The sequence below is a fragment of the Microtus pennsylvanicus genome, chromosome 10, assembly GCF_037038515.1.
Source record: "Microtus pennsylvanicus isolate mMicPen1 chromosome 10, mMicPen1.hap1, whole genome shotgun sequence".
In the NCBI taxonomy this organism is placed as follows: Eukaryota; Metazoa; Chordata; class Mammalia; order Rodentia; family Cricetidae; genus Microtus; species Microtus pennsylvanicus.
Genome location: NC_134588.1, coordinates 56132747 through 56256331, shown reverse-complemented (window position 1 = coordinate 56256331; position 123585 = coordinate 56132747). Strand labels below are relative to the sequence as shown.

Below are 123585 nucleotides of genomic sequence, written 5' to 3'. Positions count from 1 at the left end.
GATTTCCTTTCTGTCTCTTATAGGATATTTCTTATTGATGGTACCTTAAATAAGTATCCCATTTAAGTACCTTAAATAAGTGATCCCAGCCTTCTGGTCTTCTCAGTATCCTTCACTTAAGTGGGTTATTCTGTCTCCCATGTGCTGTTGCCTTTCCTGTATCTACCTCTAATTCCTATTTCTTTTGAAACTAGATACATAGTCATCATGTGGAGAATAGAATTTTCTTTCTGTACAAGGGAAGCTTGTCTTGCTGGTCAGGGTTTGGGAGTAATCCTGTTATTTTCCACGAAAGTTAACCTTCCTAGACGGTGAATCAAGTCCAAGGCCTATCTCATAATCTGATTCTGGACTGGACAATGTAAAGATCTAGAGAAAGGGTCAGTATCCAGTAAATGTTAGGTCATCATTGGGCTGGGGGAGGTTTAAATTTCTTTGAGCTTTAATTTCTTGTTTAAACTTCTGTTAGAAATGTCTCAATAGATAGTTAATGTTAGTGAGAGGGGAAGAGCAAGGCTTCACTTCTCCCTGGGGATCTAGGGTGCTTTAGTGGTTGCTGAGGGAAGAAGAGACGTCTTCTGCAGTGGGATAGTCACTGGTGAGGGACCCATGATTCCATATGGCCTTTTGGCCAATCCTAATGCAATTCATTGATCCATATGCACAAAAGGCATAAAAGAAGGAAGAATTATGGGAAAAGGGCAGAGATCTGCCAGAGAATAATTGGCATGAATATGGTCAAGATTCATTATGTCCACCAACAAAATGTCATAATGAAGCCCGATGCCATGTACAAATAAAACATACATACATGCTAATTAAAACATAAAAAGAAATGTCTCTCTTGATGAGTAATAGATTTCTTAAACATTTTCAAAACTGAATTTGCTTTTAGATTTTGAATTGGGAGGTTAGTCTGATTGGTTGAGCACCAGCTGTCCAACACTTAACAGACTATTTCAATCATGGCATGTAGTCAATACTGACTGAATGAATGAGTGAAAGAAAGAAAGAAAGAAAGAAAGAATGAATGAATGAATGAATGAATAAAGACATCTTAGAACAATTTCCCTCCCAGTGCGCAGTGTTTTTAGAGTACCGTCATTATACTCTTTCATTTTCTCATGAAATCTCATGAGTGATCTCACAATCATTCCAGATTTCACTTCCCTAGCCTTAGCATAGCCAATCAGTCGTCAGTTTTGTCAATTCTACCTCCTGAGTGTATACTCTGTTCTTCCAACACCACGACCATTGACTTAGTTTATCATGGGACACTTCATTTTCTACATAGATAACAGGAATAATTCTACCCACGAGTTCTATGATGCCATATTCTGCCCAGTTTGATCACTGAGCTGTGTGACCTGAGCAAGAATCTTAACCATACCGTGTCTTACTGTGACTTTGGTATTTTAAATGAGCTACTATATGAGAATCATCTAGAAGAGACCCTTAGGTGCAGTGACAGTCAATAAATATTGTCTAAGTTTTCATTATTGTCTAAATATTAGTCAATGAATCTTTTACCTATAGAAAACCAAAAGCAAACCAACCCAGAACAATCACTCTGCCAAGCATCCAAGACCTTCCCTCTTGATACTGCTGTGTGAGCCCCATTGCCACTCCTCTTCACACTGAGTTCTAGAGATACGAAACATCCTCAGAAACACCTCCCTATACATTTGAAGATACTGATGAAATCTCTTTGTGAGCTTATCTGCTCCTTTGTGTGTCTACTGCTGTGCCCTTCAGTCTTTCTTGGCATCTCTAGAAAAATCCATGTGCTTCTTTGAAAGCACCACTTAACTATACACATGCCTCTTCTTACCTTACTCTACTGTTGATTTTAAGGTAATGTTTCTTTATATTAATTAAACTATGTGGGGAAAACTTGGGGAAAATGGTAATTTTATCACCTTTTTTTATAATACTTAGGTTTGATATTTAGTGGCTATGATTAATACTTATTAGTTGAATAAATAAATTTAGTTATTTATATTAAAACACTAGGAATTGTTATTGATAACAGAATAGTATTTTAAATAAGAAAAATCCAGAGAAATGGCTCAGCAGTTAGTAGCTCATGTACTTCTCTTGTAGATGACCCAAATTCAGTTCAGTCTCGAGCACATACCACAGCTCACAGCCTCCTATAACTCTGTCTCCGGAAGTCATGACAGTCTCTTCTGGCCTCCACCGGCTCTTGCACTTGTATGTGTACATAGAAACACACACACATCATATACATATATGTAAAAATAAAAAAATATAATTTTTTAAAAAAGAATAGCAAATTAGTCAGACAGTGGTGATGAACACCTTTAACCCTAGCACTCAGAATGCAGAAGCAAGCAGATCTCTGTGAGTTCTAGGCCAGCCTGGCCTATAGTACAAGTTTCAGAACAGTCAAGGTTATACGGAGAAACCTTGTCTCAAAAAAAAAAAAACCAGAAAAATTTGCCATTACTATTTATAACATTTCTTGCAGAACAGATCTGCTGACTGCGAATTCCCTCAGTTCGAAGGATAATTTCAGTTGAGCAAAGGGCTTGTTCTGTGAGCATGAGGATCTGAGTTTGAATCCCAGTGCTTCCAAATCAGAAGAGGTAAGCAGAGTAATATATCAATACAGTTTATTTTTGATGAAATATGAGTGATTAAATAGGAACCACTGATATGAAAATGCAGAGCTTTATTTTATATGTAAAAGAAAATGGTGTGTACTCGCCTTTGTACCCCTTAGGTAAGCGAAGAAGAAAACTGTGATTCAGACTTTTTTCTGGTTTTTTTTCCCCAGCTTCTTTCAGCCCCAAAGTAAACAAACATATACACAGCTGCTATAGCACTTGCTTTCTGCTGCCTAGAAGGGCAGCTGTGCTCCAGACATCCCCCAATCGCTGAGCAGTGACAAACAGCTGTGGCTAGGCTCTCAGCATGAATGCGATGGTGTACACCTGCAACAAGCTGCCCTGCATGCTGGACACTGTCCTTCCATAACTGTAGAGTAGGGAGGGGAGGAAGTACCATCGTGACAGGGGAGAACGAAGGCACGCTGCTCCCTGAACTTCTACCGCAGATGAGCCAATCTCCCCAGATGGAGTCCTATAAAAGCCAATGATGTCTCTGGTTCAGAGGTAGTGGGCAGAGACCATCAGTGCGTTTCTTAATTTTAATGAACTCTAAAGGAAAGACCACACACAACCTAAACCATTTCAGTTGGTCGTGTGGTTGACATGCAGTAGGGTCTTTATCTTAGGTTAGAGATGTCAGTGAACTTAGTCTTTTGATTGTTCCTTCTTACACTAATAATATGAAATAATGCAAGTTAGGGCTGCAGAGAAGCATCCTGGTTAAGAACACTTGTTGCTCTTGCAGAGGACAGAGTTTCAGTTCTCAGCACCCACACCCCACTCCCAACCACTTCTAGCTCCAGTGGATCCAATGCCCCCTTCTGACCTCCGCAGATACCAGGCAACATGTGGTGCACATACACTCAAGCAAAATAGCCATACACAAAAATTTTACATAAATAAATCTTTAAAACATAAAAATAACAGATTAGTGTTTTATTTGGTGTTCTTTAATGAAACTAAATTGGGTTTACTTATTTCTTCTTATAAATTCTCAAATTCTGTTTTTGTAGACCTCTAATTCTTTTGTATTTTATCTCCTTTAGGTTTAAAGTGTTCTAGCTATTTGGAAGAAGTAGATTTCTGTTCTTCCTTGCCTAGTGGTAAAAGCAATAAGACTATGAATTTGTTGTAAATACAGTTTGGGTTGAATTTCTAGGGAGAAAAGTATCTATTGGTCTAACTATCTATCATCTGTCTATTTATAATCTACTTATCTGTCATTATCAGTCTAGCTAGATATTGTCTATTTAGCTATCATATATACACATATGTCATCTATTATATATACATATATAATATATATATACATATAATATATATCTGTTTGGCACACAGGATGTGTTATTTAAATGTACCTATTGTTATTAATTATTAACTACTGTATTTGTTGTATTCTTCACTCTTTCATTCTTTTTTGGCAGAATAAAACAAGTCAATCATTACACTAAATTATCTATGAATCTGTCAAGTTTTGTATTATAAGTTTTTTTAAGTCTATACCCATGAACAACACTTAGTAATGCTTTACATGTATTTTAAGAACCTGCAGATACTTCCATGCTGATAGATTCCTCTGTATCTTTTATATTTAGTATTATTTTGAAAAGATATGTTGACTGGTGAAGCTCTATATAAATCAGTATAGGTGTGTAGACATAGTTGGGAAAGATCATTTGTTTCTAGCGTCTTAGCTGCCATATTAGATTCTATCATATGACTAAAGCTGGTTTGTTCATTTGTCAAGACAGTCTCATGTGTAACAGGCTGGCATTGAACTCACTTTGCAGCTGAAGATGACTTTGAACACTTCTCCTCCTTCTTCTCACTAGTCCTGGGATTCGAGGTATGTCCAGCAGGCTTAGTGTACGTGCTGCTGTAGACTGAACAGAGCTCTGTACATGCAAGGCAAGCATTCTACCAACTGACTTACATCCAGTAGCTGACTAAAGCGGATTAATCCCTTCCATTATTAATAGTCTGCCCTCTTATTTTTTAGTCTGTTGGTATTGTTTTGCTTTATATGATCATTTGTTGATTTTACAATACTGTATCTTTCTTTCAAACATTTTCTAACCAACTTTGACATTTAATGATGGTCTCGGTTTGTGTGTAGCGAGTGCTGTGAGTATTGACATATCTGGTTTCGTGTTTTATATTTACCATGCATCTCTCTATGGCTTTATTCCCATAACTCTACCAATTTTGTTGTTTTTTTCTTAATGTTTTATTTTCTTCTAGTGGTTTTAAGATTGTATATTCAATTTATACTTTTTAGTGATTAACCTCAAATTTATAATACATGAATTTAATTTAACTTAATTAAAAACTTAAAGATTAAACATTTTGCTATCTTTCTCCCAAAGAAACTAACACAAAGATCTTAAAATTATTTAAATTCACACTCCATTTTCTGTATCAATAAACACTAAAATTTTAGCCTTTATTTTTTTAATTTTCATGATTATTTTTACAGTTAATCATTAAAAATCACAAATGTCACAATTAAATAATCTTTAGAGAAAGTGACTACACACATAGTAAAACTTTTACCTTAAAAAATGATAATGTCCATTTTAAAGATATTAAATAAATACATTCAAAATATTAAAAATAAAATATGCATTGTAAATCATTATGTAAAGGTGGGGTCTTAAAAAGAATCAGTATATATGGTCATTGGCAGAAAATAGTTGGCTAGGTGAATTAAACAAAAGATTAGGTCCTGCTAAAGAGATAATTGAGTTAGAAAATAGATCTGAGAAAGTCATCCAAAACACCAAAAAGAGTGGTATATAAATAGAGCATATAATGGACATTTAGGAGATGTGAAGGACGGTCATCCAGTAATTAACCAATCACAGAAGCATATTGGATACTTTGGACAGTGTGTGAACTATCTATCTTTCGTTAATACAATGCTACCCATTCATTAGTAAGGCATCCACACTTTCCTGAAAAGCAAAGGCAGTCAAACTCAAAACAAATAACACTATGGTGCTTGTTGTCTGTATATATTCTGTAAGCTTTAGCAATATTGATTCTCTTTTCTATACATTACCACTAGCGTTAAAGAGAAGTTAGGGCTGTAACCTTTACTAATTCAACAATATTTTACTGTTCAATTTCGTGAGTCACTTCTTTCAGAAGCCTATAGGTGAATTGAGTTGACATGATGTTCCTATGAGAAAAAGCAAAATAGTGTTATCTGGGCAAAGGAAAATGTACGTACCAGAAATGAATCACCGAGGCTCATTACCTGGAATGTCAGCATATAGCGCTTAGTTCCTAGGCTGTTTATTTGTTATTGTTGTCCTCCCAAATACGCTCTAAAATATTCAGTGATGGTAACATTATTTCATTTCTATTTATTTTAGGATGATAGAGCAACTACTTTTTTGCTTTTTATTTTTATTTTTTTTTTGTTTTCCTGCAATGTTTAAGGGCTCTTCAACAGTTGACAAATTTTACTGTCATTTACCCCCTCATTTCTCTCTCTCTCTCTCTCTCTCTCTCTCTCTCTCTCTCTCTCTCTCTCTCTGTGTGTGTGTGTGTGTGTGTGTGTGTGTGTGTTTGTTGTTAGGGATTGAACTCAAGACCTCATGAAGTTTAGGTAAACATTCCATCACTAAGCTGTGTAGCTATCTCTAACTTTTTATTTGAGACAGAGATTTGTGATCCTTCTCCCTCAGTCACCGGGTAGCTGTGTCACTATGCCTGGCTTACATCTTCATGACTTCTTAAAATAGAGCGCACATCTCAGGCATTCGCGTGGAAAACCTGGGTTCTGTCACTGAAAGCTCTAAGAAATCCCAACAGGAAGGGACTTATTTGTGTGTCTTGCACCAAATTATCAAAAAGAAAACAATCCCAGCGATTCAATTAGCTCTACTTCTGGTTGGCCATGCTGTGGTGTATGCTTCGTTTTTGCTGTTTCCATTGTAGTTTATAAGCTTACAATGAGATGATGTATTTTTAAAATGCAATAGAAGCAGGGAGAACGGCTCAGTCTGCAAAGTGCTCATCTTGCAAGCATGAGAACCTGACAGTGACCATCAGAACTCACATGAAGATATTGGGCATAATGGCATCCTGGGGTGGCAGAGATCAGAGACCAGAGAATTCCTGGAAACAGCTGACCAGCCAGGTTAGCTAAACTGGTGAGCACGGAGTTAATAATAGACCCTGTCTCAAAGGAAGTGAATGACATTCCTAAGGGAGACAGCTAAGTTTGTCGTCCGGACTCCACGTACACATCACCTGCATGCGTACAATGTGCACATACACATACATAAACATGCAAAAGCAATGGTGAATAAAATATAAATCTACACATGCATTTTTAAGTATAAGATATGATAAACAGGTCAAAATACAGTGAATCTTAAAAATGCACACTTTTAAAAAAAACTTATGTCTGTGTAACTCTAACTATTTAGAAACAGACATCTGCATGAAGGTGGAGGGTGGAGCTGGAAAAGAAAGCAGCTGATCACTCAACAATTGACCAAATGTGGGATGGACTTTTAATCATTGATATGATAACGATCTTAGAAGATCTGGGAAAGACAAAACACATTTCTAATTTTTAAACTCCTGAAAACCATTAAGAATTAGGGCATACTACTTCAGTATCGGATTTCCAATGGTAGAGAAACTTCATAGACGAGGGTGAGACTATCCTGTCGGCCAACTGGGTTGAAAAAAGGGAGAGAGAGAACGGGTGAACGGTTAGCCTCAGTGCCTCAGACTTTCTCTTTACAGGGTGTCCTGCCAATTCCAAGGTCTTTTCAAAACCCCACTTTCCATTCAGATCTTTGGAAAGCAGTGGGCTCATGGAATTCTATCCTGAATCAGAAATAAAGTGGTGGAAAGAGCTGGCTTGTTTATGAGTCCTGGGTTATCCCTTGAATGGCTTCCTCATCCCCTCTGGAAACATCCAGAAGTTTGCAGCCTCTGTGGTGCAGAATGAGGTTAGGGATATGGAAGGTAACTGGACTGAGCTGTTAAACCTGCATAGCATGTTTGTAGGAAGAGTTAGGAGACCACGAAAGTTCTGGATGTGGGGAAGCAGAACCCAGCTGCCTGAGACTGAGCAGTGCTGGATAAGCTTCATCAACTAGCCTGAACCTTAAGAGAGCATAGAGATGCACCTTTACCAATAACATTGTCAGAGAGCAGTTAGGAATTGAGCCCCCCAAAAGGCCCCCATTGTCACAGAGGATTCAAAAGTCAATATAGAGCTTTCATATGTGAATCTTAGGTTTATTCTCCTAGTCCCTGTGAGACTTAAGATACCCTCCAAGATATCCTAAAATGCCATCCTAGGGGAAGTCAGAAGGAAGTAAGCAAGGAAGAAACTGCCAGGAGACAACAGACATGACATCAAGTTAGCTTCAAAAGACTTCAGTGTCTAGGCATTTGAGGTAGCACGAAATATCAACTTAAACTTTCTTTTGGTCCTGCACACAGAAAAGTTAGGAGAGATAAGTCAGTTATGGAAATTGCTTCTTTTTTTCTTAATATTTGAGAATTAAATTAAGTATTCAATTATCAATCCTACAACACAAATCATTTTACAAATACAAGCTTGTTTTTCTCTCTTAGCAGTGAGCCCACGGTGGGCAATTCAGATTTCCTGAATTTCTAGGGATAGTGGGCATGCATACTGCATGTCAAAAGGTCTGAGGAGTTGTTTTCAAAGCACACCTTTTGATGGTTACAGAAAGACAGACTTGAGAAGTGCACTGAGGAGAGGGCAGGTATCTTGTTCAGACTGAAGCTATGGCTACCCAGACGGAGCAAACGCAGAGAAATCAAGCCTGTCATTTCTGTGCAAGCCGGTTCTTTCTGAGCTTTAATCTCAAATATCATTAAAAGCAATATGGGCAATAAATGATTCTGGATTCCTCACTTCAAGTGCTGCCTGACTTGGTCGTTATAGTTTCTATTTGATCTTCAATAGAGCCCTCTTTGTTCTGGGGCATGAATAATGGGTTCAAGGTTTTTATTCGCTCCCGTGCTGCAAGCAGGGAACAGTAGCTCAGATTCTTCTTCAACTTGTGGAAGTACAGATTTATTTCTCAGTTGTAACTATTGTCTCCAGAAGAACACATTTCACCAGGCCAGGGCAGAGGCAATCGTGAGAACAGGTCTCCCATCTGAGCAAGAAGAGGCAGCTGCCTCCTGGATGCTGAGGCTCCTGCCTGAGGTGTGCACCCCTGTGTAACAACCTCAGGACCAATGGATTTCAATCAGAAGGTAAAGAAAAGGTGAGGGGGAGCATGGTCAGGTGACCTCTGACTTACAGCTCAGTGTACATTTCGCAATCCCTTAAACCTATGTTGTACCCAAAACTTCCCAGCAAATCTGAATGCTGGCCTCTCCTCCTTTACTCTGACTGCAAGAGAAGGAACCAGACTAGACCAGTTCTCAAGTTATCCTGAGATCTGGATCCTTTGGCGAAATAAATGCAGGTTCTTTTGCTCTTGGTATTTCTGTTTTGTTTTGTGTGTGTGTGTGTGTGTGTGTGTGTGTGTGTGTGTGTGTGTAAGAGAGAGAGAGAGAGAGAGAGAGAGAGAGAGAGAGAGAGAGAGAGAGAGAGAGAGAGAGAGTGTGTGTTTCCTAGAGCAGTGGGACTCAATAGGCATGGGCTAAGGAAGGAAAACAGTATCTTTCAAGGAAAAATGTATTCAGATCTTCCACTAATAGTTTCATGCCCCTGGATTAGTGCTTTTTTACATTGTAAATGCATTCATTCCAGCTAACACTTCAACTGGTATTCCAGTCCTTGGGATTGACCATGAGTGAGGAACAGATTTTAATCATGGCTTGATGACTCCCCTGGGGAATCTGCTTGACTTTTTTTTTTTTTGAAATCTGTAAAAGGGGATACAACTTCCATTATGTGGCTGCTGTGAACAGCATGTAAAAGAGTAGATAAAAGGCACCTACTATGGTTCACACTCATCTAAAGATGACAAAGTGAAATTATTTGGTTATGAAATTGAGAACAATGTGCACTGTAACATGAGGGAGCCTGCTCGTTGGGGTTTCCGTTTTGTCAGGTACCCCACAGCCAGCAAGCCCCAGAGAAAATCACACAGAGATCTCCATAAGTTATAAAACTGATTGACCCATTAGCTCAGGCTTCTTATTAGCTCTTGTAGCTTATATTAACCCATTATTCTTATCTATATTAGCCATGAGGCTCAGTACCTTTTTCAGCTGGGCATGTCACATGTTGCTTCTTCGGTGGTCTGAGCTGGAATGGGAGGAATGGGCTTCCTCCTTTCCAGTATTCTCCTGTTCTCATCGCCCCGCCTCTACTTCCTGTCTGGTTGACCCTCCTATACTTCCTGCCTGGCCAATTAGTGTTTTATTAAAATACATGATTGACAGAATACAGATAGTTCTCCTGCACCAGGGCATGACTGCACAGCTGGTAGAAAATTATTCTGAGCATATCTTTTTTAGACAACTATGTTATCTGCGGGGGTGGGGGGGACTCCTTCAGCCAATAGCCTTTGAGATACTGGCTCACTCTGGGCGTAGCCACATGTACTATATAAACAGATGTAGAAACGTGCACAGCCCCTCTTTGTTGTTGGATTTGGTTCTTGTTCCCTGCTTGTGCAGAGGACTGAGAATCTGTGCATCTATCCCTAAATAAAGAACCCTTTCTTACACTCCATTCTGAGCTATTGTGGAACGACTTTATTGTAATCGTCTACAGCTATCTTCTTGACATGTACCCTAGTTAAGGTCTCTATTGCTACGATAAAACTACATGACTAAAAGCAACTCGGGGAGGAAAGGAAACGAAAATTTTCGGGTCCTAGCTCATTCCTGAGAGAAGTCAGGACAGAAATTCAAAGCAGAAACCTGAAGGCAGGAACTAAAGCAAAAGCCATGGATACTTGCTCCCTGTAGCTTACTCAGCCTGATTTCATATACCACAGGAAAACACGCTAGGGGTGGCATTGCTGCTCACAATGAGCTGTGCCCTTCCATATCATCTATTAATTAAGACTCCGCAGACTGTCCTATAAGCTGGTCTTATGGAGGCATTTCTCAGGCGGTATTCTCTCTTCCCAGATAGGTCTAGGTTCGTGTCAAGTTGACAAGGGTCAACCAGCACAAGGTATCATTTCACCGGACACAGAGAAGCATGGCTAAAATCCTATTCAGTATTGGACTGCAACTTAAAAAAAAAAACATTTGCTATTCATCAGACCAGTTAGCATTCTGGTATAAACATTTTATTAATCCTCCAATTAACTCATATGGAAATCTTTTATGGTAGATAAATGGTATCTTTATAGCAAAACTGGGCCTTTGATTTCCTGTTTTAATTACCATTTCTGAGATGTGACATGAGATCTTTTCGGTTTTGGAAAAGTTATGTGCAAAACCAGCTTTTTCACTCTAAATAAAATGATATATAAACTTTATGCTGTTTGTGCCTGATGTTTTTCAAATATTATCTTTGAGAAAATTATCCATGTTATTGCTAGTATTAAATTAGCATACGAACTTTTTATCTTTAATACTAATTTGGGGCATTTAGGGATTTTGGGTATTTGTTTTGTTTTGTTTTGTTTTAAGATAGGTTCTTATTCTGTAACCCAGGCTAGCTACTCATCATCCTTCTGTCTTGGTCTTCCTACGATTACAGGCATATACTGTTGTTTTTAAGTCCACACATTTCTGTTGTACGGGTGCTGGGATCCGAACTTAGGTCCTCATGCTGTATAGCAAGTACTTTACCCACTGACCAACTCCAAGAGTTTTAAAAGTTATAATTAAATTTAACCACAAATATAAAAATGAATTGAATTAAACTTGGTGAATTTTATCAAATGTTTTCTCTTTATCAGGTGATAAACATGTTTCTCTTTCATTAAATTAAACTTGTATTGGTTTATTTTATAATATTAAACCAACCTTGCATTCCTGCAATAAACCCAGCTTGAAGTGGGTTTATTGTTGTGAAGTGTTCGACTTTTTATATCTCACTCACTTACTTGACTTTTCTAAAATTTTGTCTACTTATGAAGATGAGCCTGTAACTTTTCCTGTTTGTGATTATTTTTCTTCTCCTATTTGGTGATGTTGATAGGATAACACTGTTCTCATACAACGTTGAAAATTTCTCTCTTTATTCTTCACTTAGTTTTATGATGGTCTGTTGTTTGTTTTACACATTGTTGGAAGACTTCACTTTTAATGACAGCTGAACCTGAAGATCTCTTTGTGGAGAGAATTCTACACGCATTTTCTTTAAAAGGTGCAATATTATTCATACTTTCTATTTATGTTTATGTCAATTTTGGTAAATTATGCTTTTTATGGGATTTTATATCCTCTCAGTTTTCAATTTCATCATAATAAAACTTTTATAATGTTCCATTCAGACAGCAAAGATTCGGTTCAATGGTGCAATGCTTGCCTGTCATATATGAGCCAAGGTTGTGACTTTCATCATCACTGCATTCTTTTAACGTTTGCCATAAGGATTCATAACATCATTTCCAGCAGCAGCAATTTCTCCTTCTTTGCCATTCTTTCTTGGCCTTGCTATGAGTTCATGGCTTTTTATTAGCCTATTTAGAGTATTTGCTTTTATCTTTGTGGATTTTTTTGGAGACACACTCTCTTTACAAAGCACTGATTGTCCTGAAACTCATTATGTAGGTGAGGCAGGCCTCAAGCTCACGAAGATCCACCTGCCACTGCCTTCAGAGTACTGGGATTGTAATTGTGTTCTCTCACTCCCAAACTTACTTTATAAAAATTCCAATTTTTACCTCTATTGTTTTGTCTGTTAGTTGTGGTGATATTTTGTTTGTGTTTTAACAAATAAAGCTTGCCTGAGGATCAGAGTGTGGAGTGAGCCACTAGTTAGCCAGAGAAGCCAGACAGCGGTGGCACACAACTTTAATCCCAGCACTTGAGAGGCAGAGACAGATGGATCTCTGTGAGTTCAAGGCCACCCTGGGCTACACTAGCTTGATGGAGTCTCAAGGAGAAACAGAGTCAGGTGGTTGTGGCACACACCTTTAATTCCAGTGAAGCACAATTAATAAAAACCCAGAGAGAGAAACCCGAGTTCAACCTGAAGATCTGAAAAACAAATGAAAAACAAAGTAGCTTTTACCTGGACCTCAGTCCGAAATGGCAATCCTGTGTCTGAGAGCTGTCTCCTCCCGTTTTATAATCCTGTCTAGGGCTTGGATTAAAGGTGTGCGCAATTGGCATTAAAGGCATGCACCACGCAGTTTCTCTGGCAACTAGTGTGGTTACTGGGATTAGAGGTGTGTGTTACCACCGCCTGGTCTGTAAGGCTGACCAGTGGGGCTGCTGTACTCTCTGATCTTCAGGCAAACTTTATTTTTTAAAATACAAATAAATGAAATGCTACAACATCCCAGTACTTGGAAGTCTTGTGCCTTTAATTCCAGCAATAGGGAGGTGGAGACAGGAAGGGATATGGCGGAATGGAGAGAAGAATCTAAGGTGGGAGGAGACAGGATCTTGTGCATTCAGTCTGAGGACTTATAGGGACAAGCTATCCCTTTCGTTCTGAGCATTCAGAGAGGTAAGAACTAGTGGCTGGCTGCTCTGCTTCTCTGATCTTTCAGCTTTCACCCCCTAATGTCTGACTCTGGGTTTTTATTATTAAGACCAATTAGAAATCATGCTACAATTAGTCATTAAACTGAAGACAAATGTCTTCTCTGATAAAGTTATGTGACTCATAGATTTTAGTACCTTTTTAAAAAATATATCTTAATGGTGTAAAAATCCTCATTAATCATGCCTCAAACACCTTCTATAGATGTAAGTATATGATGTATGATCCACATTGTTTGTAATTTGCATTTTAATTTTTCCTTGATGAACAGTCTGTAAAATTGAACAGCTTAACTTCTAAGCATCCAGAGATCTTTTGGTTATCTTTTTTCTTGATGAATAGGCTAATCTCATTTGAACTCTTTCTAGCTGGAAGATTTAATTGGCTTGTTTCAATGTTTTCAATAATTTTGAGACTCGATTAAAAGCTCAGCTTTCTAGAAATCTTGACATATACTAGAGTATGTTTTGCGAATTTTCTTCCTAAGCAAATCGTAAACATCAATGATCTTTCTGGATCTATCAAGCTGTCAAAATCTCTGCTCTAATTTTTATCTACTTAATAATCTGTACCTCTTACCTGTGCTTCTATATTGGGAAATACTATAGGGAAAACTGGTGGGAGAGTTATTCTCCTTTCAAAGAGGAGGAAGGGAATTTAGCTAACCTCAGAGTATCTTTTTCTGGAATACTCTTGCCCAACTCTTGGCTTCCTCTTGATATTTGAGGAGATGACAAGGACCCAAATATTTCGGGTATTCTGTTTGCTCTTGGAGAGAGCATTGCTGGTCTGGTCCAAACAACTACATCATAGCCAAATGTAGAGTCTGAACTAAACTTTATTGACTATTTACCCATTTTCCAGGCACCGTTTTAAATGCTCCATCTGTTACTTTACCATTTCTGTAGTAGCTTGAATGCTGAAGCTCAGAATTGGAGGTTGAGAGGAACTAACGTATTGAGAGTTGCTTTAAGAAGACAGAACCAAAAATATCTAAAGCTATTTTCTCTCCTCCAATCTGGGCTCTACGTGACCAGAGCAAGATGTCTAGTAGTGATTATAAAAATGAATGGTTAGCTTGCACTTTATATCATTTGGTATAAAACAGATAAAAAATTTTAACATCTAAAGCCTTAGACAATAATTTGATAGAGAATGAGAATAACATCACTAAATCTCACCTTCAAATTTTATGTTTGGCATTTTTATTTTGTTTTGTTTTTTGTTTTTGTTATTTAAGACAAAAATATCTCTTCATAGCATAAGCCGGCCAGAAATTCAGGATGTTCTGGCCTGCGTTGTTCAAGTTTTTAGGTGGCAGGCATCCGCCATCATACCTGGTGTCACAGTTAAAATCTGGAATGTCACCAAACATCTTAAGATGAAAGTGTGGCCCTCAGTACAACAATGTGTGGACATGGGAATTTGGAAAAGCAATGGTTTTCCTGGGAGCTCTAAGTATTAAGATAACACAGTATTCAGATTTTTTAAAGTCAGGTGCCTCCGTTTCACCTTTTAAAGCTTCCTGCTAATTTGTGGGGAAAAGGGTAAAGCAGAATGTTAGGAAAAGATAACAGATAGTGATGGTAACTCAACTGGTCTTAGACACAGCTGTGACCTCTATCCCAAGTTACACACACATTGCCCTCAGCATCTGTTGGAGCCAGGCAAGGAAAAAAAAAGTCTCGAATTTTTGTTACCACTATTTAATCTGTGGCAGAGCTTGAAGTAAGACAGATCCAATTATGTTTAACAGAAGAAAGACATTAAAAGGTGATGATAAAAGTATATACTTAATCTAGCATATGAAGTTAGAAGAGAAATCTCAACCATCCAGCATTACAGGAAAAGTGGAGAGCCAGGGAAAAGGAGGAGAGGGGGCTAAAATAATTAGGAATTTGTGCAAACCCTCAGGGAGAAGAAAACAGTTAAAGAGGAGGCCTAGGGTTGGCTCCAGATTTCTGGGACAACAAGACCAGGGAAGTTATCCACAGCATACCGGTGAACATTGTGTGAATCAACCCTGAAGTCTCTTGAAGAGATTTACTGGTTTCTGATCATCCAAAATTCACCCAGGAACAAAGCATTTTGTATTCTCCAATAAAGATCTGTAGTCATCTGGGCCTGGGCCACAACCTGTGGCCCAAAAGTTAGGGATCTTGTAGAAACCCCAAGTCTTGGTACATATGCCTTGTGTAAGGCCAAGAATCCAACGAACATGCAGATTCTTGAATCCTCATAATGGGTCTCCCTTCCCTCCCCACCAAGCGTTAGTTCTCTCCCCACTAGTGATTGAAGCGTTAATAGTGGCTTTCTCGGTAGCTCTATGTGCTGTGACTTGCCTATTAGTCTTAATGCTAACGCTGTATTTGCACATATTTGCCATCTTGAAAGGATTTTTTAAAAACTGCAGAGGTAACAAGAATTGAGCCACTTACTATTCAGTGCAGCCCCAAAGAACATGTGGCCTGGGCCATTCAGATATGAGGGAAGAGATGAAAAGAGGATTAATACCTGTTGGATGTGACCACAGAAAGACAATTCCTCTTTGATTTTTGTCTTAATCCTCCCAAGAGCCACATGTGGTCCATCTGAAATGACCTGACGGGTAAGGCTTGGGTGCCTTCAAGGAGGCATCTACACACATACTTTTCTGAGGATATTTGGCCAGGAACCCTAACTACAGACTGTATCATGTTTATACACTATAAACACATCCAAATATCACACCTACATATTTTCATGTAGCTTTTATTACTCTCCCACTCTATTATTGCTCTATCTTCCTCCATTTCAGTTTATATATGGTGATTATTTTTTGTTGATATTGCAGATTGTTATATAAAACTGGTAGACACTCTAACAATGTTTTCACTTTACTTTATGTATATGGGTATTTTGTCTGCATGTATGTCTGTGCACCATTGTATGGAGAGACAGGGGATTCAGGAGACCGAGGGTAGTTTAGACAAACAAGTAGAAATTAACCTATGAGTATATGTGAAATCTAAGAACAACATGTTTATTATAAAGGACAGTAAAAAGAAACGACAGACATAGCTTAGGAAAATATCAGTATTTAAGAGGGAGATAAGTTCTCCATGAAGACCAAGGGAATCAGCCAGAGACATAGACAGAGGACGAGGAAGAACTCCCAAGTACAGTACTCTGCATTGTGAGGTATGGCAGAGGCTTCTAGCAGCGGAAGGCCAGAGAAGTGCTCATTTGCATTGCCTACACCCAAGGGCCTTTGACTAAAACTACCCCTGTGGTATACGCAACAAGTTGGTAGTGTGAGAAGCAGACAGACACAGTTACACTACCCTAGGTCTCTCAATGTACTGACCTCACATTCTATACTAGAACCGACCCTATAACTCACTGCCAGCAAGTGTGCTTTTAGTCTCATTTCCTTTTGGTGTTGCAAAGTTTTGAAATCTTTTACTAGGAATATTGGGCAGAGTTGGGGGTAATTTGGAAACATCCACTCAAGATAGGAGAGATTTTTCTAATACACCACTTAGGGTTACAGGAACTAAAACCGGAAGAGCACACTAGGGTTGGACAAAAGCTCCATAGAAATATTAAAACATGGTCCCCCTGCAGATTCCAGCTAGCATCCCCACATTCTCTGTTAATATGTACTTCAGTGCCAGTCATGATCAGGAAAGCAGCTCCACCCCTGACATGCTGTTTGCATGGAGGTAATACTATGTTCTGTATGTGTCATGGAACCAGTGACTTGTCATGTGTGATTAGCATGTCAGCAAATTAAGATGTCAGAGAGCACAGCTCCTGACTTCTAGTTCAGAGGGGGTTCGCTTAGGGTGGGGGGCATCCTGCTAGCCAGATGGGGCAATGTTTTGCCAGCTTCTCGTGCCAGGAAAACCCTGGACAATAACCACTATCAAGCCTATGCAGGACCACCCAAGACTACCTGGCTGTCAACCAAAAGTTTTTCTTACCAAGGTCTAGTATCTCGGCAACTCTCCTCCCTGGTTCTAGCTTTGTACCCATTGAGGTGGAGGAGGAGGAATCTGAAAACAGGAATTTCTTTAAAGGGGCTAGACCTAAAAGAATGGGTGGAAAGCCAGTGTCGGGTGCTGGGTAAGTTACATCATCCAAAGTTACAGACTTTAGTAATAAATAATGATTGGATAGGAGTCAAAGCTAAAGGCAAGGAAAAACCTACAGGTGTTCAAACCTTCCTCCAAGGAAGCCACTTTGGAAAATGAAATGGAAATTAAAGGACAGCAAAGGCAAAGCCAGGCCACTTTCCTCTAGGGCCTTCTAATTGCTCAGGCTAGTCCAGCGCCCTGCCTGAAAGATGACTGCGTGCTGGTAGCCAGAGCTCCCCTGAACAGCCTCTCCTGGTGTATTTGTGCCAGATGACCATTCTCTTCCAGAATTCTGAAAGTTCTTGGCTCTTCTGGTAATTGCAACTTGAGCCCAGAGAACTTGGTTCAACATTTTTCTCCTTGCTCCACCCAAAAAGCCATCCCAGAGCCTGGACAGAGAGGAGATAGACAAAAACCTCCCCAGCCCTGAGCTGAGTGTCTTGGTAGAGCAACAGGGCTGATTCCATGGGATCTGGTAACACCTTCTCCTGCCCAAGCATGGGCTCTGATGTCAGTGCTGTTTGCCAAGTCTTGAATTTCCTCCTTAGGGCTATTCCACAGTTTTTAATTGCAATCCAGAATCTCAACAAATCACAAACGCCATATGTAAACACAATCAGGATGTAGACCCAATCCGGTTGTAATTGCTAATAGAAAAGGAGATGGGGGGGTACTCACAGGCTCTTGAAAAAGCCTGGGATGGAATGGGGGACAGTTCAGCAGGGTGCAGGTTTCCCCGAGGACTTGCTTCAGAGAGAATTCTCCCAGGGCAGCCAAGCCTTCCCCCTGACTGCAGGGGTCATAGCCTAAGTTTCCTGGTCAGAGGAAAGAACTTAAACGCGCACAGCTGAAGCCTACAAGGCTTTCTAGGAAGAGTACAAGGTCCCAGGAGCCTTTTGAGCTAGCACAGCCTCTAAGGATTCTAACCCTATTGGGAGGTAGCCCAGCCGCCTGCCTTGCCCTCCCCAGGTACTAAAGGATACAAGTTTCTCTGGGACTCTGCTCCTGAGTTCCAGTTTAGAGGACCTGAGTACACTCTGTGCCCACCAATTTCAAAGGACCCTTCCTTCTGGTTTCTAGGAAAGAGATGGAAGCTATGGGGGAGACCGGCAAGCACCAAAGTTGGTTTGCATTTGAACCTTAGAAAAATATCACGTTTGAATTTGCTATAGGCTCGGTGCTGTTGCTTGTTACTACATAAACAAATTTGGTGCACAAATGTTTAGGTATATCTCCAAAGCTCCTGTAGAAACCATTAGCGCCCTAGCTGATAGTGTTGCAAGTGACTGATATATGCATGGGTAACCCTAAGGAGATTTTCAAAACCTGTCTCCTATCCAAGGAGAAAAAAAGGGCATCTGAGAGCAAGGGAAAGCATCTGATGATATTTCTGGGCTTGGGCTATGATCTCTTGTTTTTGTCAATATTCCGGGGGCGTCAACCATACTGGCTACACACGGAAACAAAACTACTTCTATGGTGAGATGGCAGGGTGTGGTCACAAAGGACAATTCTGGAATCTGAAAGAAAAAGAAATCCAACTATATAAGTAAAGTTGGAGACTGTGAGACTCCAGTGCTGGAATGACCTAGGGAGACTGAGGCTGTGGGAGCCTAAGCTGGCCTTAGAGAAGGAAGAAAGGGTCACTCCTTTTATCCAAGAGAGTTGAGAGAGCTCTGGAGATGGCGGTGAGAACTTTCCACTTTAACCTGTCTGTTAAGTTGCTTCCACGCCAAGGAATGGCACAGATGTCTTAGGCTCTGAAGGCCTCATCGTTAGCATCTCCGAAGACAGCCGGGAGACCCACGCTCCCACTCTGCCTAGCCCACCCACGCGCAAGTTCCCAGCGCAAGAACTAACTAGCTTCCCTGGTTCAGGCACTGGCAGACAAATACTCGCAGCTCAGAGCCTGGGCTGCGGAGCCTGAGTGGCCAGCAGGCTCTGGCGGGGCTGGGGGGGGCTGCCGGTCGGGGGCACGAGTGGCTGGAGAGAGGCAAGGGGTGGAAAAAGGAGGGGCAGCGGGTGGACTAATGATGAAAAAGTCTCCTCCATCCTGGCTCCTTAATTAAATGCATGGAAAGAACCGAGGCGCGCACATCTGGTTTCAATCTGCAACCCTTTGATGGCATCAAATGTTCTTTTCCCAGATCAGGGCTGGAAGTTCTGGGCTAACTATGGCCGTTTGGAGCCCAGAAACCATTTACACACACTCGGACCCTTCCTCCTTTTCAATTCAACCTCATAGCTACAGGAGGAGGGGAAAATCTAGCAATCAAGGGAGTGAGGGAAAACGTTATGTATGTGTGTGTTTAAAGAACATAAAACCCCACAAATAAGCACTTACTATTTTACTTACTGGCCATATAGTAACTCATTCCTAATGAGACTATTAAAGCTGTTACCAGATTCCAACAGGTCATGAAAACACCGCCAGCACCTCTCTGTCCTCTGTCAAGCCTGGTCCATAGACCTCAACCCCAGTGTCCTCTGACTCGGTGTCTGCCAGGACCGCACCCCGCTGAACACAGATTAGCAAAGAGCCTACCCCCAGCTCCCCAGTTCCCTCAGCTCTCTCAGCTCCCTCAGTCAGGGTGCTCTTGTCTGGTCCAATTTGGGCAGCCTCCATGCTAACACATCCTCGCCTGGGGAAGCGACTATGGCCACACCTAAGAAATTACACCCGTTGGAAGGGTAGGGGACCGATCAAGATGGACTTTCCTCCTATTTAATAAATATGTAAATTTTCTACTGTCGGAAGCCTCGAGGTTTCTGGTGGCAGCGAAAGTCTCGAATCCATTCGAAGCTGATGACTCTCCAAGCTGCCTTTAGAACGTAGAGAGCCTCCAGTTATTATCGCTCTTGTTATTTTATTACATTATTTAATAGGCTGTCTCTACAGAGCCAAAGGAGCTTTAATAGGCTTGCTCTTTTGCTTTTCTGTCTCAGACTCTCCCTGCGCTCTTCGCCAAAACAAATCTACAGGAAAAGTTGCCGGGGGCGGGGCAGCAGAAGATTTGATTATTATAGATGTGCATTCTTCTTTTTTTTTCCTAACAAGTTTGCCCTCAGCTGTTATCAAAGCATGCAAATGAGATTTTCCAACAGAATTTCAAACAAATCCGGAGGAGTTAATGCCCAAACAAAATAATCAGCCCGTTTAAAGTGACTGTGGGTTTCGGCTCCTTTTTCTCCGTCTCCGTGATACTACTGCGAGGGAATGATAATTAGACCTTTATTTTAAAAATCCAAAGGGGCTCTCTCTGCTTCCCTCCCTCTCTGACCCTTCTCCCTCCCTCTCGCCCTCTCTCTTGCTCCCTCCCTCTCTCTTTCTCGCAAAGGGGGTTTTCTTAATCAGACAGTTATTTTTTTTCGGTCCGAGGGAAAGGAGGAAGGAGATGGAGATGGAGAAAGGGGGTCTGTAAAACGTCAGGCGCCGCACAAAGGCTTTGCCACGTAATTACAGGCTCCCATTAAGTGGAGATCTGCCCTCCCAGGGGTCTCCAATTTTCTTGTATTCCCTACAAAGCCTCCTCTCCATGCCAGTCTGTGCCTTTTGAAGTGCCAGAGAGCTTCTTGATCCGACTGAGAAGGGGAGAGGAACTCAACTGAGAGGGGAGAGAGAGAGAAGGGAAGGGGGGACCCGCCGCCCTCTGCTGACTCTTGAAGCCCTACTTCTTTATTTCTTATTTTTTTTCTCCTTACGAAAAGTAAAGTGAGAATCCTGCCCTCTAATACATCTGCAAGACATCACTCTCCTGAAATCCTAGTCACTCCCGAGAATCCACAGGAGTGCAGAGAGGGGAACGCGCTCTCTTGAAGACATTTTAAAGCTGGAACAAGCCTCCTTCTGTTGGTGCTTGAACTCTTGCCGGGGAATAACTTTTTTAACCTTTTTTTTTTTAACCCACTTTGATTCTTCTCTCCACCCCTTCTTCTCTCTTCTGTTTGCCTAACTCCCCCGCCCTGCTGGCCTCCCCTTTCCTCTCTCCCCCTTATTATTATTTTTAGTGTCTGTGTGTGGACGCGTTTTGAGAGTTCGAAGGGATACTTTTTTCTTGCTGATTTAAGCACAGGGTAACTTTTTTTTTTTTTTTAACTTTTTGGTGTGGATTGTCTCTTTGGACCGCGCCGGACTTGGCTTCAGGGAACCAACCGAAGCTGCGGGAAAGTTACTGGTGCCGAAAGTTCTGCTTTTCAGAAGGGGGTTCTCTCTCTCTCTCTCTCTCTCTCTCTCTCTCTCTCTCTCTCTCTCTCTCTCTCTCTCTCTCCCTACACTCCCCCCTCTTTCTTCCCCACTCGGCTCCTCTCCCCCCTCGCGCCCACAGCGTTTGGTGTTGATTCGAGCGGGAAGAGGGGGGTGGGTGGGATTGGAGGGGAGACCATGACCTCCAGCTACGGGCACGTTCTGGAGCGGCAACCGGCGCTGGGCGGCCGCTTGGACAGCCCGGGCAACCTCGACACCCTGCAGGCGAAAAAGAACTTCTCCGTCAGTCACCTGCTAGACCTGGAGGAAGCCGGGGACATGGTGGCGGCACAGGCGGACGAAAGTGTGGGCGAGGCGGGCCGGAGCCTGCTGGAGTCACCGGGACTGACCAGTGGCAGCGACACCCCTCAGCAGGACAGTGAGTGAGGGGCGCGTACTCCGGGAAGTGTGTACTGGGGACAGCGGGTGGAGGCCCGGGAAGGGCGGCGGGACCATGTTCTAGACTTAGGTTTCTGGAAGAGGTGAAGATGAGGAAGTTAAGAGTCCTGGGGAAAGTGGCTGATCGCAGAAAGACGGCTGAGAAAAAGAGGGCTCCGCCAAGGGTGTAAGCCTAGCGGATGCTGGAGAAGAGACTCGGAGGCCCAGGGACGCTGGGAGGCCAGGCGATCCCAGGCAGGGACTCTGCGGCCACGACTGTCTCCAGCCGCCTAGGCTGCATCACGGTTTCGGGCAGGAGCAGCGGCCAGAAATTTCGCAGGGGTCCGCGCCAGGGTAGGAGCGGTCTGGCCAGAGCGCAGACTGCACAGCCACCTCCGTTATAGAAAACAGCCAACAAAGATGCTGCGTGGGCCTTGGGAGCGCTTCTTCTGTGGGGCTGAAAGAAAAGCACTGTGTTCAAGGGAACCTGGCAGAAGCCACTCAGGTTGCACACTCCAGTGTCTGTGACCCAGGCCTGGAGAAGGCCAAGGGCAACACGGGAATGCCCAGCCCTAGTAGCCTAGCCTTGCTCTCTGCCCCCTGCTGTCACTTCTACCCGCGAATCAGTTTTGAGCTGGAGCCAAAAGCCCATCTGTTAGGGCAAACCCTGGTGAAGCTAGAAGAATGTTCTTTAGTAGCAAAATCCAAAACTCTGCCCAACTTGATCTAGCACCAAAGGGGCACCGGGAATCGCGGGTTGCAGGCCTAAATCCTAGTGTAGCGCGGCCTTTTGGCACCTAGATTTCTAGAAAACGTCAGTGTACAAGCTACCTTACCCACCCTCGCTCACTGCCCACCTCCTCTCCACGAAATGTTCATCTCAGACTTATTAACTTTGCCCTTACAAAAAGACTTGCCACAAGCATGTGTCGTGGTGGTCCCCGAGTATATAACACACTTGCCACCTGGTTCATCCCAAGTGGCTTCCAGTCAGATGCATACAGATAGATACTATTTCCCTTCGGTAGAAAGTTCGAAAATGACTCTTTCCTTATCTTCTTATGCTGATGGCTCTTTCGTGAACTTTGTAGTTTGGCAGCCCCTGGACAGTCTATGATTCTCTCAAGACACTGGCTTTCTTAGAATTCCAAATAATAATTTTAAAAAGACATTCGAAGCAAGTTGGCGTTGGAAACAGCTGGGAATGGTACCTAGGCACAGTGGTGGGGGCCAGGCTCCCTGAAGCAGGCCCCTGGAGAGCCCTAATCAGGTCAGGGAGCTGGTCCCTAGTTCTGCCTTAAATTCTGCAGTCTGCTGGGATTGAACTAGTTCAGAGGGCAGTAACCTGGGGGACAGTCAGCTCTGGATCGGGCCCACTGACTGCCACAAAAACTGGATAAAGAGGTTTGAAGTAGCCATTTGAATTACCACACTCAGGAAGAATCAGAGTCCCCCAAACCCTGGGTAAGGACTAGGCTTAGATCTATAGTTATTCTGGGAAGTATTTGGGGGAAGCTGGTATCTCGTGGATGGGGTATCTGAAGCACCAACAAAATGGGCTATGATATTCTACTCTTATTTTTTTTTAAAAAAACTTTCATTAGGGAAAATGTAAAACAAAGACAAGGGCACTAGTACCTGGAACCCCAGTTGTAGCTGCTCTGTGACAGTCAGGACAGTTTCTCTACGACTTATGATCTTTCCCAGCAGTTAGCACTGTTTGAAGACCTGGATGTTGGAACCTCACACCACCACGCACATACACACTACCCCACAGAAAACAAGCTGTAAGGAAACTGCTGTGGAGAAGACCAACGTGGGCAGGAGAGAGGAGGCCAGTATTGCTTTGCTCCAAGAGAAGGCTGGAGCATAGGAAAAGCAGGACCAAGGCTGGCCTCAGCCAGCAAAAGGCACGGAGGGAGAGGCAGTCAGTACCAGAAACTGTGGGGCTGGAAGCAGACAGAAAGTAGTGATTTTGTTTGCCTTGCTTTGTTTTTCTCCTTTAAGGAAACCACAGGAGAAGGGAGTTGAGGAGTGTCGTGGTCTTACAGTAGGGGTACAGAAAACCTAGGCCAACGAGGCCACTGTGGAGCTGATTTGAAGGGGCTGCCCTGAGGCTGGTTGAAACTGGAGAATGGTTTTTATGAGACTTGGGCCTAGAACCACCAAGGTCACATCATGCTTAGGAATCTCCTGGGCAAGCATAAGGTTTCCAGCTGGGTTGGGGAATCTTTTGCCCGCAGAGAGAGGGACAGGACTCTGTGAATCTGCCTGCATCAAACCCAGCCTTATCTCATTCATTCTTGTAACGAATAGAGAGGCAGATGAAGAGAGGACCCAGAGAGGAAACCGAGCCTCTTAAGGTTAGCCTAGGGAAAGGATGCACTAAACAGGATAGTCACTACTCAACAGATGCTGGCTGTGGTAAGGGGTATAAGTGACAAGCACCTAAAACTGAGAGAGAATTCAGGGAAACTACACATAGGCACAGGCTGACTTTGCCTTTGCTGGGAGATGAGCCGCAGGGCTGTACTAAGAAACTATTGCTTTTGGTAGTGGTGTTTTCTCTGACTTCCTCTTCTCCATGGGGGGTGATAACAAGAGACTCTTGTCTGGTAAGACAAGCAGCCCCATGGAACCCCATCCTTATTCTTAGACGTCAGGTAGAAAGAAGAGGAAACTGTGAGCTACTTGGAAGTCAAGATCACTGGTTCTCTAACATGGAAGCTGGCAGTAAAGCTCAGATTATAGACAGAGAAGAGGGGAGTCCGGCTTAGAGGGGAGCTACTGCAGAGATCTGGCTGTAAGGGATTTAGGGGTCACACTTGGGGTCACAAAGGATGGGGAAGTTCACAGGGCATCAGGTGCTCAGAGTGGGAAAGGAATAGACCCTTCCCTTTAAAGAGATGGGGACACCCAACAGATGCTTCTGCTTGCCAGCTCTGTTGTAAAAAGTAAGGAGTCCTTATTGACCCTACCTACAGTAAGTCAGCTATCTCATTCTCCCGCTCCTCCCCTGGGTGGGGGCTTATTCTCACTTTGTTTTCCCTTCAGTGGAAGAACTGCTTTTATTTTTTATTTTCCCAGTGTATTTTTTCTCAATCTTTTCGGATCCTTTAGCGGCTAAACCAGTGGAGGGACGTTTGGTGTATGAACGAACGCTGGTGATGGCAGAGCAGGGATAAGTAAGAAGGGAGAGTAAGGACTCATAAAAACAAGCAGACCTGCTCTTGGGAGGACAGTTCATTCCGCTGTCAACTTCTTAATTTCAACTTCTGCAAACTCTTAAAAAAAAAAAACACGCCTGCCTTCCACATTCCCAACCTCTAAATTAGTGAAACCAGATTGTCCTAATAAGACCTTTTGTTGGAAACACATGTAGTCATAAAAAGGTAGACGGAAAGTCAATTAGACACGCGCGCGCGCGCACGCACACATTCACCAGCCAGCGCTAAGTGTGCACCCGGGCACAGCTGGGTCCTGGCCCTCGGTGGATGCAAATGCGGAACAGCGGCGCGGGAAATCGATTTGTCTCAAACGGAGAGGTGTAAACCCAGGCAGACGGTCGCCCTCCAGATCCACCAAGCCACTCTCGCTGGCCCAGCTCCCCAATTCCTCTATGCCAGAGAAACGCCCAGGAGAGCGGGAACTTTCTCTAGGGCGCTCCCCAGTTGGAATCCGCATCAAAATAATATCAATTCCCTCTCTCCCCGCAGCGTCTCATTTCGCAATAGTTATGGCGCCAGAAGTATCTTTCGCAGCACCACCCTGGGATGTATGCCTCGCGCTGGTACTTTGAATTTGAATTCAGGCCTCAAAGATCTTAATTCAAGAGGAGATAATAAAGCAAGTCATTTTAAGGGTGGCCTGGAAAATTTTCTCTTTATGGGAGTAGGGGATGAAATTCCGGAGCAAGGGAGTCCCCAAAGCATTAAGTTTAATGCAAAGGCTGGTGAATTGCTTATTTTATGCGCAGGGGCTTAGAGCCTGGTGGCCTCCATTTAAAATTTTCAGAGAAAAAGACAATCTAGTAACTTCGATGTTTGGGGACCAATGACAACTTGGGGTTTGAAGTTGTTAGGGAATTGGACCCCATAGGAGTCAAGGGCTCAGGCTGAGCAGACTCTTTGAGGCTACAGATAATCAACTCTAGGCATTATTGCCCGGATCTCATTCTCTGTAAAACCTTTTCCAATACCCTGTAGCATCCTATACTAGCCATAGCCTTTGCTCCGCAATTGGTGACCTTTCTTAAGAGGCCCTCGAGGCAGGGCGCTGGGTAGCAAGGCAGACTCCGCAGTGGATTGCACGCACCCTGGTCAGTGGTTCCTTTGTCTTCCCAGGAAAATCATTTTAGATTTTACAACAGGAGTGAATAAATCATCCCTAAATCACTAATGCCAGCTCGTGCCCTAGGTGAAGCATTCATTAGTTCCAAAGCAGCGGGTACTTTTCGATAGCACGGACTTCAAGTCCCAGATTTTGTGTTACTTCTACCCAGGACCGAGTTCTGAAGAGTTTTGTCCGCTGCTCCAGGCCGGCGGCATGGAGTCCTGTGCATCCACTGACAGCTGAAGATTTTCAGCTACCAGGGTTCCTAGATCAACTGTTTTATTTTGAAGAGTTTACACTTGTCTTCTTCTGTGGTGTTTACTGGCCCACTGCAGTGGCAGGGGAGCCTCCCGCCAAAGCAGACCCCAACCCCTCCGTGGGGAGGACGCTAGAGCTGCTGCTACCCAGTTGTTGCAAACTTTTGTGTGTTCCGGTCTTGCACTGTGACCCCAGGGAGCCTCCAGCTTAAGGCTCCATCCTCTTTGCGTGCTGTGGAATGTTCTTTTTATTAACCCCTTGGAAGAGCCACATGAGGAAGCACTTTGAACCTGGAATGGGGTATTTATAGAAAAGGAGATAGGCTTTGCATTGGGTTAGGGGTTAGAAGAGATTTTTAGTTGGACAGTAGTCTTCTTCCCAAAGAAAAGTAAAATATGGGTTTCAGCATGCTCTGGCTAAGTCTTGGTAAATTTAATAACAGGGACCTTAAGGGCTAGACCCATGTATAAAAAAAATGATGAATTTTATTGTTGTTACATGCCCAGCTCTCTATGGCCATTGTGTGCCCCAACAATTCGAGAACTACCTACATGCAGAGCATTACCCTGTGACTGACCATTTCTCCTTCCTTTCTCCGATTTTCTCTGATGCTGAGGTACCACCTCCCACGGGTTTCCTATACTGTAACTCCCTCTTTATCAAGAGAAAGAAGATGTAGATGCCTTTGATAATGGTATCGATCCAAACGAATTTGGATTCTTGGGGAAAAAAAATCAAAGACCTTGGTGTGCAGGCTAACAACGCTCAAGTGAAAAAAATCAATATTCTCAAGCGGTAATGAAAATATCAGCAAAGCACCGTGCCCTCCTTTTTCTAAATGTGGCTTCTGGTTGGGCCAGTATAGATGAAGGCAGCAGAGAAAGGAGAGCAGGACAGTCATGGGCGTTTCTAAGTAAGCTGGCAAATTTATTTTCACAGAAAGATGTCTCTACTGGAGACTGAATATTAGTAGTTTTTGGTATCCCTAAATAGAAGTCTCAAATAGTTGTTCATACAGACCTCTATGACATATCAATTTTGCAGTAAGATTTTTAAGGATTACAAAATTTCATTGGCATTGAAATTGCTTAATTAAAAAAAAAATCTGAGAAGCTGATTACAGAGGGTGACAGCCTTGGTAGTTTAGAGGAATAATGCCACCCCTCTCTTGGTAACCGCTTATGGACATCTTGTGAAAGAAATAAAAATCATGCCAAATGAAACTCACAGTGACCTTTTAAAAGAGTCCAGGGACAGTCAAAATCTTAGATTTCTGTCCTCTGTGGGGTCCTCAAATACAGGGACAAGGACTGAGTTGTGACCACATACATTCTTGGGTCCTAAGTGCACAAAACTCCTTGCTACTCTGCAGAGTGAGAGAGTTTCAGTTCCTGAGAATTCTTGGTTTCATTAGGCTCAACTTCAAATAAGGAATAAATTTGAAATGTTCATGAGAAATAGTAGTAAGCTGGTGTGTGTGTGTGTGTGTGTGTGTGTGTGTGTGTGTGTATCAGGTAAAGAGGAATTAATTGAACAAAGATTTTTAATTTCAAAGCACAGTCTTCAGTGCCTTGATTTGAACTGCTTTTGTCTCTGCCCAAGCGAAGATGCAAACCTGCCTACTCCACCTACATCCCCTCCTTGCTGGTCCAGAAGTCCCTGCATTTTGCAGGGTAGGACCACCAACCTAGTCTGACTGGTTCCTCCTTGCCTTTTCTTTCCAATAGGGGGTGCAGTTCTCCAGGGCTGAGGTTATTTTGCCTTAAAAAAAGACTCCAGTCCTAGGCCAGGAGAACACAGCAAATCCTGATAGCATAAAGACACTTCAGGGACTGTATGAATATATCCCATGCACTTGTAGCTCGACAGAAACATGGAGATAGCTGCTAGGGAAGAGGGCTACTTTCCTCAGCTCCTTTGAAATGACTCCGATCAAGATTCCAGGGTAAGAAGGAAGAGGTAGCAGGAGGCGGGGCCAGAAGACTGGCCCTTCAGTTATAGCTTCTAGAACTGGTGTGTGGATTCTAGGGAGCGGGCGGGGATTGGCCCTGCAAATGTGAATGTAACTCTGTGTGTGTGTGTGTGTGTCTGTGTGTGTGTGTGTGTGTGTATCCAAATGTGCTGGAGGTTTTAAAGGAAGAGGTAGAATCTTGGCTGGTATAAGCAAGATGTTTCAGACTGCAATGGAAACCCTTAGAGTCTTCAAATAGGGCAGGAAATCTGGCCCCCTGGAGTAAGGGTAACACTTTTCCTTGAGAGGAAGGCAAAAACTGCCCCAACTCTTGGATGGCACTGAAACATGAACACTTGAAGCGACTTCCAATCCCTAAATCTGATCCGTTATGGTCAGACTTGAAGAACTTTAGGATAAATTCTTACATCCTCACCCTGGTAAATTTTACAGTTCTTTTAATTCTCTTCTTACCTAAGGATGGCTAGAGCGAGGTGAGGCAACTCTGGGGGAAGCACAATGACTCAATGAAGATACTGTTGTCTTATCATAAATGGCGTCGAATGCAAACTTTTCCAGACCATCTGACCCGAGATGTTCAGTAGAAGTAGAAGCAGGAGGCCAGAATTGTGAGGGGGATTACTTTCCCACAATCCTGTGTCAGAGAGCGAGGACATTCATCCCATTCAGCTATTTTATCCTCATTACTCATGTCGTTATATTTTAAAGGACCTCACAGTGCTGGAAGGAGGTACAGTTATAAATAAGCATAAAAACAGATGGGTGCTCTCTCAGTTATATGCTGAGGACATACAAGGAGGCCAAATCTTTTCAAAAGAGACTCAGAAATACAACTTCAAGGCCAAAGGGCACAACTCAATCAGAACCCTGTGCCAGAATGTGCTAAGGTCAGTCTGCTTCACTATGGGCAAAGTCGAGGGCCTGGCCTGAAGTGGGCACATGCAGAGAAACACGTTTTCTTATGTTTCCTTGCAATCTTTCTACAGATCCAGTGCCGGGCTGCCAAGAGGTCAGTAGGATTATTTGGGCCCTGTGGGTGGTGAGAGCATCGTGTTCCAGCACCCTGTCCCTTTTACTTTCTTTTCTTTGTGTATCCTCAGACTCAACAAGTTCGGTGCTGGAACTTAAAGCATCCCTTAAATATTATGTTCTGGCATTTTCTGAAAGAGAGGGGGGTCGAGCTCAAGTAGATATACTATACCAGATAGCTACCTGCATTCTTCCTCTCTGCTAACTCAGTTTATTATTTCATTTTTAATTTGGGGGTTCTTAGGACAGGGTCTCACCATGTAGCCCTGGGTATCTGGGAACTCTTACACAGACTCGACTAGCTTTGAACTTACAGAAATCCCCCTGCCTCTGACTCCTGTAAGTTAGAATCATAGGCACGCACTACCATACCCAGCCACTCCTCAGTGAGGAACTTGTTGGTGATTGGAGTTTGGGAGATTGTTTATTGTTTTCGGTTTCTTTTCGGGGTCATTGATTAGTTCCACAGAACTGAAGGTCCCAATGGAAAACATACTGATTCTAAATCTTTGCACCTTGCCATTTTCATGCGTCACAATTAATCCAGACCAGGCAGCATTAAATAATTATTTGCATGCTTACACTCCCTTTCACTTCCTAGCAGCGTTTCTTCAACAAATGCTGCCATAGCTCATGGCAGCCGTGACATGTAGACAGCTGTCAACTAGTTGTCTGTGCTCGCTAGTGCTAAGTAAGCACTTCCAAATAAAAGCCATCCTTATGGCGGAAGTACTCTGCGCGCTAGTTTCTCCTTCCCACTTCCTGCTTTTTGCCTGCGCCCATCTTCATGTGGGCAGCCATTTGTAGCTTATTCTTTCCTCTCTCACAGCTTTAGGATTCTATGGAAGAGGCTGAGCTAGGGATGCGGCCACCTACTTGACGTTGCTGTTCCAATGTCACTAAAGTGTTTGGGCCTCAGAAACAGCAAAGCGTGGGACTCCCTTCCTTTGACCCTCAGATAGATTTTCCTGTTTCCCTAGGTGGCAACGCATGGCAAACCCGAAGGGTGTCACAGTCATCCCTGAGGCCTTTGCCGACTCCATCTCTAATTCCCTGCGAGTTTACCTTTAAAATCTACCCAAACCCCCCTCCTTTAAGCCGCTAGCAGGTCTACCTGCACCACCTCCTCCTCCTCCTTTCCTGTCAGTTTCCCCACAGTGCATCCTTGTCTTCCCCTATGCGCAGGTGTTGAAATGAGAATGGTGTGGACCAAATCCTTAATACACAACTGGAGAGTTCTGGTGATGGCTTCTCCCCCCAAATACATCGTTTAAAAATCCCAGCTCCCACCCTTCATTAGAACGCACAATTGCTTTGCTATCTTTTCAGCATCAAGGATGGATGGCTTACCCTGATTTTGATTTTCTCTTAAGCCCATTCTCTACAATCTTTCTTTTCATCCCGCCCCAGCAACTTGCCCTGTTCATAAGCTGAAATCCCAACAGACGTTGTCTTGCTGCTCTGCCCTCGGATGCTAGGCAGGCAAGTGGATTCCTATGCACGAGCCTCATTTCTGTCTCTTGGCTTCTATGTGGAAGGGCTCACACCACGCGTGTTACCTTCCAAGGTTCTATTTCCACAACGCTTTGGGATGCCCCTGCTTAATCTGGTCCCTGCAAACCCCTTCCTGTAAATTCCTTTCCTCAGCGCACATTCTAGAAACACTCAGCGCTTCCACATATATTGTTTACTTATTTTAAAAATATTTTAGGATTGTGAATGTGCCTTAAGCATTTTCTTAAGACTAGAGACTGTGGGGTGGGGCATATTTCCTCAAATACTATGTAGACACATCTGCCTGGAGACCTTCTACCCACTGCTTTCTACCTGCAAAGTTTTTGATCGTTTGTTCTGTTATAAGGTAAAAACCAAGAGTGGCACGTATGTATTTTAGATAACTATATTTATTTACATTAAAATTTCAAATGAAAAAGTGAAGTTTCCATTATTTCACTACCCTGAGGAAAATACAGTTAATATTTTGACATTGAAGTGTTTTCTTTTTAGTCTTGTTTAAACAATTTTTGATTATGTGGTATTAGCATCCTGGATGACTGGTGGTTCTTTAATCAGCAGAGGAGTTTTTAAGCCCATTGTCAAATATCCGGTTTCCTTTAAACAAGAAAACACATAAACATTTATCCCGCTTATTCTCATCAGGAAAGTTAAACAAATAAACATGCAAACAATGTCTCCCGAAGGTTATGCAAACCTTGGCCCTCCATGGCAGTCAAATCTCAGCCTTCTCAGCTTCCACTGGAGGCATCTCCAGCCCGAAGGCTTTCAGAAGAAATCGTTTCTTTTTCCTTTTGCCTTTTCTAATTGAGAACCTTCTCTAGACATGAGCACCCATATTCTGAAGTTGGAAAAGACCGCCTCATATCTATCTAAAGGATGCTTCTAGACCACACTGAAAGGGGATTTTCCACAGGATTATTTTTTGACATAAGTGGTAAAGCGTGCTCACCAAGTGGACACAAAGTGGAGTCCAATATGGTTTCTTGGTTGTTTTTTTTTTTGTTTTGTAGGTTCTTGGATCTTGCATTTCCTTTTATTAAATATTGGAAGTCATACATTCTTTTGTGCTTTGTAGAAGATAGACACAGTGGCAGATTCAGGACCCAGTGAAACATTTTGACAAAGTAAGAAGCATTAAAAAAAAAGACAAAAACAAAACAAAGATATTGAATTTTATCCAGACATGAGTTTTTGTTTAAAGTTATAATTATAAGGAAGATATGAAATTGTTATTTTGAAGTCTATTTAAAAATCATTCCAAGGCAGATTGCCATTAAAATACTTTCCCTATGAATACAAACATTGTATTGAGGGGGGAAATTAACAAGGGGTATAACGCTATGCTAAATAAAAGCTTTTCGTTTATGAATTAGATATATTTTTATAGATCTTAATAATTACGTTTTCTCTTTCTCATTAGAGGGAATAGAGTCAGCACCATTTTTGAGAATTAAAAAACCACACTTACCCAATAAAATTTTCTGCAATTCCCCACATTGCCTTCTTCTTCTAAAGGAGGGAAGAAAGAACACCCAGAGAGCTGGCTGCCTGTAACCAGATGTGCCTTCCAGCGGCTCTAATCCTCAAGACCGGGGGAAGACCACAGGATGAATCCCCAACACATTTAAGAAATAAAACGTAATTTTGTTCATTAATCATGGAGCTGAATTCTGAAGTTCACTAGACATATTTCAAAGACTGAATCCCTTCTGACAAGAGAAACAGAAAATAATATCTCTGCACACTCGACTCTTACAGTCTGTTCTCCGCCACCCTCAGGGAAGGAGCAATTTTCCTGAGTGTGATTCTTTTTAGGATCTTTGTTGAAATGTTTATCTCCTTCTTCCCCACTTCCTTTGCCTCCATTTTTCTGCTTCCTTGAGATGGTGCAAATATGTGTTTTCTGCCCTGTTTGAGGTTTGTTTGTTTGTTTTGAAGGTTCAACTCTACTTCGAGCAGAGAGGAAATTTAGCCTGTGTTGGTTTAGGTCTGGAAGTGGCATTATTTCAACTGACCTAATTTACTTACCCTGCTGGCTTATTTCATTCGTGTCCTTAATTACTTGCATGGGCTTACTTGCTCTGTCATGAAGTATTGAAAGCATTAATACATGGAAGCTAAAGCCATATAAAGTATAAACCCACTTCACAAACATTAAAAACACATACTTGCTATTCTAGTAATTCTCTTAAGCTAATTCCAAGAAGCAGATGGAACTAGGGTAATTGTTTTCAGTTTATAGATAGGAGTTCTGCTTGTGTATAGAATCTCAATTGCATTGGTACTGTGAAGTGACTCACTCTCCTGATTCCATTTTCATATTTTTAAATTCTACTTCTTCACCCTTGATATCAACCAAATTAGTTTGCTTGCATCACTCTCTTAGAAAACAGGGTAAATTAGGAATGGAGGCATCAAGCAAGCTACTTTACAACAATGTCACCAAGATGTATAAATATTTTTAAAAGTAATCCCATTCTTTAGGATAAAGCCGTTGCTCTGCCTATCTCTTTCATGGAAATGCAGTAGGAAAAACTTGTACTTCTAAAATCAAATGAAAAATCAACTGGGCACGGTGGCTAATACCTTTACTCTCAGCACTCAGAAGGCAGAGGCAAGAAGTTCTCTCTGAGTTCAATGCCAGCCTTGTCTACATAATGAGTTCCAGAACAGTCAGAGCTATATAGTGAGACCCTGCCTCAACAAAAAACAACAAAAATAAAATAAAATAAAAAGGGCTAAGCATATGTGCATTGATAAACCATAAGGGGTAGAATACAGAACTTTCAAAATTAAGTTATCAAGAAAAGATTAAAAAAATAGGCATACAGTTCATTAGATTTATGCCAAGCTCTCAAAATGTGAGGAATCTTTGGGACTAGCAACATAGGTGATTAGGAGAGCATGTGCTTATTAATATGTGTGAGAACTTGAATTCATTCCCTAAGCCTAGAAACTATACACACAAAAGTGAGAAATATTTTATCTGGGTTTTAGGGATATTAGCAATTTGTATGTATTTATTGTGATTTCAGAGAATTCTCTATTCAAATTATGATCCCACTTATAACTTGATTTGGTAGAAATCTCTAGGTCTCAAGCTTCGTCTATATGTATTAATATGGATGACTGAGTTTCACTGCTTAGAGAGAGTAATAATCACAGAGTGATCAGTCCTCCAGCACACTTCCTGTCATAGGCATAAATAAATGCTGGCCTTTTTCTTTTTCTGCACTTCCCCAAACATCCCTGACAAGTATTGTTTCTCCCCAGCTTGCTTATATATTCAGTGTGGTTTCCCAGTCAGTGCTGGAGGCCATTTCGTACTACTGAAATTAGAATATTCCCATACTCTGAAAGTCAAACTCTTCCCGCATGTCATTTGCTGAGTGACTAAGCAGACATCCGTTTTTAATTCACAGTTAGAAACTGATGCCTCATGGTTTTCTGTGACGCTCACAAGGCTCCACCACAAATGCCACCATGAATGCTAGGCGTGTGTCTGTCCTAGAACTTTCTGGGTAAGAGCCCCCTTTTCAGGCCCTGCTTCTTCCTCTCTCCATGAGGAATAGACATGCTGAACCTGAAGTGCTTCAGAAGGGGGCGGGAACATCCTTAATCCCCATCTGCTTCGGCCATCACCATGGGCTTTACAGACTGGGAGGCAAATCTCTTTTATTTTCTATTGAGCTTCTGAACGTTCCATAGATTATGATACACATTTAGGATACAAAGTATTGAGACTGTTAAACCCAGACCTGACTTAGTGAGTTCCCAGGGACCCCCCATGAAGCATTCTCGCAAGTTGTCATGTTTCTACTGGCTACTTCATTGAGATTTCTCTGGGGCTTATTAAGGTTTTGTACAACCATAATACCATGTTAACTATGGCTACACATAAATTTGCCCTTCTAGTCTCCGGCTTCAATTTCCTAATGAGTTGCATAATATAAACATTATGCCCTCCCTCTGATATGTGACCTGTTTTCTCACATTCCTCTTTGAAATCTAATAAGAATATGTACAGACCGCATTTATCTCAAAGTATCTAAGACTTTGTTTTTTTTTCTTTGCCAAGCCACTAACAATCAGATCTCCCTGGCATTTGCAAGCAGTGGATTTGTGTTGCTCACAGCTGTGGCACATGTGGGGAACACCAGTCTCTATGGGTGAGGCACTCTGAGAAGAGCATATTTCCAGACTGGTGTGCCTTCCCCAGTGTGGTCCAAGGAAGCAGCTTGCCATTTGCTTTTTTGGGGAGTGAGGCGGATTATGTCCCCAAACAGTCTCAGTGAATATGAGGCAAAGACTAGACAGATCTGCTGAAAATAAATGGCAGTCTGATAGGCTGAGAAACATTTGTACATGTTTGCTAAAAGACAGTCTTTATTTTATGATCTATGCAGGCTGCGGTAGGGTACACAGATAATTCTGGGTTACCATTCTCTTTCAGAGGGCATGGAGTTTAGAAAGACCTTCTCATGGCCCTTGTTCTCATAACCGATGTGCTATATACAGTATTGCAAAGCTGCTAACTTTTACTGACTTGCAGAGAAAGAAATAGAGACACACCAGATCATCTGCTTCTTTTCCAACACACTCACTCTCCTTCCTGTGTAAACCTGGTTCACTTGCATCAAAATGATCCAAGGGTTACATTTATTATTCCATCGTACCCAGTGAATGAGGCTTTCCAAACAGCAGATGAACTTTTTTATTGATTTTTATTGAGCTCTATATGTTTCTCTGCTCCCCTCCCTGCCTCTCCCCTCCTCTTCAACTCTCCCCCAAGGTCATCTGTGGATGATGAACTTTTATGTGATACCATGTTTGAAAGCCCTAACTTAAACCAGTTTGATCCATAGCAATTGGTAGTGAGTCACAGACTAAGGCATTTCCTTGTGACAGAGGCTGAATATTTTGTGTTTCATTGTCACTTAAACTCTAAGCGCCAACTTACATATTTATCTAGGTTCATCCAGTTTGGAAAACAAAGGAAGAGAGGCAGATGGTTTAGACCTCAGGGCAGTTGTCACGGTACTTTTCCTAGTGCAGGTTGCTTTAAAGCTGCTATTGAATATATGAATGTCCGTACAAACCAACAAGAGATAAAAAGCATGCACACCATGCTTATGGACACATAGCACTGTTCTGGAAGGACAGGAAATACATTATGCAGAAATACACAACCCCTGAGTATAGGCTTAGGTGACTGTTGTCTCAGCACTTAGCCGTTAAGCGTACATTTGAAAAGTGGCACCCTGTCACACAGACAGTTGCGTTTGCAATTTAGTTTCAAGTCTAAGTAATTCTCACATAAAAGTGTCCTGCCCTTGGGAAGCTGGCATTCATTCTCTTCCCCTTCTTCTTTAAAAAATAAAGCTATTTCCTCACTTTCAGGTAGTTGACAAGCACAGATTTTGCAACGCTTCGAAATTTGGTCACTCTTATTTGGTTTAAATTAAATTTGGTCTAAATTATCCCCTTTCGGATGTGTATTTATGAGAAGGCAGTAGATAAGATTTCACTCTAACTTTCCCAAACATAGCTCGTTTAGTGGCAACTGAATTTATCACATTAGTGACATTCTTGGACTTGGCATGTATTGGGGCTACATCCATCTCCAATGTTCCTCTTTAAGGATGCTTCAAGGATCTTTCCCTGAATGGATGTTTTATTAATAGCAAGGCATGCTTTCTGATGAAGTGAATGTCAGAGTAGACTGGTCTCCACATGGTCTTTTTGTTGGCTTATGACAACTGATAAAATATTGGACTGATTAAGAAGGAACTACTTTTAGAAAAGCAGAATGAGTTTGCCTTCAGTAAACTTAGAGAAAAGGAACAAGAAAGGTAGACCCTTGCAGATGTGAGATGAGTTTAAACCAGGGACAGAAGCCTTCCTGGATCCGGGTCTGTAGCAGACTACACTACAGGGTTATAGGCCTCTAAGCCATCTGGGATCCTTTGGTGACACAAACTTTGCTCTGGTGGTCTATGACATCACTGGAACCCCGTTGGTGGAATTACAACTCCATAATTCACAGCTCACTCTTGTTTATTTTACATTTAATCATTTGTGAGCACACTGGCTGCCTACCCAGGGGAGCTATGTGGTTATGCTTCTGCAAATCTCCTTGTTTCATAATCGAGTACATCAGAAGGCATTCAGCAAGTGTCATGACATCCCAAGTCGCAGGCCTTGCAGATACTGATCTTATTTACGACTGTCCTGAAGTTATCTTGGCTGACTCACCTTCTCAATGAATCTTCCTTTTTGGGGTGGGTAGTTATGAAAGATGACTCCTGGCTTGAAGGCAGTTTGCCGAGTAACAAGTATGTTCCCATAGACAAATAATTGGATCCCAACTTCTACAACACAACTGAGAAACAAGATTCTATTACTGTTAATTCAGGAGTGCGTAAGTGATATCAGTGAGACAGCAAAAAGGGCTTCTGGGAAAGCAAAGGGACTCTGGACTTGCCTGCATATGTCTTTTGTGTTTGTCCCTGAAGTTTAGAAATGATTCTACTTATGTAGTGTCTTTGGATTTCTCACTGGGATAAGAGAACTAAAGAAAAGAAAATGAGATTTATTGAGCACTCATCATGAAACAGATAGTTTGCTGGGTGATTTTTTACTAATTAAATTCATTACATTTTCATAACAAGGCTAAATGGTAGCTATTGTTATACCTAATATATAATGCATATAATATATATTTATAATATATATGTACATATATTATATGTTGTCCCCTACTCGGTAGAGGCTGATCTTCTTGCCTGGAGCCTTGAAGCTAGTTATTGACAAAGACTAGAACTAGTCTTGACCCCTCAGGTACATTATATTCCATTATTCTCCAATACTCTCCCCAGTATCTTCTAGTAGAGCAGGGCCCATGTTCTTTGTGGCATTTATTCAGTAGACTATTGAGCTGGAAAGTGTAAGAGCAGGTTATATCCTGGGATTATATCCTAGTGATTTAAAATTTTGAAGAATCCTTTGCAAACAAATGACTTTGCCAAGAAAATCCCCTAATGATGACAGAGACTTTTGTTAGTTAACTAGATAAGCTGAGGTTAACTACAGGGCTAAGTAACTTAAATGAAGGTGTTGAGCTGGAGGTGAGGTAGAGAAGCTGAGTGAGCCCGAGAGGTGAGACTTTGACCATGAATCTTGGCATCCACATGATTTTACATGTTCCGTCAAGCCCCTTTGGACTGTTTCTAGGTCTATGAAAGAGGACTGACATATCTTCTTCGCAAGTCTATTGGAGGTTAAACAAGATGCCCGTGGACCTACCTATCACAGAGATATGGAAACAATCTCTTCATTTGTGTCAGGTCTAATGTTGAATTAGAAAAAAAAAACCACATTCAAAATTTCTAGGTATGACCTCTTCTGAGGTAGCAACAAGGTTTTTAAAGTTGTAGACTGGATTTTACCTGCAAGATTCTCACAGTGACCTCTAACTTGACTCTTTAGATTTGGAGATTCATTTGTTCAAATGTGATGTTCTAAGTAGGGATTAGTTTCCCAGGAAACCTAAAAAGATTAGCAAATGTATGAGATAGTTGAGCTCTAGAGTCGGTGGGGGCAGCCAGAGTGCTGCCATCTTGGACGGAAGTGATATTGTGACACTATAGTGATGACGAAGTGGGTAAGTTTGTCCTCCTCTTTGGTGTAGAACCCATGCTAGGCCTAATTTAGAACACAGTGAATTTAGTGTCTGGGGTGCCTTATTCAATGGTCTGTCTTCCATATCTCCTGCACACAGTGAATTTAGTATCTGGGATGCCTTATTCAATGGTCTGTCTTCCATATCTCCTGCACACAGTGAATTTAGTATCTGGGATGCCTTATTCAATGGTCTGTCTTCCATATCTCCTGCACTCAGTGAATTTAGTGTCTGGGATGCCTTATTCAATGGTCTGTCTTCCATATCTCCTGCACACAGTGAATTTAGTGTCTGGGATGCCTTATTCAATGGTCTGTCTTCCATATCTCCTGCACACAGTGAATTTAGTGTCTGGGATGCCTTATTCAATGGTCTGTCTTCCACATCTCCTGCACACGCTCATAGCATCCTTTACAGAATTGCCACACACGTGGTCTCTCGAAGCATGTGGTAGAGTACAGTGCCTTGGTCTCTGGGAGGAAAATAAGAACACAGAAGAGTAACTAAGTGACAAACAATGTATTGAACCATCAACATTTAGACAGATGCCCATAACTGTGGGCATCCAGGTTTGTAACATTTGCTGACACAATCAAGTTGGTGGTGGAATCAACTCAGTAGGAACTGCAGAGTCCCGCTCCAATCTTTCTTCCTTTCTCTCGGATTTTTCACACTGTTGACTCATATGCACCGAGTACTGACCATTCCAGTCATTATCCAAGGTGTTGGGACTTCAACAGTAAACCAAAACTGCCTTTTTCAGAAACTTGACGTGCTCCTGGGAAGGAAAGTGATAAATACGTAAAGGAGCAAACACCCAGGTCAATAATTTAGTTACAGGCGAGTTCTATTTAAAAAAAAATGAAATTATTTGAGGAAGAATATGAATGAAAAAAGGAGATAACCATGAGAGGAGGGAAGGGACAGGTAGGAAGGCTCTGAAGTTGAGCCAAACATGAGCATTCAGGACCCAGAAGGAAGGTCAATGTTTCCAGAAGACAGTGAGTGGTAGGAACTTTAGAGAAGACAAGGTGAGATGCATATGCCAGCAAGATGTCAGGGACCTGTATGCTAGGGAGGTTGGGCTCTCTCTCAGATTCTGAATCTTCTAACATACTCCACGACTTTTAAAATGTATTTGCTGCTCAGCACAGGAAATTTAATCTGTACTTTGCCTAAGGCTGAAAGATCAGCTTCTTCATCAGGTCTTGTTTATTTGAGGTTCATGTCTTCAAATTCTGAGCCTTCGCAGATGGCTTCATTAATGAAAAACAAACGGGGAAATTGGGTCAGGTAAGCTAGTTTACACCTACTGTGGCTGACCCAACTAACCCTGCTCATCTTCCGATGCCAGAGAACATGGGGTGATGTGTGTGTGTGTGGTGGGGGGGGCAGGGTCAAGCTTGTAGCCTGAGCTTGGGATGTACCGTCAAAGGGCAACTCCAGTCTGGACCAGCAGCTGGCTGGGGCAGAAGGCTGACTGGAAGCCAGGCATTCTGCAGGACAAATGTAGAGAGTACAAGTTAGAAATGCAAGCCTCTTCACCCACTCTTGGTAATTTGAAAAGCATTCATTTTGATAGAGACTAAAGAGTTTAGGATTTGGAGTCAGACATTGAGATCTCAGTTCCACTTGCATTTCTGCCTAAATATACCGCTGCTGGTCTCTCCTGCAGATTAAGAAAATGAAAAATGATAATGCTTGCTTGAGTTTGTTTAAACCAAGAAGCCTATGTATGGTATGAGGTCTGATGGAAATTTCTGTATAAATAATAAACCCTCATATACCGAGAGGGGAACTCTTTGACATCTCCCAGTAGGAAGGCTTTTGGGAGGAGGTGGTATTTGAATGGGGCTGCTGTATAGCAAAATAGTGTTTCCTTTTACAAGTCTAAATATTGTGAGTTAAGAATATTAAAAACACGAAACAAGCAAATTTAGATGGTCAGATGCCTGTTCAATCCCATGAGAACTCTTCTGGGCATGAGCAGTTTTTCATGGATCTCCTTAGTAGCTGACATGCTGTTTTGTCAAACTAAAAATGTAGACCTTTTGCCTAGGAGGCTTTGAGTCTGACTCTTTTCACCAGTGTTAACTCACTTAAAAATGATTTGAAGTTAAGTCTGGAGGGGTGACTTAACAGTTATGACTAACTTCAGTTCCCAGCATCTACAGGGGGCAGCCTACAACCATCTGTATCTCTAGCTTCAAGGAGATCTGATGTTTCTGGTCTCCATGAGATCTGCACTCACACGGACATATACACATACACATACACACATATGTGTACACACACAAACACATATGTATAATTAAAAATATTTTTAAAAGATTGAAAACTCATTAATAAATATTGATGTTGGACGGTGGTGGTGCAAAGGTGTAATCCTAGTATTTGGGAGGCAGAGGCAGGTGGATCTTAGGGAGTTTGAGGCCAGCCTGGTCTACAGAGTAAGTTTTAGAACAACCTGGACTGTTACACAGAGAAACTGTGTCTCGAAAAACCAAAAAAGGAAAGAAGCACATTTTTAGTTAAAAACACATGTGAAAAAAAATCACAAGCTATTTTTTAAATGTTCTGGGTTTTTTGTTTTGTTTTGTTTGTTTTTCGTTTTTGTTTTTTTAAAGAAAGCTTAGAAAACTTTTGGCCTAAGAGAACCCAAGAAAGGAAAAGCAGGCTGCTGTTTTATAATTCACCTTTTCTTTAAAAGGAGCCATGGCGGTTTGAGGAGAAGAAGGAACAGGAAGGCACAATGAACCACGAGGGAAAAACCCCTCCTTCAGATAATCCTGTGGTTTCAGCAAGGCCAAGAGTCTGAGAGTCCTACAGTGCCTTGGGGAGTGGGCCAGCAAAGGTGGTTAGACATTCTTGACACTTATTTAAATTTTAGCCTTGTGGGGTTGGGGGAGCTATTTGATGGGGTCAGGGGACACAGTGGCAAGTATGGGTGACATTTACCATGGGTGGAAGAGAGCAAGCTGCGGCAGCGGGTGCAGTGGCTTCCTTGAGAGACATTCCAGCATGCTCACCTCTTAATCGCCTGCATATGGATTGCCCACCTCATGAACTGTTTGGCTAATCTACAGTAGTAGACACCTCTCCCTCACGTGCATGGTTTATAATTTCTTTGTCTCACCATCAGTTTATGTTTTGATAATTCAAAATCTCGTGTAAACACACCAAGGCAAGACTAATCAGAGGTGTAAATGTCCCAGATAAATGCAATGAATTAAAGTGAAGAAACTAGAATGCTTTCCAAGTACAAATACAGAACGTTTTGGACCATTGTTTATTTTGGGTAATGGAGCCAGCACTCACTGAGCTCAGCAATCATCATGCTTTGTGTCTTTGCCTAAGTAGAGTAATGAAATATCCACTGGGCAGTGTCCTGCCTCATCTCAAAAGCAAATCATTAGAGTTTTCTTACTAATAATTGCCTTTTTCAATGTCAAAATGTTAAGTAAAAAGCATCGTTTCTATGAAAAAAAGTTTAATAAAGTAAAAGATCATCTTGACCATTTGATATTTTTTTTTCAGAATAAGTCAGAATAATATGACTGAAGAACAATATAAACATTTGACAGGAAAATTTCAGGACCTCAAATGTAACAGCTGTTTTTCAAACAATAAAAGCACACTAATCTCAGGCCTTCACAGCCTTCCAATGCGTATTTGGTCACTAGTTGAAACTATAGGAATTTTGTCTTCTCTGCTTTCTGTGACAGACTCTTTGGACACTTAGGGATGCCTCAGAACTCTTGTGAATACTCTTAAGTCTCTCCTGTATTAAACCAACAGTTGAGAGTTCTCTCAGAAAGTTGCAGCCCACAGATGCAGACTGAAAACCTGGAAGCACCTTTCTTTCCTGTCTTGTTTGCTCTGAGATACTCCCTGAGCCTCCTTTCCTTTTCTCTAAAAAGGAGATCATTATACACCCCCCCCCCCCCATACAGTGTTTTCTTTGGTGAACACCGAATAAGATAATGTTTTAGTATGGTGGCTGCAGTGCCTGCCATGTCGTGGGTCCTTGTCAAATCAAAGATTATTTTAAAATAATAAGTGCTTGGAGCTCATTTTACAATGGAACAGACACTGTGGAGTCCTTTATCACTCAGCCATAAAAGCTATGTGGATATTTCCTTGAAATATTTGTAAACATCTGGAATCAATTTAGCGTGAGGACACTTTAGGTAACTAAAGGGACTCATTCTCAGATGAATATATAGTCTCAGAAGACTCTGAGGTCAAAGAGCAAGTGACCAAATATTTCTACTTAATCCAAGAAGCTCTGCGGTGAGAGAAAAGAAAAAAAGAAAGGAGAAAGGAAGGGACTTGACATGGATTTTGCACTAAGTTAAACCCCACAGTTGGATGAGAACTTGCTGCTCTCCGGTAAACAGAAGTCCAGGCATGTGAACACCACACCCATCCACTGTGTGACCTTTGAATTCATTGTTAAAGTTCCCATCAGTTGTTGCCATAATTATTATTTTTTCACTAACCTAGAGATCTTTGGAAGGAAAATAAATCCTAGAGCTTCCTAGGGACTTTGAAACCACAAAGTAAAAGAGGAACTTAGACCACTCAAAGTAGAATTTGGGGTTGAAAAACTGTGATTTATATAATGTTATTATTCTTTTCTGGAACTGGACCACCCTGGACTGAAATTAAATTTGGTGATTCCCCCTCAACTTTTCGTTTAAAAATGCTTTTATTTCACCAATTCTTTTGAAAAAATCAACTGAATGTTTCATACTTGCTTCTAAAGATTGCTTTAAGTCAGATATTTTCAATGCTTTCCAATTTCTAATTTTTCTTGAAAATTTGTTTTAGATTCACGCTTAAGTTTACTAAGAATTTAGAAATCTACGTACCAGTAAAGTTTTATTTTTTTGAAACAGGTCACTTACTGCTTATGTAGATTTGTGAGACTGTTTAAATAAATCTACAATCTGCTATTTTATGAAACAAATGTCTCTAGAGCACCAACATAATAGGAAATTTAATTTCAAAATAAAATAAATATTTTTTTTAAATCACAGGCTACATGGCCTGAGGTTAGGAAATATAAACCACTGGTACAGTTTACTTGATAAGCAAGGCTTTGAGGCCTGGGGTGTGTTGGGGAAGGAAGCACAGGAACTGAAGAGTGTTCATGTTATGTAAAGACGTGAATGGAAGGAAATGAGGTTGGCTTCCGAAGCAGGTTTATATTCGGGTCTTGGTTGTGACGGAATGTCTATGTCAGAAAACAGGACTTTTCAGAAGCACTGTCAGCATGTGGCTCCACGGTCCAGATACTTATCACCTTGAAAAGTCATTTTCAGCCACGCATGGTAGCCCACACTTGCAATCCCTGTATTCTGAAGGATAGAGACAGGGAGTTCAGGGGTTCAAAGCCATCCTTGGTTACTTAGCAAGGTTAAGGAGAGCATAGACCAAATAAAAAATGATCTAAAAAAAAAAGAAAGAAAAATTATTTTTGTTTCATTTTTTTTTAGGTATTTTTCTTGCGTTTGGGCACCAGGTGGCGATGTGAGGCGAGCTGTGAGATGCGTGGGGGTTGGCAGTTTAGATTATGGCGTAAATTAAGGAGGACCCCTGAGATTTAGAGAACAAATGTGTGTGTGTGTGTGTGTGTGTGTGTGTGTGTGTGTGTGCATGTGAGTGTGAGAGACAAATCAAAAGGGGAAACCTTGCAAAGGTTTGATTGGTTTCATTATATTTTGACTAAGAAACACTAGGTTAGCACCACCCATCTGAATGAAATAGTTTTCTTAGCAGATTTTGTACCATACACACACACACACACACACACACACACACACATATGTATATGTGTATATATATACACCCACATATATATTTGTAAGATATAGATACTACTGCACTTGCAGATCATGATAGCCATTTGGACTAGCATCTTGTTATATGGAAGGCCTCAACTCCTCCGCTCCCACTTACAATGACCCACACAGTGAAGTAAGCTCTGGCAATACCATTGCAGATTCTCCCTCTCTGGTCCCTGCTGCCTGGCAATTAGATGTATAATCCTTGAATTGGCCGTATTTTATGGAATCAAAAATGAAGCTAAAGTCAAGGCAAGGCTTACAGAAGGGAGCTGTCAATCTAATGGGTGAAGAAACAAATACCAGGATAGACATGCACGTGAAGCTGAACACAGGAAAAAGTGCATTAAGGAAATTATTTTAATACATGGCTTTTTGCCCAAGGGCTGTTCAAGCATGTATAGTATGTAGAAGAAAAGCTGGTTGGTTCTAAGCATTTACATATCATCAATCTTGTAGGTAACATTAATAGTATAGTTATTTGTTCGTTTGCTTACATGCTTTTTGTTTGCTTGTTTTGGTTTTGTTTTGTTTGAAACCAACTCTCATTATAGTAGACCAGGCTAGCCTTGAATTTACTATATAGCCCAGGCAGATCTCACACTCCCTCCACAGTCCCCCAAATGCTAGAATTACAAACTTACGTCACCATGTCTAGCAGCAGTGTAGGGTCTGCATGTGAGAACTTGAACAAACACAGACTTGATGAAACTTAATTTCCTCATTTATCTTCGTATTTGAGAGTTCGTGTGACAGCTCCAATTATGATGTAAATTGAGCTTTAATATTCCAATATTTTACTGGGTCAGAGAGATTAAATTTGGGAGTCTGGACAATGTGCCAGAATGGTATTGCAATTGTAAGTATGGAAAGAACATAAAATGAAAATTGGAAGCTACTTGCTCGGAGGGATGGACATTCCATAAAGTAAGAGGTTAAAGAGAAAACGGAGAGAGCTTGATTCAGGCAGTGTCAGGGATCAGGACAAGGACATGGGGACCTGTTTGTCAGTAGTCCCTTCAGAATAGTTTAGTTCCAGGGAAAAGCTACTTAGTAAAATCCAGGCGTGTAAAGTATTTCCAGTCAGAATCTAGGAACAGCAGAGAGAGCAGGGTGAAGCTTTCAAGCAAAGTCCATCCTTCCCTCGCTCCTGGTCCTCTCGTGCTCTTTACAGGACCGGAAACTGTTGCTCACCAAGTATTTATTTGCCTTGAATGAATGTATGACATATAGGGGATGTGTTAGTGGCCAAGAAGCCAACATTAATTGGACAAAAAGTATTTACTAGGAATCTAAGGGTCAAATAGAAAGTATTCACTTTCAGGGACCACTGATAGAGAATCACAGATAGTGGAAATGAACTTGCTTTTATAGACTTGCCCCTTACATGAATTTTGACATCATTGAGAAAAAGGTCTTCTACCCTTTCTTTCCCTCCTTACCTTCCTTTCTCCATAAATAGGGATAACTTTCTTAGATTCATTCTTGTATTTTATTTTAGAATGTAGCTAACTTTCCCTTGGAAAGGATCATCTTACATTATTATTAAATCACCCAGGTGTGTTTGAAGACCAGTTGAAGCTGTATTTTATTTCAGACCACTGGGGTTCTCTTACTTTTTAACAGTTGGATTGATCCTAGCTGCAGGATCTTATTTTTTTTTCCCTAGAAGTGATAATCTATGACAAGTATTGGGAATTAATACAGGTTCCCTGAATAACATTCATGGAAACAAGAGAAAGAAAGCCTTTGTTCCCGTTCATTCTCTCGCTCTCTCTCCTTCTCCCCCCTCCTCCTACTGCCACTACTACATTTTTTCTGTAACTAAGACTTTTGGAATTTTTATAACATCAAGAATGCGTACCTTCTGCAGAAAGTCCTTGACCCAGAGGTACCTTGGGAAATTTTAGGAGCTGGCCTAATCCTATATATATTCCAGGCAAATTTTGACAGGCTTATTGCTTTTCATCATTAAGTGATCCTGGAACTTTTCCTAAATAGTCAGGCATGTTAACACTCGCGTCTTGAGCCAGTTCCAACCCAACCTTCAATTTATTCCACTTAGGCTAGTCATAGCATTTTCCCCGCTGTCTGTGACCTAAGCCATTTCAGGAGACCTCGGTGTGTGCTGTAATATTTGGAGAGTTCTCAGGGGACAGAAGCTCCAGAAAAGCTACACAACATGGCTTTGTCATCATAACTAATCACAGGGTCCTACCTTAAAGGAATGAAGGCAAGGAGAGATGAATAAGCATTGATAAATGACTTGCAAAATAGAATATGCTGTATAAAGGTTTTAAGTCTACTATAAAGAGCAGAGACAGCGTGCAAATGTGATTAGGGAGACGGGGTCATAAGATGAGTGCTGGAATACGGTGCTCTTAGGGTCAGGGTGACCGAATTCCACTATGATGTAATTCTTGCACGTACCATTCTCAGAAGCAGGCTTCGGGAAGCAGGCTATTCGACATGGAAGTACTACCCTGCATTCAGAGGGGTCCAGAGAAGAACAACCCTCTGCTTTCTTGCTACTAAAACCATCATGCAAAAATGTCAAACTATGTGTGCTAAGTAAAATCCGCTCACCCAGCCTCCTAAAAGAAAACATTTAGCAATACAGATTTCTTAGTGCAGATAACGTTATGGGAGGTGGGTAACCCATTTAGTATGGTACTTTATTACTTATGGTTTCCTTCAGAAATTTAAATAAAAAAGATGAAAGGCTTAGTTAGGCCTTGAATCAGCCAAGGTTTACAAGATGGGATGAAAGATAAAGAAAATATATTTTCTGAGAAATCTGATCCGAGGGGGAGCGGGGAGATGCAGTGAGCTACAAAGCAGCTGCAGCCTGTGACATTCAGGTGGGTTTCTGCTCACAAGGCAACAACGGTCGGGGACAATACTTTGGTCCTATTTATACCCATCGGAGTCCTACTTTTCAAGCTACCTGCCCGCAGGAAGTGAGCGCATTATTTTCCACCACACGGAGATGCCAAGGAACAAATAGAGTTTTAATTTTTGGAAGCCTTTGTAGTTCCTGGAGGAGAGCTGCTGCCCAGAGGGACTTTATTACCGCGCACTCTGGTTTCCAGGTGCAAGTGGGAACAGACCCCAGGTGCAAAGATATCGGAATTTCAACACCATAAGTTTTCATTTTCTCACTTGCATTTTCTGTAGTACCTGCCACCACAGGGAAAGCGGGAGAAAGGCCGGGTCCGTTCTTAAAATGAAATTAGGAAACACTTGTGACTTACAGAACTGTTAACGTCAAAAGGGAACCTTGTCAGTAACCAACCAAAAGCTATTCTGGAAGCCGGAATTCCTTTGCTCACGTTCCTGGCAGACACAATCCAGCCTTGTGTAAAGATTTTCACAGGGTTCTCTAGCTTACGGAGGGGGCAAGCTCTTGTTGGAAAACTGTGAGAATTCCGGGTATGCAAGCGTATAAACCGTGTGCCCAGCTAGGAAGGCACAGTCCTGCAAAGCCATGGTTTCTTACTCAAAGCCTGGTCCCGGGGCTGAGAAACACAGCCGTCCATCTGGGGAAAATAAGACCCTAGTGAGATAATGCTTCAACCTGGAAAGCAGGCCCACAGCCTTTACTGCTGCTTTAAGGAGACATACTTATGCTGTTAGTACCAAGCACATCTTTTTATGGATTCAGAATGTCTACCATTTTACAGCGAGAGTAGATTATAAATAAAACTTTACTGGTTTTCTTTTTCTTTTCTTTTTTTTTTCTTGTAGCAACCAAATGCTTTAAGCCACTGGAGTCTAACAAGTAACAGCTGTGCTCGAAAGGGTCCCACAGATAAAAATCAAAAGTATGTTAGCATCTTAGGATTTTGCTTTTTTTTGTTTGTTTGCTTTTGTTGTTGTTGTTGTTAGAATAAGAACAGACTCAGGAATTAGGAGTAGGCTAGAGGCATCAATTCTGCTAATTTGTCATTTAGCTTCTCCATGAAATTTGTTATAGATGAGAATGCCAAGGTTCTCCGATGTGGTTTGCTCTCACGGAACTTGCTGTGGTCAAGCCCCACTCCCTGGTAATGGTGGGAGGAGTTCACTGAATGTCTTTGGAGGTCTGAGATGGGAGATAGTGGGTGTTAGTGTGACCAGAAGCAGTAACTTTAGCCATGGACTACTAGAGGGAAAAGGAGCCAGAGATGGTGCCCCTCCAAACCACTTACAGACAAAGCAAAAGAGAGTGGGTGCATAGAGCCAGCTTGCAAAACAGGTACTGGAGTCTGTGTTCCTATTTACTGCCCACCGTGTTTCATCAATGGCTTTCCCACAACTGTGTTTTTGATCCATTAGACGCTAAATTCTCGATACTACACAGCTAAATATTCAATGTGATTATAGATTCCTTTTTTCTCCTCCTTCTATCAGAACCACAATGGAACTCATGTTGAGCTGGTAGAAGGTTGGGCCATTTACTTTTTGTGTTTGGGGGGCTATGAGATTCTCAGCAGTAGTTGGAGGAGAGTGTTTTCTGCTTTAGAGTCAGGAGTATCAGCATTATGTCACCCGCACTGGGACCTTTTCACTTGGACATAAGAACACTACGTTGGTTATGTTTCGTACATCTTCTGCTCAATAGGAACCCCACATGCAGCTCACTTACTCACATGGAATCTCTTGCACAAGAGAGACAAAGCTTTGCATCCCTCTCCCACATGCCTTGACCTTTACTTTCTCTTCTTGGTTTTTCTTGGGTAAATTCTTTTGCTTGGTTCTCTAGGAACGTCACTGGACCCTCTGTTGAAGTCAAAGTACATGACCAGAGAAACAGTGGGTGGCTTTTCCTACATGGTCTAGATGCTCAGTGGGGAGAAATAAAGTACAAGCGGACAGACTTTTCTTCAAACTACATGAAGACTATGGCACTTTAGCTTCTTTGGTGTATAGCAGTGCATGTGTCCAAAACCCAGTAAAGAAGCAGGGACATAGGGGACACACACAGGCCTCACACTTGTCCAGGTCACACGTTCAACAGAGGGTGACACCAAGAAGTCCCAGGCATGCTGGTCTTAGCTGTTCAAAAATCCAGCGCTTATCACCCAGACATTGAGAGAACAGTGGTAACCCCACGGTCAGCTGAGACCAGCGCGGGCATTCTGAATTGGAGAAAAAGGCTAGCTGTGACTGCTCTTAATTTCTTATTTTCTGTTTTAGATGGGCTGTTCTCTGACGTGCAGGTCTCAGAGAGGAATGTACCACAGTTTTCCAGCAGTTATGAAAAAGACAACATAAGGTGCGGGGAGGTCCAGAAAGGATGTGGTTAAGGCTCGTCAAGCTTTTTAAAGTCGTTTATAAGTAAAAATCCCTCCCTCAATGACTCTTAGGGACCCGACTTTCTTATTAGGAGGAAAACGATGAATTTATTCAGCCATTTGTGCTAGAGGTTCGTGTCCCTTCATTTATATGCAAATGAGCCTAAAAGCTAGGAAAACCTATAAAGATTTAAATATTCCACACCAGGGCCTTACACTAAGAGTCTTTGTCACATAAAATGAGTTCTCACAGATCTGCTTTGAGCCGCTTTGCCTCTAAGCACAGTCTCTCTCAGAGGAAGGAAACAGTAAAGTTCTCACACAGAGAGAAAGCGTTTACCACTCAGTAAAAATCCCTGGGTCTTGCTGTATGAAAGCTTTAATTTAGCTCAGCTCACTGCTCCATGAGGTAATTTAGAGTGCCAATAAAAGGAGATTATTTTTGGACTGCGAATCTGCCTGGCACATTCTTTGAACTTAATAGAGCTAAATAAAGCTATGCAAACTCGCGTGATTTTTGGAGGAGGTCATCCACACAGGATATCCCTGTGATAGTCGGTATGTCCACGGAAGAGTAAAATGAAAGGGAGAAATTCGGGGCCATGCACATGAATAGACCCACTGCTTAAATATACATTAACTGGAAGAGATAGGAATGCAAGGGGCCCGCAGATTCAAGAGCCCCTCACACACACACACACACACACACACACACACACACACACACACACACGCAGTCGGAAGAGACAGAAAGGGCAGAGGGAACGATACAGCCACCACCCGGAGCAGCTGTGCCTTAGCTTTGGCTGTGGAGCAGAGCTGCTCTCTCCCGAGCAAGCCACTTCATATCTTTGAGCCTCAGTCAGTTTGCTGCAATGGAAATGGTCTTCTCTGAAGGGTTGTGGTTGAGTCTGAGCCTATTAGCATGTGTTAAAGCTTTCCAAAAACCCATCGTACAAAGCTAATGCATTAGTCTGGCTGAATATTGTTTTATGTAGTTAAGATTATACATACATGAAACTTGGAATATATATATATGTGTGTGTGTGTGTGTGTGTGTGTGTGTGTGTCTAAGTTATATATTCCAAGTTACCTATCTATATATACATATCTATCACAATGTCCCTTCATCATATTAAAATTAAAAGCATTCATGTAGTAACTTTTAGCACTACATACCCCCTGCATGTCATGCTGCCCTTGATTTTTCTATCATCTGCATTATTATGTCCCCAGCATCCCTTGAATACTGTGTCCAACTGTGTAGAAGTGATTTATATACACTGTGTTCCTTCGCTTCGTCCTTGGGCATTATTAATGTTAGTGTGCTTAGAGAAATATGATCAAAATGAGCAAGAACACTAAAGAGAAGTGTTGTTCATATGTCAGCCTCATTGCTGCGAGAAACCCTTGGGGGCCATTTGAGATGTTGCACTTGAGGCAGTGTGTGTGTCAGAGGCGGCAGTGTGTGTGCCAGAAACCCTGCTCATTAGCTCGGGCTCCTCAGGAAAGCTGAAGCTTAGTAGGGATCTCCATCTCTCTGTCTATGGTTTATCTCTGTTCCTTGAGAGAAATCTATTACTATTATGTAACCACTTGAGGAAAAAGATATTGTTCAAAAAGCTGAATGGCTGGAAAGCAAAACATATCTTGACTTTTCTATCCTGAGGGCCTGGAGTCATTTTGAGGTAGGTTAGACCATGGACTAATACATAGGCACCACTCAGGAGCTGAGATGTTAATTAGAAGCAATCACAGTAGAGACCCTTTGTTTATTCGAATCAACTGTTCTCTCTACTCAGCCTCCTGGAGGAGTTGAGAGAATTAGCACCCTATTATTTCTGTAGCTTTCAGAAATCCATCTTGTACTTTTTAGTGACACCATCAGAATCCATTCAGAGCAGAACCCGAGGAAGATGGCTGGGGACTGGGTTCAGCCAGTGGGTTATAAGATGCTGTTGGAGCCCAGCGTTCTTCTCAGTCTCCCAGCAGCTAGTTCCAGGTAAAGGAAGAGAGAGAGCGGGAGAGTCCCTCACAGCTGTAGGGGGAGAGTGTAATGGAAGGGCCAAGGGGTCTCTAGAGGAGGGGACCCTTTCCAATCCTCCCTTCAGCGAGGCCCAGGCTGCCAAGACTGTGCGATTCCTTGTGCTGTGTTGATGGTCCGTAATCCTTTGTCAGGGTAATTGACAGTGAAGTCTGCACTTTTGCAGCTAATGATAAATAGGGCTTTTCAAGGTTGTAATTTCTTGTTTAACCAATGCCAGTTGCAAATACTTTGTACTGAGAAATAATTCCCCCATGCCAAATAAAATACAGTGGACGTCTGTGGTGTGTTTTTCAGCTTATTGTTAGGTCACAGAGCGCCTGACAGAGCACTTTCTACGCGGGAGATAAATGCCGGGCCGACTGGTTGCCAATTGCAGCCCAGAAAAGACTTTTCTTGTGGAAGGAAAAGACAGTTTTGTTTCTCCAGAAAAGAGTAATAAAGTTTCTTCCCACTTATACTTTTACCCTTTAACAAAACCCTTTCAGAAGTAAAGGCTTTAGTTGCTTGAAGTGAGGCTACGTTGACGTTGACGCGCACTTCTCTCCATTCCCTCTTCGCTGCAGAGGTCTGGTTTGTACAAAGCTCCTCCACATAGAGGCCGAGAAGACAACGCCATAGTCAGTTCACAGAAATCTGGGGTGTTATGGAGTATAGAACTAGGGAAAGATTTCCCCAAGGGTCTGTCACCTCCAGATGGAATAGAAAGTGACGAGGAACTGTGTCTAGTAAATAAATGGTAGGGTCAGGCTCCCTCTGGCTCAAAAGAAAGGACTTGCTTAGAATTAAATTGATATTACTATTCCCCCATATTCTGGGACGTGCCAGCTTGCCTTACAACACAAACAGATGGATTTTAAGGACTTTTGCACACATGTCTGCAGTGATATTTGAATGTCAGTGGAGCTGGCAGCTTAAAAACCATCCTGTGGTCATTTTTTAAAAAGGAAGTGAATTGCCATATCTGATTTTATGGTTTTGGAAATTATTATTATTTTTTATGACTCAGATTGCATACAATGAGGTGCTCCAGGGGCCCAGGAAGTAGGGCTCAGGTGAAATATTAGAGGGCAAGGCATGGCCAGCTGGGTTAGAGCCATTGATGATCATTTGTTGCTTATAGAAGTGAACACAGGCCTTTAGGAGAAATATCTGGGCCATTTGGAAAAATCTTTCAGATTACATATATATATAATATTATATATATACATAATACACATACACACACACTTCACAGGCTGAGAAACAATATGAGTTTGGAGATTTAGAAAGAGAACAGGACAGAGGAGAAAGTGCGTGGTGATGGGCAGGGACAAGGTAGACATTTGGGAATCAGAGAGGCATACCATCCACTAAAGCAGCAGGACAAAGTGTAGTCTTAGGAACGAACCTCTTCCGAGTCTCAGAACAGGGGGGTTTGTCTCGTGCCCAGAGAGACCTGGACTCTGCACAGTCACCAAGACCTAGTGGGGAAGGCAAAAGTGCTTGGGTGCCTACCGCTCTGCCAGAACCACATTGCTAACTTCCCTGCACTAACGGTCTAAAGGCCAGGGAATGCTGTAAGGGCCACTGCCTTCCACCTTCTCCATCTCAGCTCCACCTCTCTTCTGGCTCACAGCTCCCAAACTCCCAGTGTCTGCAACACTGGAACGCCACCATCTTGTCTCTGACTGATGCTGCGTTTTTGACAAGCTTTCTTCTCTGAACCCTAAAGTCACAATAACACTCTCTTAGGGAACAAATGAGGTAAACAATTTTATCACCATGCTCTACTCATTACAAATAGTTTGTTTTCCTTCCCAGTTGGTCAAAATATATACTTTTTCTTTCTTTGAAAGTACAATGTAATCACTTCCTTTTATTCTATGACTCTTTTCTATCATTTAATCTCATCTGTCAGATGCGGTTGGTCTGTGCCCCAACTTTTGAAGTGCACACCCTCACTTAATTGACTTCACTCATTTGTTGAAGTCACTTGCTGACATGGTTTCTCCTTCCCCCCCCCTGCTAAACCATGAACCCCTTGTTGGAGGGGACTCATATTTCATAATTACTGACCAATTGCTGTTCATTAAACATAAGTTACAATAACCAGAAAGAAAGCAAAGGATAGGAAATACGAATTGTGACTTTTTTTTATTGCTGCTTAATTTGAATTCCGTGAGTTGCAAGCTTACATAAAGCTTGGAGGTAAACTCAGTTTAACCTGTGGGCATTTGATTGTTTCATCTCCATCCACGCCAGAAGCTTTGCTTGCATTTCTCAGGCATTACCATTTCAGAGGGCATAAAATCTTCATTCTAAACGTCAAAGGGGTAGAAGAATTTGAAAGAACCACCTAAGAAGTAGATTTATTAGACTTTCCATATGGAGTTGGTACTGTGTGATGGGTGTGTTAGGAGAAAGCAGACCTGCACTTTGCTCAATAAATATAATTTTTTATACAAAAAGACTAAGCATGGAACTGTCCAGTCTAATTTCATAAGCATGGAGCTAACTGGTCCTAGGATCAAGGCTACTGTCTATGTTGATGTAAGACGCCACACCTTGATTTGTTTCCAGCTAACCCCTCTATGAACGTGAACACTCCAATTGCTATTATTATTATTATTATTTATTTTTTACTTTTATAATTGAGATGAAGACAGTCCAGTATGTCTCTCCCATACATGGCCATAAGAGAGTATTTCCAATAACCTGGGGATTTCAGAGAGCTAAGGCTATAGCATATGATTTATGAAGTTAAGTGCGATAAAACAGTGATAGATCTGAGTGAGATGCTTTCCTGTTGTCTTCGTGCACTGTCAGATTTATGCTCCCATGAAGCCAAGAACGGTCTGTGATGTGAATTGGGAGAGCAATTGCAATGCAGGCCAGAGCTTCAGTTCTCAAAGGAAAACACAATAAGTATGAACGTTTCTTAGAGAAATATATGTCTTATGAAAATCATCTGATCACACCCTGATCAGATGTAGAGGAAGGCTCATTCATCTATTCCACTTTCTGAGCTAAAATAGTATCCAATATATTTGGAAAAATTCCTGTCTCCTAAAGAATTTCCTTCTTTCCTTCCGTCACTCTCTTTCCTCCTCCTCTTTTGCTTCCTCTGTTGTTTTGAGACCTGGTTTCACAGTGCAGCCCAGGCTGCTCTTGACTCTGCAACCCTCTCGTGTCTACTCCCCATGTGCTGGCAACAGAGGCATATCCCGCCACACCCAACTTCTTCCCTTGCTTATTAGTTCTTAGGAATGACACTTTATAGGCTCCGAGTTCTTCCAAGATCATCGAGTCCTTGAATGTCAAACACAGCAAAGCTTTTCAGAACTTGGATTCTTTAGTGAAACTACTAGATGTCATCTGCATAGCCTCAGCCAGGATGCTTAGGCCTCCACGATTTAGTGTCTTCATATATAGAACAGACATAGTAGTAACAGTGAAATAAAGTCATAAAGAGCATGTAAATCACATTAATGGTGGCTGTAAGCAAATAACAAGTGACTAATAATTGTTTAACATTAAGGTATATTTATTAAGTGCTTACCTGGAAAATCATATCCACCCAACACTACGTTAGATTTTTGAAAGAATATAAGAAGGTAAAAATATTCTCTGCCTTCATAGAATGTGTAATAATGTCTCACATGTGTGCCCCTGTGATGTGTGTGCGTGTGCACATGTGGTTTTAGAACACTTACCTGGACCTCACAAAATCAGCCTTGAAAATATTTACAGTTTTGTTTTTCATTTGTCAATTAAGGAACTTGGGTTCGAGAAGGCTTCATTTGCTTAAGTAAGTGACAGATTCAGTCTGGTTCTAAGGACCCTGTCTTCCAACTAACAAGAAATATGCTACAATGTGATAAATTGTTTGAATCAAATACCGATTCAGAGTTAAGGAAGAAATATTAAATTAATGTGGCCTAGAGGTTGGAAACAGAAAAAGAAAATTTATTATTATTATTATTATTAGTAGTAGTAGTAGTAGTAGTGTAGTATGAATTTTTTTTTTTCTGCATGTGAGTCTCTGGCCACATGTGTGTAGTGCCCACAGAGACCAGAAGAGGGCATCAGATTTCCTGGCGCTGGAGTTACAGGCAGTTGTGAGTCACCGTGTGTGTTAGGAATCAAACCTGGGTCCTCTGGGCGAGCAGACAATGCTCTTAACTGCTGACCCATCACTCCAGTGCCACCACTGTTCCCAGACAAATTTTAATTAAAAGGTAGAAATAAAAAAACCTACTGATTGGCTATTTTTTTTCCAAAATGTTACTAGGTGCTGCTGTTTCTGCAATTAATTAGATGGATGAGACTTCACTAAGTTGTGTTTTAATTTGTTAAATTATCCATTTTTGGTTAAAATTGTACTAAGTGCTCCTTTGTTATACCAGAAACATTTGGAATATAAATGAAATAACATATGTGAGGTGTTTTATGGTCTTTGGAAGAAAGGACCTACAGAAACCTGACCTGTTAAATGTTCAGAAGTTGAGAATACAATTCCGTTATGCTTTGCTGGTGGAATTCTGTTCTAACCATGCTAGGAATAGAGCGTGGGGGTGTGGATCTCCACTTGCTTTTCTGAGATTCAAAAATCTTGAGGTTGTGGTTAGCTTTGGGCTGGAGACCATAAAAAACACATTCTAAACAGTCATTGTATCCATAGGTGTAGCTGGTTGCCTGAGGTGTAGCTGATTTACTGACTCTGGGTCACTGCAGTGATGGTCTGGGGCTGTGTGCAAACTCTCCTCAGTTATCTCATGTTCTTTGGGGAATCTTGATAAGCAGGGTGTCCCTCAGAAAGCCAGCGACATACATGTTGCTCATGTTCCTCACCCCTACATGTGACAGTCTTGGAGAAGCTCACCTTCCTGAGAGTCACAACTGGAACAACTTAAATGATGAGCAGGGTTTCCTCAGTTGGTCTCCACATGGGTCATTTTCGGTGAACAAAAGTTTTCTAATGTTAAGTATTAGACACTCAAGTTGAATTCTCTTGGAAGAGAAATCTAACTAACAGGCCTCAATGCTGTTGGGACTGGATGTTTTATGCCATTATTTTTCCAGTTCTGACAAAAAATACCCTCTTTTTCTAGAGGGACCCATAAAACTTACATAGTAGCTTAGCTCAAAACTTTGAAATACACACCTCAACTGTCTCCAAAGGTACATATATCATTTGGGTTCTATTGGGACTAGGACTGTCTCAATATCAACGTATAAACACTCAGATTTTAATGGAAGTTTTTTTTTTCTCTTTGTGATTTTCTTCAATGTCTCCATTACCTTCCATTTTTTCCATGTGTGAATTGTACAAAGATTTAAGAGCCCATTGATGTGGTGCTATGTCATGCCAACCAGGGCAATGTGCCAGTTGGCACCTTACAGGCTCTGTCATACTTTATTTAAATTTCAAATGTCTGAAATAACTATTTAAATTTTCTTCTGTTTTGAAGTGAAGCCCAGCCGGCAGTGACATATGAGCCATTATCTGGGAACTCCCACCAGCAACTAATATGTCAAAGTGAGTTACCAGATATAGTTAGTACCCCACCAGGTAACGATGATAGACCTCAGCAGCCTTAGTGGGCTCGGCAGACAGTACAGAGAAGTAAATCTTTCACAGTGCAAGCGTCTGGGCTTTTTTTTTTTTTCCCACAGGCAGTTGGATCTGCTTTGAGTTCTTGTATTTATAGCATTGGTGTTACTAGTTCAGCTGTGGATTTCCTGAGTGCACACACATCCCACACTCATTCACATGCATATCACATATATTGCTGGGTCCATTTTGTGTTGCTCATATGTCTACGTGTGTAGTAATGACAATTTGGGCTTAGATCACCTACGGAGGGGCTCAGTGGCTAAGATATCTTATAGTTCTTGCAGGGAACCCAAGTTCAACATGCACATTGGAGAGCTCATTACAGTCAATAAATCTAGTCCCAAGGGGGGGAATTCTGACACCCCTGAACTCTGTAGGTACATGCACTCACACACAACACGTAATTTTAAAAAGTCCTTCCTCATCTGGGCAGTGGAAGCACACTCCTTTAGCCCCAACACTTAGGAGAGAGAGGTAGATGGATCTCTGTGAGTTCTAGGCCAGGTTGATCTACCGAGTGAGTCCCAGGACAGCCATAAGAGCATAGACAGACCCTGTCTCAAAAATCAAAATGGTGTGAGGGGGAGAATAGCCTTCCTTAAAAGTAACTGGAAAGTCAGAAAGTTTTAAAGGTATACCAAAGCAGAGAAGTGACCCGTGGCTACAGAAAGGAGAATGCCTGGCATGGGAGGCACACTGGAAACCGATGCTGAGGGAGTGACCCAGTGGTCACAGAAATTCTGTCACCCTCTTCTGCTTACCATTTTCTTTTCAGTAAACAAAGCCTTTTATTACGGCTGTCTTTCACCCTGACTTCTTCCTGCTGTGAGCTGGGACAGCATGACTTCCTCCCACCAGTGTTCATAAGCTGGGGTGTGGAAGCGTGGTCATGATGTGAGTCAGAGGGACGCACAGGTCACTCACAGTCTCCACTCCAGGCAGACAGGACCATCGACTAACAAGGACTTCTTGAGGATACATAAAACCAGGGTGCATGACTCAGTGGAATAAGATTATCCCACATGAAGCTTGCCCAAATTTGACTTTCTTTTTTTCATCTGACCTCAACGCTTCAACTTCCTTGCTAGTTAAAACACAACTCCCTGGGCACGAAGTCGTCATATAATTAAGGTTAGGTGTGGTTGACAGGCAGTCATGTTCCCGTATGTTAGAGAGTGAATTAGCCAGGCTTTCACCCAAGCTTTCTTGCCATGGAAAGGGAGCAGCAAACACAGTGCCTGGAGACAACTGAGTAGAAGAAAAGCAATCTAAAGTACACATGTCTTTTGGAGCACAGACATAGCTGAACTGAGCCCTCTTTCAAGATTTCCTTCGCCTTCACAAGACCAAACCAGTCAATAATTCCATATGTGCTGCCCTTATCAGGGACTAACATTTATTAAAGGCTTCATCTGCATTCAAGGGTTCCCTTTTCAACTGAGAAGATTGATTGATCTACTGGATAATTTCTGACGCAAAGCCACTGATGGAGAGAGTGCATCAAATATCTGAATAATGCTAACCCTGGACATTATGTCCTTTATCGAGACTACAGGCAACCGTAGTTGTTCAAAAATTTGTGTGCCAAGGTGTTTTTGTCGGGGTTTTTTTTGTTGTTGTTGTTTTATAGAAACCAATGTCTGAAAGAGTTGCCAGGCTCAAGCTAAGTGTGAACTGGCTAGGTCATTCAAGGCATCTTCACTAAGCAGTTTAGTTTTTTCTTTTAGTTATTCCAAGGAAAGTTCTTAAACTGTGCTGGGTACCATTACTGAATGCAAGAGTGTCACACTGAGCAAGTCAAAGTGCCTGCTTTCAAGATCTAACAGTCTACTGGGTCGGCAACAGACTTAAGACATTCCAGATAGCCATAAAAGTTCACACGGGTTACTAAGTGGGCTAAAATGTTGGGAATCAGGGAACAATGGAAAGGGTCTGCTTAGAAGAAGTTCCTGCCAAGAGCTGTCAGGAAACAGAGACTTCGAAGAGGAGTAAAGTGCATGACTAAGGGTAGGGTCAACGATGTTTCTTAGGTCACAAGGGACACAATAGAAGTAAACAACAAACAAACAACAACAACAAAACCCCAAAGATATTGATACCATCAGTGCTACTACTGGAGTAGAGAGAATGGAGCCAAAACACTGCTGGAACTGAGGAAGTATGCAGAGCTTCCAACGGGAGAGAAGGAAGCCCACTCAGGGTGTGTCTCCACTCTAGCACGCATGTGGGATCCCAGCCCTCCTCCTTTGCCTTTGTTGGCTCTGGTGGCCACTGAGTCTAATGCATATATTTTCTCTGCTTCTATGTTTCCATTCACATTCTTGCAATTTTGCTTCTCAAAGCAGCATCAAATCGGCCGAGAGCAGACTGTGTGTCTCACTTCTCTGCATCCAGGGAGATTGGCAACAGGAAATTGGTAGATATTTGGGGTGATAGCAAGAGGATGTGAAGATCATGATTGGTTCTGACTGCAGTCAGAGTCGGTAATTTCAGAATTGCTCTCCAGCCGTGGATAAAAACAGTGTTTGCAGTAAGGAGAATGCCCTAACTCACGGAAAGGTCAAAGATGGAAGACAGGCAAGTGCTATATAGTTAGTACCGCTTCCTGTTAGTTCAGCTAGAGGACAGGGTAACTGACTGCTAGGTTTCTTCCTGGTCTAGACAGTCATTAAACATGAGTTATTTCTAAATAGCATTCGTATCACATTTTCTTTTTTCTTTTGGTTTGTCGAGAGAGGGCTTCTCTGTGTTTCTTTGGAGCCTGTCCTGGAACTAGCTCTTGTAGACCAGGCTGGCCTCGAACTCAAAGAGATCTGCCTGCCTCTGTCTCCTGAGTGCTGGGATTAAAGGTGTGCGCCACCACCGCCCGGCTCATATCATTTTCAATTTGGAGATTTATCCGTATAAGATTCTTTTGGGCAATCGGGTTTTTGTCACTCACCCAGGGTTTCCCCAGGCATGCTAATTATAGCACAGCCTTCATATAATTTATAATCCAGGCAATAATTTTCTTTAAAGAGAAAAAAAAGGGACACATGGCCATCAAAAGAACATAATTTAGTGATTATCTAAAACAAACAACCACTGAATGCTTTCTGTATGGTTAGGTCCTTGACATATAAAAACAACCCCACGATGCCACAGAGAGACCTAGCTGGCACTGCAGGCTGATGCAGAGTTGGCCAGTAACTCCTTGAATTAGAATCCAATTCTCCCGTATTCATTTGCAGAATTACTAATAATAATTACTAAGACACAATACGCTTTAAAGCAAAAGGCAATGGTGTGTAACTAGTTGATGTAACTGGGCTCTGTCTCAAAGCAATTCTCATGGAGTAATGCTCACCTCCACCCCACCACCAGTTCGGGTGTCGGGTAGCGACAATAGTCAGTGTGGCCTGTTGGAAGGTCAGGTCTTGGCGAAGTAATTAGGTTCAGATGACGTCATAAGGGTGGAGTCCTCAAGATAGAGTTTGATCCTTGTTACTCCAGGAAACCACTCCCCACTCTGTTATTTTTAAGGACCTGGGTAGGCCCACACTCAGGCTCTAGAGCTCCCCAGTTTCCAGGCCATGAGAGATGCATCTCTGTTCTGTAGCTCACACAGTCTATGGTGTTTGATGACGGCAGCCTGAACTGACTGAGACAGCAGCCAAGTTTGCATATGAAACTACTGAAGCCCAGAGATGTCACAGAATAGTATCCACTCACCACCCCTGCAAAAATAAAAATTCTGATCTGTGAGCACCATCCTTTCCCTTTTCTCGTTCTCTAAGGAGAATTTTCGTTTCCTTTGCTACACTATTTTAAATGTCAGACTCCTTGTGTTGGGCACATTGGCATCCTCCTGTCAAGACCAGAGTAACCACCCAGAAGGAAGCAATCTCTTCAGACTTCCTTGTTTACTGGCAGAGACTAAGATGCCCTTGCCCCTGTGTTTCACTGTGAGGGGAACCTAGCACTCTGTTCTTTATGACCTCTCTGCTAGAAGCATCTTGTCCTTTCAACCTAAGTAAAAGCATGTAAGGCAGTAGAAGTCACAGTCTACTCAAAGAGCTCACACACCTTTTAATCACTTTTTTTTAACCCAAGGAGAAGAGCCCTCTCCGTTTCATTAGCCCCGTTCTTCCGAGAGCTGAGTTCATCCTTTAGCTGCGGGCATCTAATTACTCATTGCAGTCTACTCCCAGGAGTGTTTCTTCTGAAGCCTGTTTCACCAGATTTTAAAGTAACAGTTTAAAAATGTGATAAATAAAAGAATCATCTTAAAAATGACCTGGAGCATGTGGGATCCTCATGATATTGCCAGTTCCTACCGGCAATGTCATGACGGATGTTAAGGCCTTTAGAAAGTGGAAACAGTCTTTGCAGAGGAAGGACGTCACCAGGCAGCAGCAGCAGCAGCAGCAGCAGCAGCAGCAGCAGCAGCAGCAGCAGCAGCAGCAGCAGCACTTAGCTCACCCAGAGCTGCCTGTGGAGGGAGCAGTCACCTCAGGCGACCACACACCTGCAATATCCAGGGTTTAGAAACCTTCTAAAATCTAATTCAGAATTTACTCTTTCCTTAGAATTTTGCCTCCCATGGTGGTTTCTTTTTTTTTCCCCCTTTCTTTTAAAAATTCTTTTGGAATTTCCCAAAATGCTCAGACATAAAAAAAGAAAAAAAAGTACTCACTGAATAAATATTGAGTAATGTGACTTTTAGTTTTTAGACATGTGGCAACCAAATTAGCTAACACAAAGCAAATGAGCTAGGAATAATTGAATTTTCATAGCCTGGGTTTAGCCTTTGGCCTTCTTTTTCCTGTGTTTTGAAAATACTAATTTCTGGTAAGGTTGCTAATAAAAGTTATGAATTCCTTACCTATTTGAGTGCTGGCATCTGCTTGATATTTGAATATTTACTTTCCAAAGCGAAATTTAGAAAAAAGAAAAAAAAAACCTGGCTTAATAAAAAGCCAGGAATTAACTGAGAGCAGAAGAACCTCCCCAGTGGAGTGTCTGGGACAAGCTATGGACCTCCCTATGCTTGGCTGGGTCTGCCACCATGTCTTTGTTCCCGCTGAGTTTTAAAGTTTTTATGAATGAGTCTTTTTAGCTTCCAGCCTTATTTACATATTCACCCAACATGACCAAGATGTGGTCACCATATCTAAAGGGTCTTGAAACTTTCCCTGTAGCTATTCTGTGAAAGGATGGCTCACTACCAAGGGGAATCCGTAGGCAAAGGGATCAGCGCAAAGGCCGGACTAGTCCATTTCCAAGGAGAAGTCACCTACAAGAGCAGCCTTACAACCACTTACAAATCTTTTCCCTTTGCCCCACTGGCTACCCAGGCTGCGTCCCCCAAGGCCTCGGGTAACCTTGAGAAGTTAGTCTTCCTCTTTTTTCTGTTGTTTTGAAAACAGGCACAGGGGTGTGACACTCACAGCCCAAGGTCACAGATAATGATGGGTAGGGTTGCTGGGAAACAGGGATCCTGATTTCTAATCGGGTCACCTTACTGCTCTGTTTCACTGTATCCCCCTCCATTGCAATTAGGTGAATCTGATCGAAGATTCAGAAACTGAGGGCAGTGGATGTATCTAAAGCCAGATCTTTATGTGTCTATCAAGGAGTAGGTACTCTATCCAATAACTAGAGTGTATTATTGTTATTATTATTAGTAGTAGTGCTATTATTTGGTGGTTCTGGAGATTAAATCTAGAACCTTATACATATTCTACACAGCCCCAGAAAATGTTAGAGGTCTGATACAGTACTCCATAGGAAAATGTTAGAGGTCTGATACGGTACTCCATAGGAAAATGTTAGAGGTCTGACACGGTACTCCATAGGAAAATGTTAGAGGTCTGACACGGTACTCCATAGGAAAATGTTAGAGGTCTGACACGGTACTCCATAGGAAAATGTTAGAGGTCTGATACGGTACTCCATAGGAAAATGTTAGAGGTCTGACACGGTACTCCATAGGAAAATGTTAGAGGTCTGATACGGTACTCCATAGGAAAATGTTAGAGGTCTGATATGGTACTCCATAGGAAAATGTTAGAGGTCTGACACGGTACTCCATAGGAAGTTTTGTTTGTACTGCATTCCCTTAGGAGTTCTGATCAGAAGTCTTAAGAGACATGTATTGAGAGTTAGAGCATGTACAAGTGATATGGACTGTGTTAACGTTTTCAGCACTGTGGAAATACTTTTGCCTCACAGAGCCAAAAGGATGTAGAGGAAGCTGAGAGATTTAAAGCAATATCAACCCTTGAAGGTACCTTCTAGTTCTCAGTGCTTTCTGTTTCCCAGGAAGGTTGGCTGTAATGAGAAAGCTACCGTTTGAGGTTGGACACAGAATCACAGGCTCCCCCTTTCAGTCAGCACCATTAAAAATAAGTTTCTTAAAAGACTAAATGTATGTGTGAGTGTGTACATGTTTGTGTGCATGTGTGTCTGTGATTGTGAGTGCTGGTGCCTGTGGACATGTGGAGGCCAGTAAAGGGCATCAGATTCTTTGGAGCTCAAGTTACGGGTGGTTATGATGTGGGGTGCTGGGAACTCTGGCCCTGTGCGAAAAGAGTACATGTTGCTAACCTCAGAGCCATCCCTCCAACCCCCTTTTCCTATATCTTTAGAATATTTTAAGTCCTTTTTTTTCTTGAAAGAATCACCACATTTTGCGTGTCTTAATATTTTTTGTAAGACTGAGACTGATGCTTAACTAAAAACAAACTAAAGTCATGCCAACGTGATGGTACAGGAAAGAGTTCACGTGTCTAATTTCACCAGACAATATGCACCTGGCAGTTCCAATGACCGAATAATTGCATATTTGTACTATCAGAGACCTCGTCTCTCTGCCCAATGGATGAGATCCAATGGTGAAGGACCAGGCAAGGACCATGTTGTTGAGAAAGGATGGGCATGCTGCTAACGCTGGCTTTGGTCGTTGGGATGATGAAGCTCCGTTGGCATTGCGAGTGTCTCCAGTGCAGTGGTACCTGAGCCACTTATCAAGGCACATGTTAGAAGGATGCTGTCCTGATTTCAACAAAAGCTAAGTGTACCCAAAGACACGCAAATGAACACCACAGTTCACTGCTTTTCCTAGGCCTGGCAATCAAGGCCAAACAGTTTTTAGTGGCTTTTGCAATTATACTTCCTCTCAATTTTCTAAAGGTTACAGGGCCCGAACCACACAAATCCCATTAAAGTAAGTAGCTGTTGTGCAATATAAATTGCTTTGAAAACATTCTTCAATGCCCATAAAGCCATCAGCGGTCTGCTCTTGAGATCCGCTTGCCTGCCATGGTTTCAGCCCAGAGACAGACGACAAGCTTTGATGTGGTGGCTGTTTGCTGCTACTGAAGTTGGCATTTTATCTTCTTGCATCAGATTTCTTCCCAAATTGATGTGACTCAGGCATAGGGAACACAGTTTTATAGCGAGTTTCTTCCTAAAATATATTTTACTGTACTTTTAAATTACATGGGGCTGACCATTGATCTGGGACCTCAGAGGTTTCTTCTGCTGGACACAGCACAGCAGAAGGACAAGACTGCATGGGGGGTGCAAGGTCTTAGTGAGTAGGGATTACTAAAGCTTCTGGTCCTGATGCTTGAGGGGACTGTTTTTTGCTTTCTTCCTCTCACCTCCAATGCAATGGCAGCCATCTCATGCAGAATGCAGAGTAAACTTTATACTACAGCCAGAGTGAGCACTATTATTATTATTATTATTATTATTATTACTATTATGCCATGTATGGATGCACAATTTATCTTGCAGGGGTTTCTGGCTCCTTTTCCTTATGAAGCAATTTTACTCTGTTCTTAACACTTTGATCCACTGAAAACCCCACTCTTTAGCGTTTCTGTCTTATATGTGTTCCTGATTATTTAAATCGCTCATTCATCTCAAGGTTGCTTTTCACTTAAGAGATGAAAATGAAGGACTGAGCCCTGCATTTACAAAGGAACCATACCCCAAGGTTTTCCCTGTGTCTAGATCTGAAGAATACAAAAGGTTGATATTTCCATTTGTATATAAAATTATCCAGAAACAAAGACATCCATGACCTAATTAGTTTCTTTGCATTATTAAAAGGTATCATCACAATTCAAGTATCACCAAGTCCTTTAGATACCAGGGTGCCAATTCTCTCAGTTCTGTTTCTGCATGATGGTATAGGTTTAACTCACCCAACCTTTATTGCCAGCTCATCTGTGCTTCCTCTAGCTCTTCCACAGTAATGACCGAGTGCACAACAACAAGAAAATATCTACCTGGAAAGAACTGGACCATAATTCCCACATAGTATTTAATAAAATATTAACATATGCATGGGGATATTGAAAGGGATAGGTCAATATGGAATGCATTATTGGTCAAGTCCTAACACAGGAAGTAAAATGTGAGCTGTATTTCCTATGACACATCAATTTTCATGTGTCCCTTAAAATGAAAGAGAAATGTGCCCATGTGTTTCCTGAGAAGAGATGGAAGACAGAGGTGATAATAATAAAGATAAAATAAATGGAGATATTTAGGAAGACAACGGAAAGAGAAAGTACAGAATACCTGAACTAAACAGCTGCTCACGATGAACATGGCTTAGTTTTATAATGGGCATCTTGGCAGGAATGGGATATGACATATTGATTCTTGTTCACAGACCCTCCTTATAATGTCTTTATCACAGCTAGCATGATAAACATTTCCCATGAATAACTTCCCTGGGCAGCAGTCTATTTTCCTTGTGGATACTTTCTTGTTTTTTCTCTTGCACTGCACGTACATTGCCATTTGCACTGAAGAATGGAGTGGAATTCAGTGTCTTGGCCTCTGGCTTTGTCCAGAAATCTCAAATTTTCATTGTTATTTTGGGCAAATCGCATAGTTCTTCTAGGTCCTTACCTCATCTGCAAAATGAGAGGAATGGATTAGATCATTTCTGGGGTTTCATTTGGTGTTGGTGTTTATGATTCATGATTCCAAGTAAGACTACACTTGTCAATAATGCCAGTTAGTCATCTCATCAAGAAAGTAGCAATAGCTACATACTTGCAATGTAGTCAAACCCCAAACCTATAAAATCCACAAAGCCCTTGGATTTACAGAAGATTTCAATAAAAATGAATTCACGATTCATGTGGTAAGGTTCTAATCCCTTCAGGATGCCCAAGAAAAATGCCCATCCCATCATCCAGTTGGGTATTGGTGCCCCTGGACCTCTCAGTTTGCAGTTCCCCTTCCCTGCTGCTGTCCTAACAGAAAGACGACCCTCTCCTCTGATAAACACTCGCTGTTTTTGTTCCTTGTGTTCAACCAGAGTCTGAAGAGTGTATTTATCCCACGTTTTTTCAAGTACCCTGAATTTGTAAACTTCGCCAGTGTTTACTTATCCTCTCTTGCTGTTGAAGATATTGTGTGAGGGCCTGTTCTTCCACGGTAGGGGAACCCCTCGGGCTGTGAATACTGAGCAAAGACAGATGAGCCCAAAAGCTGCTGTGCATGCTGTCTCTGCTGCCCAGTCCTTGTCTCTTTCCATTTGACTGGGGCTTTGAAGGACATTTGCCAGAGCCAGCCTCCCGGGACCCTTGTTATTTGCATGTCTTTTCTCACCTTCAACATGATCTGAACCCATGTTTTCATTTGTTAAAACAACAAGTACATTCACTGGGAAACTCTTGCTGGAATCCCTTCAGATCATGGAGCTATTTATTCCCTGTCATAAACTGTAATCCTCCATTTCCCTTACTCCCACAGCAGGGGAGTTGGTGGTTTTATAGTGGACAGTCAGTAGAATGTCAATGAACGGTGGGAGATTTCAAAGAACTACCGAGTGATTATGTGGCAGGTTGCGGCACTAGGAATAAGACAGAAAATACTCTTGATCTTGATCAGAGCTTGGCGGTACAAGGAGAAACAGGATTGCAAAACAGAACAAAGGATTTGGAGCTCGTGTTTATACAGGAGAAAGAATTTCCTTCAGTGAAGAAAAATCAGAGTATTTACTTAATCAGGAGTTTTCTTTATACAACAAAAAATATTAGCTTGAGGTCTGATTGGTCTCAGATTTAGAAGAGAATAGAAGCTGAGGACTTTTTGCAGAGTCATGTTGAATGGAAATGTGAAATTTCATGACAAGGTACTTTCTCAAAGTCCCTGAAGACCTAGAGACACCGAAGAGCTAGGCATATGGAACTGTGGACAAGAGATGGGAGTGGGGGTGGGACACAATGAGAACAATACAAATGTTTTCAAACAGTTGAGCAGGGAAGAGATTGTACATACAAGAGAATGGCTACAAAACGTTCTGTCCTATGCGTTTGAATCACAGTCGTACTGCTATCATGGGCTACATTTACCAACTAGGTAAATAGTGCCAACCATGTTAACTGCATGTTCTAGGCCTGGAAAGACCTTAGCAATTAGGACTCAAATAAGGCATCATCAAAATATAACCAACTTGAGAGTCTCAGTAGAGTGTGACGGGAGCTCCATCAAGGAGCCAGAAATATCAGAAACAGAGAGGATTAATGGAGCTCACAGACCAGTCAGGGAAGAGTGGCCGGCAATCTCTTAGAGAAACTGAGCAAGACCTTCCACATTTTTTTCTATAGAAACACTTTTGAAGACAAGAGAAGTTTCATGTTTGCCACGGAAAAAAAATTCAGCCAATGTTTATTGTATCCAGGTCTTTAAATACCAAGGACAATAAACAGTGTCTATTCCAAGTCCTGAAGGAGTGTGAGGGGGAAGGAGTCTCAGAGGTTGAAGTAGCCGTCTCAGCCATCAGGGGCCTAGATGTCCGCCCTGCAGGACTCTTCAGTCTAACCTGCACTTTGAACCCAACCATGAATCTAGAAACAGGCTCTAATGTGGTAACAATAATATCACAGCTGAGCTGAATGTCAATAAGACATCTTGAGTCTTGCTCGCAGCTCTGTTGAGAGTGCTATGCGTTTAGTCACAGAAAATCAAGATTAGATGTGCTCAAAACAAAGAGCTGAGAGCTCCTTTTTTTTTTTTTTTGTTGAGGATGGAGCAAATGCACAACTTCTCCTTTCCCATCATCTTTACTCCTTGTACTTTTCTTTAGGCTGAGCCTCTCTGAGTGAGAAGCTAGTGGACAATGTGGGCTGTAGAGGAATGTGTATAAGATGCGCCACAGAGGCTCTGGAAAGTTCAAGTGTCTGAGCAATGGGTTGATGGTGGTATTAGCACAGTTGGTCAACCACTCGGCTTCCACAGTCAATCATTCTTATTCTGGGGCTGGGTAGGGGTTCAGGCCAAAGCCCAAGTTATTCTCTAATGGGAGCATGCTGCTCTTGGAATGATTAGCAAACCAAGATGGCTTTGGGATAATTCAGAGCAAACCCCAGACAGACCCCAGTAGGTAAAAATTCAGGGATGTAATTATCAAAAGATTCCCCCAGTCCTCAGGACCCTATTACTCAGGGCAGAATGTTTCAGGGAACGACATCCTATTCTTGTATTTTCTCAGGGTGAGCCCCAAGTTAATGGTTGCTTAGGTTCCTGGTATTGGGCCTGACACTAAACTTGATCTAAGCTGACACCTTCCCGGGAAAGAGCATGGAGTTTTAATAAATAATGTTTTGAATCACTGCTTCCAAGAGAAATCATGTTAAAATGGAAATCGCTCTGGTTGTGTTTGGACAGTTTCTTTGCTATAAATGTGCACTTTTGACCTTAGGTCTGTGCTTCAGAGAGGAGCCAGGAGGGGGCTGGTGTAACTGGCGATGAAACTGTATGAATGAGCATCATTTTGTGTAAGAAAATAAGGTATCATGTAATCGACTTTTATTTCTCCATCTCTAGTGAAATAAGGAGACAAGCATAAGATTTTTTTTCTTTAGCCCTCTTTTACATAACAGGTTTTGAAGAGCATGCGAGTAATATTCTTTGGGCAACCATCTGAGGTCGAATCTTACATATAGATGCAATGAGACACCAGAACTGAGGAAGACTCTTGGTCCTTGCCAGGATTTGGATAATAAAAATAGCATTTGGCTCTAGCACTTTGCTAGGAATGTGAGCAGAAGAAGCATCTCTTGTTAGAGATGATGGTAAATATAGGGTGTCTGGGACCTCTGGAGCGGTATCCATTCCTTATCACCAATCAATTCCGTTCCAGATGATCAACTTAACTCAGAGGAGAAGAAGAAGAGAAAGCAACGGAGAAACAGAACAACCTTCAACAGCAGCCAGCTTCAGGCCTTGGAGCGTGTCTTCGAGCGAACACATTACCCGGATGCTTTTGTACGAGAAGATCTTGCGCGTCGGGTGAACCTCACTGAGGCCAGAGTGCAGGTAACTCATGCTTTGAGTGGCAGCCACCAAGTGTTCCCTCCATAGTGACCCATCTCTGCCTATGAATACAAGTTGTAGGTTTGGGACTGGAGCTGGTACTGACAAGAGTTGTATATATGAAGTATGACAAGAGGCTTCATATCTTTATTATGTTTCTTTGGGTTGAATGATATGTTTTAATAATCAAATAGAAGGCCTTCAGGAAGTGTAGAGTATGCTGTATGGAGGGTTATCTCTTCCCCATTGTTGTGAACCTTATACTTTAGTGTTTTTTTACGCCGTCCTCTTAAGCACTTGCCTCTACATCCCCGGTTTTCAATTTGAGCTCTAGAGTGGCCATACCTGAGACATGAACTCTCTCTCACCTGAGCTTTCCCCTCCAGCATGGGAGAATGTACAAACCTTCCCGCACCTTGTTCCAAGCACTCATGTTTATGGATGGTGATAAAGAGTGGAGATGGATATTGAGAAATTAGGTTAGAAGCACACTCAAAGTAGATAGCTTATTTTAGTCTTCAATGTCTCTAGAAAATAAAACAAATAATGGGAAGGTAGAGTATTGGTGACCCCTTCAGTTGGAAGAGGAGTGTGGGAAGATTTTCCACATGGGGAGACAGGGACCCCACCTTAACATTCTCCCCATGACACAAGAAAGAATTGCAGCCCAATGATGCAAGGAAAGATATCTTTCTTCTGTGGTCCAGAGGAAACTGAAACAGAATGTTGCAGATTCACCCCTGTGTTGGCAGTCAGGACCCACGAGCGTACCATAGTGGCATCAGAGTCCTGTTCTCTCCATCCCATTATCCTCACAGAACTACACCACCCTGGGCTGCTTTTCACACATGGCTGTGAATTCCCTCCACTTTCCTAATCCTCTATGTCTCCTATTTCCCCAAACTCAGCCTGCAGTGAAATAAAAGAACTTAAATGAGCAACATACACGCATTCACATGCACACACACGCATTCACAAACACACATACACATTCACACACATTCACATGCACACACACACACACATGCATTCGCACACACACATTCACACACACACATTTACATGCACACTCAAAATATGCTCTTCTCTTTGTTTTGTCTTTTTTCACATATTTTTGTTTTGACCTTTGTTTTATTTATTTATTTATTTGAGAGAAAGAGACAGAGAGGGAGAGAGACAAAGAGACAGAGGGACAGAGAAACAGAGAGCACAAGGTTGGGAAGGTAAGGAGGTAGGGAGGACCTGGGAGGAGCTGGGAGATGAGAAAGAATATCATCGAAATATGTTGTATGTAAAAAATTAAATCAAGTATCAGCCCCTACTATCTTAGAGCATCATTTTGTGATAGTGTTTCAAATTTGAAAAAGAACCATAGACAGTACAATGGTGAAAATTGTTTTAAAAATGCGGAAGGGTAACTTTTGCGTTGGGAGATTATCTTGTCCAGGTGCAAGAGTTGAATACCATGCATATCCATACGTATATGCACACATATACACACCCATCGTGGCGGAGACAGGGGAATGTCATCCATGTACCTCCTGAATGTCTACCATCTAACTCTTCCCCTTCCCTTCCCACTGGACTGCAAACCGATGCCTTCCACTGCTACGAATGCTTCCTAGGCAAATGGCACAGAGTTGTTCCTCTGTGACTTCACTATTTCTCCATAAAGTGGTAGGCTTTCCCAGGTCAAACCAGTCTCCTAACTCTGGGACTCTCTATTCGGGGCATTTGTCATAACATGGCAGCTACTGTATTGAGGTATCTGTGAGTCAACTCACCTCACTGGGCGATAGAGTCCTCTTGTCTTTATCATAAGCTTTATTCAGCTTTGCAAAATTTATTTTCCTCCCTTTCCTCAAATGCTTTTGGATCAACGGTGGACTTTTTGACCTGATTTGTTTTGTTGGTGATAAATAAGACCCTGTCCTCTTCTTAAGGATGCCACAGTCTGAACCAGAGGGAAAAGATGATCAGACCTTCAAATGATGCCATCATGATATAATCCCCACAGTAAAGTATTCTGCAAGAATTGTTGATAGAGTAGAAGAAAGAATGATCTGCTCTACCCAAGGAAAATGGAGGGACTATGCCCTTATTAACTTTACACTGAGCCCCAGCTCATAACTATTTGTAACAAGTCAGTCGTTTCTAATCAACTATGAAACGAAGTAATAGACACATTAAATAGCAGCTCAATGGTAAATCCTTAGTCTCAAATAGCTTGTATCCAGTTCTCTTAGACCTTAAAGTCTATGCCTTTCTCTACACTTCACGGAGGAAGCAATGTTACAATCAGATCTTACATTTCATACTGGATGGAGACAAAGAATGCTGCCAAGAGAGGAAATGTCTTGTGTAGCTGTGTGTAAGTGGACAGTCACCCACTGCATTTGGGAGTCCTCTGGTAGCCCCGAGCCTAAGACCCACTAGAAATAACGTGGCTTTATGATAATCAAAGTGGTAATTCTTGAATAGTGTTTGTTAAGAAATTTTTATTCTGTTCTTCAGTCGGAAGGCAGTAGAAGGTTTCAAGCCAGGCACATTTATCTTTACATTTAGAGTGCTAACTCTGACAGCGATGTGTTACTCATATTAAAATGAAAGATCTGAGGACTGGGAAGGTATGGAGAAGATGCCTAATCTCACCTTCGCTGATTTCCACTCAGGTCCCACATGCTACACACTTCCATTGTGGGGGCAATAGTCACATGGTATTTTGGGTAAATGCCGCCCCCTAGAGTGGTTTGTTCCAATACACTGTCATACTTTCTATAACTTGACTAAAATATTTGTTTTGCATTATTTCAGATACACTTCCACATCCTCCTTTAATAAATTTTGGGCTACTTGAAAGCAGTCTTCTTCATCTCTTTCTTCCCATTATTGGGTACAAGGACTGCACGCCAGTGAGCGCTCCCTACAGAGTCCTTGAATGAATATCAACGAAGGATAAAATTCTATTGCAGTATAAGAGAATTTTGTGGTCATGGCTCAGACATCCTTAAGTAAAATGATCAGCCAGTTATTGTTTGTGTGACCTTCAGAATTGAAATCTCACTGGACATGTCCCTTAACTTTAAAGTAGCAATGATAAAAACCCAACATGGAGAACTGTCATGCTAAGTAGAAGCAGTGTAGTAGGCCCAGTGTAAGTTACTAGTTCTGGCAGCAATTTAATAAGCAATGCGTTTATTATTAGCTATCGCAGAAGCTGTCAGGGCTGCCCGTGTTCCTTGAGATGTTCAAATAAATGTCCTCCGACTGAATCCTCAGGGCTAGTGGCTGTGTTTTGCTTCTGGGAATTTCCTTATAGAATGTAAATAGGTTTTTCCTGTTTGGTTCAATATTTTAGAAGTGCTAGAACCTTATAGCCAGGAGTCAGTGTAGAAATCACCCTTGAAGGGAGAGGGAAACCCCAGAACATCTGTCCTCCATTAGTCTTGGTCTCTGGGGTCACCATTTGACTTCCATAAAGGTCACCAATCTACTGAGCACTCTCTGGTGGTTCTTTTTCTTCTCTTGCAGCCTCACTCTCTGATGGGTTTTCCTTCACTTCTTATATGAATGAGTTCCTTCTTAATCCTTGCCAGAAGGTGTGGGGAGATAAATGGTTTTCTTTAAATTATAAAAACAGTGGAGGCAGATGAAAAATTCTATTTTGAAGAATTTTAAAAATGTCCTTAGAAAAAGCCATTGTATCCATTGCCAGCATCTACTTAAATCCTCATTGTATTGATTATAACTAGAGCAGAGTTTAGAGCCTACATTTTGTGGTCTTGTCTATTATTCATAGATCCCATCTCTGGATTCTTAATTACCAGAGGTATTTCATGGTGCTATAGTGAGAGGCATTAAAATGGGGCTTTATCCATGTTAAGCTCTACCCCTGAAGTGCTCCACAGACAGAGGTTTAACTCTGAATGCACAACCCATGGGGAGGATTACACTGCAGTATTTCTGTTCTTTTAGGAAAGGTTCCAGACCCATCCTGTGTCTTTCTTGGGATGGCATTACATAGCAAAAATCAGCCAAAACTGCACTCATATAACCTATTTATCTTTGTTCTTCCTTTCCCTCCTTATATCTTTCTCCCCTCCCAACCATCTTCCAGGTGTGGTTTCAGAACCGAAGGGCCAAGTTCCGCCGGAACGAGAGAGCCATGCTGGCCAATAAAAACGCTTCTCTCCTCAAGTCCTACTCAGGAGATGTGACCGCGGTGGAACAGCCCATTGTACCTCGTCCTGCTCCTAGACCCACCGATTATCTCTCCTGGGGGACAGCCTCTCCGTACAGGTGAATGACTGGCCCACTCTCCCTTGCTCCAACTCCACATGCTTCTCAGTCATCCACCACTCTCAAGGCTGCTTTGGCAGCCAGCTGACATTCCTTACTGGGTTAACCTCTTCAGAGACATTCAACTTGCTGGCATCCCTACATTTTTTTTTAAAGGAGATTGCTAGTTGCCCCAGGAGCAGGGTTTGGGGCAGAAGAGAGAGGGGCGGCCATCAGCAATCTCCTCTTGGACTCAGGAATTCTTGCCGAGGTTGCAAAACTGGGAAAGAATATTAAAGAACAGATTCTTTGTAAACTGTATCCAGTGCCCCTCTTGGAACCATGCTGGAAAAAAATGAATCCATTTAAGACACATTCACCGTATTACGGTCACGCAGGGAATCAGTATCTAATGTTCCAAGTGTAGGACTAAAGGCACGCCACAATAAAACTGATTTTGAGTTAAAAGGAAAGGAAGGATGGAGGGACAGAGGGAGCGACAGAAGGAGGGAGGGAGAAGAGGGAGGAGAGGGACCCTAGTTCTTTGTTAGTGGGTAAGGCTTTCTTACGATCCACAAATACCTTCCTATTCTATTTGTTATTCTTATGTATTCCACTGTTTTCTCCCCCCCCCCCCCATGATAAGGCGCTCGCTCGCTCTCTCTCTCTCTCTCTCTCTCTCTCTCTCTCTCTCTCTCTCACAGAAAAAACAACAACACACTAAACCTTTATATTAAAAAAGAATTACTTGTTTGAAGCAGAAAATAAGAGAGGGCTGTTTCAGTCTCTGTTTGGAGACTTCTACCCTCCATCCAGCGTATTCAGAAAGCACAGGCTGACGCAGTCACACCTAGGGTTCCTATCCTTAGCATATGATCAGGCTTGTGGGAGACACCACCAGGCCAAGGCTATCTGTTTTGTCTGGCTGATGTCTATGGAGCTATGCACGTTTGTTTTTCTATTAAATGACACTTGTTTATCTTTTCGTTCTTCAAGCTAATTGGTGACCTAAGGAGGGGTTTGAAACTGGTTACAGGAGATGGGGCCCAGCTAAAAATGGGAAATGCACACTGGGCAAACACGAGAACTTTCCCACAGTTGGTAGACGTCCTTAAATCCCAAAGCCTCACCTAAATGGTCTTTCCAGTTCAAATAATTTCTTCAGAAAAATGCCATAAAAGTATTTGGGAGTTTTGGGACATTTATTAACCTGAAGTAGCTCTGATCTCAATGATAAATATCCCATGTCCAGAAGAATAAGAGGGACTTTTCCTGTCCTGGCTCTTCCCCGCCCCCACCCTGACTGACTTTGAAAGGTCTGCCATGTCTATGCTTCTTACTTAAAATTTAGATGCTTCTCCCATGGAACTTACTAAAAACACATTTTTAAGATTGCTTAAATATTCTTTAATATTTTAAATAAATGAAAGGCCTATTCTCTCTACAACAACCGATAGTCTACAGATTCAGCAAGCGGCTTGGAATCTGGGTTAAATTAGGGGTCTGCTGCATTGAGATCTCTGATTTGAATTTGGTTGCAACCAGGAAGCATTGTTCCTCTTTCTGCCTATGTCTTCCTCGGGATTTTTACCCCCAGCTATCAAAAATCCACATGGCTGCCATGTGGTCCCTTCCCATGGAGCTGAACGCAGCACACTACACAGATGAAATCCGTCCTGAACTAGCATCACATTAGACCAAAGAGAGACAAGACCCAGTGTCTGTATCCAACACAAAGCTAGTAACATGGCAATTTGCATGTGCCTTTTGGGAAATGTTCTATTTTAGTTGAGAAGTTATAGAAATTTTAGCTACATTTCCAAAATCAACCCATAATTTCAACATCTTGACATAATCAGTTCATTTTATGACTAGAGTTCAATATTTTATATAGAGATAATATTAGTGTACATATTTTTTGTATCGTGCTCTTTTTGACTTAAGACTGTATAACCTAGTTCCTCTTACTCATTTCATGGTATTGCATTTATTTCTCTACGTACAGTGTTTGTAAAAAAACAACTAAGCAAAGTGATGCAGAAGCTGATTGTTCATATTTTGTGTGAAGAATAAATTAATATCCATTATAAGTAGAAAAGCAAAGGTTTAGGCAACAGTTTATTGAATGATATGTTTCTTTGACTTAATGTTGACTGAAGTGTTTATAATTTGGTTAATTTCTGGAAGTAGCAAAGGATATTCTGTTACATGGGGATTTTTGACTATGTTTAGAATCAAATATATTATGATTTTACATTTTGAACCTTGCTAGGAAACATAATTGTTCTTAAGGAAATATAAAAGAAAAACAAATAATGGCAAGCAAAGGAAATGATAGTTGTTGTTGCTATTGGTACCTTATGTCAAGCTAGTTGCCTTACATGTGATCCTCATTAAAAGGCGTTTTCTCTTGGTTAACCTTTAGCGCACTCCTGTGTGATAGCTCTGTCCTTGCCTTGGTACAAAACAAGAGGAAACTGAACACCTCGCTAGTTTTAAGTAAGAAGAGTTAGAACAGTACTTATCGGCCCTGTTTCTGTCTAGCACATAGAGATGTCTGGACAGTCTATTCTATTCAAATTTCACATGCATTGTATTGGAAGTGCTACAAAGTGTAAGACTGGAAAACCATCTCAGTGGTCCTTCTTGGTTCGTGACTCTTTCTTGATCAGCAAAACATGTCTGCAGCTGGGGTCTCTATCTGGGGTATGGGCATTCCAGTGGGGTGGCCTATGTGGTTAGATCATGAAACACGGAGACAGTGAGTAGAGAGAATGGTTTTTCGACTCCCACAGCTCATCTCTGGAAGAAGAACAGGAAACCAAACCATAGAAACAGCTTTTTGCCTACAGTCAGAATCACAGGCTGGAAAATAACCAAACCCCTTCCCCCTGTTTTTGCTGATATCGCTGCTGTTGAGTGTAAAGATCATATAACATATCATATGGACTGGGAAGGTTTTTGAATATTAATAATTACATTAGGACAAAGGGCACGAACCAGGACTGTCCCTGGCAAACAAAGACATGAGGTCCACTCTAATTATAGCTCAGTATGACCTCATTCATTCTCTTGAGTACACTAGGTGATGATGTCAGACAGGCAACCGAGGTACCAGAGGGAGCAAAGGATTTCCTAACCTGGAGACTACTTTCCTGGTAGCAGTTGTCATTTATTTACCTGTAGCTCACTGAAGCAAGCTTGTCTTTGGGACATAAACCCACTTCTTAGCAAAGAATTATTTTCTTTAAGCAAATTATAAGAATGTACACAAGCACAAAAATCACCAAGACTCACTAACCTTACAGTTCTCCCGGGTATGCCTTTTGGGTAGCAAAAATCAACCAAACCCTATGCAATTCTTTGAGACGAAGTAGCCAAGAAACCCTTCCCAGACACCTTTGTTCCCCTGAGAGGTAGCTTGAGAAGGGCTTGGCTCTCTAGTACTGGTCTGCAGTACCATTTACAGAGGGAGGGTTGGACGTGAACCTAGTGGCAAGGGAGAGAAAGGCCGATGACTCTTGTACAGTGCCCCTCCCCTCAGTTGTCTTGGTCATGGTGCTGCTGACTTCTGCTCAACGCATTTGGCTCATTTCTCCCCTTTCACACTTTCAAAAATAGATCCTCGTCCCTCCCAAGATGTTGTTTACACGAGGGGCTTCATAACGGATTCTAACGGAAGACACTGAAAAGGTAACTTGTCAGATGGGCATGAGGGTGGCTTATTGGGGTAGGAATTAAGGGGGAATTAGGTTTTTTTTTTAAAGAAACTGGGGGCTGATGTCTTAGAAATATGAACAGTGGAGCTTCCCCAAGTGGGAAATTAGGAGACAGAACTATAAGAAAGCATGCCTCTAAGGGAGCATGACAGTTTAGAGCTATGGTTATGTTCCGGGATCAGTGCCTGTGAAGACCCTAATCCAGCAAGTCTAGAGTGGGGTGAGATGCTACATCTCTCTGTTGTTCCGCTCTAAAGTAATTCCCATGATGGTCATATCTGACGGACTTTGACGAGGGAGGCTTTAGTTACCCAGAGTATGAGCCAGGGGTCAGACTACATTGTCCTGCTTCTGGCCAATGCTGTAGCTGATTTATTATGTAACTTCATATTGAAAACTTGAACTAGACAGGATTTTCCAATTGTATGTCTCACAAGGGAGTTGAGAATCTAGGAATACACAATATGGCATATTCAATATTGAAAGGGGGAAGAGCAGAAGTTCTGGAGGCGGTAGGAAGGTGTTGCTAGAAAGAGAAGTTGAGCATTGCAGAGGGATCACAGAATGTACAATGGAAACTAAAGCCTTACCGATGAAATGTGGTCCCTCGTGTCCAATTGGAGAAACTGAGAATGTATTTTAAAACTCAAACTCTAAATTTCAAGCAGAAGCAGGAAATGGTGATTTCAGTTACATAGGGGCAACTCCGGAGGATGCAGGGGATCTTACTTTAGAAGCGAATTTCCCTAGGGAAACTGAAAGTTACTTGTCTTATACGAAAAACTTATACTGTTCTTGCCTTCGCAAAAGAACAGGTCAAAGAGAGAGCCTCCAACGTCTGTATTTCAGGGTTCAGAAAACTACTAACTGGAGCTTGTGAAAGACTGTCTAGAGCGGGAGGAAACCTGGATGCAAAGGACTATTCACATGGTTCTTCGACTGTCATAATCATTGTTAGGGTGATGTTTTGAGCAGTTTGTCATCCCTTATTCAAAAAGGCTGGCCAGAGAGAGCATTAAAGATCAAGCCAAGCATTAAAGTTTCTCCTCACTTGTTTTGTGATTTATAGGGCTGGGTGATTAGATGTCAAATCCTTCAGAGTATTTGCTAGATGTCCTTGGTAGTGGCCCTTATTTCCACTCAGTCTTCCTTAAAATCCACCTTTCAGAGAGGGTAGAAATGGTCCTAAGAGAACTGTCTCCAGAGGAAACAATTATCTAACCTTGCTAGTGGGGTTAGCATGCTCCTGGGTCGCATCTGCTTGGAATCTCCAAATAAGGAAGTGGAAAGCCTCATGCATCCCAAAATGTGTCAGCTCTGTGAAGCCCCACTGCAGACTCGATGAGTCAGCAGATGGAAGGCAAGCATTTCTTTCTCATCCCTAAGGTCTCCATGGGCTTTATTTGGCAGTGCAGTTTCTTGGTAACTGATAAAAGAAGCTCTGTTAAAACTTCATCAGAAATGGTACATTAGCCAACCTTTTCAAATTCGGTCCAGAACTCTAAACTGCTATGTGCTCCCTGCTTCCAGGAATGAGGGATTTTTACCCAGCGGGAGACTAAGCACTTGGATGTCTGTCAGTTGACGGAGCTCTTGGTGGTTGTCCTGATACACCTTCCTGAGTTCGTGTCCTTTGTTTTGTTTGTTTTCTGTTTTTGCTTTTATTTTTTGTTAATTCCAGGAAGTTTCGTTCTGTGTAGGAACAGGTGGTAATTTTACATGGACTGGATGTCCCATTTATTGGTTGAAATCAATTAACTACCCTAGTGCCTTTCTGGTGGGAAGATATTTAAGGTCTCTCTCTCTCTCTCTCTCTCTCTCTCTCTCTCTCTCTCTCTCTCTCTCAGCTTGGCAGCCATTCAGGGCTCTCCTGCATCTGCAGTCACTTAAGCAAGCAAGCCTTCCACCTTCCAATGCTGTTTAAAGCATGACTAAGCATCTCTTGGGACACTAGTAGTTAATTCTCTCTTTTCTGACCGATAATGAGCCTGTTTTTCATGAGTTAAGTCAAAAGGCTACCTAGTGCTTGCCGATACTGCACATTTAGCTTGAGCTGTAAAAATAGACCCATGTCCAGCACCAGAGTGAAATATATAAAGTATGACTGAAATTCCGATTTGTGGAATTATATATCATAGGCACTTGTTAAGAGGTAGAGTGGAGATGGTGTCTCTTCTTTATAGTCAACATATTCAACTCACAAATGCTGCAATACTAAGTTTGTTCAGTCTTTGAAAATTAGTGACTTTCTTAAGCATTTATCAAGTGAAACTGCTATCACCAAACTTCCAAGGAAATGCAAATGTCATTTGCTAATATCAAATGCTTTCTCAACTTCTGGCCCTGTAACCTGAGGAACTTCATAGACTATAGCCACGGAATCACTGCTAGAATGTCACTCTCACCGTTGCAGGACTACAGAATGCAAAAGGACTCTGTTTCTGCTGTGCCAGTGCAGGCTGCCTCTTGAATGCCTTGGTGGGAAAGTCACTCTCTTGTGCAAGATACTATCCTAATTCTTTTTCATTGGTTTGTGTGAAAAAGTGGATCAATTCATATCACTGACTGTCAACCTACCTAAGAGAGAAACTCTGGACTTCTCAGAGATGTGTTACCACAGAGAGTACCCAGGCTAGAACATCAGATGTGATATAGATAGTAAAATACAAAATAATTGCAGCCAAATGTTGTGATATAGCAGAATTGATACCAACACTATAGTAAACAGTGCAGAAAAATAGTAACAACAACTTCAGAAAATTAACACATGCTCCCCAAAGTTCTAATCCCTTCTTCCAGTGAGGAAATGGAATACTTTCCGTTACCAAAGAAAAGAACAAGTAGGATCTTGTTGCCCGGAGTCTCAAAGGATGGGTAACAGGTCTTGTAGAAACTTGGGTCAAGTATCTAGAAGCAAAATCATTCCATAACAATCTATAATTTACACTGGTCATTTTTTTCTCATGAAGTTTTAGCCTTGTATATTCAGAAGTAATTCAATTTTCTTCCCAGCATTTAAAAGAGAACCTGTATTTAACAGACATCCTGTAATGTCAGCCTCTGCCCCATATGTTTAAAACATTAATAACTGTAGACTGTCTTTAGGACTTGATATTTTTGCAGAAACATGGTTGAGAAAGGCTAATTGTATTATGAATAATTCATAATTTAGGAACATCCCCTAAATCCAGTTATCACTTTTCTTAATTATTATTTTTGATTTATTTTATTTTTTGTTTGGTTTTTGTTGAGACAGGGTTTCTCTGTGTAGCCCTGACTGTCCTGAATCTCATTTTGTGACCAGGCTGGCCTCAAACTCAGATATCTACCTGCCTCTGCCTTCCTAGTGCTGGGATTAGACGTGTGCGCTACTGCATCTAGCAGCAACTAAATCTTTGAATGTTTGGTATATCCTGGAAATTTTTAAACTATAAATTTTGGGTTTGCATTGATTTCTGGTAGGATATTAGATAGCAGAATGTAATTCATCTAGAAACTGAATGATATCTACTTGACTTTTGTCCTGTCTCAGAGGATTGTTCTTGTCCTTTATGCCTTCATAATTTAAGCCTGCTTTACCTGAGGACTATCCTGCCTCTTGAACGAACAATGATAAAACAGTCTCTTTTATTAAGTTTTTATTAATGTATTTTTAATATGAAAAGATCTCTTTATAGATCTAGGACTATGCAATGATGATGCCCTCTTATGCCACATTCTTCTGACTCTTTGCTTCCATTAAGAAAACAGATTTTACAGAAAGGACGAGTTCTCAAGAATAAATGGATTCTTTTTAGAGATCACTCCAGTAGCATAATAGATGTCAGGGTCTTGGAGCACAGGTCTGTTTAATCATTCTATATCTAGCTATGGCTTTTTTCCCCCCGGAAAATGGTTTATTGGGTTTATTGAGCACCGTGCTGGGTGTGGTATCAGCCTCAGCTTGAAGACACAGTGATGATGAAAGCAGATTGGGTGGTCTATGCAGCATGTAGATGACAGGGCTAGATACTAAATAAACATTTAATTAAGCACGAAATAAGCGAGTAAAACAAAAATGCAGGGTGCTACAGGAGAGCCCAGCCTTGCCTGGGTAGGGAGGCTTAAGACCATCTACCCAGAAATTGTCAGTAAGAGGGAAAGCTAGAAAAATGGAATGTAAGAATGTAGAATTCTTTTTGTAATCTTGAGTCTTCTCCACTTTGCTGTGATGCAGACTTCATTCTCACTTATACCCATGAAATCATCTTTTTAAAAGATTCGTTTTATAGAATGAGTAAGTGATCTAAAACTCAGTATATTTCTTTAACTCATTTTTTTTTCTTGGCGAATGTTAGAATCTGAGGTGAAATAGACTACTATGAGTCTCAATCCCGACTCTGTGCTGTCCCAGATAAATACCAACGATCGAGTCCCTCTAGCTTTAGTTTTCCTTCTTTCTGATCTTGTCATCTCATCCCAGAACTGCAAAGTCCTGTGTGGCTGGCAAAATTTCCCTGGAATGCAGGTGGCAGAAAAGCACATGTCATTCCATTTGTGAATCTCATCTTAGCTCTCTGTTGAAAGGGATTTCACTCATATTAGAAACAGCTAGCAGCGTTGTACTTAATCCAGAAAGCCTCACGTTAACTATTTCACACAGAGAAAAGATCATTTGCATCCACATCAAAACACTATTTTCTTTTCCTTTAAAAGAGATCTGCAGACGCAATGAATAGAAACCCACCACTGATGAGTTCTTGCCTAGGTCTTAATTATAGTCTATGACAATCAAATCCAGTGTCATGTTTTTCTCAACAACGTAGACAGTGAGAAACAGTGACGTCTGAGATCGAGAATGGTAAAATTATAACTTGGTAAGTTTATTTTGAAATTTTAAGCTTTTCCAAAGTGACTCACCCCAAAGGTGGTGTGTGCTAGTCAAATATTTTTACAAAGGTTACAAAGGTGTAAAAATCAAGACCCATTGATAGTAAAGTCTTGATTTGACCATGTTGGTTACTATTGTCCAGCGAATCATGAATCACAATGCCAGAGGAGTAGTGTTGTTGGGTTGTTTAACCGATTCTACAAGCACATTATTTCTTATGGTGTTATTAATTATCCCAAATGTATTGCAATGGAGGTCTGTTCCCTAGAGTGAAGAAACAGAATTCTTTCATCCAGTGTCACTCGCTTGCTCTTTCCCTCCACTCATCCCACAGGCTGTTTGGGATAGGTAGGAAAGCTTACATTCTAAGTAGAGGATAAAACTGCTGCTATTTGACTTGAGCACAATCTCCTCTTCCCTCAGAAATAGATCATTACTCACTGTGTCCAACGCAGCAAATACTTCTCCCTACCCTGTCTCATTCTTCTCTGCTTCCCCAATGCCCTGTAAAAGATGGCCACCCTTCTCCAAGGACCGTAGGCTAATTGGAAGCTGGGGCTATAAAATATCCCAGAGGTCCTCTGTCTGCCCTAACGCCTGCCCCTGTCCTGAGAGTTGATCCACCCAGGGCATGGTCTTGCAGCCCTGCAAGAAACTAATTATGAAACTAATGCCTGTTGTTCTCCCTGCTCTCTCCTTTGTCCCTACAGCGCCATGGCTACTTATTCTGCCACATGTGCCAACAATAGCCCTGCACAGGGTATCAACATGGCCAACAGCATTGCCAACCTGAGACTGAAGGCCAAGGAATATAGTTTACAGAGGAACCAGGTGCCAACAGTCAACTGAGGAAAAAAATATTAAACAGGCCTAAGAAGAAATCAAAAAGCATAAGAAACCTATCCTGTTCTGTTATTTCTTCATCTGCTGGAAAAAATAAAAGCAAATAAACAAACAAAGCCAGGACTAAAATATTGGGACCATGGCAGAGAAAAGCAGGAGAGGAACAAAATGAAAATTAGTTAACAGTGGCTCCTTCTTCCTCTCGGATACCATCACCATTTGCTTCTGTGTGTGTTTATTTTGTTTCCCTTCTATCCGTGCTTTGCTAATTATACTCCGGGCTTCTTCAGTTAGGCTTCTTCAGCCCTCCCATTCCTATAATTGTATGAAAATAAAATATTCTGCAGCAGCCAAAGATAGACACATATCTATGTATATGTGTGTGAAGGATTATTCTCAGTAGCCTGTTTGACCTCAGTGCCTTACTCTGCTCCCTTCTGCGTCTCTCTAGGAGACTCTGAAAACCCAAAGTATTTCTAAAGAATCAGTATTGTTGTCTCGATGTCTCTTGGTCATGGTAAGGTTTTTCTATCAGTTTCAGGAAAAAGAAATGTACACATGTTCTTGTGTCTGACCTGTCTGATCGATGTGGTTAGCCATGTCTGGTGAACGCTAAGCTCTAAGATCTAGAGCTAATCTGTGGATTCAAGCTCGAAGTCCTAGGTTACAGCGTCACCATCAACACCATCCTTCCTCTGAACAAACAATAAACCATCCTAAGTTAAAGATATTTGTTGTTTTTGAACAATTGCTGTCACTCGCTCTTTTTTAGCTTTAGAGATGGAATGAATTTTTTGTAGGAAATTTTGGAGAATTTTTTTTTTTAAGGAAAACAAATACTGAATTGTGAAAGGCATAGCCTTTATCTCTTTGGTGCCTTAGGGGTGGTCAGATGCACATATATTCTGTGTATATTTATATATATATTATATATATAAAATATTGCAAGCTTGAGTTTGCAGTTTCTCAAACACCACAAAAGCCAACTTTACACCATCACTGCCGTCCTTATCTACACAGTAATGATACATTAACGTGGCCTCTTGCTCTTTTCTATACTCGACACAAAATTCTCACTGAGGTCAGAGAGCAGTTTGCTAGGAAAGTGTCTGAGAACAGCTGTCTTGCTCCCATCAGGGCTTTAGTGGGATTCAGAACTATATGACGATATAAGAAATGATTTTGAGTTTAGAGCCTAAGCTCAGGTGGAAATTCTATATCATTTGACATATCATGGAAAATATACCCAGAAAGGAGGAGGGATAGTTAGCTATCTGCTCTTTCTCCTCGCCACAGAAACATGGCAGACAAGTAGCATGTTTTAGTGAAGTGCTTAAAGCTTTCTCTAAATTCCCTCCCCCCAAATTAAGGACAATTATACTTTTACGTTTTAGTATTTTTGAAATGAGGTTTAGTATGTAGGGTGAAAGGCAGGCAGGGCAGGTATTTCTTTGTTTCTCTTTGTTCCTGGTTAAGCTTTGTCAACTTTCCTGGTGGACTTGACCAAACCATGTTACCATGCTGTGTCTAGTTTACCCGTTTATAAAATGGGTTTACCAGTTCTTACGTACCTCACGGGTATGTGGCAAGACTATGTTTGTTCGCCCTCCCACCCTCCCTCCCTCCATTCCTTCCTTCCTTGCTTGCTTGCTTGTTCTTTGTTCAGCACTTTGTAACCATGGGAGGAAAGGGACTTTACGAGCATACAGTGTTCATGGATTAAAATAGTATCTGGAAGCTTTGTTTTCTAGCAAAAAATGGTATCTGGCTGTACATACATATAGCCCTGTATTTGGAAATGATAAATAGGTTTATATTTTCAGATATCTCAACAATCACATAATTTGACCAAAGAATAATTTAAGGCACAAAGTATAGAAATATTTTTTAACTTATATTCTCATCAACAGCTTAGTTCTAATAACCATAGCTCTCAGTGAATAAAATGCTCCAGATTGATTTTGGCCAAATATATCACCTTTGTAATGTGAGTGACAGGCAAAGTATCTGGGGCATAAGATGCACTTTGAGCTCATGTTTGTGTTTCCCTTGGCATATCTGAGTTAATGGTGACATATTTTCAGTCTAACAACCACTGCTCTAAACAATACTTGGAGTGATTTTGTACTTTGTTTAATAATAAGGAGGAAGACCATTTTGTGTACTTTGATCTCATGAAGTGAATCCTTCTCAATAACTACAATTAAACATTTCTTCAGAATAGTTCATGTGCTCTGGCTGAACACATATTATTTGTTTTTAAGGAATCTTTCCATTCATGTATTCATCCCATTGATTGCTGTGTATTAGCAAGTTTCAAAGAAACAATACATCCTTACTGTAAAAACCTCCTTTGATTTGAAAAGCAAGTACAAGTCCAATAGACTGATAAACATTGGGGATTTGGAGTTTGCAGAGAAAAGCTGAAAGAATTGGATTATAGGCAAGGAACAGAAATTAGAAACAAAAAGGTTTTGCTAAGGAGGGCGGGATCTTGGCAGAGAGTCATATAAGAAAAATGATGTGATTCGACGCCTTTGTCCTGACTCCATTTCCAGTGGCGATCAAGAGAGTCTGGTCTTATAAACTCAAAGGAGAAAGAGGGAGGCTTTATCTGATGGTTCAAATCAGCAGTTTCTAGGAATTTCTTAGAATAATCTATGCTAGTCAATCACAGGAATGCCTGTTGCTGGTGGACACACACCACAACATTTTTATCTGAGCACTTATCTAGCTATATCCCTGAAACACCAGCACGAATTTTGTTCATTTATGATCCGTTTTTTCAATAGACATATGTTTTAACAAGTGATTTGGAGGATTAGATTTCTAGCCTGTAGGTCAATTGCAAGAGGAGTGTCTCAGTGCCACAGACTCAAGGCATTCACCTGTAGCTCTCCGTCAATATACCCAGATGAAGGCATGGAACTATCACTGTGCACAATCCCTTCCCAAACAAGGGACTAATTAGTAGAGGACTTGGCAGGTTAAATTAAACCAGAAGTAATGACCTACTTAAATGACATATGGTAATAAAGATCTCATAAGAAATGTAATATGTAAATTATATCTTGCTTTATGATGTAAAATATACATTGTTTGTGCTAGAATAGAAATGATTTCTTTTCAATAAAATGAAAGACAGATACTACAAAGCCTTTTGTTATAATACATTGGACTTGGTGATTGTTTTTTCTTTGAACTTCCAAACTGCATAACCGCTTGGACTCAAGATGATACTGGGAAAAGTGAAGGTAAGAATGGTTTATAAGCTAGAGAAATTTTCATCAAAGTACAATATTATATCCTATCAAAGGAAAATAATCTATTATACTCCAAAAGCAAAACTAGTAGTGGGAGAAAGAAGGAATATCTGTAAGCACCGTGGGAAGATGAGGGCGGTACTGGAAATTTAGCAGTTTTATTAATGACTTTAGCATCCACAGTACTACCTACGATACGACAGTCTTCATACAGGGCAAAGCTTTTATTTAATAATATCAAAATGAAGCATTTTAAGCAATCGCTGTGTCCCATGTGGGTGTGTGACAATAAGGAAAAAAAAAACACATTGTGAGGAATAGGTTTTTTTTTCCTTACCATTTAAAATCTGGTCAAAAAGCAAACTGAGAATAAACAAGTTTATGCCCCAATTTAAGACACTTGTTAACAGTGATTAACGGAGTGCATAGAATAACTTCAGAAGAAGAAGAAGAAAGAAAACATTGAGCTAGAGTGGGCCAAGAGGAGAGAGGAAGGAGAGGTGGCAATGGGAGACAAAAAGGGACGAGACAGGGAGGCAGCCTTGAGGAATCTGGACCCAGGAAAAATGGGAAGATGGGGAATTTATTTTTAAACGAAGTAGAAAACAACACTGAAATTTAACTTTCAAACCAAAGACATGAACTTTTTTTCAGGCCATGGAGATCCAGAAAAAGGTTTTAAGCAAGGATGGTTTATAAGCAAGAGAAGAAAACAGTCCCAAAACTTGCCATTTTGGCAGACACTTCTTTTTTTATTTTATTTCTTTTTTTATTTTTCCATTCAAAAATTTATACTTCCACCCCTTCTCCCAATACCCTCCTGCTCCTCCACTCACCCTCCTCCCTCCCCCTTCCAGCTTGAGAGATGGCAGGAAACCCTGCCCTGTGGGAAGTCCAAGGCCCTCCCCGCTACATCCAGGCCTAGGAAGCTGGGCATCCATATAGACGAGAGTCCCAAAAAGCCAGAACATGCCGTGAAAACAAGTCCCAGTGCCTTTATCAATGGCTTCTCACTCAGCCCTTCTTGTCAGCCACAATCAGAGAGTCAGGTTTGATCACCTGCTCATTCAGTCCAGGTGCAGCTGGATTTGGTGAGCTCTGATTAGACACACTGCCTCAGTTGGTGGACAAACCCCTCACGGTCCTGTCTTCCTTGCTCGTCTTCTCACTCCTTCTGCCTTTCAACTGGACCTTGGGAGCTCAGTCCGTTGCTCTGATGAGGGTCTCTGTCTCTATCTCCATCCATTGCCAGATGAAGATTCTATGGTGATATTCGAGATAATCATCAGCGTGATAGTGGGGCAAGGACCATTCAGGTACCCTCTCCTCTGCTGTCCAAGGACCTAGCTGGGGACATCCCCATGGACACCTGGGATCCCCTCTAGAGCCAAGTCTCTTGCCAACCCTAAAATGGCTCCCTTAATGTAGATATCTTCTTCCCTGCTCCTATATCTGCCCTTCCTCCATCTCCACCCTCCCACTCCCCCAAGCTCTCGCCAGTCTTTCCCTTCTCCCTTCTCTCTCCCCCTCTCCCCTTCCCCCAACCTCACTCTCACCCCTACCCCACCCTCATGCTCCCAACATTTGCCTGGCAAACTTGTTTACTTCCAATTTCCAGGAGGATCACAAGAAACTAGACTTTAAAATTCTAATTAACCCAATTAAAAAATGGGGCACTGAACTGAACAGAGAATCCTCAACAGAAGAAGTTCAAATGGCCAAAAGACATTTAAGGTCATGTTCAACTTCCTTAGCAATCAGGGAAATGCAAAACAAAACAACTTTGAGATATCATCTTACACCAGTCAGAATGCCTACAATCAAAAACACCAATAATAGCCTTTGCTGGAAAGGATGTGGAGTAAGGGGAACACTCATCCATTGCTGGTGGGAATGTAAACTTGTGCAACCACTTTGGAAATCAGTGTGTCAGTTTCTCAGGAAATTGGAAATCAACCTACCTCAGGATCCAGCAATACTACTTTTGGGAATATACCCAAGAGATGCCCAATCATACTACAACTATGTCCATAGCAGCACTATTTGTAATAGCCAGAACCTGGAAACAACCTAGGTGCCCCTCAATAGAAGAATGGAAAAAGAAGGTGTGGCACTTATTTACTTTAGAGTTCTATTCAGTAGTAAAAAATAATGACATCTTGAATTTTGCATGCAAATGGATGGAAACAGAAAACGCTATCCTGAGTGAGATAACCCAGACCCAAAAAGATGAACATGGGATGTACTCACTCATTAGTGGACTGTAGCCATAAACCAAGGACATTAGGTCTATAGTTCACAAGCCTAGAGAAGCCAAATAACAAGGTGAACCCAAAGAAAAACATATATAGATCCTCCTGGAAATTGGAAGCAGACACTTCTTACAAAAGGGCAAAGATGGACTAGAGCAGAGAAGCTCTGGGAGAAAGAGGTGGCATATGGGGGGTGAGGAGAATCTTCCAAGAAAAGAATCCATAGGACTGCCTAGCAAGAAGGGAGGAGAGGTGAAGGCGACAGGACCCTGGTGACTCAGAGAGTAAATCACTGATAACCTCATCAAAATCAATAACCACTCAGTCCCTGGGAAGGATGATGCAGTCTCAGATCTACTGTGGAGGCTGCCACCTCCAAATGGAAGCTCCTGGTAAGTAAGGGCATGAAAAGCAGGACTGGGTATCAAGGTCAGGGGCAAAGACCAAAGTTTAAGATGACAATGTGGGATGCAAATATGATTGTGCTTTTCAAGAAGAAAAACTGCCCTGTAACACAGAAATAACTTTAATAACTGACGTTTGGATGTAGCTTCAACACAGGGATAAGTATTGTGCCCTGAAGAACAGCTGCAGTCAGGAAAAGGGCTATGGTGAGGGCTCCTTCGAAGACTCTGAGAATCAAGAGCCTGTTTATTATCTCAGAGTTAAAGCAAGGCATGTTTGAGTCCTTGACCAAACAGGAAGACACATGAAAACTTCGTGGAGGTGCCCTCTCCTCTCAGCAACAAGAAAACAAGTGACAGTTTCTGATGAGAATCCTTGGTGGGGAGGTGGAAGTCAGTATGGAGGTTCCTTATAGAACTAAAGAGAGAACTTCTATATCAACTCTAAACGTGTGATTTACAGTGAGCAAGATATGGAATCAGCCTGGATGCTCCCCAATAGAAGAATGCATTTTAAAAATGTGATATGTGGCTGGTGGCACACGTCCTTAATCCCAGCACTCGGGAGGCAGAGGCAGCTGGATCTCTGTGAGTTCAAGGCCAGCCTAGTCTAGAAAGCAAGTTTCAGGACAGGCTTCAAAGCTACACAGAGGAACCCTGTCTCGAAAAACAAAACAACAACAACAAAGTGATCTGTACTACAGTTTTACTCTTCTATAACAAAGGGTGAAATTATGTTATTTGCAGGAAACTAGGTGGAGCTGGTGACCATTTTAAACAAAATAATATTGTGTGTGTGTGTCACCATCCTAGGACCTGGGAGAAATGAGCCAATGAATGAGGAGGACTAAAGTCTCATGCCATAGTCAACTTTATTCAGAGCCCTGGACAGTTTATACTCCGAGAGTTAAGAAAGGTCATATGAGGGAAGTTCTCATGAGTTCAAGCTGTACACAGTCACAAGGACAAGCTGCAATTGGTAAAATCATGGTTTTTTCCATAGAGGCATAGAAAGGATCGTTTCAACATTTAATTGAGTAGCAGCAGCAAGCGATAATGAGTAATCTAAAGTAAGCTCACTCCTAGCTGCTTCACCTGGGAGGAGCATGAAAACACATTCCAAGAACAGTTCCGTGTTTTGGAGAAACTGAGGTCACAAGACTCTTGTTTTCCTGAGTACTCTCAGAAGAACTCAGAATTCCCCTCACATGACTTCATCCCAGGACCATTCTTTCACAATACAGAATCTAGATTTTTTTAATATAAAAACAATATAGGATATATAATTGATGTGTATTTATGCCTATCTTGGTGAATTTGCTTATATGTTCATTTTGATATTTCCTGAAAGTGAAACACAATCTCTTTCTGGATACCAGTAATGCTGGTATAGATTGCAGATGGTATGATTTCACAGTGTGATATAATATGGTTATATTTCATATGTATGTGAGTTATCCTGTCAAGTAAGATCTCACACTGCATTTCAAAATGGTGATTATAAGGAAACCTGAAGATTTGAAAATGTCAAGATATACCTCTTACTATAAACTATGAAAGCCAGAAGATACAACCACAGATTAACCTCAGATGATGCTACTAAAATGGACTCTACCAAAAAAATCCAAGTCTGATTGGTTGGAGGCCAAAAATAAGAATTAGCGATTGGATTCTCTCCAGGTGGAGTGTCACAAACCTGAATGACGAAATAGTGACTTCTACGTTTCATTCTGAATTTGTACCAATCACCCATACATACAAGGAGAAATTTCAAATTTTCCCTTTATGGTAGTCTTTTGTTTTTCTCAAAATCAGGGAGACATCACGCCAGCACAAGCTGGTCGCCAGCTCCTTTGTCACCTTAGTAGAGTAGGTACACTGTGGACTTTGGAACTTTAAATTCCCTTAAATTTTTAAATCTTTTCATAAAGAAATCAAATTTGGAAAAGACAAAAAAGGAGAGAAGGAAAGAGGAAAAGTCAACTGTCCTGCTCGCTGGCTAGCCTTTCACACAGAACTGAGGATGAGACAAATAAGGGAGGCAAATTTCCCTTACTATCCTGGAGAATCTGAATCTGAATCAGAGTGGCTTCATGTTGTGCCGCCCCACTTGAACTCTTAAAAACCTTCAGACTGATAAACCAAGCATCCCCTGATTTTGCCAAGGAAAATAAATCTATTTTCTTATTTCCTGTGCCCTGTCAGGGTAAAAGCCATAAGAAAGAAGCCAGAATTCCTCCACAGTAGGCTTGCAGACCTAAGGAGACCATTACTTCCAGTGCAGAAAAGCAAACAATCTTTCTAGAATCGATGTTTTTGGTGACCCTGCTGAGCACTGAGAAATCAGAGAACGTTTTCTTGGGGAAAAAAAGTAGAATTGATTGAGGAATTTGGCCCACAAAAACAGGAAGTGGGTTTCGATCGCTGTGTAGAGCCGAGAAAGGATGGCATTTCTAGACGGCCACGTTGGTGGAGGTGTGTGGGTGGGTGTGTAATCCCTGGAGACAGTGACTACATTTGATGCTTATCTAAATCAAAGCAAGGTTTACCTGTCATTCCTCACGGAAAGACAAAGCCAGCCTAACACCAATGGACTCTCTTGCATATCCATTCTTTTCAGGACAGAGGAGCTTATGCTGGGAAAGGCTAGTTCAACACTTTTAAGAAGTTTTTAGTGGGAACACATTTCATCCATTAGGGTAATGTTTTCCTCAGGCTCATCCAGGAATAAATCCTAACCTTCTCTCCTTAAGATCCCAAGGACACAGCTGATTTGTTTTCAGTTGGGGCAATGAAACGTCGAAATGGGAAACACATGTCCGTTTGGTCTGGAGGGGGCCACGTTAGGAAGCTTCTTGTTTATGAGGCCTTCACTCAGCAATAACCTAACAGCCACAGAAAGTCTAAACAAGCAACTTGCAATTAACTCCTAGTAATAATTCCTTCCAGGGTCAGGATGAATTCTAATTCTACATAAAACGCTCATTATCTAGAACAAGCTTTCAAGTGTTCTTCAGTTTGAGAAGAAGGGAGGGCTCTTCAAAACCTTATTTAATTGTTGCTTTCTTCTTTCTTGGAATACAAATAATTTGACCTAACCGCTCCACCCAAATGCCCATGAGTGCACAGTGCCGTCCATTTTGGGGAATGTTTCCCTGTGGGTTTTTCTTTTGACATTAAAAAAAAATGTTATTCTGATTTTTTTTTTTCTAATCTTGAATCCCAAGTAAAATCTTTAGAGAGAACTAAACTCAATAAAGAGAAGTTGCTAAGTTAAAGGCTGTCAGGAAATGATCACATTGGAGAGTTTGGAACTGGCCCCTGGGGTACTAGACCTGGAGGGTGTACAGTAAGAAGGGATCAGTGCTGGCCCTGCTTGTAGCTGCTGCCATGGTCCCAATGTGTGTCCATGGCCCCACGCAAGGCTCATGAGTCATTCTTGTGAACAAAGTAAATACTAGGAAGACTAATCACATATTGTGTCGTGTTCTCTGAGTAGTGTTTCAAGAAATAACAATTTGGAGGCAAAACTAATCCTTAAATTGTTTATACCAGCATATAATTACCTTTACTGTTGCTGTTCATGTCAGATGTTATGAATTTCAGAGTCCTTCAAAATATCAATAATGTTCTCTGGTGCTTGTACATTAATTATGGACTGCAGGTTTTTTATGATACACGAGACATATTCACATTATTGATAATGAATATTAATAATAAATATAGCTTATTAATTAAATATTTTAGGCACTTATAATAACAAGCCAACAGTAAGCAGGTCTGAAGTACATTAAGAATTACTTAATTAAGAATTAAGACATCAAATTTCCCAAGAGTTCCCAGAAGTTCTGATGTCTTGTTCTCTAACTCCCTAAGATTAACACCTTTTGATCTGAAGCAGCAGTAGTCCTGGGTGAATTTAGAGAGAAACACCATTCTAGAATAGAACGCTAGGACCCAGATGTTAAGTGCACAAGCAAAGAAGTGTGAAGGTATCTTGAACTTTGAAATCAGAGGAGTTAGAGACAGGCCTCCCAGGTCATCCTGGAGAAGCCACTTGGGTTCTTGAGACTCCTTCACAAGGCAGAAATGCTAACACTTACAGGATTACTGAGAAGATCAAATTAAGGTTAGCCTTTATACCATTCACATGACTTTTAAAAATCATTTGTGTCTTGCATGTCATGCCTCTCCATCCCATTCATTTCCCTATCCCTTCATACTTACTCTCTTCCCTTGGAACCTACCTCTCTCCCAAATAAAATAAAATTTAAGAAAAAAAAGAAAAGAAAAAATTAATCTTGTCATGGAAGCTGTGCCACACAGTGAGTCACGCAGTAAACCCTTCTGTTTATACATCTTTACTTGCAAGTGTTCACTGCAGAGAGTCATCGGTCTGGTTTGAGGCCTCTGGTTTCAGCCAGAGGATCAGTGCTGGGCCTTCACTGAAACTCCTCTTGTCTACCCTGCCATTGCCCTGTGTTGTGGAGATCCTGCAGCTTTGGGTCTGCAACACCAGTCCAGTCCCCTCATTTGTCCCAGCAAATCACAGATGGGGTGGATGTTGGGGTAGGCTGACACATAACCCTGGTTCTGGGCCTGAGTGGTGGCAGGTTGGTCAGCCTGCCAGCTCTCCCTTGTCCTCACCACCAGGGTGAGCTCTTCTGTATTGTCCTGGTGAATTCACCCTTGCATCAATGAGCAAGGGTTGGGCCAATTCTCCTGCTTTCATAACCTCAGGGTCAGATGGCCCACACCTATACCTTCAGGGGCAGCTCTCCTGTGTTACCCAGGAGCGGCATAGGGGCCACTGTCCTGAGTGCTGCAGCTGATGAAGGGCGGGGCTGGCTTTCCCACCTGCCTTAGGTGTTGATATGGGAGTCAGGCTTCTTTCCCCTGCCCATGCCACCTCATGACAGATGAGTAATGGGGACAGACTTCCCACGCTAACAACTACGGGGCTGGCTCACCCACACCTCCTCCAACAGGATTGGCTCTGTTGAGTTGCCCAAGTGAGGCACAGGGGCTGCTTGCCAGAGTGTAGCAGCTGGTAGGAAACAGGGACAGCTCTCCTGTCCTTATGGCTTCACAACCAGCTCCCCATCCTGCCCCCCACTCATGCCACCATATGATAGAAGAACCATTTATACCATTTAATACACTCTCAATAAATAAGGAACACAAACCCAGAGACTAATCATAAATATTATTTATCAAATTTTGTGTGACTGTGTATAATTTGGAGAAGAATAGTAATGGGGGTAAACAGTAAATAAGATTTATCAAACAAGCAATGTCAAATACCTGCAACAGTAAAGAGCATAAAGAATATTGGGAGCACCTAAGGCTGCCTGCGATCATCTTTGTGGTTGGTTACAAGCGTTCGGCCTAGGCTAAGGGGTCTCTCTTGTCTACAGAATAAGATCTGTACTGGCAAGAGGGTAGAGTTTTAGACCTGAGAGACTTTCCAGGTCTGCTTTAAACTGGGCTCCAGATCTGGTGACCTTTCTTTGTTCAAATCAAAGTCCTACTCACTAAATGGCAAAAGGTGGAAAGGGGATCAGCTAGCACCCAAAAGGAGAGGCCAGGTGTGCCCAAGGACACTCCCAAATACTGAAGGTCCTCAGGACACCGTAACCACCCAGCATTCCCAGTGTTTCCAAACTTCAGTCATTTAAGGACCATTTTGTACTTTGTGCAACATCTGCCTACCACCTGGGCTCTTATTTACTTAATATTTTCTTTAATTTGGCCTATTTTGTAACTTAGCCTTGTCCTAAACAATAATAAACACGAAATTATTGATTGATGTGCAAATTATATTTCCCTAAGGCGCATTTACATAGCTATTACATGTATCATAACACATTGGTACGTAGCTGTGACACTGAACACACGCCCATCTGCGGGCCATCCAGCGTCATCTCATTTACTTCTGGACCGCACTTTTTGAAACTGTGAAAAGGCTCCTGGCACTGAGTTCACTCACTAAGCCTGGAGGAAAGGCATCTTGCCTCCGATGAGTAAAGGCAAGCAGACCTGTGCAGCCACACACGGCCCCATACGCAGAGGCCCAGGCTTGCCTTAAGACTCAGCCGTCACCTTCTTGAAATTCTGAAGAAGTTTTGAGCAAGTGTTTCCACATTTTCCTTTTTCATCAGGTTTTGCAAACTGTACAGCCAGTCCCGAGAGGGTACACGAACATGAAAGTCTGGCAGCGAGCACAGCTCAGTGTGCTCCTGACACTGAGATTTTTTTTTTCAAGAGCTCCTTTACAATGAGCTATTAAAAAGCCACTGGGGGAAACTTCTGCCCAAACACTAGCCAAGACAACCATGGAAGATCAAACAAACGAACAAAAGTTCTAGATATTTGTTAGCTGATACTAGAGCTTACTAAGTTGAGGGATATAAGCATTAGCCATAAAATAATTAGATATAATCCACACGTAAAAGTTCAGTTTCATATAGTTGGTAATACCTGGAATCATAGTTTGAAAAAGGGCAGGAATAGCTGGGGAAGGTGGGAAAAGGAAGAACTTCAGCCATCAAACAGCTCATGTATCTCTTTAGGAACCTATCTGCCAAGCCTATATGGGACCCTCCAGAATCTCATCCCAGTTTCTCCTACTCCACCTCTGTCCAGCCTCTGGAACTGCTCCTAACATTTACAGAACCAGGTAAAGGATACCAACGGAGGCAGGCCTATTCACTTTCATTTAAATACAGGTACGCTGTAAAACAAAGGCGCAGGCTGAAATAAATGCATCATATCTAACTCTATGATTAACCAGCAAGGCTATGTTCCAATTTATAAACCATGGGTTCCAGGAATGGAGTGGAGATGTCTGGTTCCTTATGCCAGTCCTGTCGTCTGCCGGCCCTCTCTCCCTGTTACCTGTTCAGTCTATGGGGAGAGGGGCCTCAAGCCCACACACCCATCCTCATTCACAGCCCACAAACCGCTGCCCATTGGTGTGCCCAGCTGCAGCAGCAGTATCAGCAGCAATCTCTTCCTTTGGGAGCAGAGATTTGAGAAACGGCCTCTGCGGATACTCAAGGAGGGCAAGGTGAGAAGGAAATGCTGGAGCCTAGGAACCAGGTTGTGGTCTGCAAAGCTGGGGGTTGGCTCAGGGCGAGGCTGCTGTATTTTTTGCCTACGATGGTTTTGTTTCTTGGAAGGCATGCAACTAAGGGAGAGTGAAACCCGACCTTCCAACACACAGGCTGCAGACAGATCCTGGCAGTGCACCTGTGTTCTGTTCTCTCCCAAGTCCTCCTTTTGCTTTTGGAGTGTCGAGGATCTCTTGTCTTTACAGAAATCACACCCTCTGGCTTCCCCTTCCACTGAGAACATTTACCCCTACTCCATTTAAGTACGGAGTCTTGGTCAAATGTTACCTCATCTCAGAAGCTTTGAAAACTCTTGGAGTTCATCTTTGCATTGAATCCTTTGTTCGCTTGTTTGGGCTTCCATCAGGATCTGCCGTACTTTTCCCACTAGGCTGTGAGTTCTTGGTGCATGTTCGGTTTCTTATATAAAAAGAGTGAGCAGTCACATGTACCTTCTTTTACAAACATCACCCAGGGAAGAAATGAGTGAAATATGTTCTTGTGTTCCCTTTTGCAGCCTGCTATGTAAAACTGTATGTCCCTTGCAATATTGCTGATTTTAAATGGCAGATGTCTGACTCTGCATAACACCATCCTAGTGAGGACTGGAAACACTCAGTCACCCAGATGTTCGGTGTCATGTGGATAAATCCCCAGATGATTGACTGAATTTTTCAGTTTTCATTGGAATGATTGGCATTGTGTGTACATGGCCTTGTGTTATCAACCCTCGGACCCCCCATCACAGTGGGTTCAAAGAGTGACTTTCGTGGACTCAAGTATTCAGAGAGCTGCTAATGGGACACAGCATTCTGCCTCACGTGCTGCTCACGGGAAAGCTGACAACGTCAGGGCAGAAGGCGATTTCAGTGATCAGTCCTCCTTGGCGCTATCAACTAGCATTTATTAGACATTCACATGTGTGAAGCACATTTTCAAATGAGAGACACCGGGACAAGCATTAGCTGATGAGAGCAGCTTTTATTTTAAGCCACAGAATCAACTTTCTGGTTGCATGTTATGCTGTTTCCTAAGAACTCTACCTAGGGAGAGTTCAAAGCAAGTGCCGCATGCTGACAATTGAAATTTCACCCACTCTGTGGAAGACATTTCTTTCCTTAGTGACCTGCTCTGCCATGCCATTGGCATTCATCACAAACTGCATTCACCGGACATGGACGTAGTTGTGCTATTTTGACACTCAGCTTGGGTAACTGAGGTACAGTAGAAACAGAAGGCATCGTGAATCAAAGCCTCACCTTGAAATATGAGGGAAACTCTCCAAGACTTGGCTTCTTGATTCAGTATTACCAATATGTTTGTTAGGGGGAGCCTGGCACCTTGCTGGGCAGCTTCACAATGGAAGAGCTGGAGAGCATCAGAGAACCCGCTCCGGTGATATTATCCCATACACAGGATACAGTGACTCTCCTGAGAAATGTCTGTGACTCAACTTTGCTCTCTCATGTAGTACAGTGATCCAGGCTGTTGCGGGAGGTCCTCCCACTCCTCCAGCCTATCGTCGCTGAGATACCAGCCCCTTGGGGCGTGGTCTCTCTCCCTTTAAAAAAGCAGCCACTTCCCTCTCCTCTCTCTCTTCACTTCCTGCTCCGCCGGTGACTTGACTTCCTTCCTGGTTACGCAGAGGGCTGAAAGTGATCTGTAAGTTTTTTCCCCTTTAAATAAATATCACCCTATTAATCATAATCCCAAATTGGCATTGTTTGTGACTTACGCCTTCATTTGGCGCCCAACGTTTGGTTTTAGAACCTCTCCCGGCTCGCAGCCGCGAGTTCGGCTTGGCGGCCGGAAGTTCGGCTTGGCGGCCGCAAGTTCGGCTTGGCGGGCGCTTGTTCAGCTTGGCGGGAGCAGTTGCTTCCTCAGCCGCTGCCTGTGGATTTAAACTCCACAGGCCCGCGAAGTCTCTGCCCGCGTGATTTGCTCTTTTCTGAGTCGTTTTCAAATCTCCCTTGCAAGCACAGCTCTTAAGTGGCGCGAACCAGAGCACGTGGTTGCTGAAAGCTGCAACCCCTCAGGGTGACTCTGTCACGTGGAGGCATAAGCGGCTTCCAGGTTGCTCTTCCCTACCCCTGGATTCTGGTTTCTGGTTCCATCTCTGGAATTGATTTAATTACATTTACTTTGTTGAGCAACTTACATTTTCCAGTTTTTAACAAATACTAGGCGGACTCTGAAACAGGACCGTGTTTTCGTCGAGACTTGGCAACAGCGCCACCTGCTGGATAATAGGTAATATGGCAGTTCTCGTTTCCAACGCGAATTTTACTGTTCTGGTTACCAATACAATGGGTTATATCATGCAAGGTTTATATGACTATGGGGATAACTTAATTTACTGGTTACTAGGTTTCAGTATTTTTTTGCATATTCTATCATTTAGGAAGATCATGGCACTCCTAAGAACCATACAATCTTTACTAGAAACTCATGCAGGTCAGGAGATTAAGGATTCAAAAGAGACAATAATAAAAAGACTTGAAATGATTGAAGAAATGATTGGAGCTGGTGAACAGAGTAATAAGGCACAAGGACAGTATACAATGCCAACACCAGCTATTAGAACTGGCTTACCAAAGGTTTTAGCAGCATACCCTATACTCAATTCTGACAAAGCGTCAACTTCTAAAGGCTCAAAGGGAGTCAGAGAAGCTAGATGGACGCCAATAGCAATGAATGATCTAAAAGAAATTAAGCAAGCTATTGTTAATTTTGGCTTGCACTCTGCATACGTAAAGGAAATGATAAGGACTTGGGCTTCTAATGCTAGAGCTACCCCCCATGATTTCCATCAGTTAGTGTCTGCAGTTTTAGATAATGGACCTTCCTTGATGTTTGGAATTTATTTCAGAGAAGAATCCAAACATATGGAACAGCAAGGAAGAGCAAAAGGTATTGAGGTTTCCCAAGATCAAATTCTTGGTGCAGGAGAATATGCTGATCCACAGGTCCAAGCTCTTTATGATGATGAAGTACTGTGTCTATGTCACCAAGCAGCTTTAAATGCTTGGAATAGGATACAAGATCCAGCAAAAAGGGTTGAATCATATACCAGAATTAGGCAGGGACAGAGAGAACCCTTTATTGACTTTTTGCAAAGATTAATTAAGGCTCTGGACATAGGGGTAACAGACCCAGAAGCTAGACGAATACTTCTTGAATCTCTAGCTTTTGAGAATGCAAACATAGAATGCAAAAAGATAATTGGGCCTTTAAAGTCTAGATCAGCACCTATGGATGAATGGATTCAGCATACGATGAATGTTGAGACGTTTAGCTATAACGATGAATCTTGGGTAGGAGAAGCGATTTCCACAGCAATGAGGAGACATCAAACTGCCAGGTGTTTTAATTGTGGTAAATTAGGACATCTGAAAAGGGATTGCAGGCACAGAATTTCTAGGAATATTATCTCCTCTGGGAATGACAAAGATAGGAGACCTAGGCCTTCAGGTATATGTAGGAGATGCGGTAAAGGCCGACATTGGTCCAATGAATGCAGGTCAACAACAGACAAACAAGGCAACCCGATACCGTCGGGAAACTCCTTGAGGGGCCTCTCGCAGGCCCCCAAGCCAACAGTGGCCCAGTCATTCCCAGTCACAGTGGAGAACGTGCCTCACCAAGAAAATTAAAAGCTCCAATTTCTGCTGTAAAAAGTAATACTGGTCTAAATGATGAAATCCATGTGGAGGATGAGTCAAAAAACCCAGTTGGACAGAGTAAACGTATATTTTGGCAGACTTCTATTAATGATCAAAGACCAAAGCTAAGAGTCTGTATAAATGGCACTTTTATTGAAGGCTTATTAGACACAGGTGCGGATGTAAGTATCATTACCCCAGAATCTTGGCATCCGAATTGGCCTCTTCAAGAGGTAGATGTTCAGTTCCTGGGAATTGGAACCCTATCTCGTGTAAAACAAAGCACAAGATGGGTTGAATGCATAGGGCCCGAAGGGCAAATAGGAAGACTAAGGCCATATATAGCCAATATTGCCATAAATTTATGGGGCCGTGACCTGCTACAGCAATGGAATACCCAGATTAACATTCCTGTAGTTCCAGGAACTCATAATTCTGGGAAGTATATGATGAGGTATTATGGAAAAAGGTCACTAGCCATTCAGGCTGTACAAGAACATACAGCAAATACCAAACCTTTAGAGGTACCAACAGCCCTACCTTTAAAATGGCTAACTGAGAAGCCAATATGGATCAAACAGTGGCCTCTAGCTGAAGATAAACTACAGGCATTGGAACAGCTGGTGCAGGAGCAACTAGATGCTCACCACATTGAAGAATCAACCAGCCCTTGGAATTCTCCTGTGTTTGTTGTAAAAAAGAAATCTGGTAAATGGAGAATGGTGACAGATCTAAGAGCTGTCAACAAAGTAATTCAACCTATGGGCTCACTACAATCTGGAATTCCTTTGCCTTCTCTGTTACCAAAAGGATGGCCTCTTATAGTTATTGATTTGAAAGATTGTTTTTTCACTATACCGTTACAAGAAAAGGATAGAGAAAAATTTGCCTTCACAGTGCCTACTTATAATAATTCTCAGCCTAATAAGAGATATCAGTGGACTGTCCTCCCACAGGGTATGCTCAATAGTCCTACACTGTGCCAATATTTTGTAAGTAAGCCATTGGAAATAATTCGTAAACAATTCCCCAAGTCCATCATTTATCATTACATGGATGACATCTTGTTATCTGATTCAAATAAAGATACTTTAGAAAGGATGTTTGAAGAAGTAAAGAAAGTCTTGCCTAGGTGGGGATTACAAATTGCCCCTGAAAAGATTCAAAGAGGAAACTCTATTAATTACCTAGGTTACAGAATAGGGTTAGAGAAAATTAAAACGCAAAAGGCACAAATTAGGAGAGACCGCTTAAAGACTCTTAATGACTTCCAAAGATTGTTAGGAGACATTTCCAGTCTACGACCAGCTGTTGGGATAACACCTGATCTAGTAGTTCATTTAAACAAAACCTTAGATGGTGATAAAGATTTGAATAGTCCAAGAGAACTGACAGCTGAAGCAGAAAAGGAACTGACAATGATTGAGGAAAAATTACAGGAGGCACATGTGGATAGGGTGAACCCAAATCTTAGCTGCATCCTAGTCATATTGCCTTCCAGAATTTCTCCTACAGGGATTCTAATGCAGAGGGAAGATATTATTTTAGAGTGGATATTTATACCTAATAAACCAAGTAAAAAATTAAAAACTTATGTGGAAAAAGTCTCTGAATTAATTATAAAAGGTAAGCTGAGACTTCGTCAACTAGCAGGTATAGACCCAGCAGAAATTATAGTGCCTTTTACTACAGAAGAAATAAAAAAGTTATGGGAAGACAATGAACCGTGGCAAAGAGCTTGTGCTAATTTTTTGGGAGAAATTAATAGCAACTATCCCAAAAGTGGTAGACTTAACCTCATAAAAAGAACTTCTTGGATTCTTCCTAGAATTGTACGTGATGCTCCAATAACTGGAGCCCGTACGTTCTATACTGATGCAAATAAATCAGGGAAAGCAGGTTACAAGTCAGATGATTTGAGTAAGGTGGAACAAAGCCCTTATAATTCTGTCCAGAAGGCAGAATTATATGCCATTCTTATGGTGCTAAGGGATTTTAAAGAACCTCTTAATATAGTTACAGATTCACAATATGCAGAAAGAGTTATCTTGCATATTGAAACCGCTGAATTTATACCAGATGACACAGAGTTGACTTCATTGTTTATCCAGGTACAAGACATAATCAGGAACAGGCTTTGTCCGATGTACATAACACACATCCGTTCCCATACAGGTCTGCCTGGTCCTCTAGCCCAAGGCAATGCTGAGATTGATCAATTATTGATTGGAAGTGTGTTGCAGGCCTCAGAATTTCATAAGAAGCATCATGTCAATAGTAAAGGCCTAAAGAAAGAATTTTCCATTACTTGGCAACAAGCTAAGGACATTATAAAGAGATGTCCTACTTGTTCTTTCTATAATCAAACACCGTTGCCTGCAGGGAGTAACCCAAAGGGCACTAAGAGAAATGAAATCTGGCAGATGGATGTGTTCCACTTTATGGAATTTGGTAAATTAAAATATGTACACCACACCATAGACACGTATTCAGGTTTTCAATGGGCTACTGCCCTGAGCTCAGAAAAGGCTGATTCAGTAATCACACATTTATTGGAAGTTATGGCCATCATGGGTATACCTGCGCAAATAAAGACAGACAATGGTCCAGCATATGTATCTAAGAAAATGAAACGCTTTTTTGATTATTATAATATAAAACACATTACAGGTATACCAAATAATCCTACAGGTCAGGCAGTTATAGAAAGATCAAATCGTACTATAAAGGATATGCTGAACAAACAGAAAGGGACCGAAAATACCCCCAGAAATAGATTACATAATGCTTTATTAACCTTGAATTTTCTTAACGCTAATGAGAAAGGAACGACAGCAGCAGAAAGACATTGGATAATGGAAAAGTCTGCTGAACTAAATCAACCGATTTATTTCAAAGATGTGCTGACCTCTCAGTGGAAGCCAGGAGATGTGCTACGTTGGGGAAGGGGTTTTGCTCTTGTTTCCACAGGAGAAGAAAAATTGTGGATACCATCAAAATTAATAAAGTTTCGATTTGAAGAGGAGAAACCTCTTGGAAAGGAGAAATGACAACTTATCCACAATGATGATATTCATACAGGTGGTAAGAAAAACATATAGAATGGGGGCAGGGTTCTGTTCTTATCTCCACAGGAAAACACTCATCTTTGAGAAATTCAAGGGACCCTGGATGTTTGGATACTGACAGATGGAAAAATACCTGCCCGATAGGAAATATCAAGAAAACTGAATGGGTTGTGTAAGTAATATTAAACCATATTTCTAAATTTATAAAGCTGGTTTTGAAGTTGGACTCTGGCTCAGTCCCTCTCCAATTCCAAGCCTGTTAGTAAGAGAAAAACCCAGAGTTTCTGGAGTTTCTGTCTCATGTCAAGAGCCATGATGTGGGACAGAAAGAAATATGAGTTTAGAAAACATCTTTGCTTTTCTTCATATCTATCATACTTTTCATTGAATATATCTATCATGTCTTTCATTGAATATATATATATATATATGTCTATATGATTAATGCTTAAGTTTTTCATAATGAACAATGAGTTTTTCCTGAAGTGACATTTGAAGTTTCCAGGAAGAAGATGGGGCCCCATAACAACAACTCCACCTGGTTGATATGACGTCAGATACTGATAGCGCTACAACAAGACCTGCTTTGGGTACCAGCTGCACAAGACAGTTCCAACTTGGTTAGCTGAAATGGTGCACATCTTGTACAACATTCTGGCCAGACCTCCACAAAATACTCAGAGACTATTTGCAATTTTAAAAGACATTGATCTTGAAATTTAACCATCATTTTACTTTCACAGGATCCCCCAGAAAGAACGTCGCCCCTATGACAGCTGGAAGTAATTTTAGAGGACGACGTCCCCTCTCCCAGTAAAGTTTGCCCTTGGGTTTAGGGACATCATTTAGGGGTTGATTATAATTAGTATACGATTGAGGGTTGGGGGAGGAATTTTATAAGCTCAGGGATCATTTTGAAAAAAAAAAAAAAAAAAAAAAAAGAGGGATGATGGGATAATAGATTTGTAATTGTGAGTTACTGTTGTTAGACAAATATATTGATATAGATTCTTGTATATTGATACAAAGTTAAATTGTATTGACTATTGTATGCATTCATGTTTCTACCTCTGTTTAAAACATTTTTTATGTATTGACATATATATATTGTATATATTTACCATATTGCAGTGTACATTTCTACCTCTGATTAAGATACTTATATAATGTTCGTGTATTGGTATATATTTACCCACTGCAATGTATATTTGTACATTGTTTATATTTGGAGGTCATTGTCCTCATTTGTTTCACAGTCGTTTATTGTCTTAGTCTTTAAGTTAGATAGATATTGAGAATTATATAGACTAATAGTCATCTAAGTTTGTCATTTATAATTAGACTAATCAGGTTCTTTAGATATATAGAGATTATACTCAGTATAGATAGATAATCTTCAACTTCTTCAAAGAGCTGTAGAAAATGGCCTTTAATCTAACTCAGAGTTTTGTGGTAGTGAGACACAATTGCTCCTGGCAACACCACTCTATTCCCGAGAGAATGTTGAGCACCAAAGACACTCCACCTGGAGCATTTCTTTTTGGCAGAACTGGCCTTGGGGCAAAGAAATGCCCATACCTCAACCACTGACAAAGATACAGAGCATGCATCAATGGATAAAACAGGGCTGTCTTATCCTGCCAAGACAGGGTAAGATAGTTTTGAAGGTTGCTTGCCTTTGAAAATGGTGTGTCAGTTATGTTAGGCCTTAGCCAAAGTTGGTTGCTTCAACGCTGCTAATGTGACTTTGGGTGATTGCCTAGGTAGCTAGTTGTCTCTGTGATTTGTTGCATGTTTTGGAAGTTGTTTTACTGAACTTCCTAATTACCCAGGTAACATTATTTCCCTTCTCAGATCTTTGATGGGGTTGAAGACTATATAAATGTAGTTACTTTCTCTCATGACTTGGCCAAGTTATTTATTATACAAGACCTAAGCTAGTTAGAATAGCATATTTGTACTTATTGTATATAATTTCATAGTAGGTTTAGAACTCTCTTATTTAAACAGAAGGGGGAGGTGTTGCGGGAGGTCCTCCCACTCCTCCAGCCTATCGTCGCTGAGATACCAGCCCCTTGGGGCGTGGTCTCTCTCCCTTTAAAAAAGCAGCCACTTCCCTCTCCTCTCTCTCTTCACTTCCTGCTCCGCCGGTGACTTGACTTCCTTCCTGGTTACGCAGAGGGCTGAAAGTGATCTGTAAGTTTTTTCCCCTTTAAATAAATATCACCCTATTAATCATAATCCCAAATTGGCATTGTTTGTGACTTACGCCTTCACCAGGCAGTGGTCAACCAATACAAAATTGTCCCTCTTCCAATACAAGATTGTCCCTCTTCCTTGAACGTGGGAAAATGCACCCTCCTGACTTTTCTGAACAAATGTATTTGGCCAGCCATTTCTCTCAGCTGCTGGAAAAATCTGAGATGTAGAAAGTGACCCACTTAAGGAGGGAGAGGCAAGCACACACTATGGAATTGACACAATATGGGTCAGGAAAGATCCTCTTTAGATTAGAACTGGTTAAGGCCGGATCTCTAAGGGAAGCAGTTGTTTTAACCGCACAACAATACCACAAGGTGGATCTGGGAAGAAGAGCACAAAGCCTGGGATTTCTAAGGAGACATTTCTTTTTCCTGTAGCTTTCTCTAAGGCACTGTTTGAGTTTCACACACACAGGTGAGGTCAGTAACAGAATATTGTCTGCACATCAGAATTAGTGTTTCAAACAAGTCTTTGAAATGGTGTCGTATGAAGCTTTCTCTCAGTGTCCCCCCAGACAGACAAGAGGTTGGAGTACTGGAAATTTCCCAACTCACTTGCTCCCTGTTCGTGTCAGTCAGAGGAATGCCTTCTTTGAGGTCGGAGATGTGAATTTCCTGTTGGAAATCTGAACGGCCAATAGCTAGGTAGGAGAGGGGTAGGCGGGGCTGGCAGGCAGAGAGAACAAATAGAAGGAGGAAAAGAGAACAGGAGTGAGAAAAGGAGGAGAGCAGAATGACAGGCCACACAGCCAGACACAGAAGAAGAAGGAATGAAAAGATATACAGACATGGGGGGGGAGCCCAGAAGCAAAAGATAGATAAGATAATTAATTAATAAAAGCTGGCTAGAAACAAGCCAAGCTAAGACTGGGCATTTATACGTAATAATAAGTCTTCTTGTGTTTATCTGGGAGCTTGGTGGTGGGCCCCCAAAGAACTAAGAGTAAAAAATAAAAACCAACCAACTACAAGCCTCTCCTTCTCTCCTTTTCCAAGCAAAACAAACTCACACATAAGAATTTATCCAAGAGTTTGTCCTGGTCACATTCACACACGCAAATTCTTACTCCAACTCTAGGCTGTTTATTAGAGTATTTTACTGAGCAAAATAACTTTTCCATGTAAGAGGATGCCGGGCACCAGCTGCCAGAACTGTAAGAAAGACAGGTAATGCTTGCACAGAATACAGAGAGTGCTAGAATCCTGAGGCTATGACAACAGAGGAATTTGGGATACAGCACCACGGATAGCTGTGACAGCATCTAAAGGAACTGTCCCCATCCACTAATGTGGGAGGTGGGGGTGGGGCTAGGTGGGAAGAAGCTGTGTGGAGGAAAAGCACAGAAGCCGTGCAATGGTAGCTGTGGTGGGGAAATGGTTTATCACCGTACCTGTCACGTGGAGAATTTTATCCATAATTAGGAGACACTATGGAAGCCATAATCATGGAGGCACAAAATATAGAAAATCTATATATCATTACACCACTATAATTCCAACTGAGGCCTAAAACTAGACCTGTTACATAATACAAACATGCAGCTGTTCTGTTTCAGGGAGGCAGAGAGTCTAGTAGCCTTGCTTTGGGATCAGGGGACATTCCTTATAACTGCGTGACTTGTCCTGATGCGGTGATGTTTCTAAGAAAACATTTCTGATTTATCACATGGAACTGTAATTGATGGTACTCAGATTTCATAGTTACACATTTACAATTTAATTTCAAGGACAACTTCAGGGCAGAGGTTGTGGAGTCCAGATAAATGTGTCTCTACTCCACTTTCTAGCTGTCACGGCTGTCATACAGCCAGAAGGAATCCCAAGTGCTACACGTGTGCTCCTATTGAGAAATGGATGAGGTCCTGGGCCTGTGAACCATTTCTCCCTCTGGCTTGGGGGGCCACTCACTTCTGATGTGCGTGGGGAACTGGAATCGCAGCCTGGACTTGAGGCCCTGGCTCTGGCATGCTCAGGCACAAGGGACAAATGAATGCATAAGTGTGTGTATACGGCATGTATAATGAATGCATGAGTGTGTGTATAACGGCATGTATAATGAGTGCATGAGTGTGTGTATACATGGCATGTATAATGAATGCATGAGTGTGTGTATAACGGCATGTATAATGAGTGCATGAGTGTGTGTATACATGGCATGTATAATGAATGCATGAGTGTGTGTATACATGGCATGTATAATGAATGCATGAGTGTGTGTATACACGGCATGTATAATGAATGCATGAGTGTGTGTATACACGGCATGTATAATGAATGCATGAGTGTGTGTATATATGGTATGTATAATGAATGCATGAGTGTGTGTATACACGGCATGTATAATGAATGCATGAGTGTGTGTATACACGGCATGTATAATGAATGCATGAGTGTGTGTATATATGGTATGTATAATGAATGCATGAGTGTGTGTATACACGGCATGTATAATGAACGCATAAGTGTGTGTATACACGGCATGTATAATGAATGCATGAGTGTGTGTATACACGGCATGTATAATGAATGCATGAGTGTGTATACAGCATGTATAATGAGTGCATGAGTGTGTGTATACATGGCATGTATAATGAATGCATGAGTGTGTGTATACACGGCATGTATAATGAATGCATGAGTGTGTGTATACACGGCATGTATAATGAATGCATGAGTGTGTGTATACACGGCATGTATAATGAATGCATGAGTGTGTGTATATATGGCATGTATAATGAATGCATAAGTGTGTGTATACACGGCATGTATAATTAATGCATGAGTGTGTATATATATGGCATGTATAATTAATGCATGAGTGTGTATATAGCATGTATAATGAATGCATGAGTGTGTATACACGGCATGTATAATGAATGCATGAGTGTGTATATATATGGCATGTATAATTAATGCATGAGTGTGTATATATGGCATGTATAATGAATGCATGACTGTGTATATATGGCATGTATAATAAAGGCATGAGTGTGAGTATATATAGCATGTATAATGAATGCATGACTGTGTATATATGGCATGTATAATAAAGGCATGAGTGTGTGTATACACAGCATGTATAATGAATGCGTGAGTGTGTGTATACACGGCATGTATAATGAATGCATGAGTGTGTGATGTGGGAGTGTCATATATCAATCTGTTGATTTCATTGGCTAAGCAATAAAGAAACTGCTAGGCCCATTGGATAGGCCCACCCTTAGGTGGGTGGAGTAAACAGAACAGAATGCCGGGAGGAAGAGGAAGTGAGGTCAGACTCCACAGCTCTCCTCTCAGGAGCAGACGTCCGCCATGCTCCCGGCTCCTGGGCAGACACACGCGATGAAGCTCTGAAGCTCCGACCCAGGATGGACTTAGGCTAGAATCTTCCCGGTAAGACCGGTGCTACACAGATGATAAGAAATGGGCTAGTCCAGGTGGGAGAGTTAGCCTAGAAGATGCTAGGTAGAAAAGGGCCAGGCAGTGTTTAAATGAATACAGTGTCTGTGTAATTATTTCAGGGCATAAGCTAGCCGAGCCAGGCGGCTTGGGGTGTTGGGGACGCAGCCCCGCCGCCGCTCCATATTACTACAGATGACGCCCAGATGTGGGGCTTACTGAGTCCACAGAAAGCCTGAGAAAGCTTGGAAAAGAATAGAGTAAAGCATGTTTCTTATGGCAATTTCTTGGGTCTACTCTGCTTGTCAGAGGCAAGCAAGCGCCTCATCTAGGAGAGGCTTCCTGACTCAGCTTTAGCTGCAAAGCTTGCAGCTCATTAAGAGGTCCTGCCACAAAACACTTAAACGGTGTTGACGAAAAGCTGAACGCATGCTTTTCGGTTTTAAGCCGTAGCAGGAAGAAAGCTGTGCCGTTTAAAAATGCCAGCTTTCTGGGCCATCCTGCCAGGGCAAACTCTGACTGTTTGAGGCAGGAGGGCCGGCTACCGAGAGAGGACTTGAGTGTTGTCTGTTGTAGCTCGCTGGCTGGCAGGGACCTTGAAACGTCAGTTGTGGCTATAAACATGGCTACAGCCAGTACCTCAGCCGTGAGGCTGGAAAGCTAAGGATCCAGCCGGCAAAGCCACGCCTTTAGTCCTACTGATATTGCTCAGTAAATTAAAGGCTCTTGTGGTCAGAAACAGAGAGATATACAGTGAAGAGAGATTCAAAGACAATGAAAATTTCTAAATGGTTTACAGTGTGTTAAAAATATATGCAGACTAAAAGTTAAAATTCTTAAAGTAAACCTCTGTGACTTCAAGGTGTGGTAGCACACGCCTTTAATCCCAGTGCCTAGAAGGCAGAGACACACAGATCTCTGTGAGTTTAAGATGTAGTGGCAAACACCTTTAATCCCAATGCCTGGGAGGCAGAGACAGGCGGATCTCTGAGAGTTCAAAGACAGCCTAGTCTACAGGGTTATTCCAGGTCAAAGATATAAGCTCAAAAAGCAAAAAGTTAACCTAGAAATGTCGCAGCTTAGATTCTTAAGTGCCTAGTGATTTAAAGGTGCAAATCAAAAGTGCTCCTGAATAGTAAAAAATTGCAGATGCACAATAGGACAGATTCAGACCACTAAATGAGTCACACTGTTGGATGAATGTACGTAGGCTTGAGAGAGAGAGAGAAGAAAAGGAATATAGAGAATAAAGTTAATGGTTTAAAAAGAAAAAAGTAAAAGTAAAGTCTTTAAAGAGACAGAGTACAGATAGTTATAGATATAAATAAAAATAAGCCGCGTAAAAATGAAAAATTCACAGAGAGTCTGGATTATGTACATTGTGTTTTCTTTAAAATTTTTGACTGTGAAGGAGCTAAGTACAGAGAGACATTTCATTATATGGGCTGCCAAGTGGAACCAGAACGGATATCATGAGGGTATGATTTCAGAATTTGGGTCTAAGGATATGATACTTTGGAAAAGAGTTTCTTATTTTGTTTTCACAGAGGATGAGACCCTGTTCATTTCTTCTATTCTGATTTGGTATGATGGACCACGTCCTCCTGAAGGGTTGCTGTGAACTTCTTCAGAAAATTGCTTTGCTCGACTGCCAACTGAGATGAAACTAGCACACAGGTTATACCATGAAAGACCTAATTAACGACGCCCCCATTCAGCAGGAAGCAGTTTGGAGAGAAAAAACTGCGCCCATGTTCCCAAAATATTATTTATAAATGTTCTTTTACATTTAAAGGGGGAAAAATGATATAGGTATGAATAATTTGCATTGATAGAGATTTAAGGTCAATTTTGTTATATGTATAAATGTTTCTGATGTAACTTTTACTTGATAACTGTTTTGTTATATGTAATTTTGCTATGTTAAGGTTAAAGCCTTCCTTTTTTTTTGTTTAAACAGAAAAAGGGGAAGTGATGTGGGAGTGTCATATATCAATCTGTTGATTTCATTGGCTAAGCAATAAAGAAACTGCTAGGCCCATTGGATAGGCCCACCCTTAGGTGGGTGGAGTAAACAGAACAGAATGCCGGGAGGAAGAGGAAGTGAGGTCAGACTCCACAGCTCTCCTCTCAGGAGCAGACGTCCGCCATGCTCCCGGCTCCTGGGCAGACACACGCGATGAAGCTCTGAAGCTCCGACCCAGGATGGACTTAGGCTAGAATCTTCCCGGTAAGACCGGTGCTACACAGATGATAAGAAATGGGCTAGTCCAGGTGGGAGAGTTAGCCTAGAAGATGCTAGGTAGAAAAGGGCCAGGCAGTGTTTAAATGAATACAGTGTCTGTGTAATTATTTCAGGGCATAAGCTAGCCGAGCCAGGCGGCTTGGGGTGTTGGGGACGCAGCCCCGCCGCCGCTCCATATTACTACAAGTGTGTGTATACACGGCATGTATAATGAATGCATGAGTGTGTGTATACACGGCATGTATAATGAATGCATGAGTGTGTATATATGGCATGTATAATGAATGCATGAGTGTGTGTATACACGCATGTATAATGAATGCATGAGTGTGTATATATGGCATGTATAATAAAGGCATGAGTGTGTATATATATGGCATGTATAATGAATGCATGAGTGTGTGTATATATGGCATGTATAATGAATGCGTGAGTGTGTGTATACACAGCATGTATAATGAATGCATGAGTGTGTATATATGGCATGTATAATGAATGCATGAGTGTGTGTATATATGGCATGTATAATGAATGCGTGAGTGTGTGTATACACGGCATGTATAATGAATGCGTGAGTGTGTGTATACACGGCATGTATAATGCTTCTAAGCACATAAACAAATGCCAGCTGCTAGATTAAAGCTGTGAATCAGCCCATGGAAATGTATAAAAATTAAACTGCCAATATAACTTTCAGTTATTTTTAAGAGACTATTTCTAACCAAACAACTTCTGACTTGCATATTTATCTTTTAAGAATACATATTAAAGGTGTTTTCCCGATTAAAGCAGATTGCTCTAAAGCATCAAGATTTAGCCACACCTTTTTAAAGTTAATTTTTTCTCATGTAAATTTAAAAGTACTCTGCTAACTAAAACTTATTATTGTGAATAGTCAACTTCACACTTGAGTGAAATGAAATTACTCATGGTTTTCTTAACTTTTTCACAACAATCAACCTGATATGTGGAGTCTCTCCATTTTCTATAGAAAAATGAGGGAGATATGAATGTGTTAAAGTGAGCATTAGATTACAATAAGATGACCTGGTACCATTCACACACACACACACACAAAGTGGGTGTGTGCAGTGCCTGTGCTGTACTGCGAAGCAACAGCCTCAGTTCCAGAAACCACTTTTGAAAGCAATCACCTGGGCTGGCCCCCTAGTTTTCAATGTCCTTGTCTATTAAATAAGGACAGTTTGGCCTCACTTTCTGACAGCTTTGGGGTTTTCTCCAAATATCAGGTCTTTCCTCTCTTACTCAAATTTTGTTGTTTCTCATCTATATTTTTTTAGAATAGAATTTTTCTAGCCTTGTTTATTTATTCTTATTTATCCATATTTTTGCTACCTGGGAGTTCTGGTACCTATATTTATGGACCTTAAACAAGGCTCTTAAACTTCTTGCTCATCTGGCAAACAGGGATCAACATAGGTATGCTTTTTATTATGGTATCTGGATCTGTTTATATTCAAATACTTACTTTTTTCTGTTAGGCTTTTGTCTTCAATAAATCATCATTATTTGGTCAAAATATTTTAAGTCAGTGTCTGTGTGGACACAATACTCAGATAAATTGATGAACGAATGCACGTGCGAGCCCAATAGGGAGCCAGTTCCAGAGACAGTAAAACATGTACCTAACAGGGAATTTTAGAGTGTAGTAGAATTTAATAAAGACTCTGAAAGATGGAAAACAGAACAAGGAGAGTCAAAACTATGGTTGAATAATTTGCAATTCTCACTGAAAAAAAAAAGAATAGACAAGAATGCAAACAGTCAAGAGACTTGGTGAGGTGGGTACTGGCAAGGGAGTATCCCATCGAGAGTGCCCGATTAGAGGAAAGACCTCCAATGGCAGCCTTGGTCTCCTCATCCATGGGGTAGCAAGGAGGCCGAGGCCAAGTATCTGGAACACAATGAGTGTACTGGAGAGTGGTAGATAATGTCTAAAGTGCTCTAACAGGATTAAGCCTAGAATTAGGTATTTTTCCCATTTGAAATTATTTTTTAATATGTAAGTTAGTATACAAATTTACTGGTTTTATTACAATATTTGTATACAGATGTGTCATTATCCTTTATTATAATTCGTCCTCTTCCCACTGACATTTCCTGTGTCTCTTGATCCCTCTCTGCTTTCATGGAACAAGTGTTCTAACATTCTCTTTTCCCCATTTCTTAATATTTTTTCTTTGATTCTACTTCATGAGTATCTTCCCTCTTTGTTTCCTTTCTTTCATCATTTAAAAATTTTCATTGTGTATATCTACCATATGACCTATCTGTATGCTCCTAAAGGACCTCAAGTCAGTACATTGCGGAGACACTCGCCCATCGAATCTGTTGTAACGCTACCAGTAGTGAATGCATGAAGCTAGTTTACCTGTTCATCAACAGAGAATAGAGAGAAATGTGATATGCAGATACAATGAAATATATAAAGCTATGGTCTTAGTTAGGGTTTCTATTGCTGTCATAAAATACCATGACCCAAATCAATTTGGGAAGGAAGGAGTTTATTTCATCTTCCAGCTTTCAGTCAGTCCATCATCTATGGAATTCAGGGCAGGAACCTGGAGGCAGGAACTGAAGCAGAGGTCAAGGAGGAACACTGCTTCCTGATTTGTTCATCAAGGCTTGCTCGGCCTGCTTTCTTGTACCTACCAGGGGTGAAAACATGCATAATAGGCTGGACCTTCCCATATCAATCACTAACTAAGAAAATGAATCACAGGCTTCCCCATGAGCAAAGAGGGCATCTACAGATGGCATTTTCTCAATTAAGGTTTCCTCTTGGCAAATGCTCTCTAGTTTATGTCAAGTTGACTTAAACATCCAACATAGCCATGAAGATGTAAGAAGTTCTATGATTTGCAGCAAAGTGGATGCAATTGTAAGTGACCATGTTAAATAAACCAAGCCTGTCTCAGGAAAAATTAAGTAGTATGTCTTCTCTCCCATGGGTTTTCTAGATTATATATGAATAAATACATTCAAGTGTGTATGCATTTCATGAAAAGAGAAGTGAAACTGTCTAGGTGGACAAAGGTAGCCAACAGAACTAGGCGTGGAGAAAGGAGAGGAGAGGGAGGCATGAGTGGGTATATGCCTAATATACAATACTCACTTGTATAAAAATTACCTATGTAACACAATGTCTTACACAGACTTAGCTTTGCTTTCTACTCCCCTAAATGGATAGGTTTGGCAGCTATCATAAGGACAAGAGATCAGGATTTCTCAGACTCAGCGCTGGTAGTATTTCACAGCAGACAGTTCCTTGCTTTTGTGTACAGCTTGCTTAGTTTCTATTTCCTGGAGTTGTCCCTACCCTCTGCTTATCAGATTCTAGCAGCAGCACCTCTGTAGTACCACTTCAACTGTACTTTAATAAATAAAGACTGCCTGAAGATCTGAGAGTACAATAGTCCCACTGGTCAGGTTTAAAGACCAGGTTATGGTAACACACGCCTTTAATCCCAGTAACCACAATGACAGGCACCTTTAGTCCCAGTAGTTGCCATAGAAATCAGATGGTGCATGCCTTTAATCCCAGCACTTTGAAGGCAGAGGCAGGAAGATCTCTGTGAGTTCAAGGTCAGCCTGGTCTACAGAGTGAGTTCCAGGACAGGCAACATGGGTACTGAGAAACTCTGTCTAGAAAAACCAGAAGAAACAGACAGAGATAGAGATAGAAAGAGAGAGAGGAGAGAATGAAAGGAAAAGAAATAAAAGGATATAAATATGATAAGATAGAAAGGTAGATTATTGTTAGGTTTTTCTTTGTGGGTTTTTTTGTTTGTTTGTTGTTACTTTTTAAAAGCAAGTATTAGTTTTAAATGTTTTACATTGGCTTTACTTTTGTATATGAATTTTGTATATTGATAGAAATTTGAGATTAATTTTGTTAAAATGTATTGTACATATATTTCTAATCTTGTTCAAAATATTGTACCTATACAGCTCATTTAACAATGTAATGTGAATTTCTAGTCCTTGAAAATTATTATTACCAACTATTTAGGATAATAAAAAATATAGGTTAGTAGTTAATCACCTAGTATAATTGAACTTGTTATAGGTATGTTTTCAAGGCCAAACAAAGATATAATTCAGATAGATAGGTCATCTTCAAATACTTCAGAGATCTACAGAATATGGTATTTAAGATCTTTTAATAACCTAGGATCTTTTTTATGACAATGAGACATCTCTACTCCTGGCAGCACCAATCTACTTCAGAGAAGATAATGAATATTAAAGAAACTTCACATAGAGTTTAATTTCTTTGTGGCAAAAGTAAACCACTGGGCAAGAAAATGCCCCTGCCTTGACTGCTGGCATTATGCTGTCCAAATTAGACAAGCAGGACACAAAATATCCTGCTTCACAGAAAAGTCTGTCAAATATGCCGGGCCTGTAGGCTGAAGATGGATGCCCCAATGTTACAGAGGAACTTTGGGTGACTGTCCAGATAGTCAGTTGTTTCTGTCATTACTCACATTCTTTTGGAAGTTGCTTGCTTGCACTTCTTGCTTACTCAGTTCATATTATTTCCTTCTTGGGTCTCTGAGGGAGTTGAAGACTAGATAGCTATAGTTATAGTTTACCAGTCACAGAAAGCAAGTTATGATAGAAAGTAAATTAGGTATAAAACTTTGGATTCATAAGTGCTTTTTAAACATAAAGCAAAGAAAACCAGTCCACAAATCATAATGCCAGAGAACCTAGACAACAATGAGGACCCTAAGAGAGTCATACATAGATCTAATCTACATGGATAGTAGAAAAAGACAAGATCTCCTGAGTAAATTGGGAGCATGGGGACCTTGGAAGAGGGTTGAAGGGAAGAGGAGAGGCAGGGAGGGGAGCAGAGAAAAATGTAGAGCTCAATAAAAATCAATTAAAAAAGAAAAAAACAAAAAACAAAAAACTTTAGACTCACCAAGATAGGATAGAGATGAAATATTTTCTCTAAATTTGTCTAGATATTGTTGATATATTTATTGCTTGTATATATTATATATAGTCATTGTACTTATTGCATATACTTTTCTTATATTAATTATAGCCTTCTTTTTTAATTTTAGACAAAAGGGTAAATGTAGTGGCATTTCAATTGTATTTTAATAAATAAAGACTGCCTGAAGATCTGAAAGTAAAACAATCCCACAGCTCAGCCTTACAAACCAGGTTATGGTAACACACACCTTATATTGCAGTAACCACAATGACATGCACCTTTAATAGCAGTGGCCACACTATTTGCCATTGAAATCATGTGGTGTATGCCTTTAATCCCAGTGGTACATGCCTTTAATCCCAGCCCTAGAAAGGAATATAAAACAGGGAGGGGGGAGGGGAGACAGCTCTCAGATACAGTCTTGTTCTGAGATTCCTGGAGGCAGGATGCCATTTTAGACTGAAGTCTAATTAACAACCAATGGCTGGTTGTTTTCCTTTTCAGATCTTCAGGTTGAACCTTAATTTCTCTTCTGAGTTTTTATTAGTTGTGCTTCACACCTCCACCACTTGAGAAAATAAAGAGCCTCTGGAGATTACTAAGTATCCTGGCTGGAGGTCAGGTGATGCTGTAATGCCTTTGCAGTGGGTGGTCCTTGGAATAGACTACTCAGGGGCAAGAACAGAAATAGCGGAATATCTTAGTGGCTACTGTGCTACTGAGACAATTCAGTCAAGAGGTCTCGGTGGCTCTGCTAGTGGTAACAATTGATTTAACAATTAGCATCTGAATGCTGGAGAGATTGTGTAGCTCATTTAAAAATGTAATATATAAGTAAGAAATATAGGTTAATAGATAATCATCTATAATAGTCAAGCTTGTAGTCATCTTAGGTTTTCTAGATATATAGAGCTATATTTCGGTTAGATAGATTACCCTTCTTCTCTTTCAAAGACTACAGAATATAGCATTTAAAATGTTTTAAGAACTTAGAACTTTTATGACAATGAGACACATCTGCTCCTGGCAGCACTAATCTACTTCAAGAGGAAGATGGACATCAAAGAGTCTCCTTATGGAGTTTTCTAGCCATTTGAGTAAGAAACTGCTCTTGTCTGGACTGCTTGATGTTATGCTGTATGAACGGGACATGCAGGACCCACAGAAAAATGACTGCTGAACTTGCCTAAGGGTGAGACCATCCTTCGGGGTTTCTGTTTCATGAAAGAGTTTGCAAGACACTCTGCAGGACACAGAGGAAAATGACTGACAAACTGCCAATATAAGTAGAACTGTCTTAAAATTTCCTGCTTTATGGAAAAGTCTGGCGAATACTATGGGCCAATAGGCTTAAGATGGGTGCCAACAATATATTACAGAAGAACTTTGGGTGACTGTCCAGGCAGCGAGTTGTCTCTGTCAAATTTAGAGTTTTGGAAGTTGCTTACAATGCACTTCCTGTTTACTTAGGTAATATTATATCCTTCTGCAGTCTTTGATGAAGTTGAAGAAGAGATAGTTATAATTATAGCTTTCCTTAGTTATGATATAAGATAAAGTAGATCTAAATATTGTAACTGTAATTCTTTCTTGATACCTGTTTTGCTATATGTAAATTTACTATGTTAAAGTTAAAACCTTCCTTTTGTTTAGATAGAAAAGGGGAGGTGATATGGAATTTCCCTCTGCATGCTGTGAATACATTTTATTGCTATTAGTTAATAAAGAAGCTGCTTTTGGCCAATGATTTAACAAAATAGAGCTTATAGGAGAAGGCTGCTTGTTGGTTCCTGGCCACTTAGAACCTAAATAATCACACAGAAAATGTATTAATTAAATAACTGTTTGGCCTATTAGCTCTAGCTTCTTATTGACTAACTCTTACATATTAATTTAACCCATTTCTATCTTTAATCTGTGTATCACCACATGGCAGTAGCTTACTGGCAAATTTCCAGCATCTGTCTCCGGCAGGACTTCATGGCTTCTCTCTGATCCTGCCTTTTTTTTCCTCCCAGCATTTAGTTTAGTTTTCCCTGCCTACCTTAGTTCTGCCCTGCTATAACTCCAAAGCAGTTTCTTTATTCAGTAATGGTAATCACAGTATACAGATGGAAATCCTACATTAGGAGCTAGGCAGAAAAACTAAACTGAATGCTGGTAGAAAGTAGGCAGAGTCAGGAAGAAGCTATGTAGCCACCCACTGGAGACAGATGCACAGGAACCTTGCTGGTAAGCCACAGCCATATAGTAGTACACAGATGAATAGAAATGGATTAATTTAAGATATAAGAGTTAGCCAGAAATATGCTTAAGCTATTGGCCAAACAGTTTTGTAAATAATACAGATTTCTGTGTGATTATTTCAAGAGTATGGGCGACCAGAAAATGAACAAGCAGTCTCCTACAACAACAGGATTGTCTCATTTATATGGACAGAAACGGTTTTATTTTAAAATTTTATTTTATTATTTTTTGTGTATGGGTGTTTTTCCTGCATGAATGTATGCATGCATGTATGTATGTATCATGTATGTACCTGGTGCCTGTAGAAGTCAGAGGCAGGTACTGGATTCCTTGGGATTGAGGTAACATGGTTGTGAGCCACATTGTGGATTCTGGGAATCAAACCCAGGTTCTCTAAAAGAACAAGTACTCTTAATGGTTGAGCTAACTCTCCTGCCCAGAAATAACTTTATTACTGATTGGCATTTTTCTCTTGATTCCCCAGTACAATTTTTGTACTATCTCAGATCATACAGGTTGAATCATCCCTGACATTCTGATTATTTACGTGAACTCTGCTGTCATTCTAAGATCTCACTGGATGTCTTGTTCTCCTACCTTTATATTCTGCTTAACTGCTGTGCAGCTCATCTTCAAGGATTTCAGATGAGAGCACAACCATTGCATCCTGTTGAGTTCCAGTTCCTGCCACAGCCTGGGATGCTGTCCCTCACAATGGAATCATTGTGGAAATAAACCAATCGGTGACACTGCTTAACTGCCCATGAAGCCTATTTTATAAAGCCTTGTGCCAAACTTTGTTTTTATTCCTGTGCTGTTTTTATGATGTATATATGTACTAGTTGCTTTTCTCATTGATGTGACAAACACTTGAGAAAAGTAACTTTGGGAAGGAAGCATTTACTTTGGCTCACAGTTTGAGGGCATGGAATAATGGGATTGAGGGTATGGCAAAACTAATGAGAGGTAACTGGTCATTGCATCCACAATGAAGAAGCACAAAGAAATAGATGCTGCTACTCAGCCTGCTTTATCTTTCTTCAGTTTGGGACCCTAACTGCCTTGGGGGTGGATCTGCTTACGTTTAGGGTAAGTCTTCCCATCGCTATCCATTCTACAAACTATCTCACAGACGTACTCAGTAGTCTGTCTCCTAGGTGAGTCTAGACCATGTCAAGTTGATAGTCCATATCAACTACCACAATATATGCTCAAAAAGGTAAATTGAATAATTATTATAATTATTATTTTATATCTATTCCTGTAGATTTTAATCTCATTTAGGCTGGGGAATTATGTTTTAGTTGAAATAGGCAAAACAATCTTAAATTAAAAATAAAGATTCATTAAGTTTTATCAATGATCAACAAACCCTTGACTTAATCCATGGATGCAAGAATTACCCAAGGGTCCCTCTGCAGATAATAGTATGCTGAATGCTTTATTGAATTTTTTAAAGGTCAATGTATACTAATTAAAACTGTTTTTATTTAAGTTTTCCCATTCAATGAGCTTCGCTGTTGAAATGGAAAATGTATGCAAAGCAAGAACAAATGGAATTTTGCAAGAACCAAGTGAAGAAGACTGGTATGGTGTCGCAGAAAGAGAGGCAGACAAGGATTTGTAACTCAAACCCTGAACCAGTTTGTTCACCGGCTTCCTGACTTCTGCCACCATGAACATCCCTGAATGTCTATATGAAATGAAGCATTGAGATGATATGACCTAAGATCCCTTCCAAGTCTAACACTTCATGATTCTAAAATGCTATGAAATGATCAGACGGCTGTCAGACTCGTGGTCAAATTGCCAAAGAGACCCACTTGTGAATTTCTGGCTTGGCAATAACGTTGAGTGGACACTGGGACTGTTCCCAAGAGAGCAGAAAATTGCAGTTCTTCTTGTCCCTTTCCAAGGCAAGATGATTGGTTCTGTAAATCATGTACTGCTCTTAGCTCAAAGTCCCAGGCAAGTTTTATGCTCAGATTCACATCAGAGGACAAGGACAGATGCCCAGAGTCTTCCATCTTGACGGAAAATGTGTGTCTGACTCTGTTTTAAGGTCCCGTGTAAGTATACATCTTCTTAAATCTAAATGGAAAATATGACATAGTTCAGGTTGGGTTCCAACTAACGTACAGAGAATCATTTCTGAAACCATGAAAAAGAGGGGGGGAAAATGACCCTGCATCACTTCAACCAAATTGGAGTTGATATTTGTTGCAGAGCCTGGAGACTCGCCTCTTGGCAGAAGTAGAGTTTTTCCCAGTTGGTTACAAGGCTAATGATATAAAACAACAGCTGGCGTTGTAATGCCTAATAGACTGCATCTGCCCTGATATTTGAGAATGACCATGACAGCATCCCCACTGAGGAGCTCACCCAGCCTCGGACGAGGCTCCCGTTCCTTTTAAAAAAAGAAATCATGAATTGTCCTTTGTATTTCCAGGATTAGACCCAGGTTTGGAGAATCAGAGATTACAGGGAAGGCACAAAAGAAATGAGAGCAAGCCTTAGATTCTTTAAAGCCAAAATTAAATGTCTTACAATTCGACTTATTGGTCCGTGACTGATTGTGGCTTTTCCATTGCTGTAAAAGGAGTGATGTGGCATAATGGAAAAACCATGGTGTTTGGCAGCAGGTGGCTCTGAGCTTAACTAGTAGCTCCTCAATTTACTGGCTAAGCGGTTTTATGGAAGTTGCTTAAAAGTTCTCAGTCTGTTTGTTCCTCAGTAAAAGAAAATCACGTATTGCTATTACACAGAACAATAGATATCATAGTGGCTAAAACACACTAACAGTGTGTGTGTGTGTGTGTGTGTGTGTGTGTGTGTGTGTGTGTGTTTGCCTTAATACATATATATGTTTAGGTATACACACACATGCATATACGTATGTGGAAGCCAGAGGAAAACTATAGGTGTCTTTTTTTTCAATTGATCTACACCTTATTTTTTTTAGACAGAGTCTCTCACCAAACCAAGAGCTCCACACACTAGCTAAAATAGCCAGCAAACCTTGGGGACACTCCCGCTTCTGCCTCCCTAGTGCTGCATTACAGGCATACATCACCACATCAAACATCTTATGTAACTGATGGGGACCCAGGTCCTATGCTTTCAGGGCAGGCATTTAACCCAGCATGCCATCTCTTTACCCCTAAACATTTTCTTTTGTATTTTCTAAATTCTTTTTTGACTATGGACATTCTGTGATATGATAATGTGAGTGGGGACTTCTGTTTTTAAACAATAAAGAGTTATTGTTTTAAAATTGAAAATACAGTTTTTAACCCTATACACTTTTGCAGTATTGCTCTCAAGGTAGTATCAGCTGCAGACAAAGTGAGAGCTGGGAATCATTGTCTGATAAGGCTGCTTCTGAGGGGTCTCAGCCACACTACCTTCACATACATGCTTCCTGGGCAAAGGGATATGTGCTTAGGGGGTTTCATGTTTGATCTAATGTTCTACTGTCACTAACTTTTGAGTAAGAATCTTACATTTCCATTTTACGCTGGACTCTGGAAATCAGACAGTCCTGAGATTTAGGAAAGAGTTCAACACTACATGCAGTCTTGCTCAAATTTATTAAGGAGAGAGAGAGAGAGAGAGAGAGAGAGAGAGAGAGAGAGAGAGAGAGAGAGAGAGAGAGAGAGAGAAAGAAAGAGAGAGAGAGAGAGAGAAAGAGAGAGACTGCACCTAAGTGGTATCACTCTGCCTCATGACAAGAATAGAAAAGAGTATTTTGGGGTTTTGCTTCAATGGATAAAGTTAATTCTGAGTTGGTTTTGTAGAATGTAATTGGACCCGTAAATGAAGCTGAATCCATGTTTACATGCAAATACAATAAAGAATGAGAATTAAGACAAAGGAGAGTAGTAAAAACATTTACAGACCAAAGCTCTCAGGTTAAGACAACTAAGTGGTAGTGAATCATAGCAATTTAGAATTCCACAAACAAAATGTTGGGGTTGAAGCTCAGTGACACTTACTAATCATGTAGCTCAGAGGAAGTTACTAAACCTTCGTGTGCCTGTTACCATTGTAAAATGGGATACCAGCAATCGCACTGGGCTGCTAAGAAAACTCAACAACATTATCCAGAAAGTTCTCAGCATACTGACGGGCAATGAGTGAGTGATCAATAACCGTAACTATCATCCCCTCCAGAGAAGAACCAATGAAGTCCCACCCTCATTTAGAAATAATATATATTTGTTATTTTAAGAGATCTTAAAAACATCCTAAAATAAGAAAAATAACTTTGGGTTTTTGTTGATATTATAAGCCTTAGAATCATGCTATCAAGGAATACTTTGATTCCACAAAGAGAATTATTGATAGAAGAATTTAAGTACTGTGAATAAATATACAATATAAGGCATTCGTTCACATTTATACTAGTGGACTTATTAGTCCATTAACTGTTCAGTAAGTACTTTATATATACAACAGGTTTATACTCACTCATAAGTTAGTGAAGACATACCTCTCAAAGCCTTCTAAAACATAGAATACAGATCTGTAAACATGAAATTACAATTACCATCATTATCTCTCCATAACTCTTATGAGAGAAAAGTGTCAAGTACCATGAAACCAAAGGGAGATGCCCCTAAATGTAAAAAAAAAAAAAAAAATGTAAATGACTTCGGGGAAGAAGAAAGAGCCAAGATTAACAGGATTAACTTTATGAAAAGAAGGACAGCATGGTTAAAGATCTGGGGTTGGCTATAAAAACTGCACAAATTCAGCAGGACGGATGTGAGTGATGAGGTAGGAGAGGAGTGAGTTAGTGAAGAGGAGTTAAATTATGGATTTTGACTTCGTAAACCATGTTAAGGATCAACTTTATCCTAAGGATATGCTATGTCATTCAACTGAATTGAGAGAAATAATTAAGTTACAATTCAGAATATTTACTCTGAGTGCTGTATGAATTTTTGATTGGCTGTAGGAAATTGTGCTCAGGAAGATGGAACACTGTCAAATAATCTGAGTGAGAGATGATAAGACTTGAACTGGAAAATGATAATGCTAATTATAATAAACAGACTGTCAACAGATGTCATGGTAGAAAAATCATAAGGACGC

At 41.3% G+C, this 123585-nt stretch overlaps 1 protein-coding gene across 4 annotated transcripts; it reads left to right on the top strand.

Moving 5' to 3' along the window:
- The first annotated feature begins 20780 nt into the window (after positions 1-20780).
- Positions 20781-86774, top strand: Prrx1 (paired related homeobox 1). Of its 4 annotated transcripts, none has more exons than XM_075988437.1 (5): positions 20781-22009; positions 69721-69896; positions 74011-74192; positions 77793-77864; positions 83471-83580. In XM_075988437.1, exons 1-4 carry the CDS (start codon positions 21769-21771, stop codon positions 77845-77847), a joined length of 654 nt encoding a protein of 217 aa, XP_075844552.1. In that variant the 5' UTR covers positions 20781-21768; the 3' UTR covers positions 77848-77864; positions 83471-83580. The 4 variants fall into 4 exon arrangements, with proteins under 4 accessions (XP_075844552.1, XP_075844551.1, XP_075844554.1 ...); XM_075988439.1 differs by lacking the exon at positions 77793-77864 and having other exon boundaries at positions 20787-21461; positions 21856-22009; positions 83471-86774; XM_075988438.1 differs by lacking the exon at positions 77793-77864 and having other exon boundaries at positions 20787-21562; positions 21856-22009; positions 83471-86774.
- Positions 86775-123585: the final 36811 nt, after the last annotated feature.

What these genes read in the sequence shown, in the direction of transcription:
- Prrx1 (XM_075988436.1), top strand. Translation starts at nt 21,769, where the DNA reads ATGACCTCCAGCTACGGGCACGTTCTGGAGCGGCAACCGGCGCTGGGC. An exon ending in CGACACCCCTCAGCAGGACA is followed by an intron (nt 22,010 to 69,720) that starts GTGAGTGAGGGG and finishes ATTCCGTTCCAG; the next exon opens with ATGATCAACTTAACTCAGAG. An exon ending in GGGACAGCCTCTCCGTACAG is followed by an intron (nt 74,193 to 83,470) that starts GTGAATGACTGG and finishes TTGTCCCTACAG; the next exon opens with CGCCATGGCTACTTATTCTG.